The sequence below is a fragment of the Bicyclus anynana genome, chromosome 19 (genome assembly GCF_947172395.1).
Source record: "Bicyclus anynana chromosome 19, ilBicAnyn1.1, whole genome shotgun sequence".
NCBI lineage: Eukaryota > Metazoa > Arthropoda > Insecta > Lepidoptera > Nymphalidae > Bicyclus > Bicyclus anynana.
This window is the reverse complement of record NC_069101.1, coordinates 15,129,175-15,241,719: the sequence shown is the minus strand read 5'-3', so window position 1 is coordinate 15,241,719 and position 112,545 is coordinate 15,129,175. Positions and strand designations below refer to the sequence as shown.

Sequence of the window (112,545 nt, the reverse complement as noted above, 5' to 3'; positions counted from 1 at the left end):
TGTAAGTTTGTCACATTTTTTAAATGGGGTAATCTTCGGAACTACTGGTCCGATTTTAAAAATTCTTTCACCAGTAAAATGCTACATTATCGGGGAGTGCTATAGGCTATATTTTATATTGGTATCATATATATTAGCCGAGTTATCACAGTTTTCGTCATACAGGTCGGACTGAAAATCCTCTTAAACAGACTTATTCGCATGCGCTGCCTTAACTATTGTGTAAAATTGAAATTAATGTATGGAGACTAATTTATCTTTAAAAGATCTACAAAAAAGTCCGCGACACTATATATCTATCTTCTATATATTAGCAGATATAGTACCTTTTGTGTTTTAAAAATTATTAATTTTATATACTTAGGTTTACGTCATTATTTATACAACTAAACTTTAATCCTTATTAAAATAAATAATTTAATAATCACAAGGATATTATGGAGATAAGATTTGCCCTTTAAAGTATGTTAATTACTTAAATAGTTTCGGAGATAATACAAAATTTCTAAAAGACGCATAAATTCCGCTATATGACGCCCGGCGCTTTCATTTACGTAGTTCCCGTTCCCGTGTGAATATGGGGATCAAACATAGCCTATGACACTCGCAAATAATTTAGCTTTCTATTGGTAAAACAATTTTCCAAATCGGTCCAGTAGATCCAGAGATTACCTCCTACAACCACACGAACTTTACCTCTTTATATTATTAGCATAGAAGTCTCTATTTCTCTTGGTCATATCACCACTCTCGAAGGACTGGACCGATTTTGCTAAGGGTAGGAGTAAGATAGAGAAGTTACAGGGTAAGGTAGGGTACGCATAGGGAAGCGTAGGGGTGGTGTAGAGGTAGGGTAGGTTTAGGGTAGTGGTAGGGTAGGGGTAGAGGTAGGGTAGTGGTAGGGTAGAGGTACGGGTACGATAGGGAAGTGGTAGGGTAGGGGTAGGATAGGCGTGAGATAGGGGTACGGGTGGGATAGGGGTAGGAAAGTGATAGGATACGGGGAGGGTAGGGGTAGGATGGGGGTAGGGTGTAGGAAAGGTAGGGGTAGGGTAGGAGTAGGTTTGGGGTAGGGTAGGGGTAGGGTGGGGGTAGGGTGGGGTAGGGTAGGGTAGGGGTAGTATTGACATCGAAATTTACGCGGACGAAGTCGCGGGCGTCCGCTAGTTAATTATAATGTTGAAGCATATAATATTGTCACAAAATGGCATACAAAGTGAAGTTTTATTATTTAAAGCAACTACTAATGTTCGAATATATCACCAATAATAACAAAGAATTACTTTTCTCTATTGGAAACGTCTATACAAGCAGGCTATACGAACAAATCTATTGTGTTTGTTCGTCAGTGCGTGTCATTTTACGCTTCGCGTTTTTTTGGAAATCTTTTTGTATTCGTATGTGTGTGTACACCCACGTTTTTTGCGGATGGATACGCTCAAATTGTAAATTGCAAGAGATTATATGTGCTACCTCTGCTCATATCAAAGATATTTTTTATAAATGTCGGACTAATCTTGGTAGCCAAATTAGAGCCACTTCCTGGGATTCAATTGGACTCTAATTTGGTATGCTTCATCATGATCCCATCTTCATCAGCAACCCAAATTCGGTTCACTGTTGAAATGAGAGGGATGAGGCCAATTATAGTCCACCACGCGGGCCCAATATGCAGGTTTCCTCACGATGTTCTTTCTTCATGTTTAAAGCAAATAAATAAATTATTATTATTATTATTATTATTCACCGTTTGAGACACGTGATATTAGAATTCTTAAAATGCACACAACTGAAAAGTTGGAGGTGCATGCCCTGGACCGGATTCGAACATACGCTGTCCGAATCGAAGGCAAAGATCATATCAACTAGGCTATCACGGCTTGATATCTTATCTTTGTTGAGCATGCAGTTCTATAATACTTAGGCTAGCCTGATGGTGAAGTGGGAAGGTGGCCAAGGTTACTCAATCAACCAAGATGGACCCTTCGAGTTAAAGCTTGTATTGAAATACACTCGGGTGCTGATGTCTTAATGTAAAATCAAATTTGTACCATAAAAATATAAATATAGTAATGAATTCCACTCGCAAGTTTTGCAAGAGTTTTAAAATATCTTCAGTTCAGTTCCTACTATTATTTTATTACAGGATGGAAGCTGGGTTAGGTCAAGAGAAAACGTTGAGTTTGTTATTGTAAATTATTTTGCTAAATCAATAATATTTAAGTCTAATTAAAACAGTAGTTCAATTTATCTCCAACATTTGACAGCCCGAACACGCACTTAAATAAAAGCTTGTAAAAATTACATTATCTCTCATAAAAAAATTAAAAAAGTATAATAGCTCTACGCATAGCTCACTCTGAAAGAAATTAATTTTTGAAATAGTTTTTTAATCACTCTTTGTCTCGAAACTTGGACCCTTAAGAAATGTTAGGCCGTTGTCGAAAAAATCTCGTCGACTCGTAAAGGAAAACCAACTCTATTGTGTTACTATTACTGGTAATATTACAATGATAGGCCTACTTACCAGAAGATTTTGACAATTTTCATAGAAAATGGCACTTTAGCTTTTTAATGATAGAATTCATTTTCCAATGATAAAATATTTTTTAACAAAGGAAACTATGGTAGCTATAATAGAATACGGTTACGACCGGAAAGATAGTAGGTTCGATTTCATGTTATACATAGAAGGTAGGATTGAGTTCTATTTTATGACAAGTGACAGAGGGATAGGTATAGTTATACCTAGTATGTAAGTAATTTTAACGGTCCGCTACTGGTCCAGGCTTTCGTCTTTATAGGAGAGGGAAAATGGAGGGTTGACCCACCACACTACTCTAATGCGAGTTAGTGGGTTACGGTGACAATGTTAATAAGACGATTTATAGTTAACGATCACTATCAGATGTTAATGATAATGATCCAAACCGACGGTTTGGCGTGCTACGTGACACCAAGTCCGGGCTCAGATCTTTTATTGATAACTTCTTTAAGAAGAAATAATAGTTCAGTATGTCATTTCCATTGAGCATTTTTTATTTTTTTTATTCTTTACAAGTTAGCCCTTGACTACAATCTCACCTGATGGTAAGTGATGATGCAGTCTAATATGGAAGCGGGCTAACTTGTTAGGAGGAGGATGAAAATCCACACCCCTTTCGGTTTCTACACGGCATCGTACCGGAACGCTAATAATAAGACGTACCGCCAAGCGATTGCTTGGCGGTACGTCTTATTAAGCATGCGTCTTATTAAGCAAGCGTCGTCTTAAGCATGGTACTAAGGTCATCCAGAGTTTCTGCCATGATGACTACATCGTCCGCGAACCGCAGTTGAGTGATGTACTCGCCATTGATGTTGATGTCAAGTCCGTTCCAGTCCTGAAGCTTATAGACGTCTTCCAATGCGGCGGTAAATAGCTTCGGAGAGATCATATCTCCCTGACGCACTCCTCGCTAGGTGTATCTCTGCGTGATCGAATCAAAATTGAGGAGATCCGCAGAAGAATCACAGTCACCGACATAGATCAACGTGTCGCGAAGCTGAAGTGGTAATAGGCGGGGCACATAGTTCGAAGAGCCGATGGCCATTGGGGTCCCAAGGTGCTGAAATGGCGACCCCGCACCAGAAAGCGCAGTGTTGGTCGACCCCCTCCAGGTGGACTGACGACATCAAGCAAGTCGCAGGTATTCCCTGGATGCAGGCGGCTCGGTATCGTGATGCTTGGAAGTCCCTACAAAAGGCCTATGTTCTGCAGTGGACGTCCACCGGCTGACATCGAACCCAGGACCTAGTGATCCGAAGCCATATAGGCTCACCACTCAACCAACGAGACAGTAAATATTGGTCATGTATACAAGAACATTTTTTTTAATTACTCACTAGAGATTCGAACTGAGTACTAAACCAACTGGGTCAGCGGTTACATGACACCGCACTCCAAAGTTAACGTAAAGTTAACTCTAACTTGTCATTTTAGTGCGGAGTTATCAAATGACGAGATGCCTCGCTCCGAAATGTCATGTCAGTTGTCTTGCAAGCTGACACTGACGTCAGCTGTAACTCCAATGGCGTCCATTTCATTACGATGAACCGTACAAAGACCTACAGCTATTAAAAACTTAGTTCAATAATAATTATTATTTGTGTATGCGCGGGTTACATACAAACTGTTAAGTTTTTCGCATAAGCTCCGATCAATAACAACGCTTGATTCACACAATAAACTACCTTATTGGGTTATATTACAACTCAATTCAGCTTATTCTGCTATGATTGCTTTCGTTTGGTTGGCACTAAAGAAATATGCAATCAAAATTAAACCCTGCGCTTTTCAATTTAAGGTTGATTTTGTTCTGTAACAAAAGCTCTACTTTCGTACAGTTTCCAACTAGTGACAAGCGTTCAAAGTAATATGTGTTCTACGCGTCGTATTTAAGGTTGGTTTTCGTTTGCGATGTAATTTTTGCTTTCGTTGTTACCAGGCGAGTCGGAGGCAAACTCAGGGTGTATCAACCTTTTTTTAGGACGACCCTGTTCCAACTTTCACCTTTATTTTAGCTGAGCTTCTGTTTCTAGGCGTCGTTCGAACGCCCATTTATAGGGATGTTAAGAGCTTTTCGACTTTTTTAGATTTAAGCCTCTTTTATTATTTGCAAATAATAAATATACACTTGATTTTCGAACAAAGGATTTTATATTTTTTAACAGGAAACCTCGCAGAATACAATGAACCAATTCAGGAAAATGTATATTATATACTTAACTTAAACTTAAATTCTGCTCCATTTTAGGGTCAGTCTCCTTATCAACAAGCGTGTCCTAAATACGAATAACAGGAGTATTATGATAACGTTTAGTCCTATTTTGTTTGTAATAACATTTACTACAGTTAGGTTTTGTATAACAAAAAAAATTAACTTCACATTAGGACTGTATACCTACTTAAATTATCTTTTGAAACTGCTCATTTTATTTCATATAGATTCAATGCTTATGACAAATGGCAAACATACAAGCACAAAATATGTTTAAGTTGAACACAGAATAGCAATTTTTAATATCGGTCAAAACTAACAATCAATTATATTATGTTTTTATTACATTGTGATTAATGAAGTACAATGCTGAGTAATTATTATTATTGTTAAAATTTCATCTAGGTAACTGATTAATTCCGGTGCTTCTATGTACTTCAGTTCAAATTCATTTGTTTCAATTATTACTTGGCTTTTAGAAGCTTAGTTTACAATTACTTTTGTAACGTCAAGTTTGTCTGTCTGTATGTAGTGAGTAGTGTCTTTACTACTAACTTTCACGGTTCTAAATACAATCTATTAATTTATCCAAATAGAAAAAATAATCTAATGAGAATCAAAATAGAATTGTTCATTGTTATTTTGAGCTATATGTATGTTTATTATTTTAACGTAAGTATTTACTTTACCTAACTTTAAATACTTTAGTATTAATTCAATTACGTTTAATTACGTTTTAGGTTAACGTAATTTACAGAAAAAACCTTTTGTCTTCAAAGCTGGTTATGGCTTAGGGCGAAATCATGATCGTAATCATCATAACGAGAACAAGTCCTGGATAAGTATTTCCAAAAAAATGCAATTTGATTCGAAATCATGTCGACCATCGATTATAAGTGGCTAGTTGACCCACAAACCCGTGCAGAAGTAGAGTGATGGGACTAAGTTCCAAATTCCCTTCTTTTGACGATTGGTAATGCTGCGTTATCATAAAATCAGTAGGTTGTGCAACCGATAATGTCGCAATATCATAGGTTATCCGTTTGCGCTAACACATTTGTGGAAAATCCTATGGATAAATCCATTCGATGATCCAGTAATTACTTGCCTATTACCCCAGTTTTTTGCAATTTAGATAGTTAGCGTAGTTTACGGTTGTTATCGGTTAATAGCTTTATTATATTCATTGAGAAAATAAGCTCTTTACAGCAAACAGTTTATATAAATATGTACTTAAGACTTAAGTGCTTTTGTTTATGGATTGTTTTGTAATATATTTCATCGTTATTAAATAATCTGGATCTTGGAAAATTTATATTGCTAATTAAGTTATGTAATCCACAAACCCAACCCCATCGAAACATCAGTTCCAAATCTTTCTATTTTATAGATGAGAGGTGCTGAAATCCTTATTGTTTTGTGAAGAGATGCAGTTGCCTGCAGTGGATTAGTTTGACTTACGATGATGGTGGATGATGATGATGACGATGAATGTGAATGTTGAGTAACAATACGTTCAATCGTTTCACTTTTGTAATCGGTTTATAATCCAATTGCACGTAACTCTTTGTTACAACAAATAAACCCTTTTACATCACATTTAATATAAACTCGTTACTCATGTGTAATTAATTTCAATCAATTACCAACAAACAACAATAGTATCACATAATCTATGGACATAAAAAATAATAAATGCTAAAAGGTTGGCAACGAGAGACCGATGCCATAAATGCACTCTCTAACGCAACGGGGCTACAACCTCTCTCAACAGCCACTCGATGTAACCGCCATTACCTTCCACGAAATGAAATGAACCTTTTACTCCTTGCAATAGGGGCGACGGATGTGTCATTTCCTTTGTGAAGGTCGCAGTCGCTTACGTCGTTTCGTTTACAGTGCGGAGTTAACCGCGCGTGCGCGTGTGTGCGTGAGCCGTGTCCGTGAACGGTGTGTTGCGGCTGTGTGCGCACGTACATCACCTCGGTCACGTAGGCTCGGTTAACTGGTGTTGCTAACGAGTTCTTGGGACGTTTTTAGGTTCCTTTGTTCTGGATTATCATCGTTCAAGGATAACAAAATAGTTACATTTCTTATATGTATGTATTGCTATTAGAGGCTTATTAAGCTTTAAACAAATTTTACTAAAGGACTCCAGAAAAAGTACTCTTCTTTAATATTTCACAATTTAGACGAATAAATTTGTCTTTTAGTATACCTATCTACTTTCTTGTCTTTACAATTTTATATAAGTACTTATTTAAAATTTCTGAAATAATTAAGTATTTTTCCCTCTGTAGATTTTCAACGTGCATTTCCACTTACGTACTTAATATACCATTGTATGTACATAGACAGACTACAGTTTGTTATATCGCCTTGTCTATTTGAATGAAAAGTCAATGTCCGCTGTGCTCGTGTGCAAGTGCACATAGCAACAGTTCCCGTCAGCTGTGTCGGCCGACGAGCCCGACGCGGCCCGAGGTCGCCCGACGCGCCGACACTTCGCCTTTTGTTCGCTAATACGCCAAATATAGCGTCGACACTGCGCGGGGATGCATCCCGAGTTACATTTGAACATGGAACGTTCTTGCGTGTAAACATATTACGTCATCATCATCTCTTTACTTTTGTGCGCTATTCGCTAATACACCGAATATAGAATAAAGCGTCGAATGCGGGATGCATTCGAATTTTGAATTACATTTAAACATAGAACGTCCTTGTTGGTTGGTACTTGTTTATCTATCATTATGTCATAATTTCTGTTTTTTTTTGTCCCCAGGGGCAGGCAAAAGTCTTCATTTGTTTATAATTACATTCGTTCATTAATGGGAAGGGAGGTGGGTACTTACCTACACAGATAAGGTAAGTATGAGCCGAACCAGCACGGGGATGCATTCGAATTTCGAATTAGTAGATAGGTACATACCTACATTTTAAACGTGGAATGTTCTTGTTTGTGCTATAATAATATTACGTCATCACTGTATATTAAATAGAAGTAGGCGACACTTTGCGGAAGTTCATTACGAAAACGAAATTTTCTCCGCAAAGACGCGACGATCCAAGCAGCGTTATGCAGGTACAACAATCCGGAGGTTGAGTTCACAGAATACCTGTAATTGTAAACTATACATTAAACTTAACTACCTAAGTAGAGTAAATATATCAATTCGTAGCGAATTATTATTAATTATTCGTAGTGCTTTAATTTTCAGGTAATTTAACCAAGTCAATTTGTGTTAGACGATGTGGAAAGGTCCCAGGTTCATAATATTTAGATTTTCTAAATTAACTCAGGTTTATTTCAGTAAGTTAGCGTTTATCAAGATTCTAGGCATTATCACTTACCATCAGATGAAATGGCTGACTTGTCTTCAAATAAAAAAACATATCCAAAAGAAACCTTTCATAATTAATGGTTCTTTGTTTATTGTACCATCGACGTAGTGTGTACCTATTTAGTATATCAAGTGATAACAGTTCCTATTTCTAAACTAATAAAGTTTAAATTAGGTTGTTGAGCTCGATCATCTGATCGCCGGTACATCAGAACGCGTTATACCGGTCTGAAGTGAACTCGAAATATAAGAGAACTTTCTTTTTAAACTTTACAACCTACACGCAGGATGTTGCAGTTCTACACACATGATAGGTGCATAGACTTCTGTGTGAATTATGATTAATTATTATGCGTCTCCATACATATTTTCAAAGTATGCCAAAGTCAAAATTCATTTATTTCAGACCCAGGCTTAACTTATAGGTAAGCACTATAGAAACGTTAGGTTGTTATATTATTTCGATGGTGATAGGAAAAGTCGAAAACTTAAAATTCAAGTTACGAGTTATTGCTCCTTCGAGAAGAGTCCACAACAAATACAGTCAGCCCCGTTGGTTCAGCATGTGGGTTCTGATCACGAGGTCCTGGGTTCGAGTTGGGAAATTAATGGTATTGTATTGCCGTGCCTGAGGGAGCATGTTTAACCGTGTCATATTCATTATCATTGACACATGATCGTGGTTGATGAAATTAATAAAGGAGTGAGTCCAGGCCATGTAATAGTCTGTTGATGATACGCATTAAACATTTTTTGAGGATTTACAAAATGGAGGTCCTGGGTTCGATCCCCGGCTGGACCGATTGAGATTTTCTTAATTGTCGTGGCTAGTTACCATCTTACCGGCAAAGGCGCAGCGCCAAACGATTTAGCGTTCCAGTTCGATGTCGTGTAGAAACCGAAAGAGGTTTTCATCCTCCTCCAAACAAGTTAGCCCACTTTTCTCTTAGACTGCATCTTCACTTACCATCATGTGAGATTGTAGTCAAGGGCTAACCTGTAAAGAATTAAAAATAATAATAAAAAAAACCCTAATCGCTCGATCGACCAGCCGAAGACAAAAGGTGGCCCAAATATATGGAGCAAGTTACTTACTCGAGTTATTAAGTTTTTATGACTTACATGATCGTTCGGAGTGCATTAATGTATCAGATAGTGAACACGGGGCATGTTTAACAATAAATTAACTAAAGTGTACTAAAGTTAATATAATTCAAGTATTATAATTTGTAACACGAAAGGTTAATGTTTTTTTAATTTTCTTTTATATTATCACTAGTAACTCACTCGGCGTCGCTCGGGTAGCAGAGCTTATCTAATTTTTATTTTCCCGCTATTGATACAGAAAATAATGATTTCACTCCGTTTTCGAAAATTGAATTTTCCTTGAATCTCGACGTTTTGAGGAAGTTGCTGTGTGTTTGTGTGAATTTATACACGTAAAAGACAGCATTTAGAAGGTAGGTTTTCCGAACTTATATTTCATAAAACATTTGAACTGTTTTGGCTTGGATTTTAGGAAATCTAATTAATGAAGAAATAATTTAAGAAAATGAGAGTTTCAACAAACTATTTCACAATTTTTTATTGTCAGACACCGGCCTAGTTATCTATACTACTATAATATAATAAAGAGGAAATATTTGATTGTTTGTTTGCATTGAATAGGCTCTGAAACGATACAGAATCGATTTAAAAAATATTTCACTGTTCGAAGCTACACTATCTCCGAATGCTATAGGATATTTTATCTCCGCATTCCTACGGGAACGGAAACTATGCGGGTGAAACCGCGCGGCGTCAGCTAGTAATTTTATTAGAAAGATCTCTAAAAATGAAACATGTAAGCCACTTTGAAAATTATCAAACAAATTACAGACACAATTTAACAACACTGGGATGTGATGCATAAAGAATACCTAATTATTAATGCGCTTCGTAAAAACCCTTCATTTAGGTAAATGCAATTTGCTGTCGGACACTTGCATTTTATTTGTTTTTTTATTATGTTTAATGTAGTTAGGTGTGCAGCAATTAGTCAAAAAGTGAATAAATGTTTTCCGGATGATGCACTCACATTACAATAACAAAACTAATGAAAATTTAAAAAAAGGTTCGTATTAAGAAATGTTGTGGTTGGTTGATTTTTATTATGAATCACATTTTATTACAATTTTTATTTTAAACATTATCTTTTTTATGTATGTTAAATCTAATCTACTTAATTTTATTTTTCACTAGGCCCTGCCAACGATTTCGTCCGCGTAGAATTATTTTATTTTTTTCAAATCTAATGACGAAACGAAAGGTAATACCAATCAACATATTTTTACAAGAAAACATTTATGTTTTCTCCATGCATCTCAGTATCAAATTGCTATATCTATTGGTATCTTTGTATTAGGTATTAAACAAATATGATAAAAATTTCAAATTATAAAAATCCAAGAAAACAAGTCTGGATTAATTATAATTTAACAATATTCACCAGAGTAGTTCTCACTCTCCTAAAAATATGGGTATAAAATATAGCCTATGTACTCGCTAATCGCTTTATACTGTAGCTTTTCATTAGTAAAATTATTTTTAAATTCGGTCGGTTGATAAATTAAATATATATGTACTCAATACATCAATCATTATCTAGCCCCAAAATAAGCCCAGCGTGTATTTCATCGTAAACATTTATATTTAATAAGTACTTTTGAAAATAAAGTTTCGGAGTTAATTCGTAACAAACAATCAAAAAACTAAATCTTATGTCTTTATATTATCTATTAGTTTAGATTGTTAACTAACTAAACTGATTTTGACTATTGCGGCACACAGATTGATCTGCAGCAAAGTATATAATTTATCCCAAAAATCGAAGCAGGAATATTAAATAAAACCCTCATAAACATATTCTTATAGTGGTATGTATAGAAGGGCCGTGTTCGTATATCTCTTGCAGCCTACAGTGGAGCCAGAAATAGCCCAGAAACAAAAAAGGCTATTGGAGTCTAGCCGAGGATGATGCAATTTTTTGCAACTCATCAACCAGAGGAAACAGGATGCTGATAAGTGAATCTGATTGCCTGCACTCAATACTGCGACGCACGCCATTCTATACCCTATTCCAAGGTGTTAAAGGCTATAGAACGAGCCGTCGATGGCTGTGTGGAAATTTCAAATGATTTTACTTTAAAATGAGACTTATGTTTCAGTGATACAGTTTATTTTCCCTTATATGTAACGGTCACAACATGTGCATAGTTACAGAATGAAAGTAACTAATAGTTCAATTAGTGTAATAATAGTTCAGTTTAATGATTTCAACTGTTAACTTTTTAGTTTTGTATTGTCTTTGTCTTTGTTGCTTTATTCGGAATGAAGGCCCAGGTTCGAGTCTAAGCTCTGTAATAAATAAACCACTCCTTTTATAATATTGTAACTTTTCCTTTTAGATACTAATAGTTAACGGAATAAGCAGGTGGTCTACAACTTATATGGGCAGCCATCATCTAGCCTGTTACAACTAGTGATATAGTAGTAAGTAGGTATATTACGAGTATACAATGAGGCTTAACACCACCGACCAAGAGGAGAGAAATAGACAAAATGGCGGCGGTGTTCTTCCAGTCCCATCCCTTCGTCCCAGCGCAATGAAAGAGATTGCGGTATTTCCGATTATGCCGCCATTGGTAGAATGTTTCTCTTTACGAGATTATCTCGTTGGCCGTATGTTAGCGCCACTGATCTAGGCAATGATTTTCCACTTACCATCAGGTTGAACTTTGTTTATTATGATAAGTCAACTGTTACCATAGAAATTAAAGAAAAAATCGTCTTTTAGGAAACACATCTGCGCATTTCATCGTTCATTCTCATCAGTTAAAACTTCAGTTTTTAAACGCATTTTTACGCATTGCAAGGTCAAAAAAGTTGAAAGTTAATTTAGAACCACTTATGATGATCATCATCTTAGGTGGTTCTAAAGTACTTAGCTTTTACGAAAACGGAAGGTCAAACAGCTGGCACTGCGTACGACCGTCTCTCTCCGCAGAGTCCCTGTGCGTGGTACATGGTTACGGTACCAGACAGTCACCCAGTAGCGGTACAGCCAGTGAACTAGGCTCTAGGCTTCCGAGAACTAACGGCGCTGGCGACAGACTGACGGCGGGATACGGGCTATATTATATTTATAGATACGTTGATACTCTGCAATAGTCGTACCTCACCATCATATCAGTCGATAGCTCGTCCACTGCAGGACATAGGCCTTCTGTAGTCTTGAGTGTAGCCTTGAGCAGACTGAAGTCAGAGAATCTCCCTTATTGGTTTGATGTCAACAATTCACCTGATATGTTATGATTGTATTTATTGGTTTGATTGTATTTATATTTATTATTATATGGGAGAGGGGAGGCCTGCGTGCAGTGAGCCTTCCAAAATAGGCTATACAGTTAAAATATCTATTTTAATTATACCAATGTAGACATAACTGCGCAGACTCCAACTGGGATGCATTACCCAATGACAAAATAGTGTGACTCGGGAGCAAACTTTGTCTCAAACATCAGTACGTAATGAGAGCCGTGTGTTGTAATCCGTATAACATAATGTTGTTGACAGTCAGTGATTTAAGTCCACAACAACAACCGAAAACAGGTCCGCAGTAAAACAACCAAATACCCGAACAGCTAACCCGGCCCGCGCCTACGCGCACCGAATAGGAAAAAAACCTAAAAAGCAAAGACTCTCGACGAGGAGATTTAACATTTAAAATGGGCTTATGCGCGTTTTTTTTTCATATAATACCTATAACCTATTTAATTCTATGGTTATTGAAAAAAGGGATTATAGGCAGAGAGTTCTTGCATTCGTTCGTTCCGTTGGGTTATTGTTGTAATGTCTAACAGTTTACAAGGAGATAAGGGAAGTTTGGTTATTAAATTACATATTTATGTTACGCTTCGACATTTTTAAATGGAACAGTTCTCTTTTGGTGTCGGGATTTTTGGAAAGGTTCGATTTGTGCACTTCAAAGAAAGAAAAGACAGGCAACCGCGTTCTAACCTAGATCTCATCGTTGCTTGCAATCAAACATAATTGAGTCAAGCGCAAGCTTATTTTATACAGTAGGTACAGTATTTCTCTTTTTGGAAGTGCCCAGCGGAAATCCCAGTGTTCGTTTCTTCGAAAATAGTCCGTAATAAGTGGGAATCACACCCACGATTATCAAATTTGAGTACATGAACGGAACCGTGAAATGACCTTGCTGTCTTGTTATAATTTTGTAAAAAAACAAACTAAAAAGACTATACCTAACCTCATCTGATTATGATAATGCCCAAGACATCCGCTCTGCACGTAAAGTAAAATCTCTTAGATGGTAACATAAGAAAAAAGTTGAAAGTCAACTTATCTAGACAGGGCCCCATAAAAGTTTATGGGGTACGCTCGGCCCACGTCGTGACGGCACAAATAAAATATCTCCACTAATTCTATTCAAAGGGTTAGCTTAGATGGACGCAGATAAGTATTGTAATGAAACCGTTCCTTTCTTTGTGTTGTGTTGTGTTGAGGCGAGGGGTCACTTTTATACTATTTGTGTTGAAGACAGGTTTAGCGGTGTGTTGTCCCAGCTGAAACTCTGATAGCAAGGAATGGTCAAGTTTCACGTGACGCGCCTTCTTACACCCTCATGAGTAATCATGAAATAGGTCATATTGAATAACAGAGACTATTTTTTGTCTGTCTTTTTAACAACACATACAATTGTTTTAAATCAACCACAGTGCTATTGAGGATCAATGGAGAGAAAAGTTATGCCCTACTGTTACAGACGTTTTAACATATAGTTAAACCCCAATTTTAGATACATATATATTTCCAGAGACAAGCTAGCTATTATACATAGGTACAAACATTCTTTGACTTTATTGACTTTTTATATAAAACATCGTTAAGACGTACATTGTGTATCTATTCAATCAGTAATTCATTTATTTTTTAACAGTAGCCCTAGAGCTTTTCTACATCACCTTTGAAATATGAAGAAAAGTAGAAAATAACTAAACTTTAATATTGTATGAATTGTTAATTCTGCGAGGTCATGGTTGCCTTTACTCGTAGTCACAACACGACTCTTGGATGGTGAAATCTAAATTTACCTCAGGTTGTCATTCACAGGAGACATTGGGATGTTTTTCTGGAAAATATGTGTGTTGGAGTTTATTGGAGTTTACTCCTTGGGAATCGATTTTTCATTAGCTCCCGGTATGAAAAAAATATGGGCGGTAAAATTCGATGAACGAATGACAGCGTTACATTTTTGTGCGCAACCTATTCTGCGCACCTTTCACCGTACGCTTCTGCTGTCGGGGGTCGCACGCCGCAGCCTGCTGCTCCTCTGTTGCGCACCTTTCACTTTTCAGGCGTAAGTATTAAGACGTACTTAGTGTATGCTGCGGGGCAACATACATCGAAGCTGACACAGGTTTTTTTTATTTATTAGTGTTGGCTTTCAACTTACAAATATGTAATTAGAATAACTAATTATAATTTTCCTTTAAAACCTGCAATAATATAATTGATTGCATGAACACGAGTTGTATCGGCACACTGTTATCGTAAACGAAACTAAAACTAACTTCCGCGGACGTGCTAAGGGCGTAGTGTTTAGTTATTGAGTTACCTACTTATAGTTAGTTAGTTTCTTATTTCCTGTTACGAGTAGGTAAGTGGTAGGTAATTTGTTTACCTACAATATACACCAACGGAAACTGCCCGATTTGTTTATAACTTTATTATTTTTGGATAGAGAAAATGTTAACATTATAATAAGCAAATTATTATATTGTTTTCTAGATGCTAACACGGCTATGATGTGAGTTTGAAAACATGTAAACTGTTTCAATATATCGGATATGGTTTCGATCCCCGCCTGTTGGACCATTGTCACTCATAATTATAACACAAGTTTTGCGACTATTTGAAGGATATTGGGGAATATTGGTCAGTTGGTCACGTTAAAAATTATGGCAAATATTCTTTAAACAAAGCATTGGAACTCTCAATTAAAAACCACCTATCTTAGACCCTAGACTTAGCTTTTGAGGCTATACTGCTGTAATTATAGGTAGTATTGCATGAATAGACGTTTAGTTATACGAGTAATCTACAATTGTTTGTAATTGCAGGCACTAAAACCAATGAACCTATTACATTTGTGCAGATTGGTGACTAGGTATGTACAAAGTCTGCAAAATTCTCATGAAATCTCTTTAGAGCACGCAGCTCGACTTATAGACAAGTTGTGTATTTTTTCTGCGTAGCCTGTCGCCCGGCGTCCCGTTAGCAGTAATGGTACCTGTTCCACCACTCGCCACTCCATTACAGCTGATGCTGTTTATTCATAACAGCTGTTTCCTGTCCTAACGGACCGCCATTTTGTACTTGTTCGCTATTTGCCGTGTCTAGTCGAACGGCGACGGTGGAGGCTACTGTGACCTTCTACCACTAAACTCAGCAGCTAATTTTTGCGGAAACCTTATAAATCTGTGTGTGTGTATCTACATCACATAGATCTAATGTTTGATTGTATGACCACCACAATCATTGAAATCGAGACTAACATCTTCATCATCATTAGATGATTTTTATTGATTTCATTATCACCATTAACAACCCATTTTTTTTTATTCTTTCCAAGTTAGTCCTTGATTACAATCTCACCTGATAGTAAGCGGGCTAACTTGTTAGGACGAGGATGATAATCCACACCCCTTTCGGTTTCTACACAACATCGTATCGGAACACTAAATCACTTGGCGGTACGTCTTTGTCTGTAGGGTGGTAACTAGCCACGGCCGTAGCCTCCCACCAGCCAGACCTGAACCAATTAAGAAAACCTCAATCAGCCCAGCCGGGGATCGAACCCAGGACCTCCATCTTGTAAATCCACCGCGCATACCACTGCGCCTCAGAGGTCGTCAAAAGGTTCGAGGTTCGGCTCACTACTGAGCACGAGTCTCCTCTCAGAATGAGAGGGGTTAGTCCTTCCTCCACCACGCTGAGGGCAGGCCTCGCTTAATTTAAAAGAGTTTAACTTAGATTTGTCACGGAGCTTTACTTCTAGTTAACAGCCTTTAGTGATAACGTTGGGCTCTTATCAGTTGTTAATGATACTGTCCGGGAATAACTTAACGTATTCTCTATCTTTATGAGGATGTAAAACCATAGACATCATATTTCCTGATTTCTACTGAAAAATTCTTGGAACAGTCTTATTAGTCATAGTTTTATTTCTTCGCTCAATCCAGAATTAGACCCAGTACCCCATGATCTGAAACCTACCATTTAAGCATCGGGCTGACGAGTCAGTGTGGTCGAAGTGGTCAACGCATGAGTCCGTCTGTAGTACCTACAGCTAATTCAACAATATTCAATTGCAAACACAGACTGTTGTGGAATATTGTTGAGTCGATCGCAGAGTTTGCAAAAATTATTTGTTTGTTTTAATTAGTTTCGGCTTGAGGCAGAGCGGCTCTCGTTTAGTAACATTTTCATTGGGCCGACTTGAGTCTTGAATAAATTTAAGTTAATTGATTACTTAATAAGAAGTTACCTAAGTTGTTAATAATAATAACTTCCAAAAATACCCTTAACCTCGCTCAGTGATTTCGTCATTCACAAAAGATGCACAAATATCGCCTCTATTTGTAAATAATAATAAGGGCTATTTCTTTGTTCGGTGACGTTCGCAAGGGTGCCTGCGATTACGTCATGTTTTAGCCCCTTTGGTGGGAGGGAGGCAGTGGTGTGGTCGTCTCTGTTCAACGTATGAACAGTTCTTTGTTCAGGTGGATTTATTTCGGACAAAGGACGAGGTGCTTTTATTTTTATTAGACATGTTTGAACTTGACTGCGATCTTACATGATGGTGAGTGACAATGTGTCATTTAATATTGTTACTTTATCTGACTAATATTAAGAATTTAGTTTTTCACAAATCCTTCGGGAACCATGGATTTTTCCGGGATAAAAAGAAGCCTATGTGTTAATCCACGCTATAATATATCTCAATACCAAATTTCAGCTAATTCAGATCAGTAGTCGAGGCGTGAAAGAGTAACAAACATTCATATCATCAAAATCATCAGCTTTCGCAAATCTCGGAAAACCATGGATTTTTTCGGGATAAAAAGTAGTATGTGTTAATCCAGAGAAAATCTATTTCCGTTCCAAATTTCAGCCAAATTGCTTCAGTAGTAGCGGCGTTAAAGAGTAACAAACATCTAAACATCCATACAAACTTTAGAGTTTATAATATTAGTTGGAAATATGAAAATTGAACTTTTTTAAATTAGTAATTATGACTCCAAGCAGATGACTGACCTGATGGTAAGTGCACAACAGCGTCTATCAACAGAGTGTCACTCCAAAGGGCATACAAGGGGACAAAACCTACAAAGTGCCGCCCCATGTCCGTCTTTAAGCCACATATGACTGTAAGTACTCCGGCAACCATGGCCTTACCTGTGGACATGACATGGACAGAAGTAGGAATGACGAACAAAGTTTTACCACAAATGCCATTCACCATTTATATCTGACTAGCAAAACCCTGCGGTTTCACCCGCGTGATTTCCATTCCCGTGGGAATATGGGGATAACAATGTTACTAGGTAGGATTAAAAAGTAGATAATGTAGCTTTCCATTGGTAAAAGTCTATTGCAAATCGGTCCAGTAGTTTCAATGCATACAAAAAAAAATCAACAATAACAAATCTTTCCACTTTCTAATATCAGTAAGTATAGAGTTTTTCCTAACACAAGAAATTGATGGGGAAAACTCTAAACTAATAACTAGGTAAAAGAAATAATAAACAATCGACGTTTAAGTCTCGTCAATTTCAAGGTTTAAAAAAAATAAGGCCAAAGTTGAGATAATTTTGTGTTCTAAGACATAAAGTTGATGAACGAGCCCCAGTCCAGTCGCCATAAAATTTAATGGTGGTGAAAATAATTGGATGCCATGGCACGGCTCATGGCGTATTATATGGTAATGGTGGACAGATTACTAGTGGGGATAGACGGACACAGCGAACGAAGACTCATAGAATTAGAACGATAAGAGTAAATAACTGCCAGACATTAATTTTTATTTTAGAAAAAATATATAATATGCACATATTTTTTACCCCACCAATCAATATTGAAGCGGTGTGATGAGTCTTAGCTTCACGCCCCCTTTTCCTTTAAGGAAGGAATTTTTGCCCTTTTGTGCTATTAAAATAATAAATAATGGTTACCACTTAGCTATAGTTATAAATAGTAATCAGGGGTGTGATTCTGCTATTTGATACTTTTTGATGTAATGTTCGCCTGTGACAAGTTCTATTAGAATTTTAACTCTATTTCTATGGGACGTCAAAAATAAAATGTCACTAACAACAAAATAGCCATGGAAATGAGCGATGTCACATCACTGTAACTTTACAGAATACAAGGGCAGGTAATCTTGTGGTTATATATTTCATAGCAATTGTTGTTATTCGACGTAATGGAATACGAGTACAACGGGTTAGGGGGTGGACAGAATTCTGAAGGGTCGTAGATTCAAATCACATCCCTTGGTCCATTACCATTGTTCGTTCCTGACATAAAAGTTTACGCTTAGTTAAAGCGGAAAAAGGAATAGTCGTAAATTCTGGTAACAGCGGAAGAGCGTTATATAAGAATAATTATTTTGTAGTTTTAGTAAATATATATTTAAGAATATAATGGACTAAAGTTGTCTTTAGTGCTAAGACATTTATTGAAACCTAGACACAGAAAGAAGATCACTCATAGGACGCCAAGGTCAGTAATGTCAATACCATTAAATCAGTAATTTTTTTTTTAATTTCAGCTAAGCTAAGTTTATAATCACTTTTGAAACAGGTTTGTCTATTTGCAGTGACTCCACCATCAGCACGTAAGGCGGTATCTGCTAAGAAGAGCAGGCTTTTACTACCTTTATGAAGGTGGAAGCTGATCCAATAGCCTCATTTAAATGAAATGGTGAACTTAGTGAAATGTTTCAAAACGGTGAAAATTTAGTGAAATGTTCCAAATCGTCACACCTATTGCTTGATTTTCAGATAATTTTCCAGCCAATGTTTTATTAGTGTTGTACCTACTGTCTGTCTATATTTCGTATAGTCTTTGTGCAGATAATGGAGTGCCGCCAGAACTAGACAATGGCGTTTGGCGTGGCGTGGAGCTGATTGTTTTAGATCGGTGGCGAGCGATGGCTGCGGAGCTGTGGACGATTGAGGACATGGACTCGTTGCTCATGTGCCTGTTCAGTTTAATTGTAGAAGTCTTTCTTCACTATCTGACTTTCAATGAAATCTAAACTAATATTAGGCTGAAGAGTTTGTTTGTTTGTTTACTTGAACGCGCTATTCTCAGGAACTACCCGCCGATTTGAAAAATTCCCCAAAAAAAAAGATAGCCCATTTATCGAGGAAGGCTATAGGTTATATATTTTTCCCGTATTGTCACGGGAACGTGAACGTCGGGCGTCAGCTAGTCGCTTATAAAATAAATCAGCCCATTTTAATGGCTCACTATAGAACCAAGCCTCCCTCCTTACAGGACTGGGGATATGGAGCTTAGACCCACCACGCTGCTCCAATGCAGGGTAGCGAGCTTAGGGTTGATAAATGATAATATTTCATAGCCCCTACCCAGGGCTCGAATCCAGGACCTCATGATCCGACGCAATCTAGGCTAACTACCAGCCATTAGACCAGCGAGATAGGTTCTATTCAGCATAACCTGCTTTCCGAACAGGTGGTAGAAACTCTACAATAGACAAACTTGACGTTTCAATTGCTTATAAACTTAGCCTACTTGCAAATAAACTAATTTTTAAATTTGAATTATATCTATTTTAAGAGAAAGAATATGAAACGCGAATGTTTACCCCAAACACAAAAGCTTCGAATCTCAGCCACCGTCTCGAGTTACACATGTTAACTTATGAAAATAAAATAAGAACAAACACTTAACCCATTTTTTGTAGCGTCGACAAAAACATGCATAAATCTACACTTTTTCCCTTCGGACCCCAAACCTGTCCGTGCTTCTATATCCAGAGATGCACTTTAAATGTTTCAACTCCGATTTCAACCCTATCGCTTACATTTTAAGTAGAAATTCCTTTGATATGTGAAAATAAATTGATAACAATTGAATGCGTTTGTTACTGCCGGCATTCCAATTTCAACACTACGTGTATTTGTTTACAGTTGAATTTCAAATACATAGTATATAGCTTTACATTTTTAAACGAATTTAAACGCTATAAACATTGCAGTAAGATACATTTCAGTTTGTTGATTTAAAGAGATGGTATAAAGATTCACAAATAGGGTAGTTTTGTGCAGGGGTCGGTTGCTATGCAGGATTTGGGAGATTTTTTTACGACCCCGTTTGGGAAAGCCCGGGGCCTGAGGGAAGGTTTGGGATTTGCCATCGATCAAAATCGCAAGTGTGCAAATTGTCATCGTTAACTTTATGATTTAGAAAATAGGATTTTGAAAATAATAATAAGTTTATACGGCTGAGTATCTAATAAGATAATCTTTGTATTTTACTAACAATTTTACAAATAAAGTTTTTTATCATTGAATGCCCTGTGTGGACCTGCTATGGGCTTGAAAGCGGATCTCTAGAGAAGATAAGAGCAAATAATGCAGCAGTAGATCTTTAAAAAACCTTCTTTACCTATTGCATCCGGCGACCATCAAGCCCACTTGATATCGTCTATCTACGAGTTGATAGTGGTCGACTAACACTAAGCCTTTCGATGCGGGAACTCCATTCCAGTACGTTGGAACTCCAACGTTTAGAATCGCCTCTACCAACTATGTGTCAATCGCCATTTCAGCTTAGCCATATCTGACTTTGGGTTCTACTGCGGATCTCCTCTTATCTGATTCGATCACACATATATACTCAGAATAGCTCACTTCATTGCGCGAGTGCAAAGATTTTATAATAGAGATGTGACAATAGCGCGTCAAAACTGAGTCGAACATATGCGGCTAATTGTCCGCATTTCATTAAGTCACATAGTAAACATCGAAAGTTATCTAAATAAAATAAAAAAAATATATACAATGAAATTAAACACAAAATTGTGCGTGTGTGCGTTCAGTAGAGTAATTAAATTTGGCTCAGTTTTTGCAGAGATTTTGTTGACACGTGACGTCTATAGTGTCGTAGCGCCAGGGACTCTGAGCTCTCATTATAAGGTCCATAGTTAGCGATGAAGTTTCTGAGCACTTAATAATAAAACAATTTATTTTAAATAAGATTGTTCTCGTGTTTGGGGCATGTTAAATTGCTGGCATAACAAACAAAATTATTTCATCTTACACGCAAGGTTTACAGATGAGGTATGACGCACGAACGCATTGTTTTCTGGAAAGGTCGACGCAAATATTGTTACAGTTTCACTCGTACATAATGTACAGTTGAGCAAATTAAATACACGGATCGTCCTCGGATGATGTGTACAATTTATTCAGCTGCCTGTACCATCTGCGGATGGAATATTTTTCTAATTTTAACATCCAACTGAACAAGTGTTATGTAAATTACATTTCACCATACACCTACTTATAACAGATTTTACAGTCTACCTTTAGGTATATTCAAGTTTACAGGTAAAACTTGTAGGTAGCAGGTAAGGAAACAAATTAAGAACAAATACAAAAAAAGAATTATGTATGTACTAAGGTAGGTACCACAGAACAGAATATGCTAAATGCTAACGCTTTTAGGTAGGTACTGAGGTATATTTGAATTTATCGTTGTATTGACCTGAGTTTCGGGTTCCATCAGCCGCGGTACAAACGGAAGTAGGCACTTTAAGATGAGATTTCTCAAATAATGCCTTTAAAGTTTAAACGATATGCTACGATATCTTATCTTTTAGGTAAAGTATGCAAAGTAACTTCGTTAACACAGGTTTGTAAGTAAAGTTTAAAAGATATGCAATTTTTAAATACGTACTAGAAAATAAAAATATTTTCAATTTAATAGAAAAATCCTGATATCTTCACATTAGCTTCTCGAATCTTTATTATACACCTACTCGTATATGTAGGTGTCGGTAGCATATCCCATTTATAAACAATGGCTCAAACTTAACGAAATCAACGTACCTACAAAATACAAGACATAGGTACATACATACATTGCAAAAAACACACCAAGCTCTTTCGCCTGAGGGTTCATTTACACGAGCTGCACGTTGCCAACGGCAGCTGGCAACTGCTACCGACGACTGCAGTCGGCGGCAGTAGACGGCAGTCGACGGCGGTCGCCGACTGCAGTCGTCGGTAGCAGTTGCTGCTCGTGTAAATGAACCCTAAATCAACGAGGAAAGATTTGATTTTTCGTTTGTTTCGATTTAACTCAAATCTACGCGACCGATTTAAAATATAGTAAACTACATTTTCACTTAGTTATATTTATCTAAGGGATCGGAAACAACACGGATAAAACGGAAGGGCATCTGCTAGCATCCACTATTGTGAAGGCTCTTTATTGGTCCTACATATAGATAACTCAAAAAAGGCAAAGTGGGTAGGTGTAATTTCAAAACCGGTCGCTATGGTCCTATCACAAAGGATGGCTGCTATATGCAAAACTATAATTGCAAGCGGATACGAGATAACACGACACGAGGCGGAAAAGTACGACACACACAAACACTGTGTCTACACACATATACATCTCTTACACACAAACACCCATTACTTACTCGTACACACACACGCATGTGAATAGGCACTTTTTCCATTCGCTTTTCCAAACCGGATGTCTTTTATTAACTTAATGATGAGCAGGTTGTGTGAGTCATGTACATTTCTTTATTCATTATTATAAATTATATTATTATGTGACTTCACTTGCAACTTTGTAAGGTAAATGTATGTAGTGGCTAGAGGGGTTCTCTTTGCGAAAGCTCGTTCGGAAAATTACCATCATAGTAGCTACAGCCACAGTACATATTTATTTACTGTGCTACAGCCATGCTGTGGGACTGTGTTTGGGCTTAAATGATATGGTTACTGGTAAAATATAGGCAAATGTAGCTCAACTGATATGGCGCAAGGTAGTCTAATAATTTAAAAAATAAGGAGATTCGCCTTTTGCGTCTAACGAAGCGAAATTTCAATCGGGATTCGAACCTAAGATGCCTTGGATTAGAGTAGAGACCTTCTGCTATAGACAGTGATTACTTTTGCCTTTATTTATTAGGACTTTTATTATGTAATAGTCCTTATTATATAAATACCTACCTACCATACCTATCTTCATAAGGTAATGGTTATAATTCTTTAGATGAATGGTTATACCTTAAATCATCACATTTTTGCAAAATATAAACACATAGTAAAATATCAGTGATAACAGAAGATATTTATAAAAAAAAATCACACTTAACAACAAAACGGACAAAATTAAGAGCCTTTTTAGAATTCAGTTAAAAATGAAGTGCAGTCAATTTGAATAGGCGCACTCCTACAGTTTAAAGGGCTTTCAAAATGGCGGCTGAGCGGCTCTTCTCGCCAATTATGCTAATGCTGTGCCACTTACGAGTGATCTAATTCAAAGCAGCTTAAATTTAACCCTCGTTAGTACCCCCCACCCTCCCGCTCCACCCTGCGCGTAGCTGGGGATACCTCCGCCAGGGGGTGTTACGTTTTATTTTATGATATTGATACCAACATTACTGTCCATTGCTGAGTGAGAACATCTTTTGAAGTCTCATTGACTTCTTCTTCTTCTTCTATCTTTTGAAGACTTGGGTTCGATGCGTAATGTAGGTACTATGACGGATAACTAATATATATCATGTCTTGAATAAGCTATATTCTTATCAAACAACACGTATACACATTATTTAAAAAAATTGTTTAAAATAAATAATTTATTAACATAAAATAACAAACTTACGTTGGACCTGTTTTTAAGATCTTTCTATGTATTGTCATTGTTTGAGAAGTGAAAAATTGATTTATTTTGCCATTCGCAAAAAATAAATCAGTTATTCAGTGTTATTAACTCTACGAGCACACGCAACAGAGTCGTCCAGAGCCACAAAGTTAACTATGTACCAGTGAGTTTCACTTCGAAACACGAGTGTCCTCAGGAATGGTTGGTCCCAACGGTTCCTGAGTATGCTTCATTTCATTTCGCAATGAACTGAATAGCAAAATAACTCAATTAATCAACTCTTTTAACAATACTACATTATTAAGTTCTTCTAGACTACACAACAATGCATTTTCTGATGATTACTGTACAGATTTATTATTTCTCTTTCACATTCAACCTCTATTAGTAAATGAAGTACCTACAGTTCAAAGTAAATTACGTATACAGTAACTACACCACACTACAATGTGATACAATTATTGACTATTTTAGAATATCTCTTTAGCTAACAATAAAAATGCGTTACGAGTTACTGCAGCTGATAAACTAAAACAAAAACTTCAAAAGCTAAACTACGACTTCAAATGCCTCAGTCAACTTCACAATAACGTGAACTTTTTGTGTCTATGAGGAACAAAAATAAAAATATAATCAATAATGTTTATAAATTGTTCCCCATTCAAGCGACAGCGACAAAGCATTTCATTTGTACTATTGAATTGACGTACCTATTCATTGCGAAAATAGTATTTACACTGCAATCTAATCATTTTCTGTTTAGTCCCCTATTACGGAAACTGCAATTAATTGTGACCGTCGCTATGATAGTAAGAGATATTGCCAATTTTGTTAGTTTGATTGATTGTTTGGTGAGAGATTGTACGGGATTATATTTATTTTCTTTTCAGAAATTCAGAAATCAGAAACAGAAGAGATAATAAAGGCCCAAGTAACCAAGTTATAGATTTATGGTGATTTCCCTATAATTTAACAACCACGCCTTTGTGACTCTAGTCATCCGATTGAGAGCTCGTTAAACCGTCGGTCGGTTCCAGTCATCATCATTAACATTTGATAGTGACCGTCACAGATTCAAAATTTAACAACCCAAGCCCGTTAAGCCGCAATGAAGTAAAGTCAAAAAGTCAAAGCCAAAGTTCATTTAATTCAATTAGGCTTAGGTTTACACTTTCGGAACGTCAAGTAATAATATGATTAGATAATGATGATAATAATATCAGTCGAAAACTTAAAGTAGGTTACTGTATTTAGTTCAAAACCCCATCTCCTTTGGAGGCCTGGTCAAGTGGGTTATTAAATAGGCTGATAATAATGATTAGGTACACCATAGCGACTAACCATTGGCTTCTTGATATCAGGGCCAGGTACGTGTCTCGATTTAGCGGGACAAGCCGGGACGTGCTCGTCAACAAAGAGTGCCCGGGACCGAAGTTTACGATCGAAAATGAGGGGAACTATGTCTCTAGTAATGGACGGCCCTGGTATAGTGTTGCCAGTTGAGCCGAGTTTTGCGGGACGTCCTGGTTTCATAGCTTGTTATGTGACACATCAAGACAATGTGTCGATTTTTATATAATTTTTATATATTTATAATTCCCATGTCCTACAACAAAAAACACCAGGGGATTTTTCTTGTCAATTCTGGTTTTACTAGTACTACCGGACGCCTGCGATTTCGTTCGCGTCGAATTCAGTTTTTCAAAATTCATCCGCAGCGTAAAGAATGAACAAACATACAAACACACACACACAAACTTTCGCCTGTTATAATATTAGTATGATTTAACATTGTTATGTTATTTTGTGCATTTAGTTAGGGATCGATACTACAAAAATAAATAGGTAAATAATAATAATAATAATAATAAATGGTGATTTATACTTTTTTTTCGGTTGTAAGCCAATATACTGATAATTTTAACCTGTAACTGGCAACAGTAGTTCCGATAACTTGCGAAGGTACGGTAATATCGGCTATTGCTTTCGGTGGTTGCAAATACGCTCGGCTGTTGTTGGGGGGTAACACATATGTGCTATCATATCTCGGGTAGCTAGTGATGTCTGCTATATACAGTAGGTAATATCGCTTGATAATAATTTGGTTTAGCCACAGTGGAGATAAAACATACTTTGACGCTTGTTCCACCTAAGACCTAGTAAGTTCTTTAATATTAATAAACAGTAACTTAATTACCTCTAGGCAAGTCTTTTCTGAATGAAAAAATAAAATAACCTAGTTTTTGTTGATAACGGTATTAGGGTCAAGCCAGGATTTTGGGGCAATTACAATTTGAAGGAGGACACCCATTTGTCCCGCGCTGGTAAATCATGTTTACTGCCACGACCCCGCGTGTGGGGCTCCCCAGGGGTACAATTAGTGTACTCAGCATTAAACCATCAGTTATTGATTAAATACACTTACCATTATTAACATAATTCAGATTTAATTTTATCCAAAACAGAAAAAGAGTAGAACCCGATAGTTCCATGATTTAAGCCAACCTGCTTTGTAGCAGCGTAGTAAGTTTCAGCTCTATATCCTTTCTCCTGAAGAGGGAGGCCAGGCTATGTACTGGGCCGCTCAAGTAGGCTAATAAATATACCTACACGTAATTTTTAGATATTAATTTCCTAATTTCAAATTTAAAAGCACACCGATAATATAGATGTTTTATAAAATTCAGGTGTTTATATAAGAAAAAAAATCCTTGAGTCCCGAGTGTTGCGAAGTGGAAACACAAATGGATAGAAGTGATTCGAGCGAGCAGAAACGAAGAATCCTGGCTACCTTCCAAAATTAGCGTACTCGTAATATGTTCAGATAACTCCGAATATGACGACTATTTGGTACGCAGTGCCTAAATTGAAATTATATGAAGAAGCATCCAAAAAGATAAAGAACACCTAAATAAAAAAAAACACGTGATCGTAATAATCCAGGTGAAAGTAGGTATTTAGCAGAACGTAAACACTCTACTGCATCTTCTGGTGAACAAGTGATCATCAAAGAAGAATCAACTGAAGTGAAAACGCAAATAGTAAGTAAAAGATAATGTGTAACTAAACCATCAGCACATAGCAAAAATTACTAAGGATAGAAAACCTAAGTTTTCGCTGTGTATTGACGAGTCAATTTCTAACAACTTACAAAAGGCCTATTGTAATGTCCACCTGTGGACGTTCATCGGCTGTTAATGATGAGAAGTAACCGACTCGTCTCACACACAACACACAGCGACTATTACTAGGTCTAGGAAACTAAAATTTTCATAACCATAGCTTTGACCATAGCATGAAGGTTCTACGTTGTTACAAGTATTAAAACACTTTCTAATTCTGACGGCACGTGTAAGGGCAACGAGGAAGGGTAGGAGAGCGACGGGTTGAGGGGGAGGGGGGGAGTATTAATAAAGAATTATCACAGCGAGGAGCGACGATGCGACGCCGACTCACTTAATGCGGAGTTATAAGGTTATGTTGTAACGAAAACAACCGCCCTTAGCCTTATTAGAGGCGCTGATCCACTGCTGCCGTGCTTGCAACGTTGACGCAGCGGCGACGTACAAAGCAAATTGTTTTTGTATTTATTTATGTGCTTAACTATTTTGTTTATTTTTTTTAACTTTTACTACCCTCTTTAAAGCGTACGTAATGTATTTCTTATAAACCACTAGCGGACGCTGGCGACTTCGTTCGCGTGAAATTGAAATACAAATGCGGGTTTTTTGGGTAAAAAGTAACCTTTGTTTTGCACCAAGGTCGAATTTATCTGTACACCAAATTTCATCCAAAACGGTTCAGTGAAAATGTAACAGGCAGACAGATGTACTTACTTTTGCATATAAAATATTAATAAGTAAGTATACATTATACAATGTATAAGCAAAGGTTACTCTTCCATATTTGTGAATGTAGTTCGATAGGACGCCACATCATTAGAGTTTATTTATTAATAAAACAATGAGATAAATAGAAAATATTTAATTGAATTGTAAAAAATGAGAAAAAGACAAGGAAACTCGCAACAGCAGGCGAGTATTTGCAACGACCAGCGCAACGATGAGTAGCATATCAAAGAATAGCAGCGCGGCGGCGGTCAGTAAAATACGGCCTTGTTTTGGCAGTTGAGACGACGGGACGCACAAAAGGGACCAGCGACTTCCTGCAGAGGGAAGGTGGAGGTACATCATTTGGGGCTCGGTTATTGCTTTCGTTACACTTCATTTTACCATATTTTACCTACTAACGGATACGATATTGTTGGCGTGGGTTAGATCAGAAATAATTATACGCATTTGCTTCATACTCGTAATAACGACGCTACGGATAAACTGTTTCATAAATGTGAAAATTAATATGAAAAGCAGGAAAACCAAATGTTTAGAAAATTATTTTTTATATTTATTACTCCATTCTTAGTTTTTGTTTAGCTTATTATTGTAGTACGTCACAGTCATAGCAGCAGTTATGTCTTTTCCGGTAGTAGATTTGATTGAAATACATCCCAAATCATTAGACTAATAAATAGATCTATTCCTAAATCTTAGCTTTTTTATATCATTGCATAGGCACATAGCCGTTAAGTAGTAGATTTCATACCTGTTAGTAGTTCGTACCTAAGAGCGCCGCTTCCGAGTTCTATGGTGGTTTATGTTATAAATAAATGAGTAAAGGAGGAACTAAGTACATCGAAATGGTTATGCTGGGAATCGGGAGCAACCTTCCAATTAGAATATTATCACAGAATACTTGTGATTACCTACGGCACTAGTTCAAGCGGACTCTATAACAAAAGAATCGCCGGATACAAAACTTTATTACGTGAGGAGGTGAGGGATGATGACGTCATGCTACAAGGAAGCAGCTTATGAGAGTCTTTCATAGTTTTAAAAAAGTTGAATAATCTATAAACTAGCAGACGTGTTACGAGTAGGTTGGTCAATAAAATGTATCTATATCTCGGTACCTATTGTCAAAAAATGCAAATCAATATTCCTGCTAGCTTGTAAAACTTTTCCGAACTATTTTCGATAAAGCTCGGTCTTCCACAAAGCTAATCGGGCATAAATATCACGGAGTTATAACAATTGGTTGTATAAATAATAAATTCGGTTTTCCGACTAAATGGGCCCTAACTCGCGTTGGCGCACGCAGCGGGCCCCCCCCCCAGCTCGTAATAACAGAGCACGCATCGCCACGGCTGTAAAATACCAAAGTTAAACGCGGATGACGGTAGACCGAAAGTTACCGTGTGGACAAGTTATGAGCGAACTGATTCTATTTAGGTTTCTTAAGTAGGACAATATATGAAGTATCAATTATACGGGCCCCCCGGACTGCAGGGCCCCTTACGTGTGAAAGCAAAAATTACTAAAATGTAATCCACAATGTCCTTTGATTTGAAGAACGTATGAATTCCAGTATATTTATAGGTTCTATAAACATCTTTCTTTTTTAAGACATCTTTACCCTTCATATTGGGCTCTCCAACTAATTTTGATACAAGGCCCAAAGCACGCTACGCCACTGATTTGAAGATAAACTAGCATTACTTACCATCCTTTTAACTGACGAATTACTTTCTAGATTAGGTACATCGTTTTATAAGTCAATGTGTTTATAAGAAAGAAAGATGTTTATTTATTTGGCAAACACAAACAAAGGATATCAAAAAACATAAAAGCGATAGTTGAAGCGTTAATTTATAATTCAAAATAAACAGTTCAATTATATAGAAAAAGAAGTGTTTTAGACGGTAGATGTGAATTTAGAATAGCAGACAAATGAGGGTTGAAACCTGTCTCAAGTTGACAGCCACAGGGTAATCACATTGTTCGAAGTGTTTACTGTACAAGATGCTCTGTTATATAACTCGTGCGCATTCATTTGACACCTGGCTACCAAGCACAACCAAACAAACACACTACAAATATCATTCGAGTCAGATGTCAAATTAATCCGCAAGAGCTGTACTTGATGGTATCTAGCATCGGGTAGATGATCTGCTTATCCTTATTTTTTTCAAAGTCAAAAGTCAAAATTTCCTTATAAAAACAGACCACAGCAATGGTGATAAGTTAAGTCGCAGAACGTTTTTCGCGAGAAATATAATATCTCTCAACTTGTACCACAACAGCCGTGAAAAGTTGGTCTGTCTGTAGGTAGATACATAAAAATCAAAGAATACTGAACAGTTTCGGTTCCCGGACAATAGCAGCATTGTCCGCTCCCCGCCCGATGTGTGGTGCGCCTAATTTAGTGGGCTGTTGTTGAGTTTAACTTTTATACAAAGTAGGGCAATTTTTGCTTTTCTTATGATCTGAATAACTGGGTACGCTTCCGACGTACAATGGAGATACGAATAACTTAATAAGGGCTTTAACAACTCAATAGACCTGTTTTTTGTAATGGCTTTCCAATTTTAATTATAATAATTAATTAATAATGTCTACATTGGGTTATGCTAATTAGCGTACTAAGCAGCTAGCCCGCCAGGTGGCCTATTTACTTACATTGGTTTATTAGCCACTTATTCAAATCAACAAAAATCGCATTTTTCCTCAAGCTCAAGTTAGCTGGCATGCCTGCAACGCTAACGGCTTGACAGTCGACAAAACTGATCGTGTGTTGCTGTGGGCATCTGAACCATGTGGGCTTATCGGATGGTGAGTGACCAGCATTACAGGAGATACAGGGGATACGTCCTACAAATTGTCATCCTGTAGCCATTTACGCTTGAGGCGTAAGTGTTAGGCCCCAGGAAGTTAAATACATCAACAACTATGTCCTTCTCAGCAATGCTGCCTAGCGACGAGCTCTACAAAAACGTACCAGTAGCGTAGTTTGCCTTGGGGCCCTGTATCAAAATTAGTTCGGGGACCAAATGAAGGGAAAAGATTTCTCAGAAATGAAACCTAAATGCTTGCTTAAAATACTTGTAAATATATAACTGACTTAACCTACCCGCTTATAGGATGTTTCCAACTTTTGGGCCCATGCTTAACCCGGGAAAAAGAGAATGATTTTCTTCACTTCTGTCATTTCTGAAGTGAAACTCTATAGGCAGTTTTTGTATAAGTATAATTGCGTTTTTTCCCCGGGAAGCACCGAACTAAGTGAGATTGTGTAGGTATTACTTTTTACAAATTTTTGCTTTCAATGCTGCAAAACGACCGCCGCAGCGCCCCTGTTTCTTACTAATAATTATATGTTTTTCATAAACAACAACAAAATATATTTAGAAACGCATGGAGGTTGAAAAACAAAAGATGTATCACATTACAAAAAAATGTGATTGTTACATAAAAACGCTTTGCTCAATGGCGTACAAAAACATACCATTCATTTGTCAGTAGGTACCCAGTACCTACTCGGCAGATACAGACGAGCCGGCGGTAGTTACACCGAACATGGAAGAGGAGGGGCGGCTGTGTGAGTGGGAGACTGAATGGTGACGGCTGAATGTTACACCATGAAGCTACCAGTAGGGTTGCCAACCTAACTATAATAAATAGTCGTCGTTATCAACCCATATTCGGTTCACTGGTGAGCTCGAGCCTCTTCTCAGAATGAGAGGGGTTAGGCCAATAGTCCACCACGCTGACCCAATGCGGATTGGCAGACTTCACACACGCAGAGAATTAAGAAAATTCTCTGGTATGCAGGTTTCCTCGTGATGATTTCCTTCACCGTTTGAGACACGTGATATTTAATTTCTTAAAATGCACACAACTGAAAATTTGGAGGTGCATGTCCTGGACCGGATTCGAACCCACACCCTCCGGAATGCAAAGGTCATATCATAATAAATAATAAATAATATTGTGCTATATTTCGGGTCTGCGTACTATATACTGTTGAAAAAATGTAAAGTAAGCAAAAATACTATATTTTCAACACAAAACAAGATTTCATCTTACAAACAAAATTTTCACTTTAAACCTTTATGAACACTAGTTTTTTTTTTTTTTTTTTTTTTTTTTTTTTTTTTTTTTTTTTTTTTTTTTTTTTTTTTTTTTTTTTTTTTACAGATGCAATAGCACACCCTATAAGTATATTAATTTACTCTTTTGTCTAGCCTATCCAAACTCTATCTTATTGAGTTTCGAACAATAAATGAACAAATTAAAAAAATTGCTTTTGGTTTTCAAAAAATTAAATGCTTATTTCATAAAATTCTATATTTTATTTAAGGATACTATATTTTTCTGACAAAATGTTGACAACCCTAGCCACCAGCATCATAATACTTAACCAAGTATCATAGTACCAACAATGTCGTTTGGAACAAGAAGTCATACTAATACATGAAAATGTCATTTATATAAATGGTAAATGGATTGATTTATATACAGTAAATCAAAGCAGAGTATGGTGTAAGCACGCAGATAATGTATAGATACATACCTATTACTAAGTAGCTGCATACATCTCAGCATTGCTTCCTAATGCTTAGGAAGTGCGCGCGTGACGGAAGGCGACATTCATCACTCTGCCGGGTTAAATACGAGTTCTTTTTTTAATAATAATATTATACGTACCATACTATCTACACATATTTTGTAGAGGTGCTTACAAAATATTTAAAAGGTTTTAAAAAACAAACCTTAACAAACACATAAAAAATACGGCATACTTTGTGAAACTGCTAGAAGGTTGTTTTTTAATTTTTTTTTTTTTTTTTTTTTTTTTTATTTTATTAATACTTAGGTATATTATACGATATTTGTAAGGAACTTGAGGCAGGATCCGGTGAAAACATCCCGTGTGGGGTTGCTAGTCCTCCATCGGGTGCGTCCCCTGGGTGGTGGATAGGGGAAAGCCTCCTAACGAGGTACCGGGGAAACCCGGCGTGAACCAAAACTAGCAGGGGGTGGGGCACTTTTATGTGCTGCAACTGAGGTTTGCCGTCTGGATGCTCCTGGTACTGCTTTGCTTATCAGAGTGGACATAGCGAGCGTTTAAATGGCAATATAAGGGGATGAATCTGGTTTCCTGCTGGGTTCTAGTGGCTTCCGAGCCGTGAGGAAGAAAACCTCGTTAAAAATTTACAAGCGCGACGGGCTCTGCTGGTCTTCATAACCGGTGAGCATTGGCTTCAGCTACCGTCGGGCAACCCGTAATCCACACTGAGCGGAACCGGGGGCCTCACGCACGGAGCGAGGGGCCACGAGGAAGACAACCTCTATAAAAATTACCCCAATCCCAAGGTCCGTCGCCTGCCGATGGGATGAGTGGCTGATGGGAATTCAGTCCCGAAGGCGTCACAATGGGGGGTTTGGGGACAATAAAAAATAAAATAATGGATTACACGGCGGCAAATATAACTACCCGGGAGGGTCCCCGAAAGGGGGAATCCCTTGGTGCGCTGGAAAGCCGGCGCATCGGCCCCGACGTATACGGGGGGGCCAACCGACGTGAAGAGGATGTGTTAGGTTTGGGGGGGAAATTTTGGGCAAAGAAAGGAGTGGGAGAAAAAAGAGGAGAAAGTAGTAGAAGAGAAACAGGTACAAGGAACGGTGCTGAAGAGGTGGCGTCGGAATCTGACAGCAGCCTTAGACCCGTCGGGAGCCGGCTCGGATCGAGATCAGGCTCTCCAGTGATAGTACCGATGGGCGGAGCGAAACGTCCCCGTCTCAGCGAGGGTGAAGAAAATAATATGTCCACTGATGAAGAAAGGCCTGGAACACCGGTGCCCGTAAGGCGCATAGGTCAAGTGCCAGACAGTGGGCGCTTTCGTAATAGTCTGGGCAGAACCAGGGAGGCCCGCCAACAGACTAGGCTACGTGCAGAAGAAGACCTCCTTAAAGAGACTGAAGTCGCCCGCTGTCGGCGGGTTTTGCGCAAAGGAGTAGGATCCACGGACGGACAGCGGATCGACGAAAAAACCGCTGCTCGTCTGCAAAACGAGGTACTAGAGGACGTGGAAATTATCAGAAAGGTAGCCACTAAGTCCTCCAACTTGAAGGGTACCTTCGTACGCGATTTAAAAGACGCTGCGGACTCTATTAAGGCGGCCGTGGAAGTCCTGGCATCACGCAATATATCGGAGGAAACGAGAAAATTGCAGGCGGACAATGTTCGCTTGCAGGCCGAGATGGCCAGTCTTCGGACTGAGCTGTCTCAATTACGCCAAGAGATGAAGGGGGAGCAGAATCAGGGTTCTGTCCCCCCTCCTATGGATGTGACGGAGGAGGCACCCCCTGTAACTCAACCTCCTTCAAAGAATAACGGAAAAAATAATAAAACCAAGCGCTCTGGACCAACTCCAGACGCGCTCACTTTAGAGGAGATCTGCCGAACGGTTATGATCCAGGTCGGAGGAATGTTGGACGCCCGTCTGGCGACATTTGAGGACAGGCTCCTCCCAGCGAGAAACCTTCGGCCGCCGCTTGCGTCGGATAATAGGCAAGTTGGGCGTAATTATGCAGCTGTGGTCTCAGGGTCTGCATCGGACGCGTCCAGGCCAGCTGAAGGAAACGTGCCTCAAACGTCTGCACAACCCGGGCCCAGTACAGCACAGAGACCAGTTGGGTCCAATCGGACACAGGGGGCAAAAGAAGGGACATCTACTTCAACTTCTACACCCTCCAAAGGGGTTCAAGAGAAGAAGAAGAAAAAGAAGAAGTATAAGAAAAAGGATGGACACCTGCCCGCTACGAACCAGGAGCAGTGGCAGTCTCAGATGTCAGCGTCGGAATGGACAAAAGTGGGTCGCAAACAGCAACTCGACCCGAAAAGCCGTGCCAGCAAACTCCGCCCCCCTGGATCATCAGCGGTGCTCTTGACGCTAAAGCCGGGAGTTGAGGAAAGCGGTACAACTTATGCGAAGGTAATCACCTTTGCAAAGGAGAAAATCAATGCGGCGGATATCGGAGCTCACGGAGTCAGACTTCGAAAGGCTGCAACAGGAGGCCGCCTATTTGAATTCCCTGGAGCCTCCAGTGCTGATAAAGCGGACTTGCTAGCTAACAAGCTTAGGGAGGTCTTAGGTGATGAGTTTGTCACGGTCTCCAGACCTATAAAATCTGTAGATCTGCGAGTTACTGGCTTGGATGACTCCGTAACTAGTGCTGAGGTGATTGCCGCAGTTGCGTCAGTGGGAGGATGTCCAGCTGATCAAGTACGGGCTGGCGTTGTGGTAAGCGGTTACGATGGACTGGGTGCAGTTTTAGTGCACTGTCCCGTAGCTGCCGCTAAAAAGATTGTAGCAGGAGGAAGGCTTCTTGTGGGCTGGGTGTCCGCTCAAGTCAAACTGTTGGATGCCCGACCCCTCATGTGCTACAGATGTCTTGCTCCGGGCCATGTAGGTGTTCAGTGCAAAGAAGGCATTGACCGCAGTGGGTTGTGCTACCGCTGTGGCCAACCTGGTCATAAGTCTCGTGGGTGCTCCGCTGCGCCATACTGCGTAGTATGTGCAGCTGCGGGTAAGTCAGCCGAACATCGCGTGGGAGGCAGAATTTGTCTTTCCACATCGAATAAGAAGAAGAGGGGAGGCAATATAGATCTGAGAAGCAAACAGTCTTCGTCTTTACCGCAGCAAACTGTAGGGCCAGAGGAGGTTCCAATGACTGAAGATTAGTTATGGATCTGAACCTCCTCCAGGCAAACATCAATCACTGCGCCAGAGCTCAGGACCTTCTATTCCAGAGCATGGCGGAGTGGTCGATTCACGTAGCTGTTGTGTCCGAGCCTTACTACGTCCCATCTGGGGTCGATTGGGTGGGGGATCGAGACGGATTGGTAGCCATAACGTCCCGGTCCATCGAAGGCTCTCCAGCCCTCGTGGATGTGGTCCGGGGTAAAGGGTACGTATCAGCCCTCATCCATGATATAATGGTGGTGGGAGTGTACTTCTCGCCAAATCGGAGTCTAGCTGACTTTGAGGACTTCCTTGCTGAGGTCGGCGCCTTGATAGGCAGAAGTCGCTCCAGTCGAGTGTTAATTGCTGGTGATCTCAATGCCAAATCTGTGGCTTGGGGTTGCCCGGCAACGACTCCAAGTGGACGAGAACTGGAGGAATGGGCGACGGTGACTGGACTCATGGTCCTTAACCGAGGATCGGTTAACACGTGCGTGCGAAGGCAAGGTGGCTCCATTGTTGACGTCACCTTCGCTGATGGCGTCCTGGCACGCCGTGTTCATGGCTGGGAAGTGAAAAAGAACGTGGAGACGTTGTCTGATCACCGATATGTGAGGTTTGGTATCTCCGGGAACTCAGCTTATTCTAACGGTCCAAACCAGCCTTTGCGATGTGTTGGTCCTCGTTGGTCGTTGTCCCGTATGGACCGGGACTATCTAGTCGAGGTTGCCTTAGTCGAGGCTTGGTTCTCCGCACCTCGAGACGGAAATCTAATTGAGGTAGAAGAAGAAGTAGCACGTCTTGGCGTTTCTATGTCGCATGTCTGCGATGGGGCCATGCCGAGAATACACACTGTTCCTTCGAGGCGAGCGGTGTATTGGTGGTCTGATGAGCTTGCACAGCTGCGTAGATCCTGCGTGGCTGTAAGACGACGATACACTCGCTATCGTCGGCGAAGGAGACGAGATCAAGCTGAAGAAGATCGGCTTTATTCGCTTTACAGGGATGCGGTGCAGACGCTGCGTATAGCCATTGGGGAGGCAAAAAATCTTGCCAATGACGAGATGCTGGCCTCTTTGGATGCGGACCCTTTCGGGAAGCCTTACAAGTTGGTACGTAAGAAACTTCGACCCAGAGCCCCTCCTCTTACGAAGAGTCTCCAGCCTCTCGTCGTTGAGTCGGTGGTCGCAGCTCTATTTCCAGATGGAACTGAGCATGAGATTCCCCGCATGGCGCCGTCTTCAGTGGAGGAAGATCAAAGTCTGGATGCCGTACCTCAGGTCACGGAAGGAGAGTTAGGCTCGGCAGTGATACGTATGCGCCGGAAAAACACCGCACCAGGCCCCGATGGCATCCCTGGCCGCGCCTGGGCTCTAGCCCTAGGGCCACTCGAGCCGTGGGTTAGGGCCTTGTTCAGTGCCTGTCTCGAGCAGGGTCAGTTCCCGAGACCGTGGAAGAGAGGGAGACTGATCCTGCTCCGGAAGGACGGACGGCCTGCTCATGAGCCGTCGGCGTACCGGCCGATCGTATTGCTAGATGAAGTGGGCAAGCTCTTTGAACGTGTTGTTGCTGTTCGCCTCATCCAACACTTGGAGACGGTAGGACCAGACCTCAGCGATAACCAGTTTGGTTTCCGCAGAGGCAAGTCTACCATAGACGCAATAGCGCAGGTAAGGGACCTTGCGGATAGCGCGGTATCCCGGGGCGAGGTGTTGGTGGCGGTGTCACTCGATATCGCCAATGCCTTCAACTCCTTACCCTGGAACTGCATTATGGAGGCGATGAGGTACCATATGTTCCCCCGTTATCTAAAGTGGACTGTGGCGGCTTACCTCTCCGAACGATCGATTAGCTATCCAACTAGTGATCGATGGTCAGAAAGGGCGATGTCTTGCGGTGTCCCACAGGGTTCAGTTCTTGGTCCCCTCCTGTGGAACATTGGTTATGACTGGGTGTTGCGGGGAACCGTTATGACGGGCGTTGACATCGTATGTTATGCCGACGATACCCTTGTGACGGCTCGTGGCAGCACTTTTCTGGAGGCTAGACGTAGAGCTACAGCTGGTGTAGCCAAAATTGTAGCCAAAATACGGAGTCTGGGATTAGAAGTAGCGCTGCATAAATCCGAGGCCCTATGTTTTCACGGGCCCTGGAGAGCGCCTCCTGATCAGCCCGCACTGGTAGTTGGCGGAGTGTCCATCGCTATCGAACGTACTATGAAGTACTTAGGACTCGTACTCGATAGCCGGTGGACGTTCGAGGAGCATTTCCGGCGTCTTGTCCCGAAACTTCAAGGTGCCATTGGTGCATTAAGTCGGCTCCTACCAAATATTGGTGGTCCGGGTTTACGGTGTCGCCGTCTATACACGGGTGTGGTGCGATCAATGGCGCTCTACGGAGCACCTATATGGTCGGATACTCTGACTTCCCGAACTCGGGCTTTACTGCAAAGACCTCAAAGGCTTATGGCAGTCAGAGTGATACGGGGGTATCGAACCATATCAGGCGAGGCTGCCTTTGTGTTGGCGGGGACACCACCCTGGGACTTAAACGCTGCTCTGCTCGCGAGGGAGTACTGGCGGAGAGTTGATGTCCGTCAACGGGGGGAACACCCTGCGGTGATAGTTGATTGTGCGCGGCGGGCGGCCACAGCCAGTTCCCTCATATCTTTATGGCGGGAGCGACTTTGTGCACCGACTGCCGGCCACCGCACAATAGAGGCGATCCGGCCCATCCTCGAACTGTGGACGGACCGTAACCACGGGGCTCCCTCTTTTCACCTCACGCAGATGCTCTCGGGGCACGGCTGCTTTGGGAGATACTTGTGCAGGGTCGCAAGAAGAGAGCCCACTCAGGTGTGTCATGAGTGCGGCTACGTGGAGGACACGGCACAGCACACACTCGAGTCGTGCGTCCAGTGGTCGACTCAGCGCGCCACACTCGTGGAAGAAATTGGGCCTGACCTATCATTGCCCACCGTCGTCCATGCTATGGTGAGTAGTGAGAGCTCTTGGAATGCCGTCGCCTCCTTTTGTGAGGAGGTGATGACGCAGAAGGAGGCGGCGGAACGGCAGCGAGAGGATGACGCAGCTGCAATCCCGATACGCCGCCGTAGGGCAGGTCGAAGGCGACGTGCCCACGATCGCCGCCTACCACCCTAATATACAATTGGCAGGCGCATCTTGTTGCTCTGGCAAGCAACTGACGGAGCAATGGGATCCTTAGATCCCCAGTGGAGGGTCTGCCTCGGCGGACGCCGCTGTCTGAGTTGCGGAAGATTAATTTTTTGTTCCCGGAACTCAGGCATCAGGCGAGGCGATGGAATTTAGCTGGGTTTTAGTGGGTATTCTGGCTGACTCGCAGCCGGTGAGTCCCACATACTCCCTCGGAAATGGTGCCAGCCTATGCCACTATTTCCGAGGGGGATGCGTAAAAGCATTTCCCAGCTTAAAAAAAAAAAAAAAAAAAAAAAAAAAAAAAAAAAAAAAAAGGATCCGGTGAAAACATAGTAACTTAATAACGTGGTACGATTATTATTAGTATTTTGTTTCTTGAATTGAATAGCTATCAAGCTTGACGAGGGTCTTCTGTATTACTCATTTATATAATTACATAACTATAATGCGACTAGTACGAAACAGTATCGATGGTATGAGTACGACGGTTAACTATTTCGATTACAAGATACATTTACCATTTACATCAACCTACCATCTGTACGCATGTATCTGCAAATAAATACATTGATTGATTTAATCGAAACTTCGAGTACACTTTGTATACATATATCAGAAAAGAATTTTTATTTTCAAGCTTTCACAAGCAGAGAAAAAATTAAAACATGAAATTAAAAATAATCAATCGATTGATACTCCGTTCTATCCCTGAAAATATTTTAAAAAAATAAATAACTACTTGGAATTGCAAAATTAGTGATTTTGCCGTAAAAGACACATATGTAGGTTCACACTTTTAGCCCTTGACTTGGACATAAACAATAATATCTTATAGTGATTGTTATAGATTCAAACATGAAACATTATCAACTTTTGAACACCAACACGCATTGTATCAAAGTAATGGTATAAAACAAGGTCTTAAATCATACAGTAGGCTATTTAAAAATAATGATTATAAACTTTGATCAACACGTTTACGTTGACGGTACCGTTACGTATCACATTATTATTATTTACTGATACATAATAATCTAGAAAACTACGAACGCAATCGAGTTTTAAAACCTCGTACTGAGGGTTATAAACACAAGCCCTCGTACTGGGGGACTTATGATAATGACGTGGTACGATTGATAGCAATGATACATTTATAATGATCGACTCGTTCGCCGGCTACTCGTATCATTTCATGCACCTTACTCATTATATTGTAGAAAAAACTGTGCTAATAGGAAGAATTACATCATCCGCTTATATATTTATCTGTATTATGTATATCTAAATAATTATTTAAGTATATACATCATACATATAGAGCAAAGTTGACTTAATTACACTCAGTGGCGCGCACTTCATAAATGCAAAAATGCACTGCCTACCCCGAGGACTGAATATGAACCTGTATTGGAGGAGAATTTCAATTTGAAAAAGAAAATTCCATTTTGTATAATTTGTATGTATAGAGCCTACCCTAGTTTCAAATCTTGAGCACGCCACTGTTTAACCTGAAAGTCTGAAAGGAACTAAAGTGTCAAAGATATAGATTGAACATCGAGTGAACGCAATTTAATCTGTATATTGTCTATAAAAAGTACCTTTGTCTGCCCGTATGTTCAGTTTTTGTATCTTGAAGAAAAAAAAACTAAAAAAAAACTTCGGATGGTAACCCTTTCTATAACAATAAGTATGGGATGAAAGGGCCTAAAAAATCGTAATTTTTTATGGAATTTTTCATAATGTATTTTATTTTTTTATTTATAAGATAATTGTATTACATATTTAAGAAATCGCATTTTACACATACAAAACGTGGCTAATTTCACTACTTTCCTACTATTATATTACTAGTTACTTCTTACTATAAATATAAATACTTCTACTATAAATAAGGGGTTTTCCTAAAAAAGTTAACGTAATAGGTGAAAAATTTAACATTTTCCGGTCGTAGCCACAGCCGGTGATAAGCCTCGTTCCACAATTTCATCATCACCACCTGAAGTGAAGCGAGGCGGCTGATGCAACCGCGCGACCACTTCACTCATGCGGTGATTACTGCTATGACTCGTCTTCTCGAGGGTTTTCACTCGTTTTGCAATTTGTAATGCTTATGACTTGCGTTCTACTAGACCTTGTATGTCAAAATTACTTATTTTGAGTCAACGTTAACGAGACAGGACTATCCTTATACGATGTGGAGCTTACATTATATTGCGGATTTGCGTAAAGGGTTCGAATCAATATCTGGTGTTACTATACCAATGATCAGGTGTGATTGCAGTTTAAAAAACTTGTAAAGGACGAGAAAAAATACACTAGTACTTGTAGATTTATAAAACCATATGTTATATATTACTACCAATGATCGGTACTGACGCCTGTGCTCTCGTGAGTGTCACTAACTTCCTAATTGAAGGCTAAAAATTTCTTGGAATTAAAAAAACTATTTACTCAGCATACTCACTGACAGTTAAATTATTTGATACCTACAGTATTTAGCACTGTTATTTGCCCACAGGTTCGATGAAGTAATATATGACGGCTGCTTGGATTGACTAGAAGACTAGCTCATTTGATCGAGTGCTTCATGATGTACCTCAGTCATTACCGAGTGAGACTGTTGAGCAAGGTCGGACTAACGGTTTAATGCCACGTGAAAGATTATAATTTATAATACAAGTCATTTAACTTTATTTAAGGTATCTTATCAGAGAATGATTACGCTATATAAAACGTAAACAACTCGCTCGCTCAACGATTAGTAAGAAAAATCTGAGAAAATCCATACATCTTCTTATCTTAACATCAACATTTTGTCAGAGCGCCTGTCAAAAACATGTTTGTCAAAGAAAATTACATATTTTTGGGAAATCCACTTCATCTCGTCAAATTAAGGGCCCACCCACCTGTAGCCATTTATTTGTAAAAGGACAAGTTACAAACGATTTTTGACTGAGGGCTATTATATTAAAAAAAAAAACTGCTAAATTCCTACAACTTGTTTATTAGGAAATTAATCGTAACTATTCCCTACCTACACTAACCTGCTTTGTATTTTTGTAACAATAGTTTCTTTAATCTTTTATTTTTATAACTAATTTTATTAGTGAGTATTAAGAAGATATTCATAGTTTAAAACCGTGACGTCAGAAACTCATGATATCAAACACCATGGTAACATTTCACACTCTGGTCTAAGCTACTGTCATGTATGAAACATGACCCTTAATGTAGCCGTCAAATATCCCTTGTCAGACAGGCCCTTAACTTGTAGCGTCCTAAACCGAGCGAAATTAAACTAAACATGTTGTTAGCGTTAACTTGCAAAACATCATTTATCAAAATCGCTTGTCAAAACAAACTATCTAAACAACAAAGTCATCTCAACACTACATTTCATTTTAAACCTTATCGTAATTGTTATACGGTTTAAAATTACTTCAGCTCTCATTCCTAGTATGAAAATGGATGTATATAGGAAAATGAGCTTTATAGTGTTTACAAAGGTATAATACTTGCCACTGGAAATTCAACCGTATCACGCAACTAATAGAGGTGTTGTTTACAGTTGATCGGTCAATATGTGGCAGCTATTGCATCATGTCCAGTAGGTATACAAGATCAAGGGCATGCAGACCTTTCTTGATCAATGACTCTCTCATGGGTGTGTCGGTGCCGTTACTATGTCAGACGCGTAATATGCTGGAAAATTACGTGAACTTGAGGAAAATAAACCGTTTATTATAAAAACTGTAACGGCGGGGTGTTTGTTTATCTCCGTATACAACGTGTCCCAAAATTCAACGATAAGCGGGCGCCAAAAGATTGACCTGCTCATGAGCACTTAAGGAAAAATAATAAAAAAAATATACCTAAATTTTTTTTTTAGTTACAAAATAAATTTTAAAATTCTTTGAAAATTTACACCTTGTATGATATTTTGAACTACCGCAGCTACAATTTCTTAAATATGCTTAAGATTTTTTTTGTATCGGAACCTAAGTAGTACTACTATTCACCACAACTCTTAAAAACACCACAATGCCCGCAGTTTTTACACAAAAAAATATCAAAATATTTTTTTTCCCTCAAATTTTTAAAGATTTTTACTTTCAGTCTACTTTGACTCATGGTCTTGCAAAAAAAAGTATGAACACCGCTATGGCAAGTTATTTTCAAAGTTGACGCAACTAATCAAGATTTCAAAATAGTATAATACCCTAGGATAACTAGTCGCAAAAAAAAAATATGCGTACCATTTGTAAACAAGAACTAAATTTCTAAAATGTTTTTGCTCCTAGAAATCACTTTTACTTTATGCACAAAATGATGTGAGTCATACGTTGCAATTTCCTAGAATTTTAATGGAACGAACGATAACATTTAAAAATAAGAGAGAGAGAGAGAGAGAAAGATAGCGATAAGTATACGTTAGAGAGGGATAGACAGATGTTCTTTGTTGAATGACAATGATGCAGGTAAAGAAAATCCTGTTCCCAGCAAGTCAGTACGCTCTGCTCCTTTGTTTACTGCGCAACTTTCCGTATTCAATTGACGTGGCTCTCGTACTAACGACTTTTGGCTTTGCATTTTGGACTGGACTTAAGTGATCTGCAAACTGAACTGACCTGGCATTATTTTGGACTGTGCCTGTGTTTTGTGAATTGGACTTTTGGTGTATTTTGGACTGTTTAGCGTTATCATGCCGCAACCATACACGCCGATGGAATACGCTAACATGCATCTCATTTATGGAGAATGTCGGTGCAATGCTAACGCTGCTAGCAGATTGTATCGAGAAAGGTACCCAAACGCTCAAAGATATCCAGATTATCGGGTATTTATGAATGTGCATCAAGCGTTTTCGGAGGGTCGTTTGCCGTCAGCTAGAAGAAACGCTGGAAGACCTAGATCGGAATGCGATGAAGAAGTTCTCAATGAAATAAACATTGATTCAACTACCTCAGTGCGTGCCATAGAAGCAGCTACGGGAATCCCAAAAAGTTCAGCACATCGAATACTAAAACGTCATCGGCTACACCCATATCATTACAGACGTGTACAAACGTTACTATCACGGGACTATCCACTGCGGATCGCATTTTGCCGAGTGATGCTTCAAAAGCATCGGGAAGATCCTCAGTTCTTGGATAAAGTACTATGGTCGGATGAAACAACCTGCAAGAAAGATGGCTATTTAAATCTTCACAACCTACACAGCTGGAGCAATGAGAATCCGCACCTGATGAGAGAAGACAAATCCCAATATCAATTTAAGGTCAACTTATGGACGGGCATTTTAAATGGAAAAGTGATTGGGCCTTTTGAATTACAAGGAAACTTAGATGGGGACAGTTATTTGAACTTTTTACAAAATGATTTGCAAGAATTACTAGAAGACGTCCCCCTAAGCGACCTTCAAAATATGTGGTATCAAAATGATGGTTGCCCAGCTCACTACGCTCGTCCTGTGAGACAATACCTAGACCACGAGTATCCGGGGCGTTGGATCGGGCGACTTGGTCCTATCCTATGGCCACCCCGATCACCCGACCTAAACCCCCTGGATTTCTTTTATTGGGGTTGTCTCAAAGACAGGATCTACGCAAAACCGATTACGACATTGGACGAGCTTCGGCAAAAAATCACTCAGGCTGCGGCACATATCAATGCTAGAAGATATGCGCGAAAAATAAAACGGTCGTTTTTAAGGCGATGTCGTGCCTGTATTAATGCCGGTGGAAAACAATTCGAACATTTACTTTAATGTTGTGTAATTAAAATAACAAACACATTTTTGGAACATAGTAAAATTTATTACTAACAACAAGAACAATTAAGAAATTTGGTTCTTGTTTACAAATGGTACGCATATTTTTTTTTGTGACTAGTTATCCTAGGGTATTATACTATTTTGAAATCTTGATTAGTTGCGTCAACTTTGAAAATAACTTGCCATAGCGGTGTTCATACTTTTTTTTGCAAGACCATGAGTCAAAGTAGACTGAAAGTAAAAATCTTTAAAAATTTGAGGGAAAAAAAATATTTTGATATTTTTTTGTGTAAAAACTGCGGGCATTGTGGTGTTTTTAAGAGTTGTGGTGAATAGTAGTACTACTTAGGTTCCGATACAAAAAAAATCTTAAGCATATTTAAGAAATTGTAGCTGCGGTAGTTCAAAATATCATACAAGGTGTAAATTTTCAAAGAATTTTAAAATTTATTTTGTAACTAAAAAAAAAATTTAGGTATATTTTTTTTATTATTTTTCCTTAAGTGCTCATGAGCAGGTCAATCTTTTGGCGCCCGCTTATCGTTGAATTTTGGGACACGTTGTATAAACAAAGTCGGTTGGTTATTCTATATACAACTCATTTGAGCAAATGTAGACAAAACTTGCCACAGAGAGATTTAATATAGTCTGAAATGGCATACAGGCTATATATATTGATATTTCCATGGGAATAACCACGGGGTAGGTTATAAAAATCCAGTCAGTTTCATAAATTTAGGTCTTAGCTAAGTCTTAGCTTTCGTAAGTCTATTAAGCTGTATTGGTTTATAATGTAAGTAACTTTAATAAACACCTATAAAAATATTTTTAGACAAACCCGCTAATCCGTATTGGAGTGGTATTGGCGTTGACTGTGACGAAACATCATTAAATAATAAGATGCTTATATCCCGTTTAGCACTAGTAAACAGAACAAGAAATTTGATCTTCCTTCAGCACAGCTTCAGTGACAGCTCCACAGCAATGCTGATTGGCAAGTTGGCAGCTAAGCTGTACTTCCCCGGATGATATCCAGTACAGTTAACTCATGTCAAATTTAATATAAACAATATTAATTTCATGTAGCACATGGAAAGGAAAATATATCGATGTTAATTAATAAAATTTAAGGATTTCTTAAAAGAATATAATTTATATAAATATAATTTAAAAATCATGTAGGTAAGTACTTGTTTTATCAAATTCAAGTAACAATGTTACTATACGTACTAAACTAAACAGAACAACAGTTGAAATATAGATCATCATGGCCGACAGAAGTTTTGGCTCGTGTTATCAAAAATTATCAAAAATTAAAATTATCATGTAATCACGTCTCAAAAAAATATAATATTTTTTTCAATGTAGTAGAATGATAAGGAACAATTTAAGACCAATTTAAAAAAGAGTCAACTAGCCTATTAGTTCTTACTACTACAATCCCAATACGTGAAGTAGCGGGCAAGTGCTAGTTCTACACGACCAAGTGAACAACCTATGCCCGATACCCAGGCGAGCGTAACCGGTTGCGCAAACTAGTGGTATAATAAAAAACACTCGTGACTCATTAGTTAATAGCTAGGTTATTTACTATTTAATTAAAAAGTTATCGTTACCTACTTTATTAAGATGTAGGTATAATAAACATGTTTGTACGTGCAAAAGGAAATCTTTATGTTTTAATAACTTCTAAGAAAGACGGAGATACCTATGATATTTTCTCGGTACATTATTTTTCACAGTCTAGAAAATTCTTAGGATCAGTGGAAAGTTGATTGACATTATAGGAGTAGTTAATTAAACTAATTAAGGTGTTTTCTGTAAGTACAATGCAGGCAACATTTGGTTTATTTTTACATGGTAATTAGTAAAAACAAGCAGACGGTCTACTTGATGGTAAGTGATAAACCGACTCTAGTCACAGAGCAGCGCTGCTGAGTTGACTTTCATGAGTCTGTAAACACTAAACTTGCAAATATAAAAATCCCTCTTTATCATTAGAATAAAAGGGGATTTTGAGTTTTTAAATCCACGACGCTGTTTCAATGCAGGTTGGTGGGTAAATGTTGATGCTAATGAATAGGATTCTTCCAGACACATGTGTGATATTGACTTCCCAACCCTTCGCAGATAATTTTTATAAACAATTTCTTGGAAAGTAGAGTTCCATTTTTCATAGCCCAACCCCGGGTTTGAACCCTGGACCTCATGAACTACAGCCACGTAGGCTAAGCACTGCCGACAGACAGCGTCAAGCGTGTTGACAACTTTATAATTACGATATTGTGAAGTTGATAACAAAAAACTACTTATACTTAATATATAGATGTGCGTGTGTTCCACACGAACTAGTTAGTGACCACGCCCCCTGCTCTCACCCTCCCTCGCCCCTCACCTCTCGCCCCTCCACGTCGCAGCCGATGAGGTAAGAGCGCAAAAAACTTCTTATAAAAGAAATATATCTAATTCTAAATTAATATTATACAGAGGTAAGATTTGTCTTGTTGATTGTTATTTGTGGCTCAGTAATTACTATACTAATAGCATTAACAACTGAGTCTTAGGGCCATAAATCATTTCTCTATATCTATCTCGCTTGCACTTATGGGTCTTATGGAGCCGTCTAGTGAAGGGTGTAACAATGAAAGACATATTATCGATAAGTAAAGTTTATTATCGTATCTTGTTCACAAAATTAAAAAAATTAACAATATTTGATTTAATATAATACATATTTCATATTATATAATTATTAACTAAATAAAATTAATCTTCATCTGAGTCTTCATCATCAGAATCTTCGTCTTCTGCCAAATTTATTATATATTAGTATCCATAGTGCGCAACGAGTAACACATGAATGTATTTATTTAATTGCAGTAAACACATTTATAGCAAAAAAAATACGCAATGCAATTACATTAGAAACCGACCAATCAGAATCGTCCAAATCATTATTGACTCATCATTAGCACGTGCGCAGGTAGCCGTTTATCGATAATTAGGGTGCGCAGGTAGGCGCGCTGCACATTCCTATCTTTTTTGACTTTTATGACCGGACGACTCAGATGATAATGCGCATACTATAGACCTATTTTGAAAATACCTTCACCAATGGAAATCTACTTTATTAGCGAGTAACATTAACTCTATTTTATTTCATTCTCACAGGAATGGGATCTAACATCAATAGTTTTTGCAGCGCATGTAAGCAAAACTTTTGTACACCTTGGGTTACATTATTGGAGTTTCAGGAAAGATCCCTAATTTTTTTGATAATATAATATAGCCTATAGCCTTCCTCGATAAATGGGCTATCTATCACTGAAAGTATTTTTCAAATCGGACCAGTAGTTCCCGAGATTAGCGCGTTCAATCAAACAAACTCTTCAGCTTTATAATATTAGTATAGATTGGGGGAAATTCCCCTTTTAGAAAAACAGAACCGAAGGTGATCGGGTGGCTATGATCACACCCCAACACTTTACTAAAATATAGAAAATGCCTTACTGCCAGTTTTTTTGAAGTGGGAACCGAACCAGGGCCGTCCGGTTAGAATGTAACGCTGGCCACTGCGTTAGAGTCGTCTCTACATACAGGGTGTCGAACCTACTCTAACTTACTGTACTGAAAAATATGTTCTGAAAGTGAACCACGAAAGTACAGTCACGCGCAAAAATGTCCGCGTGTTTCCTTTATTTGTTTGTTGTTGTCCGTCTGCGGATCGTTTACAAACACTCGTGTCCGCCGGCGGAGTCACACGGCACACGCCCGGGACTGTGACGACAGCACAATCTTTACCCTTTATTATTATTTTTTTAAAATCGCGTTTTGCTTTTGATTTGAGTTAATTAATAAGAGATTCTCACTTTTACTTGTCTTTTGTTTTTGATATTTTTTGTAGATTTTAATGGGATAGGTGAATTATTATTATTGATATTTTTTATCACACTTCACACTAGTATTATAAAGGCGAAAGTTTGTGTGTAAGTATGTTTGTTCCTCTTTTACGCTGCGGCTACTGAAGAGATTTGACTGAAATTTGGAATCGAAATAGATTTTACTTTGGATTAACACATAGGCTTGTACATATGTTTTCTGTGCTACATGTTCGAAAGGCAGGATCTGATGAGAAGACCCGGCAATATCAACAGTTGCTCTTTTGAAATCATCATTCTTTACAATGTTTTATTAATATGCTTTAATAATTCTACTTATTGTGTGATAATGAAAGCCGACCCATCTCTCTACAAGTATTTCTGTCATTAAAAAATTCTTAAAAAATAGGATTTCTCTTGACTGCTATCATGCATTTTGAAAAGCAATGATAAGGTCTAGACCTTATTATTGTACTACCTGTATCATGTTTAGGTATCTTCTAGGTCCTAGAAGATTCCTAAACATGTTATAGAAAACGTTTTCTTTTTGCTTCAGGTTTTAGAGTGGTAAAATAAGTATCGATTATGTACATTATCCACTGTTTATTATCTCGTAAGTAACACTGCAAGTGTGTGGTGACATAACCGAGCTTGCTCATTATAGTTGTGCGTCTCGCGGTCGCTGCGGTCTGGAGCTAACGTAAATACTGGAAAAGGTGTCATAATTACGAGAACTAGCGCTAATTGACACTGCCGTCATTATTTGTGTGCCGCCTCGTGGTTTGAGTTTAATGACTTTTCTTAACGACATTACTTTTACATTTTTTTACTTTTTAACTAAATGTAACTTCGGAGCACGGAGTCGCAGGTTCGAGTGGGTCTATGGTCTGGGCTGTGATATTTTAAGCTTTTTTTTTTCAAGAATTCAGCATGTGGGAAATTGGTGGGTTCCACCCCTTTGCCTCAGAGAGCATGTTAAGCTGTCGGTCCCATACATCAATGCATCTTCCAATCAGTGTCCGGTGGATTTACACGACGGAGGTCCTGGGTTCGATCCCCATCTGTGCTGGTTGAGGTTTTCTTAATTGGTCCAGGTCTAGTTGGTGGGAGGCTTCGGCTGTGGTTAGTTACCCCCCTACCGGTAAACCGTACCGCCAAGCGATTTAGCATTCCGGCAAGATGTCGTGTAGAAACCGAAAGGGTTGTGGATTTTCATCCTCCTCCTAACAAGTTGACCCGCATCCAACTTAGATTGCATCATCGCTTAACATTAGGTGCGATTGTAGTCAAGGGCTAACTTGTAATAAATAAAAAAAATCTGATAGGGAATGTTACTAGAGTAAAAATTCTCACCCAACCCGCATTACAGCAGGATGCTGGGTTTAAGCTCCAACTCCTCCAAATAAGGAGGGCGGCCTGACCTGGGGAACTGGTCTGATAATGATTTTCATCTTCAAATTTCATTCCATGATCATTACTTTACAATTTCAGAAAATATAATGAAATTTAAAATGATTAGACCGATTGGGTCAGGAGATCATCAATTTGTCATTAATGTCGTCAGCATCAATTAGTAGATATAGGTAAAAAGAAAAACCAATTATTTCTGCTGTGTGCCGGTAGAGACTAAACTGGATATTTTAAAAAATAACGTCACGAAATTGACGTTTAAAGTGTCTTCTAGCGCCTGTAGCTTTGTGACATGTCGATTCCCTTTCTACAAACGCTAACGCTTCGAAAATTAAAAAATCAGTATCGACAGGTCACAGGATAAAGTTGTCGATCGAATCTGTCATTCCCATACATTTTTTTTAGTTTTCGAAGCGTTAGCGTTTGTAGAAAGAGAATCGACGTACCACACGGCTAAGGCCCCTTGTTACTTCGTTGCTAACGTGAGTTTCTAGGGGCCTGCTTCTGCTTATCAGTTGGTGATTACTGAAACTAGAAAGTTTAGCAAGAATTGAATACATAGAAACCGTTCTGAGTGACGTAGAGTGGATGTGGAAAGAGTTGACCCAACGAGCTCCGACCGCCTCGTGACGTCACCAGAAAGCCTGCGCGCCTGGCAACAGCGCCCGCCTGACACTAGCCGTGCTGCGCGGCTCTGCGTGCATTTTACGATCGCGTGAAAATATTGGTACAACAGAGAAATATGTATTTCTTTATAATTCACATACACATAAGTTATGTAAGAACTTACAAGTTGTTGTTTCAGTAATTAGCTTGGTGACAATATTGTTAAAAGCTGGCGACTACTGGTCGACCCCCTACTGGACTTACGACATCAAGTTAGTCGCTGGATGCAGGCGGTTCAGGATCGTGGTATTTGGAAGTCCTTATAAAAAGGCCTATGTTCTGCAGTGCACGTCCATCGGCTAAAGTGTTGATGGTGATGATATTACTTGGTTAATGTTAATTTATTCTTAATTTTTAATTTGAATTCAATTTATTATTTTTAAATTATTTTGATTGTTTAATATTCATTTTGTAGTTTTAGATTTATTGTTGTAATTATTATTTCTGATTGCTCGAGAAACGAATTGGGAAACTGTAATGTTTCTCTGGGCATATTTCATGTGTATAAATAAATAAATAAATGATGAATATTAGTTCCAATGCCGAGCTAGGTTACCACAAAAAGTTGTGTTTTAACAAATATAATATCAATCGCAGCTAGACGCTGGTGTTGATGGTTTAAAGGTTAGTTATCTATTTTGTCTAAAAATGGTCACGTATTGCATGTATACGCATTGCGTAGTTTAGAATATTTTCGTACCTATATCTATACAGTATATAGCTATGCTAGGAGTATCTATCACAAATGAGGAGATCCGCAGAAGAGCCAAAGTCACCGACTCAACGTGTCGCGATGTTGAAGTGGTAATAGGAGGGGCACATCATTCGAAGAGCCGATGGAAGTTGGGGTCCCAAGGTGCTGGAATGGCGACCCGCACTAGAAAGCGCAGTGTTGGTCGATCTCCCACTAGGTGGACTGACGACATCGAGCGAGTCGCAGGAATTTACTGGATGCAGGCGGCTAAGGATCGTCATGTTTTTAAGTTCCTACAGAAGACCTATGTCCTGTAGTGGATATTCATCGGATGAAATGATGTTGATGATATTAATATTGTGAAATGTACCTATATGGACATACAGACAAGCCGTGACTGCGTACACAAGCATAGATATATAGATATAGTCGTAACAATGAGTGGAGTCCGTTCCGGTCCGTGGCCGCGCGAAATGTTTTTTGTCCGTTTTTTTGTCTGTGCGTTGGAAGCGAATCGGGACGACTCGCTCGTTGGCGATGCAAATGTGGGCTGCGGATTGATTTATCTGTATCTTTTGAGTTTTTTTGAGTCGAAGTCATCGTGAGAGACATTCCGTGCGGAGCGAGCAGCACGGCCATCGCTCAAGTGATTTGTCGGAACAAAACCAATTACACTCCGTCCGGGAGCTTGTTATTGCTGGAGCTGTGGCATTTATGAATTCAATTTATTTTTGTTACAAGTACGAGACGTAACTTGCCACAATAAAGTGTGTCTACAAAAGTGTGTAAAGACAGTCTTATCACTGACACATTGAGAAATATCATATAAGCCATTGAAACAAACAAATGTTTTATATCAGCCGATGGACTTCCAAGCACATCGGTCCGCCAGCATCCAGCGGCTCCCGGCAACCCGCTTTGATGTCTTCGGTCTACCTACTGGGGGGTCAATCTTCACTGTGCTTTCCTGTGCGGGGTCGCCATTCCAGCACCTTGGGACCCCAACGTCCATCGGCTCGTCGAACTATGTGGCCTGCCCATTGCTAATTCAGCTCCGCGACTCGCTGAGCTATGTCAGTGGCTATGGTTCGTCAGCGGATCTTCTCATTCAATGTATGAGGAAACAAATGTATCTGTCTACCATATTGGCAGACAGACCAAACGTAAATGTGAGTTTTACGTCAAAGTGCAGCTTAATTCTTTGTTGATTTTTGTCTGCTAGTAATTTAAAAAAATAAATCAATAAAAATATTTATATTAGGTAATTAACATTACTTTAATTTGCATTAATTAAAATATTATTATTTATTAGAAACGTTGCATACAATGAGCAACTTAGTTATGTACTTAACTACCTGAATGATAATAATACATAAGCAAACTTAACTTAGGTTAACACATTCATTGTCATTAAAATCTAACTACCCCGTTATAATAAAACAAACTAAACTAACTAACTAACAACTAAACTAACTATGTTACTCTAAATTGCCTAACTTGGCCTTCTGTGTAATATCTTAGCTAATATTATACTTAAATATACGCATTAGTAGGACAGTTTTCAGTAGTTGTGGAGCTTTTTGACACAAAGCACGTACGGGGAAGTACTACATAGGCAGCATTACTGTGTCCCGGTCAGAAGAGCATCGTTGTTTACTCTTACAGATACAAACACTGAAGGCTTAACACGCCGGAATAAGACATATTCTTTGCATTTCCGAAGTTTTGCGATGTTTTTCCACTGGTGTTTTTCTGTGATTTTCTTTTCGGCTTTTGCGAAATACGACCGACGCTACGTCAAGTGTCTATCGGTTTTTTACCGGATAGGTATACTTTGGAGACTGTGCACAGGAACTGTACAATGCAGTGCCTCCATCCCTATCCTACCACAGAACAGCGAGACGCCGTGAAAAATGGCATCCGTCCAATCGACTCGCACGAAACGTTTCGCATCATCGTTTCTAATAAGTTAAGATGTGGAATGTCTTTTCAGTAAGTTTGTTTCCTGAGATGTATCTACAATTTAAGCACCTTTAACGTAAGATATTTTTTTCTGATTGTGTAAGCGCCGTAGACTCCTTATGACTCCTCAGCGGCGTCACAGGGGAGTTTGGGCGAGCGCAAAAGCATCGCCTGATGGGGCCGGAAGGCAGAAGCAGAGTATCTACTTCTAGCAGAGCTTCTGCCTTCGGGCAGAAAAAAAAACTCAGTTAAGACGACTGAGACTTAGACCTCGGCTTAGAGGGCCGTTCGGGAAGGGTGTTTTGGCCTGAGTGTATTAGACCGAGCGCCCCCGAGATCGTAAGTTATTCAACGCAGGAGTGAATAGGCATCTCCTAGGTAAGCACGCATCGTCTTGGACCTCATCATTGCTTTCCATCAGACATGGGTGTAGTCTAGCGCATACAACATGAAAATATACAATAAATGCGGTTGTTATTTGATGTTAATTATATTGGTTGGCTAATAGATCACTGTTAGTGAATATGCCAGCTGGTCAAGTGTGTACGTGTAGAACTCGTGTGAAGAGTATTTCACAATGTACCACGTTTAAGCAAAGTAGGTATATTATTTTAAGACTTTTTGTAGGTTTTCCCGAATTTAAGAGATATTCCAAATATAAAGAAAAATTAATAAGTACTAATTTTTAATTATTTTCAGAATTTTAGGTTCTATAGTTTCGAAACCTTCTACGTCATTTTTCTTCAAGGAATTGGTCAATTTTCGTCTATTGAATTACCTGGAAACTATTTACTTAACAATTACATAAAACTTTAAGGGTCTGTATAGTATGACGAAGGTCCGGAGACCACAGGCTCTCACCACGTCTCAGTCAGGATGACGTCACTGGCCGCTGACCTACGGCAACCTGTCCAGCCTAGCGATCCAATTAAGCTAAACCTGTCTAGCCCTACATCGCAGATGGCGGGCTTCGAGCTAATGTTATTATTGAGAGATCGCTCTATCATCCCTTCCCTACCCCTTCCCTGCCTCTCACCCCCTTGATACGACTACGCTCACTTGAATTAATTCCATTATCATTCAGCTTGCATAACTAATGGATTTTAAACTATAATGTTGTATTGTAATCAATCACGTCAAGTAATAAAAACTATTAAAAATTAACCGATTTCAAAAACAATAAATTGTGATAAGCAAATAAAAGCAAAAAACATCCAATGTGCTATTTGCTAATAATATCGAAGGCGGTGCCCAGATAAATAAATACGTAGCGCTATTTTAATTACTAACTGTCGCGGCGCGGTTTCACCCGCGTGGTTTCCGTTCCCGTAGGAATACGGGGATAATATATAGCCTATTGCCTTCATCGATAAATAGGCTACTTAATACTGAAAGAATTTTTCAATTCGGACCAGCAGTTCCTGAGATTAGCGCGTTAAAGCAAACAAACAAACTCTTCAGCTTTATAATATTAGTTAACAGTTTGTTTACACAATAGGTGTGTATAATTGTCCAGCGGACGGCCGCGATGTTTTGAATAAATTAATATCTACAACAACACAATAGGGGAAAACCCAAAGAAAAATCATGAAAGTCCATTTTGATGTTTTTGTATTATGCTAACGTTCGATTTATTATGTAGTGCGAAGGCCACTGAGTCAGCTAGCTGAACTCTATTTAAATTTTGAAATTTCAGGAAGTTATCGAAAATTCAGCAATGCGGTAACCTTTGGACCGTAACCCGACACTTAAATTATACGCATTACATATACACATACATACGCGTTACAGACGGACAAGCCGACACGCCCGTCATTGTATGCTAATGATTCGGCCGGCAGCAGTCCAGCAATCATCGTTCTTATCACTTGATAGATACCCATGACACGTGTAAACTGTTATGTGTAAAAGCTACCTTGTTTTTTAGCGTTAAGAACCATATTTGTTTGGAATTATTTGTCTAAGTATTTGATTAGACTCCATCGATTAGTTGACCCTTGTAGGCTTACTTTACAAGCAGCTTTGTAAATTTCAACTAGTTGTAGAAACTCTACCATCGCCATCGGTTCAAGAGGCAATTTGCGCTGAGAAGAACCAGCAAGAAACACAACAGTTGCTCTTTTAAAATCATTATTCTGAAAAGCCGTGATAGCCCATACGACCTCTGTCTCCGATTCCGGAGGGTTTGGGTTTGTATCCGGTCCGGGGTATGCACCTCCAACTTTTCAATTGTGTGCATTTTAAGAAATTAAATAACACGTGTCGGTGAGGGAACAACATCGTGAGGAAACCTGCATACCAAAGAATTTTCATAATTCTTTTCGTATGTGAAGTCTGCCAATACACTATGGGCTAGCGTGGTGAACTATTGGCCTAACCCGTCTCATTCTGAGAGGAGACTCGAGCTCAGCAGTGAGCCGATTATGGGTTGATCAAATCAAATAGAAAAACGTGATCTCTAGAAGTGAATGAAATTGTGAAAATTCAACATTTCGTAGCCCGAAGCTCTACGTCCGATCAGAACCCAAATAGGTTAACAATTGGGCCACCGAGGTAGTTGGGTAGGTATCCTGACAAACTGCCACAGATTAATTGCACCGACACAAAGCAGAGTCGTGACCCCAAGTTCGTTGACCCGCCGTTATTACTCATTTATTTCCAATATTTCGTAAATTGTAAACGCATTATAATGCAATCAGCTGCAATGATAACAGAACAATCGACCGTACATATACCATTTACATTATAATAATCCAAAAACTTTTATTTTGTACCTATCTATCAAATTCTAAAATACCTAGAGGTCGAGGGTTCGATCCCCGTCCGGTAGACATTGTTGTACTCAATCCTAACAGTCTTTTCCGACTAATTTGGAGGAACGGCAATATAGCTTATATTTAAAAGATTTATGGCAAATATTAAAAAACTATGAAATCTCCAGGTATCTATAGGTATTATCTCCGTATTTCCATAGGAACAGAAAATACGCAGGTGAAACTGCGTGACGAATGATGGACATTAAGATAAAGTAAACCCAATATCGCATAGCCCAGCCCGTTTCCACAAACCTAGAACTTCATGATAAATAATTATAACCGAATGAGTTAACGTAGTTCCAAGTATAAAACAATCAGTCAAATGATTAACTGAATCATCTAACAGTAGCCCAACAACTGTACGCACTGTTTGTATAGACGCGACAAAAACGCCGCCGCCGCGTTCCTAGAAGCGCAGTAGGAAAACTGCACACGAGAAAAAACAACCACATTTGTATAATAGTTTAATTGGAGCAGCTGTGCTCTCCGCGCACTGTGGGTAACTGTACATAACGAGATTGCACGCCATCGCTACTGTAATGTTATGTCGAAGTTGATGTCTTTGATAATTTGAGGCTGTTTTAGCTATGAATTCTCGTGTCGACAATTTTTGGTTAAACTTAAGAAAACGAAAAATATGACAAAAACAGATGATCCAAATTCATTTTTATCTAATCAGTTACTCAATTTTCACACACTAAATCGTGTTTGCAACACGTGGACATGAACGTTTGAACTCCTTTCGTCTTTAGTGACTAAAAATGGACACTCGATAGGGTTGCAACTTGCAAGCAAGTGCTTGTAGACAACCCATTGCAAGCAAGTGCAAAGCAACCTAAAAGTCCCAAGTCCCAAGTCCTCGATCATGACATTTGAGTTGATTTGTTGACGTTTGGCAAGCTTGAGGATGGCGTTAAAGTATACACAAATATAATATTTACTATAATTTTACAATAGTATAATTTATAAGTAAACAAAGCAAAGCATTATCAATAGCACAGGAGTTTTTGCAGTAGTAACTGTATTCGTAGGTAAATCTACAGTGCGCGTTGGCCCCGCGGTAAAAGTTAAACTAAGCCCAGTATGGCGTCTCAAAGAGGCCGCGCTCTGATCTCGTTACTGCGATCTGTGAACTGTGTGTAGTTCTGAGAGCATCTTGCTCTGCTCACATTACAATTTTCTATTTTATTTAATTACTAGCCCAAGCCCGCAACTTCGTCCGCGTGAAATTTAGTTTATCCCAAATCCCGCGGGAACCATCGATTTTTCCGGGAAATAAGGTACCTTAGACGCTGCTCAATAACTTCCTGTATCTTCTAGTGAACGTTCCATTCAAATCGGTTCAGCTGACAATGATTATTTTAAATTTCAAAATGTTCTCAGCATGTTTTGATATTTTACTCTAAAACGCCTTATTAGTTTGAAACTTACAGATTTTACAAATGTAAATAAGTTCTAATTTTTCATACTTCGAATATACCTAACACTGCTATCTTTAGTATCTTGTACATATATAATCTGTGGCATGGAATCAACGTTTTACGAACGCAAACAAGGCCACCCTTTACACCGCAGCGCTAACTCGCTGTGTAAATATTTTGCAGTGTCCGCTCGTCGGCGCCCGCGCACCCCGCCCGCGCCCCTCCCTCGCCCGGCCTAGCAACCGCTTACACGTGGCAGAAAAAGTTGCCAAACAAACTCATCGTTAACGACTCGACGCAATCTTTATTTTACGATTTAACGTTTCTGCGATTTATAAAGTTTAACTTACTGAATTACTTGTGTGTTGTTTTTTGTTTGTGCGAATCAGGACTTCCTCGATACCCGGTAATGCTTGTAAATGTAATGCCTTCCGAATACATTTTTCAATTGAGATGGCGGATTGATGTAATATTTTAGTTGGGAAAATGTCAACAGTGAAACTTGGCTTATTAATATTTTGGAACCAGTGGGTAGGTACATACCTATAGTCTGTAGGTAGGAAATAAAACCTTCGTGAAAAGGTGGAACAAGTGTATTGTTATATCCTTAATGATACGCTTGTTTCACGTCTATTGCTACATTTTTCATCATCATCATTTTGTCAACCTATTTTAGGAACAGAGTCAAGAATCTCCCTTCCTTAGATTTTGTTTTTACCCGACTGCGTCAGAAGGAGGGTAATGTTTTTCGAGCGTATGTATGTGTGTATGTATGTCCATTTCTTTGGCACCCCCTACAGCCCAAACGGCTGGACAGATTTTGACATGTGAGGTGTCACTGACTTCGTTAGAGTTGTGGTAGCGACATAGACTATATAAATTTTCAAAATGGCGCCCGTAAATGAAAAAAAGGTGGGGAGTGGGTAAGTTTTTTTTTCTTTACCGTACCGAATAATAATATGGGTATCAAATGAAAGGTCGTAAAAAGACAATTTCAAAAATATATAGGTATGTTAATATAACTGTTTTAACACATATTTTCAAAAAAAGCGTACCAATTATATTGGGACCATCGAAGTAAAATTTACTAACTAGAATGAATTAAAGAATAGCATTGTCTGTACTTACTTATATTTAAAATAAAAGGTATGTCTTGAAGAAACTAATGAACTAACTAATTAATGAACTGAAAGGAAAAAACCAAGTAGGTATGTATCAAAATATCTGTATTAAGTTCTGACTCAATTCTTTGTGGTGCTGCAGGCGGGGACAAATACTTTCTTATGAGCAAATAATGAAATACCTATGTTTGTCACATAAAGAATTTAGTCAGAACTTTATACAGATATTGTAATTTGTTTAAAAATTTACAGGTTTTTTTGTTTTTATAATAATATTTTTTTAATATTACCGTATAAAATGTTTCTGTTTATCACCCTAGAGTTGTCTTCCGACTGTAACACTTAGGTACCAGCGCAGTCGACAGAAGTAAATGAATCCCCAGTAGGTAAGAGGGTGGCGACGCATCGAGTCGACAACTTTACGACCACTTTACGGCAGAAGTGGGATCGGTTTACGACCATGTCTAATGAGAACACGGAAAAAATACCTACTTAACAAAATTTTAATAAAAAAAATTCAACCGACTTCCAACTCTAAAATAACCTAAACTAAAAAGCAAAAAATAACATCTTACCTATGTGCTACCTTCTGATCAGTTTGAAGGCGGTGCCAAGCCAGTGATGTTTTAATTCAAGCCATTTAAATTACACAATTTCTGTGGTTCTTTTAGAAACGGCTTTAATTAAAACATGACACTGGATTGGCACCGCCTTCAAACTGATCAGAAGGTAGCACATAGGTAAGATGTTATTTTTTGCTTTTTAGTTTAGGTTATTTTAGAGTTGGAAGTCGGTTGAATTTTTTTTATTAAAATTTTTATTTTTTAATTTTTAGTGTTAGCACACCTAACTGAGTGTGAACAAAAATTAATGAGCAATTAGTTGAAACGTTATTTTCTTATGATAAGTATCTAAGTCCTACAATACCAATTTTAAAAATACTACCTTAACTCATATACAAAATTTCACTCCCCCTTTATCCACATGTAATATAAATATTCAGAAAAACGTGAAAGGTGACTGTCCTCCGTCTTCATCACCAGACCCCCCTATGCAGTCACAATCCATATGGGTGGAAAGTTCTCATCAATATAAAATTGATCAAGTCCAAACACAAGGTAGCTACTGTGAACCGTCGAGGAGTTCACTTAATTCTCCTTCATCTTCATCACCAGATCTTTAATACAGTCACTACCTATCCAGGTGGAAAGTTCTCATCAATACAAAATTATCAAGTCAAAACACAAGGTAGCTACTGTGAACCGTCGAGGAGTTCCCTTAACTATTCTTCGTCTTCATCACCAGACCCCTAATACAGTCGTAACCCATCTAGGTGGAAAGTTCTCATCAATACAAATTTTTCAAGTCCAAACACAAGGTAGCTACTGTGAACCGTCGAGGAGTTCTCTTCACTGTCCTTTGTCTTCATCATCAGACCCTTAATACAGTCACAACCCATCTAGGTGGAAAGTTCTCATCAATACAAATAAATCAAGCCCAAACAAAAGGTACCTGCTGTAAATCGTTGACGAGTTCCATCGTCTGTATATCAGCTCCATCATCAGACCAACTCCAGACCTTCATAAAATTGTAGTGGTTTAAAATACCTTATAGAAACACTAACAAACGCACTAGCTGTCTCTACGATTTTCGAAAGTTCCTCTCGATTTCTCCAGGATGCCATCATCAGATCCTGACATGAAAAAAATGGGACCACCCTGGAATTAAACCCTTCAAAACAAAAAAAGAATTTTCAAAATCGGTCCACAAATGACGGAATTATCGCTGGACATACATAAAAAAAAAAAAAAAAAAAAAAAAAAAAAAAACATACATACAGTCGAACGTAGAACCTCCTCCTTTTTGGAAGTCGGTTAATAACATAACTACCAACGTCTCTGAACATTTTTAATATACAGCTATAGCAGGTTATAGAGTTAGTTTTTAATTTACATTAAATCCTCTTAAATTGTTTTATAACCAAGTAGGTAGATGATACTTAACTATATTTTTACGATTTAAATGATGCAACTATATTTGTTAAATATTTGTTTGTGATTATAATTATACCTAATCACAAATCGAAATACACACATATTTCAATAATATAATCATAATCATATCAAAATAATCTGTTTTCCGATCAAATGATTTAATAATTTTAAAAGTACACAGAACATTTCAGATTTAATACATTTATTTAAGTAGGTATGTAGATAGGTATTTTATTTTATTAATATTTTGTGGTTGTATTAAATTTTAGCAAGATCGCCTACGTTAAATTCAAAAAGATTTAATTTTTCTTAGTAGCATTATTCACGTCGTTTTCCTTGCGTTCTTCACAATAACCTTACAAAACTATTTACTATTTTGTTATTTATTATTTTGACTGTTACCAATTCTGACAATGACTTTACTCACTGGATCTAAGATTCTAAAATTAACAACCAATTTTTTTTTATTCTTTACAAGTTAGCCCTTGACTACAATTTCACCTGGTGGTAAGTGATGATGCAGTTTATGATGGAAGCTGTCTTCTCTAACTCAGCGGGCTAACTTGTTAGGAGGAAGATGAAAATCCACACACCTTTCGGTTTCTACACGACATCGCTAAATCGCTTGGCGATACGTCTTTGCCGGTAGGGTGGTAACTAGCCACGGCCGAAGCCTCCCACCGGCCAGACCTGGACCAACTAAGAAAATCTCAATCGGCACAGGTGGGGATCGAACCCAGGGCCTCCGTATTGTAAATCCACCGCGCATACCATTGCGCCACGGAGGCCGTCAAAATGTTTTTTATATCCATCGAGTATTCTGTACTTAAGTATATCCATAATCTACAAACGTCCCAAATAAATAATAATAATTAAAATGAAAAAATCCAATTTACCCAAACCTCTCCGTCAGTTGTGCGTATAGACGTATCAAAATACGCCGTACAGACACGTAGTCTAATAAGCAATTTGGACAAAAGCAAGCGACCCCAAGCCATCAACCAGCACACGGCGGCTTATCGCGAGATTATTGCGAGCGGAGCCGGGGGGCGCAGCTATCTGCAGCGACGCATTTGTGAGCCCGAATTTACGAGACACTTTTACGAGTGCCAAATAGGCGGCACCCGGTTTACGAGCGCCCTGTATACGCGCACCCTGTGTATTGTGTGAGCACCCTGTGAGGGAGCCGATCTGCGCAGCTGTATGCCGAACTCAATGTTGTACTGTTTCTACTTATTGGATTAGGTACTCGACGTTTTATTTTTTTTAATGAAAAAAAAAACTATCATTACAGATCTGAATAACTCGACTAGCTGACGCCGCGCGGTTTCACCCGCGTGGTGCCCGTTCCCGTAGGAATACGGGGATAATATATAGCTTATAGCCTTCCTCGATAAACGAGCTATCTAACGCTGAAAGAATTTTTCAAATCGGACCAGTAGTTCTTGAGATTAGCGCGTTCAAGCAAACAAACATACAAACTCTTCAGCTTTATAGTATTAGTGTAGATAGGTAGACTAGGTACTTACCTACCATTGCAATATATTTTTAGTGAAATATAATGTGAAAAAATGTACTTAGTACATATTTTCTAGTGTCATACTGTCTATGTACCTATGTGCATTTTTAGCATATTACCTATTTGGTATATTCTTTCTAATATTCAGTACATAAGTAAAATAAAGTATTTTGGATCTGTCTAGACTCTAGAGCTAGACGGTCGGATGTGACGTAATTAATTAATTTCCTAGGTAGGTAGGTTTTTTTTTTCATTTTTTTAAAAAAAAAAGGTAGATATAGATATACCTAACTATGGTACGATTCACGGAATTATATTGATATACCAAAAGGTGGCATAGCTCCCTTATTAAGGAAATTATGAGTAATTTTATGATTGCTCCCAAGCGCGCCCTCGCCCTGAGCAGTGCACACCGCACCGGAAGCGTTTTGAAAGCGCGCCATTGTTGTTGTTGCGTAATACGAGTTTGTGCTTTTACAACACTCACTTATTGGTTATTGTTGTTTGAGGCAATTCATTAGAGTCTCTTCTTAATTGCCATAAGCTCCTTAATAGCCTCACCGGAGACTTTGCGAGCGCAGAAGTATCGTCGGTAGACCTAACACCACATAATGCTCCAAGCCCTGTTCTACACGCGCAAATAATCGCGACACCCCGTGCTAATCCTTTGACTCGTGCTGTCGCCGACAAAATGGGAAGCGTTGGGCACTAGCAGGGACGAGCGCGCGGAGGACTAGTACCGGTGAGAAACAGACAAAATGTCGTCCAACGGCGACGGAGTTGTCCCATCTCTTTCACCCCAACGCAATGAAAAGATGATGATGATATTGAACTGCATCAAATCAATACTACTCGATTAAATATTGGATAGAAGCAGGCGTTACTTTGCGGAAGTTCATCATGATTATATAATGATTTATTTATTTTGCTATCATCCGCGAAAATTCGGCGAACCCATGCGACAACGTCACCCAGGTCCGACAAAATACTCTCTACGTACGTTTCACCCCGAAACCGGAGCATCCTCAGGAGATGTTGACTCTACAACGTGCAATTGCACGTTCTCTCTCATTGTACTCTCTACGTACGTACGTACGTACGTAGAGAGTATTTTGTCGGACCTGGGTGACGTTGTCGCATGGGTTCGCCGAATTTTCGCAGATGATAGCAAAATAAATAAATCATTATATAATACTACTCGAATTCTGAAACATTTGAGTCGTAAGATCCGTTCCGAACCGCGAACGAATACCTATAGCAATAGGGTTACCAACTGATAACTTAGGTACCTATAATGTTTTAGGTTTTTAAAAACACCAATGGAATTTAACTAGGTATAAAAGATTTTTTTGCCAGAAATTCTTTCTCACAACTCACAAATCACAACAGTTCAGTGTATGCAATCGGATTTCCATGTCTCAATTATCCCACCAGCAATTTTCTCATAAAACGAAATTAAGAACACTCTCTATTAAACCATTATTCTCTCTCAGTGCGCTTTCATTTTAGACTCTAATATATTTGCAAATAATTTCGGTTGTTCTTCCCCACTTTCCCCCCACAACTCTTAAACGGCTCAACCTATTTTTATCAAACATATATAAGAACATTCGTACATAAGTCATCTATAATACAAAAAAAAAAAACTAAATTGAAATCGCTTCATACGTTCGGGAACTATGATGCCACAGACAGACAAACACGTCAAACTTATAACACCTCTTGCGTCAGGGGTTCAAAAATAACAATTAGGATTTAATCATGCTCTTTTTATGTCCTCGTTTTACCTGACTATGGCGAAGCCAAAAGGAAGGGTAATACGAGTATATACCTACTTACCTACTATATATTTTTGAAGTGTTTTTACAGTTCATTTAGACAAATATTTCGCCTGTGAAATGCTGGCAACCTTAGGTGAATGCATGAGCGAGCAGGCACGAACACGGTCGAACGGAGCCGAGCGCCGAGCGCCCCGCTCACCGCAGTCGGCGCGCCGCCCGCGCGCGAACGAACGTACGCGAACGAACGCGCGAACGTTCCTCGTACCACAGAATAGCGAATGATATTAATCTGTGCTCAATACGTACATCACCGGCTTCCGTACTCCCGCTTAGTTACTGTATAACCCAACCAAATTGAAAAGTGCGCGATGTTCACTCACCAAGACCAATCGTATCGTATCGTATTGTCGTTCGTAATTTCGCCGAATAACGCGCCATCAATGTAACACGTGATATTGTTTACACAATTCATTATCATTTGCTATCGCGTTAAATCTTAATAAATACAAGTGATTAAAAGTTACATAATAAGTTAAAAATAGTGTAACTTATTCAAAATGTCTGAAACATTGGAATGGACAAACGAAGAAGTGATACGTCTGATAAAGGCGTACAAAGCGAAGGGAATGCTGTGGGATCCCAACCACGACCTGTACCGAGTCCAGACAGCGAAGTACGAGGCTTGGTGCGAGCTGGCGGAGCGCTATGGCTGCGAGGTCGTGGACCTGAGGAAGAAGTTCAACTCGATCTTCGCCTCCCATCGGCGGGAGAAGGCGAAGATCCGCCATGGCGGCAAGTCGTCATGGTTTCTGTACAACCACTTGAGCTTTCTGCCGAGTCACATTTATAATGAGGAGTCAGAAACGGTTAGTTGATACAAACCATACCTTGGAGCCGAATAAAAGGCTAATTTTCATCCTGAAAAAATACATGGCCTACGGAGTCGCGGGCGTCCGGCCAGTGGTTAGCCCGTGTGGCTTCGGACCACGAGGTCGTGGGTTCGAGTCCTAGGTCATGCAATGAAGCAGCACATTATTAACATTGCTTTCTTCTTAGAAGTTTTCAGTACAGGGTTAGATTAATGGTGTTACACCCCCGTGCCTCGGAGAGCATGTTTAGACGTCTGTATTGGTTATTACCATTAAAACATTCGAATTGTCACATCTCTACTCAGGATTCGAACCCAGGACCTCGAGATCCGTAGTCACAGGTAGTCACATAAGGCTAACTATCAGTCCAACGAGCCAATTACTTAGGTAATTACCTAATTCTTGATTTTTTAGGTACATAATTATTAAGGAACCCAGGACTTAGTTACCAGAGCCACGTTGCTAATCACTGGACCAACGAGGCAAAATAAAATACCTAACATTCGTATTTTTCCTACAAAATCAGTGTGGTGTTACGCAAGGCCGGCGGGGTGCGGGCGCGGCGTGCGGGGCGCGGTATCGCGGTAATCGAACCCCCTATCAGTCGGTCGGGCTTCAAGCCGATTACGAGCCCGTCGGGATTACACCGACTACCGCACAAACACTGTAATCCGCTCTACACATCGCTCCACACATGCGCTCTGGTGGCTTCGGTCGCGCCCACATATACTCCTCTAATACAAGAAAACTATGATGTACAGATTTTATTCATTGAAAAGTTAGCCCTTGATTGTAATCTGAGTTTAGTGACGACAGTCTAAAAAGTTATTTACGAACAAAATAGTAAGTGTACACGCAGTGTAGTGTTTGCCCACCGCCCAAAAGGCGACTCTAAAACCCCTTCAGGTCCTTCAGAACCGATTCATACGTCAGGCCACGGGCGCTCCGTGGTTTGTTCGCAATAACGACCTACATAGAGACCTTGATCTCCCCACAGTAGCCCAATATATGAAACAGCTCTCGAAAACTTATTTTGAGAGAGCCGCCACCCACCCCAACCAACTGGTGGTTGAGACTTGTAGCTACACCCCCGATTCCAACGCTGATTGTAGATCTAGACGCCCAAAAAACGTCCTTTACGATCCTGACGATGACATAACGAACGACAATGCTTCCCAGGCAACAAATAGAAAGTACCTACGGCTTATTTTACGAATCTAAATATCTGTCATACCGGAACGCTAGATCGCTTGCAATTGGTTAACACGGCCAAGTAAGTCTACCTACCTACAAGACTAAATATTTGCCAATTTACAAAATACAAAACCCCGAATCGAATTACATGTCGAATCCAAGATCTATCAGATGCAAACTTTGTATAAATGCCTTGACTACCGGCAAAGACCGATTTTCTTCACCGTCACCGTTAACTGTCAGTTTCATATGTTAACCACTGATCACAATGTCAAGCACATCGCGACCATTACACAATTCAGTTTTATCGGATGTCATTTAGCGCTGCAGGCACGTGGACTTGTTGGAAGGTTGATTGGCTTGCATTAGATATTCTTACTCTGAGGTCGCCGTGATAGCCCAGTGGATATGACCTCTGCCTCCGATTTCGGAGGGTGTGGGTTCGAATCCGGTCCGGGGCATGCACCTCCAACTTTTCAGTTATGTGCATTTTAAGAAATTAAATATCACGTGTCTCAAACGGTAAAGGAAAACATCGTGAGGAAACCTGCACACCAGAGAATCTTAATTCTCTGCGTGTGTGAAGTCTGCCAATCCGCATTGGGCCAGCGTTGTGGACTATTGGCCTAACCCCTCTCTCATTCTGAAAGGAGACTCGAGCTCAGCAGTGAGTCATATATGGGTTGATAACTTTGAGGTTAGAGGTGGACTTGTGCCTCTTCTAAGTAAATCCGCTTCAGTCTTAGATGCATTGTCACTTAACACCAGGTGAGATAGCAGTCAAGGGCTAACTTTACATTCTAAAAAAATAATGGAAACCATTGAAATCGTTGTCAAGTATGTATTAAGAAACTCATCAATCGTATGCTGTCAGATAGATCTTCTTATCGCGCCGGTACTGTAGCAGGTACTCGCCGAATAATTGTGCGCAATTGATCAGTAGGCACATGTGTGTGTCCCTGACACACTGGTACACATGTGTTGCTATGCTGAACCCCAATTGTTTTCAATTTGGCTCTGATAACGCGTGGCCTCGATTTTGTTTTGCATAGAGAACATTGTCCTGATAGGTAAACTACTATTTTGTGCTTTATGATGATTGTATCAAGAATCAAGATATATTGCAGCGTGCCTCTGATATAAAAAAAATTTATAATAATTTATAATGAAGTATATTGTCTATAAATTTGAGTCGTCTTTTGATGTTAATTGTAGAACTTTCGATTATAGCAGAACATGTCTTGCATTGCACTGTCCTGCATCCGGCTATTGTGACGTCACTATTCAGCTGCATCATCATCATTAACAACTAATATTCGGCTCACTGATGAGCACGCGTCTCTTCTCAGAATTGGAGGGACTAAACCAATAGTCCACCACGCTGGCCCGATGCGGAATGGCAGACTACACACACGTAGAGAATTAAGAAAATTCTCAGGTTTCCTCACGAAGTTTTTCCTTCACCGTTTGACACGTGATATTTAATTTCTTAAAATGCACACAACTGAAAAGTTGGAGGTGCATGCCTCGGACCGGATTTGAACCTACGCACTCCGGAATCGGAGGCAGAGGTCATATCAATTAAATTTAAAGAATTGCAGCTTCGAGGTAGCAATAAGCGTTGCAATAACAGTAAACATTTAATTTACTGTGGCGACAGTGTGTCCACAGAGTTACACACGCAGTTACTGTTATAAAAGGCTGATACTCTTATTGATGTTTTAAAAACGGCCTCTAGATAACCAAATCAGTAGATTGATGAAAAGCAATTGTACAATCTCCATCGACATCAACTAGATGTTTATAATGGTTTATGTCCAACCACCACAACACAATGCTGGTTGTCAGTGAAATTCTTATATCTGTAATAATAGTAAATAATAATTTTAAATTGTATTATTCACAGAAAACAACACCTATGAAGAAGCCCTCAGTGGACGAACCACATGAACCACCAGACGAACTGCAGTCAGATACCGAAGAATACGAGGATATCAACAGCCATAGCCCGGTCCACATCATCGTCAAAGAGGAAGCAGAAATCCCCGATACCCCGCCCAAAATCTACCGCCCAAAATCCACGAGATTGGTGCGAAAGAGAAAGATACTTCACGAAGATGATATGATAATAGAGAAAAAGGATGTATTGAATAGGAAAATGTTGAAAAGATCCAAATTTTACAAGAAAAAGGACGAATGTGACAGCTTCGGGGAATACATCGCGATGTCGCTGAGGAAACACGACGACCGGACGCGGTCCATGATCAAGCAGGCCATCAACAACATCCTGTTCGAACAAGAGATGAAGAAGTACAACTCGGGACACTACGCTGTGATCTACACGGATGAGAACCCGCTGATCGTGCCGGACGACAAGTAACGACATAGACAAGGCCATTCATGTATGTACTAGCTGTCATACGGACATGTTTTTTGGTGTTTACATAATTTGTGCTTCTAAAAAGTGACTTTAAAAGACGACTTTATAGCTGTGAGCTATTATGTAGTATATAGTAGTACAATATCTGCTGTTCTGTTGTAGTATTGTTTACTTGAGGGATTAAAACCATATTTTTTCTCTCAGTGTTATGTATCTAAAAATTTAATACCTATCCATAGATCGTTTTCATAATATAAATGTTTAAGTCTTTTTGTATTATATGTGTACATATTAGATAGTTTTGGGTAATTATAAAAAAATGTAAGTAAACACTGTTATCATTACTTAAATTACCGTGTTTTTATATATTCAGTTTGGACGGGTCTGAATAGCATTTAAATTGGGCAAGTTGATAACGCAAGTACCAAAATAGATAAATGTAATCATTAAAAAACAATAACCGATTACAGTTTTACTATCATACCTATATTCGTTTGTCAATAAATAAGCATTCACCTATAAGTAGAAAAAGGAAAATTATACAGCAAACATATACTGAGAGTGATTTTTCAATTGATATCTATAGAATTGATGACTATATCGTTGGCAAAGATACATACAATGCAGAAGAAAGCCGCTCTTCTTGCTCCAACCTCATTATTAAACCTATCAAACAAACTTTTTAAAAATTATTTTATTGTTTCAGGATCCCGGTATTGACTTGACCATAATTAATTTAAAAGTATTTGTCGGACTTTGCCGCACTGATTTGCCAGATTTCCACGGAAACCAGCGGAGTTAGTCGGGTGTAGGTATACAGACGAGCAGTTAAAACATTGTTGTCTGGTAAAAAACGAGAGATTATGTGCACGGTCGAATATCTTGCATAATTACGTTCCATCACGCGTGCACTAGATGCAATTTTCCTTAATTTTTTGCAGCCGTCAATCCATCTAGAACAGTTGTCTACGTGAGCGAAGGCACGCCCGACGGCGCCTCCTATCTCTACACTTCTACTATCAACAATGGCTCCATTATCTACTTATTTTTTATACATTGCTTCTTTTGTTTTATAGTAACCACCTTCTCTATTCTAATAATCTGCAATGTATACCAACTCAACGAATAAATTAAATTATGACTGTCTAACTATTAGAGTAAAAAATGCATCTGTCGTTTCTATTCTTCGTACCGTAACCATTGCTGATTGATCACCTGTTTTAATTCATTACCCGTGCAGTGGAACAGCGTTGGATGATGTCCACTGGATGTTGGTGTGAGTGAAGGTTTGCTAGTAACTCGATCACGCCACCGCGCGTCACTCGTTGCTATTTACTTTGTTGCAGCAATTTACTTGCTCGTGTGATAAATGCTAGGTTTGTGTTTGAAGCTATTAGAGCTGATTGCCATTACCCCAGGGGATACCGGCTTGCGGAACAAAATTCCAGTTATTGTCCCAGTTATTAATTACGGTAACAAAGTAGTAATAAGAATATCGATAATTGTGATAAATACACTTAAACAGTTAATTTTTTTCAATGCTTTTGCACATGTAGGTACCTTGAGTAATCAAAAATACTCGCAAATACTCTTTTTATAACAACGCTGTGAAAAGTGTACAAAAAAGAAATTATAGTGTCCCTTGCAGTTTAGAAGAAAAGATCTGAATAAGCTTTTAACTATTTTTCGTTTTCCAAAATAAATTTCCAGCCATAGGAAGTTGTATTTGTACAGCAACACAGGTACTGCGATGACTCAAGTGTTATTTACTTAACTTCAAGGTTGAAATAAATATTTCCATATTGTGTAGAGCTGCCGTGTAGGTATACATAATATTTATTCAACTAATATTTATTTAACCGAATTATTTATGTAGTTATAATGTGGGTTAGTAAATTATAAATGCGGTTTGACAAATTTTCCATATACAAATAAATTCAAACCGAATTCATTTACATTTTAAACATTAAAAAAACAAAAAAATATCTGCATTTCGAACTATCTGACAAGAGCACTTTTGGGCGAGTTTTTTTTACACGAAATAAAAAATATGTTATCCAAAAATTCGTGACTCGACTAAGTAGTTCTACAAAAAGAAAGTAGGTACACAACCTACGTGATAAAAAGGCTTTATCGGCCGCCCCATTTGCTCCTGATAAGAAGAAATATTTCACTTCTCGGTATATAAAACATTCTTTAGAATTTAGTTGGTATTACAGTTCGTGTCAAATAAAAAGAGTGTTGCCTGGTGCGTCAGAATTTTCAAGTTTTGCGACAATAAACAATTTTAATAAATAAATGGTTGGATTTTAGTAGGTATAGCATAGCCTCATTAAAAATCAATCATCTTTTTATTCAACGGGAAGTTAGCCCTCGTCTGCGATCTCACCAGATGATAATCCATTAAGATATTATGTAACATCTTAATGGTATAACAACAACGTATTATATGAAATTATACCCCTGATAGATATTTACATATCGTGGTACTAGAACAAACTATGTCACCAGTCCAGTAGTCGTAAAAAAATACTTTCCTAAGTTTTAAATATGCTAATAATATGAACCTACATTGATCTTTTACTAAAATCGTATAAATAGCTCAATCAATCGGGAGTTTGGGACAATCAGCGTTCCTTTTACGCAACACAATTTATAACTAAAATACAAGTAAATATAATTTTTCTGTGAACTCAGAATTGTTTGAACTTTACCACAGAATTAAATACTGTGTAATTTAAATCATAAGTAATCCTGAGAAACCTTGTTGCCTAATTGGATCACTAGGTACCTACCTACAGTAAGAACCGTAAGCTTAAGTTCAACAAGCCAGTTTTTGGCAGTTTGTAAAAGCAATTGTTTAGCTGGCAAGTTGCCTGTAACAAAGGGCAGACACAGTCATCTGCATTTCGAATTCATTACATCAGCATTAAAACTTTATAGCCTAGTTTTAAACGCTTATTACAAGAAAAGACGACTATTTTAATACCTACTTGTTAACATTTTACTGCGATAAATCATGGTGATTGGTGGTAGTACTCTATCAAACGATCTCAGTCAGAAAGAGCTTTAAAATACGATCTTATTTGATGTTTTTTTTAGTAATTACCTAGGTAGGTAGTTATGCAGGTCACTAAGGCTGGAGCAACCTGTTAGCCAAATAGTCATAAGTGGGTAACGAGCCTATAACGTTTGGCGGAGCATGCAAAGAACACGTCCAATTTGCCGACCTTGTTCTGGTCTATCTGAATCTGAGGTACATTTCCATTTATACGATCTGAGGCATACTAAGCCTCATGTGTCTGTAATGAAACGGTCGGCTATATTCTTTTGATCAGAGCACATAAATGCCTTTTGACAACAGAAGTTACCATAGCAGTAGGTAATAGGTAGTAGATACTTTCCCGGACGAAAACAAAAAAGGCTTTTTGAAAATCGTAGATTATTTACTTGTAACTTTTTAGTCGCGACTGGGCATCGAATTCAGGACCTCACGCTTCAATAGCCGGTATACCTATCAATGATGCAAACACTTGAGGCGCTGACTAACTTCGGGATTAGTAAAATTACCTATTTTAGAGGTTGGCCTAATTTATAGACACTCACTGTCGGCCAGGTTAATTAATCTTCGCACTCAGATGGTGAAGTATATGCGTAGCTTTCTGATTAGGACCGCCACCGTGACGTGACGAAAAGCTGGCTAATAGGCTATTTAAAAAGTTTTAAAATGAAATGATTATTTTGGTATCGAACTACAAAATAGATCGTAGTCCACTACCGTAGTTACCCACCACTACACAAACAAAGGTATTGTAACCTAGAGACTATCACGTGAACTAAGTCACAAACGAGCTGCTAGTAGGTATCTAATCATCATCCACCAAGTAACAGCCCATGTTTGGCTGGTCAGGGTGAGGCTAATAGTGAGGCTAATAGCAAACTTCACACAAGTAAAGATTTAAGAAAATTCTCACGCAGGTTTCCTAATGATGTTTTTTCATTAGGTACCGTTTGAGACACGTGATATTTTAATTCCTTAAAATGCACAAAACTGAAAAGTTGGAGGTACATGCCCTGGACTGGATTCAAACCTACCCTTATAATCGAAGGTCCAATAATTCATATCCACTGAACTAGGTATCACGGCTGTAGCACAGAATGCATAATGTGTGCAAGAGCACGTCTCATCTAATACTATTCTTTCATGAAAGCAGACAGATATCTATAGATAGTTACTAATAGTTAGGTCTTTACATGTGTCTCCTGTAAGTACGTACCTACCAGCAACCTAATCTTTCACATCAGACAATTTGTCGCCGCGCTAAATAAAGAACTTACGTGTTTTCAGTTGTTTTCACATTTCCGCTCCACCCTTCCTTATTAATATAGCAATAAAGATGTTATTGCTTTAACCGACTTCTTATTATCGGTAAGCATTACTTTTACAAATAACAAAATCATTTTCACAACATATAACCCTTATTGTTATGGTCGTAAGTATTATTTTCCAGTATTGTACAAGCAAAAGGTAATCGGCTTTGTTTATCGACTTGTCACAAAACATTTTTACACCCACTAAATAACTTAATCATTGGTAATAAGAGCTAATTTTGCTCACTCTGTGTGGAAAGTTAAATTTGTGAAACATGACCTCGAGGTATCGCGATTAAAGAAGCAAGTCGAGTAGGTGTACACGTCACAAGTTGATATTGTTGCCTATTGATAAATAATGTTACATATTATTGCTTTATGTTAATCTTATTTACTGGAGATTATCTTAGCTTATTTGAATTGAAAATTATCTAGAACTTTAATGTACTAGGAGTTGAATGTGGTTTTAACTCGGGTTCACTTTAATGCTCTAAACATTAATAAATCCGCTCGGGACCGAATTTATGATCCAAATATTATAATTAATAAGAATTTGCATTTATTGCAAAGGTCGAAAAGTTACAACAAACATTAAGTTAATGTAATTTGACCTTTCAGTCCGTTGGGAGTGTTTCTGTTACTTGGGTAGGATTAATGAATAACATTTGAAGTTTCATATAAATTCGTTTAGACGTATTTATCTCAGGCTTAGACGGATCAAATAAAGCCTTCGGTTCTTTGATCGTGATAGTTATCCACTCACAGTTTAACATTAACATAGACAATAAGTAGCAATGCTATTTTCAAACACTTGTCTACTTTTTATAAGTAGTAATATCCCCCTTCTAGTCTGCTCTAGGATCAAACGGTGTAGTAAAACATCGTGAGGAAAACTGCATAATAAGAGAATTTTCTTAATTCTCTGCGTGTGTGGAGTCTGCCAATCTGCATTGGGCCAGCGTGGTGGACTATTGACCTAACCCCTGTCATTCTGAGAGGAGACTCGTAATATGGGGTTTTCAGGGGTGGATAGTCATTATATCTTGTTCACACAGCAATGTTGCTTGTCAACAAATATAAATGTTTCAGCAGTAGGTACCTAACAGTATTTTCTATTATCAAAATCGGACGACTCAGTAAAAACTTACACAAGTTTATACATAAAAAGGCCAATAGTCCACCACGCTGTCCTTATGCGGATTGGCAGACTTCACACACGTAGAGAATTAAGAAAACTCTCTGGTATGCAGGTTTCCACTCGATGTTTTCCTTCACAGTTTCACATTTAACATATTTAATTTCTTAATATGACTATTGGCTTAACCCCTCTCATTCTGAGAGGAGACTTGAGCTCAGCAGTGAGCCGAATATGGTTATATGGGTTGATAACAAACGAACAAATACATAAAAAATAAATACACGTCGAAATGTTAACCTTCTCTCTGTCTTTCGTTGGTTAACAACCATAAATCTCTAAAATCTAATAGACAAAGTCTATGTCTCAAATAGGTAATCTTTTATTGATATATTACTAGGTATCTGAATCGCAACCAAGGAAGAATTATGAAATTCAGTACAATTTTTCATCAGACTCAAGTAATAAACGATTACAAGGAAAATGATAAAGTATGTCATATTAACTGCACGTTGGCAAGCGACAGATAATTGCAGTTCAGTGGAACGAAATGCGTCCACGTCTGTCGTCCGACGTCCACGCTCGAAATACCCCGATGGACGCATGGTTGGACGCACGTACGCAGTGGACGCTACCTTTCAGACTTTGAGGAAAATGTTGTTTATTATGAGAGCTTTCTGTTTTCCCACTTAATTGCTTTCTTCGTAAAGGAATTTTCTCTCGCTTTTGAATGAAAGAATTTATTTGTTTATTACTGAAACGTATAGACGTATATCAATTATCGTCTTAATTAGTTAGGTAGGTATATCACATATCAAATAATCTTTAAACAGCTTATGAATAAATTCATTGATTGTTTGACCTTCTATATGTCCATATACATAATTTGACCTAGTAGGCACCTACCATACCATATGAATGATTAAGGTAGGTACTTCAAAATCGTACTTTATGATCTCTAACAACGAAGTTGCCATGGAAACGAACGATGTAACAGCGCTGTAATTTTATAGAATTCACATACGTATCTCCAGGTTTCTTTCATTATTGAGTTCCTTAATGATAAAGATTAATAGCCTCAATAGCTCAACGGTAAGAGCGGTCGGACTCATCACCGAAGGGTGGTGGTTCGATCCTCGCCCCGTTGGTCTATCGTCTTACCCACTCCTAGCACAGTCTTTCCCGACTAGTTGGAGGGGAATGGGAAATAAATGAATTTTGAATTTATTATTTTTGTTCTTACCATCTTTCCATTTCATTTAATACCCTTTAATGTACGCCAATCACTCCACAGGTTCTTTATTGTTAACATAATCCTTTATTTTACAATAAGATAAGTCAAAAGCATTTTGAATCGGGCATCAGCTGATTCAACTTGGTACCTTATTCTAAACCGTGTCTTATTGAATTACCGAGTTGTTTAGTCAGTCAGTGTAATCCACTTGTTCAAACCTCACCAGGTAGTCGATACCTGGTTGGAGGGTCCTTAACCCTTCGCAGCCGTCCCTCTCTGGCACGCGGCCGCCGGCGGCCGTCCCGCTCGCACAGTCTTCACTGATTGCAGGCACGTACACAATGTTGGCAGTGCTTCACCAATGACATAATGTATTTTTGGATTTTTTTTACATGTTCAATACTAACTGAAACTAGATTATTGAATTGTCACTGAAAATATAGATGTAGAAACCAAATTAAACCATTTTCTAACCGGTCCCGGTTAGAAAATGGTTTAATTTCTACCGAGTTGACCCCTACAGCGAAAGATAAGAATACAAGCTAACAAATATTTAATAAATTATTTGCGAAGCTATTTTTTACATAATTACCAACTCCTTTAGGGTTTCCTCCTTATAAGACCTTTCCTATAAGGAAGAAAGCCTCTAAGCTCTCCTTAGATCCTCCTCAGATTTGGAGCTAAGATCCAACATGATGTTCCAATGCAGGTTGGTGGGCTTAGTGTGATAACGTTTGATTTTCTAAGGATCACTGAATTGCTGAATATTTTATAGCTTGACTAGTGACCACCCATGATGATAATCGTGATGCTGACCCATGATGATGACCAAGATGAAGATCATAGGATCGATCCCAGGACTTCATGATCCGAAGGCACATAACCGCTGGATCATCGAGGCATTTATTACATGGCTGTCCAAAAATTGCGTAGTGTTTTCACATATTTAATGTACACGTAATACATAACAAATTATACCTACCTTCTTAAATGAGTTTCTATATTACACCATCATTTCATTATGGATATTATGGAGCTTCAACCCATCACGCTACTTTTAATAATTACATGCATGACGATTTCTTCTTTTCAATCAATCAATCATCAACAACCCATATTCGCTGTTGAGCACGAGTCTCCTCTCAGAATCCAACCAATCATCTCACCCAGCCATCTGGCCCAAATCACACACGTAGAAAATTAAGAAAATTCTCTGGTATGCAGGTTGCCTCACGACGTATTTCCTGCACCGTTTGAGACACGTGATATTTAATTTCTTAAAATGGACACAACTAAAGAGTTGGAGATGCATGCCCCGGACCGGATTCGAATCTACGCCCTCCGGAATCGGAGTTATTACAGTTTCTCGACAGTTATTACAGTTTATTATTTACTGCCATACTTTTTTACAATAAATAAATAAAAATAAAATAAATAATACACGCTTACGTTTGACAAGAAACCTTGAGTTGAGAGACATGCCCTTGCCCGTGATTTTAGCAGCTTGTTATATAATTCTTACATCACCCCGTGTGATTACCTAGTTATATTTTTTGAAAAAGGTCATTGCTTTTTATTATATTAAATAATTAAAAAATGATTTCTAAAATTAAGTCAAACATAATAATTAAGTAATCCCAAAGTCAGTAGGGACATTTTTAAACTCAAAATAAAAAAGCATTTAATTCATTTAAGCAGTTAGCCTTCAGTTGCTGAAATAATTGTTTTAAAAGTCGAAAATTTCATACCTGTGTGTCGGTATTTTTTATAATTATAGTGACATATTTAACATTCATTTCCGATACTGGTTTTTTCATAATTCCTGTTTCCACTCGTTCGATGTGACTCATGTCGTTTAATTAAATGCAAGTATATCGACTTCATATGCGATATGTTCACTATTTATATGTTTCATTAAAATTAATTATGTTTAAAAATATTCCCATGTTTTTTTGCTATTTGCGATAACTAAACTAGTGCTTTCGATGCATAATTTACTTTTTACTGAGTATTACCTACCTATAGATAAATAGGACGACCTCTGTGGACAGTTAGTGTTTTTCAGATAGCATGGGTACGGTGACAGTTCGTTTCACTACGATAATGGTACGTATTATGAACGTGATAGGGTATCTGGTACCCTTGACTGAAAAACACTTTAGTAGGTAATAATACTGTGGCGTTCAACAGATTCCTTAGGATCTAGGATTTTATTTATACTAATTTTTCTACGATTTTATATTTCTTTTATTAATTTATTAGTCATAGTATACTCATTAGTACTTAGATCTGTGAAAACGTCAGCGGGAAACTTTACAAATGAGAAACGTTGCCAATGTTCCTACAAATGAAGTGACGAATGTTTTCTGAGGAAGTGGAAAATTTTAAAGGACCTAAATCGTAATACTTATAAGTAATTTTCCTGAAGAACAACCGACCTTGGAAAAAATTTAATTAACTTTCCGAGAACGCGATTGCGAATGTAATTATGTGCTTATATCTTGTTTAATAGTTCCTTTGCACATACGGAAGATCACTTAGGTTCAGTGGTACATTAATTATCAAGGTACAATATTCGATTCGACGTGAAAAGAGACAAAATGTATTAAGAAAACGTCTCCTAAGAGCTTTACCTACCCACCATTCTTGCCCGCATGGAATGGTGGCAAGAATATCTATTTGGATTCGAAAAGTAATAATTTTACAATTTATTCGTCTATTTATCACAATGGATGAATTTGAAAGGTTGGAGGGAATAAATAAAATAAAATACAAGATGAAATCCGTAAATCGATTTAATCTGTAAATCGTATCATGGAAGATATGCGTAACACGAAAATCGTAATCAACGTTCGGGTTTAAGACTAGAACACGTCCGCGGCAAATTCAGTTTTTTACAAAGCTCCCGAGAACCATGGATGTTTCCAGGATTAAAAGTAGCTTAAGTGTCAATCCAAATAATCCATTCTAATTTTCTGTCAAATCAGAGTGAGTTTGAAAGAGTAAACATCCACACAATATCATTCATACAAACTGTTAAAAGTTAAAATTAATTAACGTTTGCCCATTCTTCGCGGACACAAGCATTTCCACAATCCGCAGCTGCACCTCCACGGCCTTCTGTACAGGCATACTCCTCATCATGGAGGCCACATATGTCCCGAAGCTGTCAAAACTGTCCATCTTCTGATTCGTCTTCAGAATATGCGACGATATGTCCTTCATCATCCGCGGAAGGTCATTGGGGTCTTCTTGGGATTCCTCTATCGGGTTTTCGGGTCTCTTAGAAACAGTTGACGAGTTTCTCGAACGTTTAGTTAGCAGTGCGTCTTCTTCGGACCCTTCGCTTTCGCTGGAGTAATTAGAATCTTCAACAAAAACGTCCTCTGGATTTGAAAGCTTCACTGAAAGCTCCTGTTCGATTGGTTCTTTTTTTACACATACGTTGTCTGGAAGCAAATCCTAAAAAGGCAACAATATTTAATTTCTTTGTGAATATTTTCACAGACTCTAAATTGTCTTTAATTCACACCTCTACACGTAGTGCTGATGTTTATGAATGTATGCAATATCAACTTATCTATGCAAAATCTATTTCCATTCTATAAATTTCAGCCAAATCGCTTCAGTAGCCGCAGCGTAAAGGAGGAACAAACATACATATTCGTATACAAACTTTCGCCTTTTTAGTATTAGTGTAAAATGTGATGATTAAAAACATAAGACTCATGAGGAGTGTCATAGATAAATATGTACGTACGCCCGTCTGTAGCTGCGGATTCAAGTGAGGTCGCAGGAACGAGTTCATCTTCTTGAACCAGAACACCTTGGGCCTGTAGGGGGGGTTCTCCCCCGCGCTCACGCTGTCAGCAATCTTCTTCAGCTCCTGGCAGTAGGAGTTCCTCAGATTACTTAACTTCATGATCACGTCTAGCGAAGTGAAGCGCTTGATCTTGACCTTCTCCGCTATTCTCCTAACGGCGAGGTGTCTCTCCAGCCTGTTCTTGTACGACTCAGAGGAGACGTTCCAGAGGCACTCTTCCTTCTCGTACAAGTCTATCAGTTTCATGGTTTTATCGTCGCTGATGCGGAGTCTTGCGCTATGTCCAAACTTCACTGCGTTAGTAAATGACTTTCTATCTTCAAATTCATCAATTATAAATATATTTGTCAATTTTGTAAAGGCTGAACTGAAAGTTAAATTTTAATTAAATTAAATATTTAATTTCAAGTTGCCGAAATCAAAATATCGATATTTAAAAAACAAAGTTTAATTACCGTATAATCGTGTAGATCTTCATTCTTGTTGTACGAGTACAATAAAAACGATAAAAATCAATAGAATGTACGTAGGTACTGTCGGACGTACCACGATAAAATGATTTAATTTTGTATTGTCGAAATTTCTATATACCCGAATCGTTTAGGTATTTTACACAATGTAATCAACATATATACATACATGACCTTATCACAACACAAAAACCGGCCAAGTGCAATTCGCGTCACGCGCAGTGCAGAGTTCCGTGGGTTAAGGTTCCCACATCATGGGATAGACTATAAAAAATTCAACCTCACTTTGCATGTAAGGAAGGAACTCCCAAAAAAATGTTTTTTCAAACTTTCTTGTTATCATTTATAGACGAAATTAATATACATACTCATACCAAATTTCATCTTTCTAGTTTTAACAGACTCTGAATTGTCTTATTGACAACTTTATGTTTAACAATGGAAACAGTATACAATTTTCCATTTCCAACTACGTTTGGCCAACTATTACTATTTAAATAGCAATTCCTTATTAGCAGTTATAGTTTTCCTTGTAATTTCATTATATATCTCGCTTTAATGAATTTTTTCATCATCATCATTATCATATCATCCAATGGACGTCCATTGCAGGACATAGGCCTTTTGTAGGGACTTCCAAACATCACGATACTGAGCCAAATGTATCCAGCGAATCCCTGCAAATCGCTTCATCAGTCAAATCAGTCCAGCTGGTGGGGGGTCAACCAACACTGCGCTTTCTAGTACGGCGTCGCTATTTTAACACTCGCGTAACTGAATATTACTTATTTACCACCCCGAGGTGGAAAATTCCAAGAAAGATTTAACCTTTCTAAATCTTTGTTGGAATTTTCCACGTCAGATGACTTATCGATCAAAATTTTATTTTCTCAGGAAACTCATTTCCCAACTGGACTGTACTTAGAGCTGTGGAAACGTCAGCGGGAAACCTTACAAATGAGAAACGTTGCCAATGTTCTTACAAATGAAGTGACGAATGTTTTCTGACAAAATGGAAAATTTTAAAGGGCCTAAATCGTAATAATACTTATAGGTCATTTTCCGGAAGAACAGCCGACCTTGGAAAAAATGTACTTAATTAACTTTCCGAGAACGCGATCGCAAATGTAATTATGTGCTTATATCTCGTTTAACAGTTCCTTTACACATACGGAAAATCACTTAGGCTCAGTGATACATTGTGTATCAAATACAAGGTACAATATTCGATTTGTCGTGAAACGAAAAAAATAATACATTATGTAGACGTCTGTTTATAGCCACCATTAACCATGGAACCTACCCACCATTCCCGCATGGAATGGTGGCAAGAATATTTGAATTCGAAAGGTTCGATTCGTTCATTTTTCACTGTGAATGAACTTTTAGGTTGGAAAAAAGAAATAAAAGAAAATCACAAATTATATTAATTAATATTATATTATCACCTTAGGAGTTACTACCTAACTACTTACATTACAAGATGAAATCCGTGAATCGATTTATTCTGTAAATCGTGTCATACAGGCTTAAGACTAGAACACTAGTGTTAACTTATCTCCCGAGAACCAAGGATTTTTCCAGGATAAAAGTAGCTTACGAGTATACCTTATCAGCCGATTGTCCACTGCTGGACATAGGCCTCCTGCATGGACCTCCAAGCACAACGGTCCCGAGCCGCCAGCATCCAGCGGCTCCCTGCAACCCGTTTGATATCCTCGTTCCGCTTAGTGGGGGGTCGATCAACACTGCGCTTTCCGGTGTGGGGTCAATATTGTAGTAAGAAATGCTAGCACCATGGGACCCCAACGTCCATCGGCTTTTCGAACTATGTGCCCCGCCCATTGCCACTTCAGCTTTGCGACTCGCTGAGCTATGTCAGTTACTTTGGTTCGTATGCGGATCTCCTCATTTCTGAGTTGATCACGCAGAGAAACTCCAAGCATAGCTCGCTCTGTCGTCCGCTGAGTGACTTTGAACCTTTTAATAAGGCCCATAGTCAGCGACCAAGTCTCGGATCCGTAGGTATCCGCACTGAGAAATTTCGGACGTACGAGTATGTGTTAATCCAATTAATCCATTATAAAATTTCTGTCAAATCAGAAAAGAGTAAGTCTGAAAGAGTGAACATCCATACAATTCATACGAATTTTAAGCGTTAAAATTAGTATAGGATAGTGGATCTAGATGCCGGGCCGTAACTTCTTTCGGTTCACATTTGCCCATCGTCGCTGACACAAGCATTTCCACAATCCGCGGCTGCACCTCCAAGGCCCTCTGTACAGGCATACTCCTCAACATGGCGGCCACATATGTCCCGAAGCTGTCAAAGCTGTCCATCCTCTGATTTGTCATCACGTGAAGATGCGACGATATATCCTTCATCATCCGCGTCAGGTCATTGGGGTCTTCTTGGGATTCCTCTATCGGGTTTTCAGGTCTCTTGGAAGCAGTTGACGAGTGTCGCGAACGTTTAGTTAGCAGTGCGTCTTCTTCGGACCCTTCACTTTCGCTGTAGTAATTCGACTCTTCAACAAAAACGTCCTCTGGATTTGATAGCTTTACTGGAAGGTCCTTTTCGATTGGTTCTTTCTTTACAGACACGTCTGGAGGCAAATCCTGAAAAGACAACAATAATTAATTTCTATATGACTAATTTCAAAGTTTCTAAATTGTCTTTGCTTCACACCTCTACAGCTAATTTACAATTTTACACGATTTTTGCTTTTCATAGACACGAGACAAGCACACAGTTGAGGTTTCAAGTATTTCAATAAATCACGAAACTTAAAACCAATGTGAGACCTATTTTATACTTATTTCCTAAACTTTTCTACTACCTTTAAAAATATTTAATTTCACATAATTATCGAGAAACTATACAAACAATAGTTATCCTTTTGTTTGTTGTTTTTCGAATTTCGGGAAAGTACTCATACCTACTCCTAGCGTCTCATCTCTTAAATATAACTTTTTAAATATAATATTTTGAATGTACCGCATGTATGTTTCTAAAACAAAAAAAAAACCGATACAAAGCGTAATAGTTTCTTATGTTGCACAGTTAGCAACAGGTAAAAATTAATATTCGACGTTTTGCATGGCAGGTATTTTTTTTTTAATGTGAAAATTGGCAGAATTAAATGTGCAAGTGTTGCTTTATGCGGTCAGCACTTTGTACTGACGACAGGTGCATTAATTAGACTAAATGGGAACATTAAATGTGCAAAAAAATATCAGTCCGCAAAAAATGCATTTGATCATCTAAATGCATTAGTTACCTACTGGCTGCCTAAATTTGCAGTGCTTGTAGTTTTGCCCGTGTAATACATTTATTTGAGAATAAACAAAAACACTTTCTATCCCGATATTACCAACAGAAACAGGACCAGCGCAGGTGGAACCGCGGGGCACAGCCTGTTTATAGAAAGGAGACAAAAGCGGCAAACCGACAGTGTAAAATAACCGCATTATATGTTACATAAGTTGGCTATAATGCGGCGTTTTAATGTTCCTATAATGCTAAGTAATGACTCACAGCAAAGCTCAAGGTTGGCTCACTGCTTCAAGGCCACGCTCGGCTACCTCCCGCCTGTGACTTCACCCCTAGTGGGTAATGAAAAATGTATGTATGTAACGTAAAAATGTAATAAAACGCTAATAGACGGGACCCTTTGTCTGATTTCATACCTCATTCAAATAAGCACGCTGCCATTGTAGATTAGTCGCAGAAAAATAACACTGACTTCTGAAAGTTACAGTTTTTTTAGTATATTTTCTCTTCTATAAAGATGTTTTTGAGATAACGTCAAAAAGCTAAGCCCTATTAGGTTTCGTTTTTGGGTTGAACTGCAATTTTGGCTTGCAGAAAATAAAATACGCCTTTTTTAGAATATTATTCAACGTCGAATGAGCTTCGTATTTTTTCCTGCCATTCTCTAACGATTATTCGCAGGTTTGTTTCCTCGATTAGACTATTGATTAAAGCTACACATTATGAACCCGCTAAGAAAGGTTTTTTTTCTAATGTCTATTAAAAACAGACATTTTTATAATGTAAATAATTCCGTCAAACCGTAAAGGCCAGCTTTATCGTATTAAATCACAGAACAGAAAACGCTAAAAGTTACAAGTTATTTAAGTTACAAGTTATTTAAGATAGTTTAAACTATCAGTTGAATAGGGATGATGACAGTTTTTTAAATTGTATATAAATTAAGAGTATACTAATAGTAAAGCAATTTTGTAAAAGGAACAGGGTATCTGCGATCATTACTTTCGGAGCTACAGGGATTCAAAGAGTCAGATTTGCGGCGCTGCCGCGGATCCCTGAAAAACGCCCCATACAAAATGGCTCGAAAAAATGACGTCATATATATAACAAAATTACAAATATCTTTGTTATTTGTGCGTTTATCTTTATAGTTCATATATTAAAAAATGTCACATTTAATGTAAGGAAGCTAAAACTGTATGAATTTTCATCTAATTACGATAATTTTTTTTTAATAGTTTTTGAAATTTTATAATCTCATTTATTTTGCAAATATCCAGACAATCTTTGCTTTTTATGTATAAATTAGTTAACATTGACCCTATTTACCCGAATGTATCATAAAAATCAATATATTCAAACCTAGTCATCATCCCCATTGTAAATATTCGCTTACTAACCAATTGAATAGCTAGACTCATGTGGTCACAGATTTAATTTAAAGAAAGAGGAGAGAAAATCGTTTGGTTAAATACGTACGCCCGTCTGTAACTGCGGGTGCAAGTGGGGTCGCAGGAACGAGTTCATCTTCTTGAACCAGAACACCTTGGGCCTGTAGGGGGGGTTCTCCCCCGCGCTCACGCTGTTAGCCATCTTCTTCAGCTCCTGGCAGTAGGAGTTCCTCAGGTTCCTGAACTTGATGACGACGTAGCGCGACGTGAAGTGTTTGATCTTGAGCTTCTCCGCTATCCTCTTAGCGGCGAGGTGTCTCTCCAGTCTGCTCTTGTACGACTCGGAGGAGACGTTCCAGAGACACTCTTCCTTCTCGTACAAGTCTATCAGCTTCATGGTGTTATCGTCGCTGATACGGAGGATGGAGCTTTGGCGGATTTCCATTGTGTTTTAATGTCCTTTTTGATCCAAGCAGAAGTATTTGTCAATTGTCGAACAATCTTTTTCTGATCTGCAAGTAAAATTAAATATTTAATTGAAGATGCCGAAATGGCGATATGTTTTAATGGACCTTGTTGGGACTAATCTCTGAACCATAATCTCTTAATCGATTTTGAAAATAATTTTACCAATAGAAAGCTACGTTATTTGTAAGTGTCTAAACAGAAGTATATTGTGTAAAAGGTATCGATATAAATACTATCGATGGTAAAAGTTATATTTTATTATTTGCCACGGGATTATTTGCGATTATTGCCACGGGAACGGGTACTTCGAGGGTGAAACTGCGACGCGTCTGCTAGTCTCTATATTACCCTAATTACACCACTGCCTGAGATAGCTCAGAAATAACTCATTTAACGACGGCTGAAAGTTTATAATTATGCTTTTATCATAGGTGCTGTAAGTACCGTAGTCAATTATAAGTTTGAACTGAAACTTGATGTTTGGTGAAGTTTGGTGATTGCTCTGGAAGATAGCAGGTTTCTAGGGTCCAGACCCTCAACCGTACAAGTATTTCAAGGTAGAAGATTTGTTTTTGGTTTCGATTTTACTACATCGATTGTTTAAGGTGACAATCAACAAAAAATACCTTTGTGTGTAAACTAAAGGAACTAACTTAAGGGAGGTTATCCACAGTATAAAATCATCATCATCATCATCATCATCATCATTATTAACCCATATTCTGCTCACTGCTAAGCTCGGGTCTCCTATCACAATGAGAGGGGTTAGACTAATAGTCCACCACGCTGGCCCAATGTGGATTGGCAGACTTCACAGACGCAAAGAATTAAGAAAAGTTGGAGGTGCATGCCCCGAACCGGAGTCGAACCCACACCCTTCGGAACCGGAGGCAGAGGTCATATCCACTGGGCTATCATGGCTACAGTATACAATATAGGTATGTAATTGTACATCAGCAGGATCACAATAAGTTAGATTGGAAACATGTTTAGCCAAAATCCGTTGCATACTAACACATGATAAGTAATAAACATATTGTGTCAGTTAGCCAATGCTTCTTAAGTTTTACACACTAGGCGTGTGTAACCTTCATTAGAAGAGAAATTAAACTAACATAGTTAATAGTTATATTTTGATAGTACATACCACGATAAAACGATGAGATTTTATATTGTCGATATTTCGATATACTTACACGGATTCGTCCAGTCAATCAGACAGATGTCAGTCCCGTCGTGACCAAAAGTGTATTATGAATGGTCGTGACCACGCTACTGTGTCTAAATATCGACGATATAAACCTTATTGTTTTGACGCGGTACGTATCTGTTCTTATGAGCAAAACTAATCTACCGAAATGGAATATATACCAAAATGGCCGAAGAAGAAGAATCTGTCGAACCTCAATAGAAGTCGCGGTTTAAAATGTCCTTTTAACCTCATAACTTCTCAGAATTACACAAAACGTATCACTTTCACTCTATCAGTCGCTCAGACGATCAGAGATCAATACCGGGCGGCGCGAGAAACGCGTTTGGGAGGCGTGGACACGACCGACCGGGTCGCGTGACCACGCTCTACTGGCGAGTGACGTGTCGTGGCGTATCGTACGTGCCGTGAACTCGTGACTGCGTGGTACGTGCGTAATGGTACGGGCGTGACCAGGCGCGGAACTTGCGACTAGCCAGGCCCTTTTCGATAGTCTATATAGCTACAATAAACCTACTTACCACTCTAGGGTTAAATCTATGTGTCTAAGGGGGTTAATATTTGTTGATGTTTTATAGTATACTGTGACGGCACCTTTGTGGCTGTGAGGACTATTGTTTTTTTACATCCTCTGTGATGTATATCCTAAATAAACTTGTATTTGTTTCTTGCTATATTAAAATACTTTGTATGATAGATATCTATTACTTGTGGCCTGCAGTTTCACCTGTAGAAATATCGGAATGAAAAGAAGTCTTTTTTAAAATATAATCTAATTCCAATTTCAGGTAGATAAGTTAAAGTAAACTTACGATACATAATTCATTATAATTTACAAATTCTTCAGATAAGTTATTTCATTACCTAGGTATGTATTATTTATTTCATAAAATTTTCTTTATTTTAATGTTTGAAGTAAGTATCTAAATATTTCATTTGACAATGATTATATAGGCGTGCTATGAATACTGAGCAAAACACTGCTATTTCCTAGTTCACAATATCACCTTATTCGTTCGTAACCTTTCGTACCGTAACTCCGTATCTCGAGGCACGCGTGGCCGTAAGCCTATTTAGGTATTCGGTAATTTACGCTACGCTCTGTAATACCTAAATCACATTACGAAACTGATATTATGCTTATGTAAAGCTATTTGTGAAGATTATGTGGGAGTTTGTTGTTTACGTTCACTCAAAAACAAGTTGAAAGCAAAGAAGCAATAGCTTTCTGATAGTTTTCAATACTAATAATAGTTAACTGATGATTGAGGGAACAAGAAGATGAACCCGTTCGAACTTAAAGTGGTAAATAAGACAATAGAGATCGTACAACGTAAGTCACAGACCACAGCACACGTTTGCTCGAAACAGCCGGCAGACTTGCCCCTGCATTCTGTAAAGTTACAGCGATTTGACATCTCTCATTTTCAACCCAACTTCGTTACCAGTGACATTATATTTATGCCTTCCCAGACGGGCTCAGGTTGGCGCTTGGACGCGTTGCTTGCAGACTTTGTGAAGTGTTGCTGTGTTATGAGGAATGGGTTTGCTACGACTATACCGCGCGCACAAATAGAATGGAATGGACCCACCAATTAGTAGGTAGTCCGTGGAACCTAGTCAAAGTAAACTACTTAGCGCACGTACTTTGGCGTTTCCATCCAATTCTAATAACGCGACTATAACATCAGATGGGTCATTCTGTTGTTTGAAATGAAATTGAAATGAAATGAAACTTATTGTTAAAATAAGTCCTTTTACAATGGTGCTGAGGACCTTGATTTAAGTTTGATAAACCTGTATCTCAGGAAAATTGTTTGTTATCTAAACTACGAGTAATATCATAGAGCATTATAAGATTTAATTTTTTGTTTGTTATGAATAGGCTTCGAAACTATTGGACCGATTGTAATAATTCTTTCACTATTAAAATCCTACATAATCTGCGATGAACATAGGCTATGTTTTATCCCCGTATTCCCACGGGAATGAGAACTACGTCGGTGAAACGGCGGCAGGCCAGGGCCTATGTAATATATTATAAAAACAAAATTGTGGTAGCACCGATGTTTAGTTCATGCCACATAACGACACACGTTTCACCACGCCTTTGTGTCAGGTTTCCACATGTCACAATGATAATTGTCGCCGGCCTATTGTGGTACCGTGACGTGCTCAGCATTAGCATACAGTGCACCCAGCCCAGCACGCAGGGCTGCCACCGAGGAGCAAAGAGGCTGTATCGAGGGTGTAAAATAATGATTAATACTTTGAAAGCACCAAACATTGTCCTGAAATTGCCATTAGAAAACTTTTGTGCATACATTTCTTACATACAGACATCGAAACAGGTGCCTATTGGTCAGTTTACCGACAGCAAATGAGATTTTGGCTAGTTTTTTTTTTAATTTCGGTGCTTTTATAGTTTTTCTTTGCTAGCTTAACTTAGTTTTATTGCATATTGACAATGCTAATTCTAATACTTAAGATATAAGTACGAGTATTATTATGTACCGACGCCGCACGGTTTCACTCACGTGGTTTGCCGTTCCCGTATGAATACGGGAATAAAATATAGCACTCGGGGATAGTAAAACTTCCCAACAGTGAAAGAATTTTTCAAATCGTAAAGTAGGTCTAGTGCCTATTCAATGCAAACAAACAAACCATCAAATCTTTCTTCTTTACAACACTAGCGGACGCCCGCTGCTTCGTCCGCGTGAAATTTAGTTTTTCACAAATAACTGATAGATGAAAAGTAAAGTCCATGAGTTAATCCAGAGTAAAATCTATTTTCATTCCAAATTTCAACCAAATCAGTTCTGTACTTGCGGCGTTAAAGAGTAACAAACATCCATACAAACTTTCGCGTTTATACCCAATATTAGTATGATTAGTATACGAGTAGATGACAACCTTTATCCAACCGTCAGACGTGCCAGTAAATCGCTGGCGTTGTCATAACTGGCACTTTTAACAGCAGGTGGTTAGAAACTGTGGTACAGCAAGTTTGATGACCTCTTTGCTGTGAGAGTGACTATTTTTTTAATAAATCGGCAAAATAATGCTTGACGACAACGTTATGTGACGTTAACATGGCATATTAATATTATGCTAACATAACTGAAATGTAGTTTGTTTAGTACCTCTAAATGGTTTCTATGCGACATCGTATAGCTTGGCATCATGGCTATACTCTGCGCCAACAAACAAGTCCCTTGGACGCGGCGCTAATTATTATTTTAATGGCGCTTGTCATTTGGTAAGGGTGTCTTATTGTCATTTGTGAAAGAAGCTGTCAATTTTAGTTCAGCTTTGAGCCGAGGGACTTCTTTTATGGCGCGGAGTCTATAACCATGTGATGGTAACAGTTGTAACTGCTTAAACCTACAATGAAACCTGGCCTGACTATTCTGTAACTATGTTTTGTATAGTTATGAATTCAACTCTATAGTTCTCTTTCTATTTTTTTTTTTTTTTACGTTATATAGGCTAGCGCTTGGCAGCAATCATGCTCGACAGTAAGCGATGATGCAGCCTAAGGTGGAACGCGCTTGCCTAGAAAATGCCTATTCACTCTTAACTTGAATATACCCATGTTGTAGGTGGTAGGGAAAACGGAAGCTGGAAGGGCATTCCATAATTTCGCAGTGCGGATCAGGAACGAAGAACCGAAACGCTTCGTACGAGTCCAGGGGACATCAACTACGTATGGATGCAGACCTCTGCGATGCCTGGCAGTTCTATGGTAAAAAGGTGAAGAGGGAACTAGATCTATATTATCGTTTTAGACAGAAAGAGATAAAGGAGTATTGGAAACTCGCACTTGCGAGTTATACAAGAAATCATTAGCATTGCTGATTTATAAAACGAATCGAAATCCAAGAACTAATAATAATATTCCTAAAAAAAGTATCAAAATACTTGGACCTTGCTCACGAGATTACCGTCATGTGGAATGTTGAGTCAACTATAATTGTTCCGATAGTTATTTCAGTCAATGGTCTTATAGCGAAAAGATTCGCCCAACACCTTAAGAAGAGTCGTATACAAAAGGCAGTGATTCTTGAGACGGCGCGTATTGTGAGGAGGTTCCTCACTCTGGAGTCCTGACCACCGGTTGCTTGGGCACTCAAATGTCCCGCAGCGGGAGGGTTGATTTTTTTTATAAATTTTTAATAGTGTTTTTTATTTTATATTTATATTGACATTGTTAAAAATTAAAAAAAAAAAAATATAAATAAATGAGAGACATTAGAAATATTCCTAATAATATTCTGCCGATTGCTTTATATTAAAAATCGCTTCCATAAATCTACAAATACACGCCATAAACTAACAACATCTCTATATGTAATCGAACGTTTATAAGGTCTCCCACAAACAATAATATTGTCAATACTTATGTGGGGTACGACGCCATTTTACCTTCTGTATTGGCAACATGAATCGTGTGTGCGGCAAACCTCACCATTGTGCGGACTGTAAGGTCGCCCAGTGCCTCACAAAGCCGCCTTGTCGCACGGTGCCGACGTGTCTGGCTTGCACGTGGATGACTCCATAGCTGTGAACTTTCCCGGACAAGTCCTAGTAGATAATTTCTAATATTGTATATAAAAACGCAGGCTTATAGACGACTAGCGGACGCCTGTTTGCAAGAAATTCTATTTTTACAAAACCCGGGGGAAACATGGATTTTTCCATGATTTATAGTAGCCAATATTCTAGCTTCCAGGTATAATGTATCTCTAACAATTTTCATTTAAAAAGGTGCATTACAGACAGACTTACTTTTGCATTTATTCTATAAAGTTCTAATTCGAGTATTATATGTTATATGTGAAAAGTTGGTCGACGAGTGTAAAATAGCGGAATGGCACCCCAGATGCATCGGTAAAGATAGGGTGTGTTATCAATAAGACACTATGAGTTACCGAAATCACAAACATTGGAGTCTATCATTGATTCCCTATCTTAAAATTGGACCCAATCTAAATATTTAAAATGCAAGGATATATATTGGTCCGTTCTCGTGTCCGTGTACTACCGTACCCCATGGTAACAGTACCGTATCGCGTATCGAGCGATATAATATCGACACGTGTGATATATCGCCACATGATATATCGCCCTATCGTTATATCTTCAAAAATCACGTTACCTATACGTGATATAATTACATACTTTACCTACCACTTTAATTAAAACTTATGTGGTACTGTTGACTTGTCTGTGTGTAAAACAATACAAATAGTTCTAAGTACTCGTAACTAAGTATTGTTAATTATTGTTTCTAATAAAAATTAATATATAATTTTGTATAGCTTGACTATAACAATTTGTTGTTTATTTTCTTAAATGTTTATCAAACAAGCTTTTGGACTTGCTTCATTACATTTTTAAGATTATTCTCAGAATTCTATCAACATTCGGAACTTTTTATTTGTAACCCGTAACGTAGGTTTAAGATTCTCCGTAAGTACTTTTAATATTAAATTTAAATTTACCAAGTACTAACTGAGTTAGATATGTTAATAATTTCTAGCTCATTCTATTGAAAAAAACCGCTTTTAGTAACTCTGGTCCTAAACTCTGAGTGGCGCACATCCGATAGTCTTGGGCTCAGGCAAGGCCTCATGACGAGTCAGAAAAAGCTTACCAACAAGCAACCTTATATGTCGTTTGAAAATAAACATGGTAAACATTAAACATTGAAGCATTACATAGTTGCAACACTCAACACCCTCACACACAAAGGGCCCCTGTGCGCCGCCGCGTCTGCCGCGCCCTCCCCGATAACGCTGATAAGGGCTCCGATAACAGCCGCGACTGTTGACAACACCTGAGCTCGGCGTGATACAGCTATACTTGTATGAACGTGATCGACACACTCCACGTGTTATCTGGAGCTGTAGTGGAGGATTAAATACTTGTGGTGGCTAGACGCACTGACGAGTGTTACGAGTGTTCTTGAGCTAGTCGTGCTAGCCAACGCGTCAACACTTGCAATGATGATGATGATGATGATGATGATAATATTTGTCACTATTTAACACTACCATTAACAATTCAAAACATGGTGACTTCACGGGTGATGGAGATAGATTCTCGGAGTACTTTTATGTCATCAATTTAAAAATCAGTAGATAGCAAAAACAGTAAATAGCAAATATCAGTAAATAGCAAAAATTAATAAATACCAAAAAACAGTAAATAGCAAATATCAGTAAATAGCAAAAATTATTAGATAGCAAAACTCAGTAAATAGCAAACATTTGTGAATAGCAAAAATAAGTAGATAGTAAAGACTGTCTTTCTCATCCAGTTGTTATCAACGAAGCTGCGGGTCATGGGTCTGGAGCCGGACATTATATATGAGACATAGGGTTTTGCCCCTTTCAAGATTTTTTCAGTGTAGCAGTTTAAATCGTTATTATTATTAATAATAGAGTTTTGATGGGATAATGATTATTTACAAACCAGATAATTGATAGATGTTAGGGTCACACTTATTAAAATAGTCTACATCACAACAAAATAGTCAGGATAGCTTCCTAGGAAAACTCAGGGAAAATCAGTTTTCCTACTTATTTCTAAATGAAAGTAACCAGTCGTTTATTTGTCATTTATTAATGCTGCTATTTTTAAACAAATGGAGGAAAATATTTTTAATCTAAGAACAGTCATCGATTTCTTATTTATTAATTCCGCTATTTTTTTATTAATAAGACAAGAATAAGTATCATTTTCAATATAAAACATTTGATGATTAAATATGACGAAATCAATTGGGACTGAGCGGATATACCTTCTTAATATTAAGTACTATTTCCGATCAGTCTGTTTTCGAAGAATCATCAAGTAGGTATTAAATGAGTAATAATATGAAAGGAATTAAATGAAATGATGAAATTGACCATCACTTGTTATCAGGCGTGTTATCGCACACTATCCCACGTTCCGCCACTCACGTATGCACTGCGGAAAGGCAATAAACTACCTATTCTTACTACTTTGTTGTTTATTTGCTAAATTAGTTAAAAACAGCCTCACTGGTGCAGTGGTTAGCCTGTGGCTTCAAATCACGAGGTCCTGAAGTCCTGGATCTGGAAAAACTTAGCTTTTCTTTGTTCTAAGAAATTTTCAGTAATATTTCTCAGCTCGGAGTTAGAGTGATGATATACCCCTATGTTTTGAACACATTAAGCCTTCGATCCCTGCCATCATCAACATCAAGTAATGGTCGTTAAAGCAGCCAGATTATCACCCTAAGCTCTCCAGCCCACTTTCAAGCGTGGCTTAGGCTTTATAATATCACACTCTCTCATAAAAAGAGAGGTTAGTAGGCCTGTAGTGGACTACCTAAATATGCTGATATTGATGATGTCTTATTAGTTAAATATGCATAAAAATCTTCAAACTCACACACAAAATAAGTTAATATGTTCACAAATTATACCTAATTTTTATTTAAAACTACCTGTTAGCCACAATTTTCCTAGCGTGGAATTCGGTTATTGTTTCGTATAACAAAAGCATAAAATATTACATTCCATTTTCCGGAAAATCATCGGTTTTTCACACGAACACTCATCCTATAGGTATGCCTACTGAAAACGGTCATCTGTGTCCGTAACCATGAACACGAGGCTATTAAGGTGAAACAGTACCACGGTGAATGAACCTGGTGTCGAATGTCATGGTTTCAACCCTGCCTTAACCCTCTACCCTCATTTAACACAGTGTCTCCGTCTAATTGGAGGGAATTGGATATTGGAAATATTTAAAAAGTTCTTCAAATTTTATCAAAATTTGTTCATCAAATTTTAGGCGTGAAAACGTGATTAACAGACGGATAGAGTAAGTTTCGTTATCAATAGATATTTCACAAGCATGTAATTAATGCATTCTAATGCATCAATTACATGCTTGTCAAATATCTTCTGGTTTAATTCTGATATGTCTACATATCTGAAGAAACATCTCTAACACTGATTGATTATTCTGAGATCATCAATTACATAAAGTACCCGTACTTGCAATATCAATTATTGAGTAAAATTTTCCGAATTGTGATTCACTTCCGCGGTACAGATACGGTGCATGTCGCGCGACTGTGTGATAAGTGATAACAGATACCTACTGATAAGATACCAAACGTATGTGCAAATATTATTTTTGTAACTTTGTGTCCATTTAGGTATACATATGCAGGCGTTACTAAGCGGAAAAGCATGTTATACCTACGAAAAACAACTTAATAACCAGATATATTAAATAGCAGCTAATTTTCGTACCGACCTAAAATGGTTTTAAGCATACAAAATTGTTAATTATATTTTCGTTCGACATTTTCCTGATTCCGTTTTTTGGTGATATTCAGAGTTATTTCAAACAGGTCCAATAACCATTTTGACAAATAAGCAACTGTTATATGTATTAGAATAATGAGACAGCTAAAGTTAATAATAACCAAGATAATAACCCATGTTTGACGCACATCAAATGGGCCACATTATATGGTAAGTTGACCATCGTCTATGACATAGTGACACTTGCCAGGGCTAGGAATTTATAGTGTTACTTAAAGTTATCTGAGAGACCCATAGAGGGTGTCGTTGTTGTCGTGCTTGTAGTATAACCAGGTAATGTTTTGTCAGGCAGGTCATCTCCTCCCAGGTGACGATGAGGTGAGGGCGAGGGGAATCTTGTTGCCCCGGTCATTTTATTCCAGCCCTTTTTGGGGCTGATGCTTTGTGGCCTATGGATCGTCTTGTGTGCCCCGCGCGGGCTGCGCTGGGGCGGTAATGTCTTGTGACCACGCGAGACGTTAGTTGCACTTTTGACCACGGTCAGAAAAGTTTGTGGCACTATATGTTTTTCAAATTCGCTTTCTTGTAGCCGTCCTCCTAAGTAAGTGAGAATCTGTGACCACACCTCCACCATTTATAAAAAAACTGAAAGTTTGTTAGCCCATCATAGCTAACTTTTAACAATTCAAGTTTTTTTCAACAATAGCTATGTCTTTTATGTTCTCATAAGCACTGCAATGCTCAACGACAGAAATAAACATGACGGTAATAATAATTAATTCCACAAAGGATTTTATGCATTGTGTTGTAGGTAAATAGGTAACATAAAGAAATTACTAGAGCTGTTAAATATAGCAGTGAGTCAGTGAGTCAGTGCAGTTCGAAAGGTCATACACTGCACGCGCACCGGTTCTCGCTTTAGGTGCACTATTAACTACATTCTAAGATTTTAACCAACTTCCCAAAAGGGAGGATTATCTTTTTTTCATGTCAATATCAACCTACTTAGCCCACAGTCAGGACTCCCACATGTTGTATAGACCCACTTCCCGACTGCGTGGTGACAATTATTATTAAAAATTTCTTAAAAAATTCTTAATTGGGTTATACCGACCCAATATTCGAACCCAGCACCTCGTGTTTCAAAGCCACATAGGCTAACCTATCCACGCGAATGTCCATAGTTGTCCCATAACAAAGATTGAAGTCAACTCTTCAATTCTGATTCTCCAGGCACTCTAGATGTCTTTTAGGTCAAAGAAAAGAAAGAACACTTGGTCAAATTAAGCCACCTTAACGTATCTGTATTACTTTCATGCAACACTAGGTAGGTAATGATGAAACATTGAAAAAATATGAACAATTTGTTTGATTGAAGAAAACCGACTTCAGAATCTTTTAATGAATTTTAATTGACTTCTTTCCCACTTACACAAATTTAGGTCTTATTTTTTACAAAAGAGCTATCCAGCATGCAGATGGTGAAATATTAAAAAAATATATAAACAATCTGTTGGAAAACTTAACAATAATTTTTTTTATGACTTCTTTACCTAATGAATGCAAAGACACACCCTCCAATCAGTAATATATACAGTTAGATAGATAAACAATCTCCCATGAGTCACCCTCACGTCAGACATCACGACGCTGTTACAGATCGTGTAAAAAGGTAGTTAAGTCTGCATAAACTTACTTTTTATGGCATTTTTATATTATTTTTCATACCTATTGATTATGAAACAAACAGCTGATGGCCAACGTGATTTTAAATGATATTATTTATAAGAGAACAACTCTTTGTATAAAAACACGTCCTACAATGCCCTTGATTCTTTTCAGATCATTTTTAATCATATTCATTTATCTGCTTCAAGTAGCTTCCACGCTTCAATCCTGGCATGTTAAGGATTGAACAAACCCTCTATAAATAAAGAAGAATTTAAAAAAAAGTAGCTTCCATGTATAGGTATCCATGCAGGACAGAGCTTCTTTCCACAGTGCTCATTTGGAGAAGTGCACATACGTCACACAAGTACATGGTCCACGAAGTGTTACTCCTTAAAGATGAGTTTTCACCCTTTAAAACAATACTTATACCTTTTTGCTGCCATTCCCCGTACGAGCTGTGATGTGTCACAAGAAGTACCACTATGTCGACCACTATACTGAAACACGTCATACTGACTCGTCAATTGAAATTGAAAACTGCGGTTACAGTTAATTGATGAATTAAATAAATTGATATCCGAAGCAAAAGTAATCCATTTGGAACTAGTTTCGTCGAGTTGCACAATGTCGTCCGACGGTAGGACATTGATCAAAGCCTTAATAGCAGCAATTACAGCTAATAGCTGCACTCGTTAGCGATAGCGACCAGCTACGTGACCCGGCCGGCGCTGCCTGCTCCAGAGAACTGATTTGCTCTAATTACCCGGCTAAGACGAAGAGGAGTTATGTTTCGAAGTGCATGTGTGTCATCATTATCAAACCATATTCGCCTCACTGCTGAACTCGAGTCTACTTTCCGAATGTGGATTGGCAGACTTCACACACGCAGAGAATTAAGAAAATTCTCAGGTGTGCATGTTTCCTCACGATAGTTTCCTTCAACCGTTTGATATTTGCCACCACAAGCCTCGTGATATTTAATTTCTTAAAATGCATACAACTGTAAAAAAAACCTGTTGGAGGTGAATGCCCCAGACCAGATTCAAACCCACACCCTCCGGAATCGAAGGCAGAGGTCATATGACCTCTCCACTGGGCTATCACGACTCCTACAGTATGTATGTGATTTATCAGAACTTTTAAGGTATCCTGGCTAATATCTGTGAATTTTGTTCCAATGACCCGGCTAGGACGAAGAAGGGTAATGACTTTAACTATGTATATAATATTGAGTTGTTATTTTAAATTGGCGGACGTTTCAATAGGTAAGTTCTATCTAATATCTCTTTCATCACTGATGCACTAAATTGCCGTGACAATTACGTGTTACAGTAAAAAACGACCAACTAAGATTTGTTCGGCTTTCCCTAATTTTATTTTTTTCATTACGATATATTAAATATATACCGTAAGCAAAGGTAAAGTAAAAAATGTTGAAAATCCCACGAACAATCACGATTTTAGCTACGAGTAGAATAACAACGTTTTATGTCAGAATTTTTTTCTATCAAAATATCTTATGGATCTTAAACCATCTCGTTCATCAGCAGCTTTCAAACGAAAAATCCACATTATAATCGGTTCATTCGTTTAGAAGCGAAGATGCTACAGACAGACAGACAAAATCATATAACTACATACAATGCAAGTGTAACAGCCTTTTTACGTCGAGGTACATATGTTTTCTGTGGTCGGGGTAAACAAAACAAAATTATAGGGGTAATATTCAAATCAGTCAAAAAAGTTTAGGAGTTTCGGCAAGTTTTGGGGAATTGTTTGTTTTATTAGGTACGTAATTTGCTGTTGTAAGTATAATTTACATCCGTATTTTCATCCCCTAGCAAAATAACAAAGTTTTCTCTAAACAAGAGAGTTCTGTGAATCCTGCGGTACACGGATTCAATTCTCGAAATTATAATTGTGGCTAACAACCGGTTTCGCGGGAACTCGGCCAGCTGAGTCAGTGGCTCAGTTTTCATTAATTGCGAACATAAATAATTCAATTAATTGTTATACCTAATGTGATATCTAAACATGTAATAAGAACGTAAAATTTATAATAATTGTGTTTATATCAATATAATATTTTTAACAAAAACCAGGTCAAGAGTACTTATCCTAAACCGACCAATTCGTATGAAAGGATTAATGTGAATGGAAGAATAAAGGAAGATACCTATGCAATGATCGCAGAAAGTAGATGGACGTGGTTCTGCCTACCCCGATAGGAATGAGGCGTGATGGTAATGCTTGTATGTATAGTCTCTCTAATAAATAAAAGCTAAATCATAATAACAAAGAGAAGCACAATATAGACCGGTTGACGACAGGCATACCGCATACGATGACTGCGTAACTCATTGCATTGTTGTGCAATACAACGCATCACGTCACGCACAGTCATGGCACAGGTTGGAACATGTCCGGGCGCGTCCGTCATCACCTCAGCTGGCAAGTGGCAACAGCCGAGTGATCGCAGACACGTAGCGTAGCTTGCGAGAAGTTGCGGCTTACGCAATATGCGCTGCTGTGGGGAACATACTGGCGATGATAGGGCGTTTTGTGTGCTTTCGGAGAAGTTCTACCGCTAGGTAGAACATCGCTGCATTATGGGTTTTCACGCAAAAAGTTTGGATTGAGTTCAGGGAAGTATTACGGCTATGTTTATTTCTATCGTAAAGAACCATTATTACACTCAGTTTTGGAAAGTGTATTTATTTGAGATAGACACAAGGTTGATACTATATCACCTTACGAGTAGGTTTAGTGTACCTGGATGTGGTTTGAGATGAGATGAGCTTGCCTATAGTTTGTCTATCAATAGCCCAAATGTCAATTATTATGAAATATCGAAACCGTTTGACGCACAGAGATGAAAGCAAATGAGGCAAAGAAGTAGTACATATAGTTAGAACTTAGAAGAATTTATTTCGCGAATATTTCAATTTTGATATTGGGGGCGTTCATTATTTTTGATAAATGACCCATATTCTACCTTTATAAAATCGAAGATACTACTTTAGTAGTAGATACTCCAAAAATAGATGAGAATTAATTTCAGAACGCTTCAACCTTGAGTTTGACAGCTAAAACTGAAACTCCATAGGCTTATACGTTTTAACTCTGACTATTTTCAAATACCTAGATTTTATCAAATCAGCATAGACCACCGAAAGGGATTCAGACGTTTTTTAGCCGTCTGTGCTTATGCTAACAGAAGAAATTAGTTCCCTTTTTTTCTACTTAGCGAGATTTTCCTTTTCTGGTCACTCCATAACTATTATAGTAACTATTACTGCAGATTTCCCATTAAAGTGATACGGAAAGAGTGATAATAAGCATAAGTAAAACAAAAGCTATTAATGTAGTTTCCGCGTAGAGGCCAATTAATAGTGATGATGTTACAACTTCAGCCGTCGTGTGAGTAATTTCCCTCTGCTTCGGATTACCGGCTAGATGACACAGCACATTGTGAATTACAGTAATAATACTTATGTGTAAGGGATTTGAGACATACCTGCAAGATTTTTCGCTATTGTGTAATTGTAGTTACCTTCACTCGGAGAGATTTTGGGCCTATTATCATTAAAGGTGCCTTTCTCAGTCAAGTCTTTCTCAAATTGCAGTTTTTGTTTTGTAGAGAAAACTCTTCCGATTTCGTGAAATATTTTCAAGCTGTTTGTTCACTTCTTGATATCGTTAACCCATTTCCTTCACTTCCTAGCATTATTAGTATTAGACTTACGGCTTTTTTATGAATATTTACCATATCTTTCTAATATGACCAATATTCTCGTTTCCCTCCAATTTGTCGGAAAAGACAGCTTCGACCCAGCGCGCGGGGATCGTCCCATAACCTCTAAGTGATAAGTCCTTTACCGTGGAGCTATTGTAGCTTTAATCTTTCCGTCTAGGATCATGCTAGGACACTTATAGAGGAACACTCTTTGCAGATGTCTGAAAAATGCTACTTTCCGCCTCCATTCAATTGTTAAATCTCTCTCCGCTCTCGCATGCAATCTGATTTATTCAGAACTTGAGTATTCCAAAGTGAAATTGAACCTTTAGGTCAGCTATGTTGCTTGAAAAAATAAGTAATAAGCATATCGGTATTACGTATAGGATCTCTCCCATTAATACGGACTAGTACTAAATTTTTATTATCTACGATTTCTACTATTTTATGATTATGTATACATTAGTAAGTATGATATGCGCACATAAAGTGCATGCAAGCGAGCTCATGAGAAAGCAGTCCTGTAGAACTAGTTTTTTGAGCTCTAATTTAGCCGCCACCACCGCGCGCAATCTAATAGAAAGTTATATTGACCACTTACTGCATGTTCTTTAATGTTGCCATTTAAAGCTGCGTTTTGTTATACACTGCGACAGCGACAAGTCGCAGCAGGTAACAACTGTAGCACACTTCGCACTCAGATAATTAGAATGTGGATTCGAATATCTAACTCATTAATATCCTTTTATGGAGCCTACATCACTTACGCAATCATGAAAAAAATGTTTTTCAAAACTACTTTAGGTGACTGCGACTGTCGTGCGATTATTTACTCGAGGAACACATAATTCTACAAAGTAGTGTGTGCTTGTCCTATCACCAATAACTTCGTAATAAGGAAACACAAGCTGCAGATATAAGCATACTGCACAAATATTTTTTTCAATACTCAAACGGTATTTGGCTAAATTTAATATATTATTTATTAGCAAAGTAAGTGCTATATATAAACTTGTAACTTGCTGTTCCATAAATATGAGTCATTGATGATTAATTTACTTTTATCTACTTCATTTATAGAATATTTTACATCAAAATTTTAGATATAAATCATAGGCTTCATATGAGTGTCCGGACTTATATCCTGTCCAGCTAAATTTATCCCGTTGAACTATCGTCTTTCCTCTTACTTAAACTCCCTTTGCCCCTCAATGAATATTGGTCAAGTTTAAAACATATTAGGCTAGCCTACTTTATAAAACAAGAAATAACGTCTGGTTCATCAAAACGTACCTTAAAATGGGAGAAAATTGTGTGATTTATTAAATTATATACCGCCCTTATACCCAGCGGAGGAAATTAGGAGGAATTATTTCGTTCCGCGCCACATTAGTGCTTACGTCGCATTTACGTAATTAGTGCCGCCGCCTGGTGGGCATGTGCCTTCATGTTAGGAAAAGGAAGCGCGATGGAAAAATGAGGAAGTTGGCAAATTACATACGTGGATACTGCTGCATAATTGGTTGTTGGTTTACTGCGAATTTTGTTGACGACTACTTGACATTTAACTGCACTACGCCTCTGGGTATGCATTACAGTAATCGTGTGTTAGGCGCAAAATTGCAAGATAGAACTATCAATCTGCCCCGTAGATTGAGTCATTTGTCATCAAAGTCTTAGTATATTCACATACAAAAGCTAGGCTAGGTTAGCTGTTTTCTCTAGGCATGTCAGTTGCCTAGAGAAAACAGCTTTAACAGCAAATTAAATATAAAGTAAAAGAAAAGTTAAATATAAAGTAGAAGAAAAATTACGCATACATCACAACTTTCTTTTTCTACAAGCCCTTGACTACAATCTCACCTGATGGTAAGTGATGATGCAATCTAAGATGGAAGCCGGCTAAATTGTTAGGAGTAGGATGAAATCCACACTCCTTTCCGTTTCTACACGACATCGTACCGGAACGTTAAATCGTTTGACGGTACGTCTTTGTCGGTAGGCCAGCCCACCAGCCAGACCTGGACCAATTAAGAAAACCTCAATCGGCCCAGCCGGGGATCGAACCTAGGACCTCCGTCTTATAAATCCACCGGGCATACCACTGTGCCACGGAGGCCGTCACAATGCATAAGTAGGTAGTATTCTAGTGTCTGATGCTTCAAGCACCGGGTCCTGGTAAATTGGCAAAACCTTTTGCATAAATTAAGCGATTATCCGATTCGCTTACACTGACCAGATTTCTGTTTTCTGTCCTCATTCATTATCAACCCATATTCGGCTCACTGCTGAGCTCGAGTCTCCTCTCAGAATGAGAGGGGTTAGGCTAATAGTCCACCACGCTGGCCCAATGCGGATTGGTAGACTTCGCACACGCAGAGAAGAAAATTGTCTAGTATTTCCTCACGATGTTTTTCCTTCACCGTTTCAGACACATGATATTGAATCTCTTAAAATGCACACAACTGAATAATTGGAGGTGCATGCCCTGGACCGGATTCGAACCCACACCCTCCGAAATCGGAGACAGAGGCCATATCCACTGGGCTATCACGGCTTATACTGTTTCTGTTTTCTGTATAGAATTGGAAATATTGTTTTCTCCTAGATGGGGTCTCTAATGAAACTTAGCTTTACATGTTATTTTACCTACCTTGCAACTTTGTATGGTTTTCGATATTAATATTTGCAGATTATTAATAAGTATGTTGGAATGACGGTGGCACTGACGGCTTGACGTTCTCCTACGCAAGGGGAGCGACACCTGCGTGCGCGGGCAATCACCCAATTACTTATTGTATTTGGCCCACATCCAGGACGTCTTGAAGTCTGCCGAGACACAAGTCCACGATATACTAGTAGGTGGATAGACTGCTTTTCCACGGAATTAATAAGCTTAGCTTTAACGTTTCTTTGTTCTGTGGCGTTTTCTACCTACAATACGTTTGGAACCATCATACGTGTCGAAAATTAAAAAAAATGTATTGAAATGACATTCACTATCGGGATGTCACGTGATCAAGTTGTCATTCCCATACATTTTGTTACTTTTCGAAACGTTAGCGATTAAAGAAAGCGAATTGACGTGCCACATGGCTACAGGCCCTTCAAAGTTGGTCTACTAAGGTGTCAATTAAATACCAAAAGGACATAGATCCAACATTCGCCCCTAAGAGGTATACTGCCTTACCCACTTCACAAAGTGTAGGACGTAATCAATAGGAAAGGCAATATTGCTCATAATTTATGGGCGATTAAGAATAAACTATAAGGTTTTCAATTATTGAAATTATTTTTATTATGACACCAACATTATTACATCAACTTGTAGCTTAAAATAATGAACATTTTAATATCACCTCCAACTTAATGTACCTACGGTTAAGAGTGGATACTGAACCTACGACCTCTTGCAATCGGAACTCTAACTCAAAACTAAGTCCCAAACGTGGAGGTATTGAGTTATCAAATACCTAATATACTCGTAATTCAGGAAATGACTAATATGATATCGATAAACTGTTAACCTCAACAGTTTTAATAATGAGTAAAGTAATATTTCACAACGGCCATCGAAATTGCCTGCCTAGCAACAGTGAGTCAGTGAGTGAGGCGATAGGTAGATAGCTGACGATGATGTGTGACGTCACATAGACCGTTCGCTCGTACGTTACGAGAAAATTGTACTTATGTAGAGGGGTGACTGGTCTTTGGTCACGTAGATACTTATCTCCATTTTAAAAAGTTAGGTTTGCCTTATGTTTTCCGACGTGGTTAAAATTGATTTTAAGTATCACCATGAGCTAATGGACATCCACTGCTGAACACAGGCCTCAATAAGGACTTGCAAACAACACGGTTTTGAGCCGTCTGCATCCAGCGGCTCCCTGCATCCCTGCATCCTCGGTCAACTTGGTGGCGGGTCGCCAACACTGCGCTCTCTGGTGTGGGGTCGAATTGCAGCACCGAAGTAATTTAATTAAACAGTTGCGTGAAACCAATGGTTTTATACTGAAACTATTTTGACGGCCTCCGTGGCGCAGTGGTATGCGCGGTGGATTTATGATGTCCTTCAATCCCCGGCTGGGCCGATTGAGGTTTTCCTAATTGGTCCAAGTCTGGCTGGTGGGAGGCTTCGGCCGTGGCTAGTTACCACCCTACCGACAAAGACGTACCGTAAGCGATTTAGCATTCCGGTACCATGTCGTGTAGAAACCGAAAGGGGTGTGGATTTTCATCCTTCTCCTAACAAATTAGCCCATTTCCATCTTAAATTGCATCATCACTTACCATCAGGTGAGATTTTAGTCAAGGGCTAACTTGTAAAGAATAAAAACAACCTGACCAATATTTCTTTTCTTCTCTAACTAAGTATGTAAAAAACTGTGATAGGAGTGGGTTTGAGAATAGTCCAACAGGAAGATCTCGAACCCATGGTCTTTCGGTGTTGAGTCCGACCCTTAATCGAGGAGCTATTGAGGCTCTAAAATATATAATATCTAATTTTTGTATTTGTAGGGGGTAACCTCTGGATTTACTGAACCGATTTTGAAAATTCTCTTACCCCTAGAAAGCCTCCTTATTTGTGAGAGACATAGGCTATAGTTTATCCTCGTATTCTAACGGGAACTACGCATGTGAAGCCGCAGGGCGTCGGCTAGTTATCTCTATTTACAGAGCCACACACAAACTAAACCAAGAGGCTGGAGTTAGCAAAATCCTTGGTATGAACTTCAGTTGTAATACAGAAGTATAAGCTTATCAAGTCATGTTACTAATACGGTTAAATTTCACAACTATTATCACCGCGGTGCAACGCTCCGCCTAGCAACAGTGAGTGAGTGAGTGAGTCACTCTTCAGCTGAACGTTTGACCAAAAGTAGCGAACGTGATGTGCTACAGATTACGGGTTGCGTCAGACATTATATTCACGAGTAATATCCGGATTAAAGAGAAACTTAATACGTATGCTTTTCCATTTATTTATTTAGCTGTTTTCATAATTTTGCGAAAAAATTCTCCAATGCCTGAAGTTGAAAATCTACGAACAGTGCATGTTACTGAGACTTGGTCGCTAACTATAGTCAGAGTAACTGAACGGGCGATGGGGTGAGCTAAGTAGTATTTCGTGATCGAATCAGAAATTAGGGAATCCGCAAAAGAACTTAAGTTACTGACGTAGTTATTCTTCAAACGTCAGGGTCCTGAAGTGCTGGAATGACGACCCCACATCAAACAAGGCGTTGGTCGACCCCCTTCTCACTATAAAGGCGACATTAAATCGGTTGCATGGATTCGCTGGATTCATTTGCTGTTAATTACCTTGATGGTACAGTAGTTAATTAATTCGATTATTATAGGCCAAAGGGGCTCTTTCGTAGAACACAGACCTCAAACTTGGGACCTCAAACTTCGTAGCAATAGCGTTTACCAGACAAACAAAGCAGTTATTGTTACGTTACGGTTATTAGCATTTCGTTAACAATCGAAAAGTAAGTTTGAACTTTTAATTAGCGTTTCGTTCTAATAATCACAGCGAAGCTTTCGTTGTGAGCAAGTTCAAGTTTCTCGCCCGAAGGCTAACTGTATTATACACAATATCTGCCCGTTCGTTTCTACTTCATCAACTTTTACGATACAATGGCTCGTCTCTTTAATTAGAAACCTTATGACCTTTCTAGGTCAGTTCTGTGTGATTTATTTTATTCTATGACAAGTTATCTGCAATCCGAGGTGGGAGTCGAACTTGTTTGTGTCTCTGTTGAAAACCACTTAAACTAGGTAACTTAAAGGTCCTGGGTTCCGTTACTTACTATGCTGTAAAGTAATTAGTAAAGAGTACCTATTGATTTAATAACTTGCACCAAACTTAGGTACTCCATTGAAGAGCTAATTCCACTCTATTAAGCACAATACTTAAATATTTTAAATAGCATTAAGTTACATTGCTATAATACCAATAGAATTATTTTATACAGGGTAATTTATCTTTACAATAGAGTTATTAAGTAAAGCAAGCCAAGGTCTAAGAGCTTAGAACAAAGGCGGGTAAAAATGAAGTAACGCGGAGATATTTGGAGACAAAAGAACGGGCATTAGACCCGCCCAGTCCTGATTACAAAGATTATAATATGCTAAGCAATTTAAGCCTATCAACCTCAATTTAATTTTGTTAAGAATTAAGACGACTGATCTACTGCTATTTATACCTATGGACTCAGAATACAGAAAACACAGAGTAACCAGAGTGAGTCTTTACAAGCAGCGCACTAAAGCTCTCCATAACATCCGCAGATACAAACTTATTTCATAACACTAACAACTATTATGTAAATTAATATAGTAAACAATTATAATTATTACCAATAAAAAATTACTCCATCTTATTTCTTTAGTTTTTGTTGTAAACAGTTTTTAAAGTATTTCAAAACATAAGACGGCATTTTTCTTAAATAATATTAAAAATTTTAAAAAATATCGATGCGACGCTTACTGTCGTACTGACTAGGTAATGTATTCGTTTTTGAATTTTGTATTTGTAGCGGCTACGACAACGTCGTGTTCCGAGTACTTCATCTGCCTATTATTGATTAATCTGTGACAGAAAATACCTTCTGAGCCTATGGAAGTCTCTAAGTGCAACAAACTTTTACTAAACATTTTTGAGAGCCGCCCGGGAGGGGAATGCAAAAAGGGGAAGCCCCGGGAGAGTAACGATGGTGTAATGATGATGACCGGGAGAACATTAACCGCATCATTACAAAGTCAAACATAAAATTGAAAATTTTGAGAACCTCATGAAATTTTTAATTACACTATCGATAAAGTCGTAAATATTCTCTTTGAGTGAGCTTTCATTTGAGATCCCACTCGAGTATATTTGCAGACATTCGATTGTTCTTCCCCACTTTCATGCACACAAAAAAAAATGAAATTGCTTCATCCGTTCGGTCCCATAGTCATAGTATGGGCCTTATTAGAAGACTCAAAGTCACTCAGCGGGCGATGGAGCGAGCTATGGATGGTTGGAGTTTTTCTGCGTGATCAAATCAGGAACGAGGAGATCCGCAGACGAACCAAAGTCACTGACGTAGCTCAGCGAGTCACGTCCAGCAGTGGACGTCTATCGGCTGATAAGGTAAGGTATCCGTTCGGGAGCTATGGTGCCACAGACAGACAGACAGACACGTCAAACTTATAACACCCTCTTTTTGCGTCGTGGGTGCCACCGTGAGCACAATAACTTATGGAGCAGAATGGTAGGTTTATCTCCAAATCTTTTCTTTTCCAGACAGAAGAGTCTCATCTTAGGAGCCGTGTGTTATAGGTTGACGATGAATAAAAAAAACCATTGCTTGTGAAATACTAAAATAAGTTCTTATTCAGCAAAACGCTGTCCGCTTACTGCGTGTACGTGCGTGGGTGTATGTTTGTTTGTACTGTGCTAACTGTTACCGTCTGCTACTGTTGCTTACTGACTACACGCAGTACCGTGGGAACCTTCCAGAAGGTTCTACAACTATATTAGCGTTTATAAAGTCCGCTTGGCCGAATTTCTTAATGCCAGTCAATATTGTCAATGTACGTATGTAATGCAATGCGTAATTAACATATATTGCAAACATACATAATATCTAAAAATATCATAAGATTATCGAAAAAATTGTGTGACAAATTTACACATTCGCGGTTTTGAAGGACATATTATTTTAGGGTTAGATGTAAATAAATGAAAAAATATATTGAAATAAATTCACCCCAACATTTGTCAGTTGACATGGCAACACAATGTGCAAGATGCGAGCCGCTTGGCAACAGCGGGGGTCGACAGTCGAGTGGGGGGTCGATGGAGTATGGCGGGGGTCGGCATGGCGGGGTCACGGCTGCAACAAAAGGTGCCACATTGTAAATGTGATTCAAAAATCCAAAATCACCGACTGTGAACATAATGAAGGGGTAACTTGAGTGTGACCGTTTGTGGATTCGTTGATAGAAAGGTGTGTTCCGACAATATCTCGGGTTTAGTATTGTATTCACCGATTCAATAGCCGCGATATCCCAGTAGATATGATCGCAGCCTTTGAATCGGAGGACGTAAGTTCGAATCTGGTCCGGTGCATGCACCACCAAGTTTTCAACTATGTGTAATGAACATCGTGAGGAAAATTTTTTTAATTATCCACGTGTGTGACGCCAGCGTTGGGGATTATTGGGTCCCCATCTTTCTTAGAAGAGACTGGTGCTCAACAGTGAGCCGAATATGGTGAACTCAAAAGTTAATCTAGAACTCAGATTAGATTATATTAATAAGTATATTGATTTTTTTTTTTGAAAATGTTGCCAACTTCTGTTTAGTAGTAGATATTTTACAAGAATTTGTAAATAAATATTATACTGAATATTTATTACCAAGTGACAGATGCCAGTAACTCCGTCCGCGAAAAAGTTAGTGAACATTTATAGATTTCCCGTTTTCAAAACGATTTTCATTGATCTTCCGACGATTCTAAACAGTTAAGTCAAAAGTTAACCAAAGCTAAAGCTAAAGGCTTCAGTCTAGTATTAGTTGATTAGAATTTGTAAATAACTTTTTTATACATCGATTTAATTTTGTTACTTCCTTGAAATTATTTAAATACTCAATGTATTCAAGTCTAAATTTAAGACAAAGCAGCAATTGTTTTTTAAAACCTAAACAATATGGGTATAACGAAAATTGGATTAAAAAGTAGTTTGTAAGAACATCACATACAGATGTGCTGATGATTACTTCTTTTTAAACCAGTCGAAACTTAATAAATCCTATATAGCTGTCAGAACGGTATTTTAGAAAATATTGTAGTTTTTCTACATTCAGGAAAACCAACTAAATGAGCTCCTTACCTGTTATTTTCTTCTTTTTGTCAAATAATTAGTAGGGTTTTTTTCAATTATTAACCTACTTAAACACTTTCTTGCTGATAAAAACGATTTGTGTTTAATTTACATCTTTATTATTAGTTTTTGTGACGTCAAAGTTTCAAATGCAAATCTCGAAACTTTTTTGCTCAAATTTTGATGCAGTCGGTTTTTGCAAAAAGGGTACGAAATAGTCTAACCTAATTATAATTAATAATGGACTATCTGTTATTTACCTGTGTAGATCTCTTTTCTGTGGGATTACTCGCTACTGCTGTAATGTGTTAGTGAAAGGTTCTAGTAGTATTTAGTTCTATTCGTAATATAGCCTAGTAGAAACATATCGGACCTCTTTCTAATATTAGTATATTTGTTTTGTAAACGGAACCCTAAATTGAAAGGGTAGCAACAATGTGTCCGTTTGCAACGTTTATCGAAAAGGTGCGAGTTGACGGACAATTTGTCATGTCGTTATTTGATAATGATGTTTGTACTTTGTATTTTGTATACATTTGTATTGCTAACGATTGGTGCCACATGAGTCAGCTGCTCAGTACTGTGATTTGACTGTTATTAATGATATTATTCGAATAGAAGATTTAAAATTTTGAGAAACCGACAGGCATGAAAGCTTAAATACATACAAATGTAATGTAGATACCTATGTAGGCGAGTAGTACACCTTTTACCTGCCATAAACTTTTGATTTTAGTGTAATTTAGTTCTTAGGTAGTTACTTACTCCGTATTGTATTGTAGGTACAATATACCCTTTACTTTATACCCTACTCGGGTATATTTGAAAATATTTGATAGTTCCTCCCTACTTTAAACTCCCCATATTTTGTAAACGGCTGAACCAATTTCGATGACACATATTTACGAACCATTATTGGAAAATCAGCTATCAATTTAAAATCTTCATCTGAAAAACTGCGTATCTGCAAAACTGCATATAACAATGTGTAAATGTCATAGAATATCAAAAGCGAAAGCGACTATTAAATTGACCTGAATTAGGAATCAAACCCAGGACCTATCAATTTTAAAGCATTGTTTGCATTGTACGCTGGCTGCACCAGACATGGCGCCGGAGTGGTGTTATAATTATTAACAATGTTATTAATATTATCGGCAAAAGCGTGCTATAATAAATAATAATGAAGGGAAATGCAAAAGCTGGAAAGGTCAGGCTGGGATTTGAACCCGCGACCCCTGATAAGCAGCCACGTGTGGAGCCTAGTCTAGCGTAAGTCCCATATCTATAACTGTTATCATTTATTATTATAAATCGCACCACCGCTCCTGGCACGCGCTGTGACAATAATGTTCATTCCATTTAATTTTAGTACTTCCAGTTCCACGGTTATAGGCCGGACTTACACTTGAGAGGCTTCGGGTTCGATTCTACCTTTTGGAGTTGGACTATTCGCTTACTCTTAACAATAGGTGAAAGTTTATTCTACCATACCTCGGACGTTTTCTATGCGGCGTCGTACCGGAACGCTAAATCGCTTGTCGTCTTTACCGTAGGGTGGTAACTCACCCCGGTTGAAGCCTACTACCAGAGCCAATTTAAAATATATTACAAGATCTTGACACATACAGGGAATCGAACTCAGGACTCCACGACGAAGCACAGCACTACCAACTGAGTCAGTAAAAAATAATGGCACAGGTCTCTTTTTCTAGGTTTAGGTTAGGGGGATTAGAGGGTGTTCGATCCTCGGATCGCCTCGAGTTTTTGACTCGATTACGAAAATCGATAATGATCGGAAGTTGAGCGAAGCTAGACGAAGTTTGTTTACACTATCACGATTGCTATATCATTGTGTGTGCGATCAGAACACACAGCTTTACCCCGAGGCATGATAATGTTACATTACTGACTTAACTATTACGGCTGTTGAAAATGACGTACAAAAAAGAAAATACCAGGATTCAAACTCAGAACCATATACCTAGCATGCAAAGCGGATTAAGGCTTTTTAAGTTTTACACGGACTACCCAGCTATTATTTATAATATTATGGTCTGCAACTGCAAAACATGTTTACTTATCCTTACTGCCTCATACACATTTCTTATGAAACTGAACAGCCATAGAGAGCAGTGAGGCAAGCAGTTGGGCAGGCAGTTGGGTAGGCAGTTGGCAGGCAGTTGCAGTTATCGTGTACATCGGCAACAGTAGCGCGTAGCAACAGCAATTAGCTGGTGATAGTAGGCTACTGTAGGGCTGCCACCAATGAAACTATGAACATGTTGGGTATAGCTTGCGTTATTCTAGTCCTGAGTTCAGCCCTCGGTCGAGCTATGAAGAATGAGGTTTTGCTATTGATCCTTCAGTGCAGTTCTTTATTTTTTTATTTATCTACAAGTTAACCCTTGACTACAATCTCACCTGATGGTAAGTGATAATGCACTCTAAGATGGAAGTGGAACTTGTTACTCATAGGAGTAGAATGAAAATCTACACCCGTATCGTTTTCTACACGACATCGTACAGGAACGCTAAATCGTTTGGCAGTATGTCGTTGTCAGTAGGGTAACTAGCCACGGCCGAAGCCTCCCATCAGCTAGACCTCAACCAATTAAGAAAACCTCAATCAGCCCAGCCATGTGTCCACATAGTAAACATTAGTGGAGCAATTAATCAGTAAGCGTATAGCAGAGGCAGCCCTGGCTAAAAGAGCGTAACTACAAGTAAACTGTACCAACTACCGACAACCAATTCCCAACTTCCATCGACCAATGCTCCGATAACGCACTTTTCAATTTCACCACTTTTCCTCCACAAGAAACAACTCCATTTATCTGTCAATCAAAACTCAACCATGTGTGAAAGCCAATAAGTTTATATTTCAATAAGCAATAAACTTTGATATACCTCTTTGGAACCATATAAATATATGAATATCGATCTGATTTCATCTGTATTGTGTGTGTAGTTAAGTTCAAAATTCAATGGAAAAAGTTTGCGATAAGCGATAAATTACGCCTAACTCGAGAATAGCGTATGTACACAGTTTATTCGATAATTGAATTTATACTTTATTTTTAAGTACGTAAAGTATAAAATTGTTTAAGTGTCTTGAAATAATAATGGACGAGTATTTTCGAAAATTGAACAAAGGAATGGTATTGTAGTATGCCTTTATGTTTGGAGTTGAATTATAACAATTTCTTTTATGTTTCTGAAGGGGCAAGTAATTATTATTGTGATTAAAATTTTAAAGAGTTGAAAGTTTGGTAACGTTCCTTTGTGATTTGTGAATTATTACTTACCTTTGAAATTAATTTTAATCTCGTAATACCTTCAGCTTAAGCCTTCTGCCTTACAATGCCTATTTAAAGCCCTATGATGAAAACAGTCGTTTACGCATACCTACTAAAAGTGCAAGACCTGGACGTGGACCTTGGGATCTGAAGACACTGTTTGTCTTTTAAACTTGTAAAATAGTAGTGCTCGTAGTATCCCTACTGAAGAATATCTATCCTTCAAAGCCGAAATTCGAGTCTCCTCTCGATGACCATACAGAGTGACCAAGCGCTAGAAGTATGTAAATTGCAGCGCTTGAAGTCCTTGGTGTCACTCATCCAATGTAACCAATGTAACTTTAATTTCAAGTTTTCGACTCTCTCCAGGAAATCCGCAGAAGATCCAAAGTCACTGACTGACATAGCTCAGCGAGTCGCGAAGCTGAAGTGGCAATGGGCAGGGCACATAGTTTGAAGAGCCGATGGACGTAGGGGTCCAAGGTGCTGGAATGGCGACCCCGCACCTGAAAGCGCAGTATCAGTCGACCCCCCCATAAGGTGGACCGAGTACATCAAGCGAGTTGTAGGGAGCCGCTGGATGCTGGCGGCTCAAGACCGTTTAGTTTGGAAGTCTATGCAAGAGGCCTATGTCCAGCAGTGGATGGTCATCGCCTGTTAATCATGATGACTAATTATGTATTATTAATTAACATTACTATTATTTAATTAACATTACTTGACGTTTCAAAAGTGCTTTTAAACTAAGGCTTATTGAATTCATTGAAGTTTTACTTTGACTTTGAATGAAAGAGAAAGCATTAGAGTACGTGTAAGTACGGTTAGCATGGCCTTCACTGCCTTAAAAGATATGGCTATAATATAACAGAAAAAATACACAATCAGAAAAGTGTAGTAATAAGCAGGCAGAAGGTAGTAGTGCTACGA

The 112,545-nt window shown here is 38.4% G+C and overlaps 4 protein-coding genes across 5 annotated transcripts; 2 read left to right on the top strand and 2 right to left on the bottom strand.

Moving 5' to 3' along the window:
* The first annotated feature begins 32,875 nt into the window (after positions 1–32,875).
* LOC128199171 (uncharacterized) lies at positions 32,876–35,696 on the top strand. The gene has a single exon (XM_052887463.1). It carries the CDS (start codon positions 33,384–33,386, stop codon positions 35,694–35,696), a length of 2,313 nt encoding a protein of 770 aa, XP_052743423.1. The 5' UTR covers positions 32,876–33,383.
* A 28,405-nt stretch (positions 35,697–64,101) lies between these two features.
* On the top strand, positions 64,102–69,517 carry LOC112054521 (uncharacterized). Its single transcript, XM_024094337.2, has 3 exons — positions 64,102–64,773; positions 67,877–68,372; positions 69,057–69,517. Exons 1-2 carry the CDS (start codon positions 64,465–64,467, stop codon positions 68,348–68,350), a joined length of 783 nt encoding a protein of 260 aa, XP_023950105.1. The 5' UTR covers positions 64,102–64,464; the 3' UTR covers positions 68,351–68,372; positions 69,057–69,517.
* Positions 69,518–77,401: 7,884 nt separating this feature from the next.
* LOC112054522 (uncharacterized) lies at positions 77,402–79,465 on the bottom strand. The gene is made up of 3 exons (XM_024094339.2): positions 79,369–79,465; positions 78,851–79,280; positions 77,402–78,552 (listed from the first exon to the last, which is right to left on the bottom strand). Exons 1-3 carry the CDS (start codon positions 79,389–79,391, stop codon positions 78,127–78,129), a joined length of 879 nt encoding a protein of 292 aa, XP_023950107.1. The 5' UTR covers positions 79,392–79,465; the 3' UTR covers positions 77,402–78,126.
* Positions 79,466–80,804: 1,339 nt separating this feature from the next.
* LOC112054523 (uncharacterized) lies at positions 80,805–86,197 on the bottom strand. Of its 2 annotated transcripts, none has more exons than XM_024094341.2 (3): positions 85,888–86,197; positions 84,137–84,560; positions 80,805–82,002 (listed from the first exon to the last, which is right to left on the bottom strand). In XM_024094341.2, the coding sequence occupies exons 2-3, from the start codon at positions 84,491–84,493 to the stop codon at positions 81,535–81,537; spliced, it is 825 nt and encodes a 274-aa protein (XP_023950109.1). In that variant the 5' UTR covers positions 84,494–84,560; positions 85,888–86,197; the 3' UTR covers positions 80,805–81,534. The 2 variants fall into 2 exon arrangements, with proteins under 2 accessions (XP_023950109.1, XP_023950110.1); XM_024094342.2 differs by lacking the exon at positions 85,888–86,197 and adding an exon at positions 85,713–85,869.
* Positions 86,198–112,545: the final 26,348 nt, after the last annotated feature.

Excerpts from the sequence above, each read along its gene's own strand:
- LOC112054521 (XM_024094337.2), top strand. The coding sequence starts at position 64,465 with ATGTCTGAAACATTGGAATGGACAAACGAAGAAGTGATACGTCTGATA. Across the intron at positions 64,774-67,876 it reads ATAATGAGGAGTCAGAAACG|AAAACAACACCTATGAAGAA; the intron begins GTTAGTTGATAC and ends TATTATTCACAG.
- LOC112054522 (XM_024094339.2), bottom strand. The coding sequence starts at position 79,391 with ATGAAGATCTACACGATTATACG. Across the intron at positions 79,281-79,368 it reads AAGATCTACACGATTATACG|TTCAGCCTTTACAAAATTGA; the intron begins GTAATTAAACTT and ends TTTAACTTTCAG. Across the intron at positions 78,553-78,850 it reads ATCCGCAGCTACAGACGGGC|GATTTGCTTCCAGACAACGT; the intron begins GTACGTACATAT and ends TTGCCTTTTTAG.
- LOC112054523 (XM_024094341.2), bottom strand. The coding sequence starts at position 84,493 with ATGGAAATCCGCCAAAGCTCCATCCTCCGTATCAGCGACGATAACACC. Across the intron at positions 82,003-84,136 it reads ACCCGCAGTTACAGACGGGC|GATTTGCCTCCAGACGTGTC; the intron begins GTACGTATTTAA and ends TTGTCTTTTCAG.
- LOC128199171 (XM_052887463.1), top strand. The coding sequence starts at position 33,384 with ATGGGGGGTTTGGGGACAATAAAAAATAAAATAATGGATTACACGGCG.